The 144,179-nt window shown below is 42.8% G+C and overlaps 6 protein-coding genes and 1 non-coding gene across 10 annotated transcripts; 5 read left to right on the top strand and 2 right to left on the bottom strand.

The window, feature by feature from the left end:
- Positions 1-23,274: 23,274 nt before the first annotated feature.
- LOC120033917 (transcription activator BRG1-like) lies at positions 23,275-43,988 on the top strand. 3 transcript variants are annotated; one of them, XM_038980310.1, is made up of 31 exons: positions 23,275-23,423; positions 27,646-27,903; positions 28,087-28,222; positions 29,203-29,613; positions 29,860-29,958; positions 30,243-30,799; positions 31,327-31,500; positions 31,614-31,790; positions 31,954-32,001; positions 32,334-32,464; positions 32,695-32,749; positions 33,222-33,485; positions 33,666-33,829; positions 34,072-34,138; positions 34,282-34,392; positions 34,523-34,765; positions 34,855-34,968; positions 35,116-35,223; positions 35,351-35,437; positions 35,558-35,604; positions 35,717-35,883; positions 36,158-36,321; positions 37,296-37,562; positions 38,001-38,078; positions 38,309-38,527; positions 38,639-38,910; positions 39,067-39,172; positions 41,898-41,999; positions 42,251-42,392; positions 42,864-43,000; positions 43,311-43,988. In XM_038980310.1, exons 2-31 carry the CDS (start codon positions 27,688-27,690, stop codon positions 43,341-43,343), a joined length of 4,896 nt encoding a protein of 1,631 aa, XP_038836238.1. In that variant the 5' UTR covers positions 23,275-23,423; positions 27,646-27,687; the 3' UTR covers positions 43,344-43,988. The 3 variants fall into 3 exon arrangements, with proteins under 3 accessions (XP_038836238.1, XP_038836237.1, XP_038836236.1); XM_038980309.1 differs by having other exon boundaries at positions 23,276-23,423; positions 31,951-32,001; XM_038980308.1 differs by having other exon boundaries at positions 23,277-23,423; positions 31,951-32,001; positions 39,064-39,172.
- Positions 43,989-49,663: 5,675 nt separating this feature from the next.
- On the top strand, positions 49,664-60,498 carry LOC120034148 (low-density lipoprotein receptor-like). Of its 2 annotated transcripts, none has more exons than XM_038980594.1 (19): positions 49,664-49,801; positions 49,902-49,962; positions 54,682-54,807; positions 54,932-55,054; positions 55,232-55,609; positions 55,745-55,867; positions 55,966-56,088; positions 56,273-56,392; positions 56,760-56,885; positions 57,012-57,183; positions 57,334-57,561; positions 57,675-57,793; positions 57,912-58,051; positions 58,187-58,328; positions 58,608-58,751; positions 58,884-59,105; positions 59,246-59,320; positions 59,446-59,609; positions 59,759-60,498. In XM_038980594.1, the coding sequence occupies exons 2-19, from the start codon at positions 49,905-49,907 to the stop codon at positions 59,789-59,791; spliced, it is 2,616 nt and encodes an 871-aa protein (XP_038836522.1). In that variant the 5' UTR covers positions 49,664-49,801; positions 49,902-49,904; the 3' UTR covers positions 59,792-60,498. The 2 variants fall into 2 exon arrangements, with proteins under 2 accessions (XP_038836522.1, XP_038836521.1); XM_038980593.1 differs by having other exon boundaries at positions 58,866-59,105.
- Positions 60,499-66,151: 5,653 nt separating this feature from the next.
- Positions 66,152-71,981, top strand: LOC120034198 (protein KRI1 homolog). Its single transcript, XM_038980669.1, has 19 exons — positions 66,152-66,324; positions 66,668-66,744; positions 66,910-67,015; positions 67,132-67,237; positions 67,327-67,384; positions 67,473-67,522; positions 67,659-67,746; positions 67,848-67,925; positions 68,017-68,123; positions 68,268-68,400; positions 68,496-68,591; positions 68,705-68,875; positions 68,968-69,043; positions 69,138-69,256; positions 69,417-69,567; positions 69,693-69,823; positions 70,315-70,379; positions 70,489-70,584; positions 70,676-71,981. Exons 1-19 carry the CDS (start codon positions 66,240-66,242, stop codon positions 71,160-71,162), a joined length of 2,280 nt encoding a protein of 759 aa, XP_038836597.1. The 5' UTR covers positions 66,152-66,239; the 3' UTR covers positions 71,163-71,981.
- LOC120034618 lies at positions 70,035-70,132 on the top strand. The gene has a single exon (XR_005474058.1). It is a non-coding gene; the product is annotated as a Z30 small nucleolar RNA (small nucleolar RNA).
- Positions 71,982-72,054: 73 nt separating the features above from the next.
- On the top strand, positions 72,055-74,151 carry LOC120034199 (kinetochore protein Spc24-like). The gene is made up of 6 exons (XM_038980670.1): positions 72,055-72,127; positions 72,388-72,556; positions 72,659-72,803; positions 73,406-73,510; positions 73,650-73,726; positions 73,861-74,151. Exons 2-6 carry the CDS (start codon positions 72,403-72,405, stop codon positions 73,965-73,967), a joined length of 588 nt encoding a protein of 195 aa, XP_038836598.1. The 5' UTR covers positions 72,055-72,127; positions 72,388-72,402; the 3' UTR covers positions 73,968-74,151.
- A 3,111-nt stretch (positions 74,152-77,262) lies between these two features.
- On the bottom strand, positions 77,263-81,641 carry LOC120034443 (sphingosine 1-phosphate receptor 1-like). Its single transcript, XM_038981009.1, has 2 exons — positions 81,490-81,641; positions 77,263-80,179 (listed from the first exon to the last, which is right to left on the bottom strand). The coding sequence occupies exon 2, from the start codon at positions 79,899-79,901 to the stop codon at positions 78,699-78,701; it is 1,203 nt and encodes a 400-aa protein (XP_038836937.1). The 5' UTR covers positions 79,902-80,179; positions 81,490-81,641; the 3' UTR covers positions 77,263-78,698.
- Positions 81,642-132,791: 51,150 nt separating this feature from the next.
- On the bottom strand, positions 132,792-134,605 carry LOC120034243 (permeability factor 2-like). Its single transcript, XM_038980732.1, has 4 exons — positions 134,361-134,605; positions 133,903-134,035; positions 133,569-133,655; positions 132,792-133,272 (listed from the first exon to the last, which is right to left on the bottom strand). Exons 1-4 carry the CDS (start codon positions 134,422-134,424, stop codon positions 133,263-133,265), a joined length of 294 nt encoding a protein of 97 aa, XP_038836660.1. The 5' UTR covers positions 134,425-134,605; the 3' UTR covers positions 132,792-133,262.
- Between the last annotated feature and the right edge of the window lie 9,574 nt (positions 134,606-144,179).

Below are 144,179 nucleotides of genomic sequence, written 5' to 3'. Positions count from 1 at the left end.
ACGTATCAACTGTCTCAGAGTAGGAGTGTTCCTCTCGGATCAGTTTTGCAGTTTACAACAAGAATAAGATTATAGACACATCCTAGATCAACAATTACTGTGAGATGATTTGTGGATGAAGTCCCAGGTCCCCCTCTGTCCATGTTATGTTGTTCATTTGGATCTTAACATGGCTTTTGAGGGCCCTAACCAATATTTGGTTTGGGGGCTGCCCACCTCGCTGGCAAAACGTTGTAGTGCCCTCCCCCCTCTTGACGGTGGAGAGAAATTGAAATTGTTGAAATATTTACATTTCAATTGTGGCCATTTTGCCATTGTGCAGGGAAAGGTTTAGCAATTTTGAATACATTTCATGCAATTAGACTCATTTTGCCACGGAGCAGAGAAAAGGTGCAGTATTACAGTGAATTTGCTGCAATTCTACACATTTTGCCAAGATTTATGCAATGTTAACCATGTTTGAGTGAGAGTGACTAACACAATCATTGGGGGCCTCCTGGAGGTCAGGGCCCTTGGGCACATGCCCCTGCGTGCCCAGTCGGTATCGGGCCATTATTACAAGAAGTTTAGATAACTGGCTAGACTAACTTACCAATCTACATTTTTGTAGCTGACATGGCTAATTGTGACTCGGTGACTGGCAATATTTGTTCTGATATTTACTATATACATTTTTAGGATTGTGTGTTTTGTATTGTTAGGTATTACTGCATTGTTGGAGCTAGAAACCAACATTTTGTTGCCCGTACGATAACATATGTGTATGTGACAAACTTTTATTTGCTAACCAACTGCTGATGCACAACCAAATCTCTAAATTTCACCTTGTGTATTTTACTATTGTAGCACAACAGTAAGTGACCGCTGTTAAAAAAGAAATAATAATGATAATAATGGTCGGTGGTCTCCTAGCTACTGCGTATGTGGATTATGCCTGCAGCCCACTGTGGTTATGCGTCATAGCGCAATTCCATCCTCACTGGAAGTAATCATTGCTTAGACATGATTGGGAAAGTCATGAATTTAGAAATGATCATAGATTACAGGGGGGATATGGTTAAAAAAAAATACTATTGTAATTCACTTTCAATCCATGTTCTTTACATTCAATGTCAAATTCTGTATACTGATTATTTCCATTTAAAAAGAAGTAACTGATGTAGAATGTAACAGGTCTCAATTTAATTCTGAATGGACCCCAATCTAGCTTGGAAAACTATTTGAAGCACTAGGGGACATTTCTCCATATAACATTCCATATAGTTAGCCTGTAACTGTCTGGAAAACTTGTCCTATGTGTCATCTCCATACTTATCAGAATGCCAAAAAGAAAGAGGGCCCCAACTTTTGATGACATTGCCTCAGTTGTTAAAAGGTTAGGCCTCTCACCAGACGAAGTTAGAGCAGCGTGCTACCATCAGGAAAATGATTATTTTCTGTGTAGAAATGGTTGAAGAGGCCAAGGCAGTCATTAAATGCAAACCAAGAAGCACACATTCTTCACTATGATACCACGTTTGACCTGGGCAAATTTTATGTTTCGCCCCTTGTTTTCCGTCATGTAGCATTTCAAGAGGCACCTGTCCTTCCCCTGGCCTTTTTCATTCACACCACCCGGCACATGGAAAACCACAAACAGTTATTTCGCATCATCCTTTAACTCCTTCCCCAACTATCAACAGCAATCTTCTGCACAGACCGTGAGGTGACTATTGAGGGAGCAATCCAGTCTGTGCTGCCGCAAGCCAGGATTGTCAATTGCTGGAACCTCATCTCGAAACAATGTGAAGTACAAGATGGGGTCATAGGGTGCCCAAGCTGTGGCCGATTACCAGCATGCCATCAAAAAGCCTCTTCAACCATTTCTGGTGCTGCCACCACCAGAAGGGTTGCGGGTCGAGTCTCCATATGGGTGACAAATCCGGGGAGAATGTCACCCATCATATGTGTTGTGCCACCAACTCGTCCTGGTCCAAAACAGTAATGTCCCTTGGTCGACGAATTGTGTCCTTCACTTGTGCCAAGTTGCGAGGTTGGTACTCTGGCATGAAGGATGTATTTGGGGGTGGTGGTGGGTTATTGGTCATGTCAGTGTACTTTCCCAGGTGTTTCAGTCTTTAGCCTGGACATTTCATCTGTAATTGAGGGAGCCAATCAGATGAAATCCCTTGCTTGCTGCTGTTGGCTGTTGCCGTTGGGGACAGCGGAAAGCAAAGTAGTGAACTAGCACAGTATGAGGCTGATGCAGCAACTCATACTCCCTTTTTTTGGAGCCCTGGTGCTTCCTTCCCTGCATACTATCGCACCCTTAGTTTTGGTGAACGGCGCGGAAGGCTGTGGGATCCCTTCTGAATCCATCGCTTTTGGTCCGAACATAAAAATGTCTCCAGGCTTGGGGTGGAGTGGTGGAAGGTGGGATATGTTAGCGGGATCAACCGTTTCAAACATTTCAGCTGCTTGTGCTGGTGTTAAAGGCAGCAGGCATGTGGTGCATTCTTGCTGGGGTATTGATTAAGGGACCTGGGGTAGTGTAGGGGCAATCTGGGAGACGGAGGGGGATTGCGCATTGGCTATCCTTCCCCTCCTCCACACGCCATAGAGTTGACGATGATAGCTGAGGGTGTTAGACCTTTCCAGTTCAATGACCAGCACAGAAAATAATCATTTTCCTGATGGTAGCACGCTGCTCTAACTTCGTCTGGTGAGAGGCCTAACCTTTTAACAACTGAGGCAATGTCATCAAAAGTTGGGGCCCTCTTTCTTTTTGGCATTCTGATAAGTATGGAGATGACACATAGGACAAGTTTTCCAGACAGTTACAGGCTAACTATATGGAATGTTATATGGAGAAATGTCCCCTAGTGCTTCAAATAGTTTTCCAAGCTAGATTGGGGTCCATTCAGAATTAAATTGAGACCTGTTACATTCTACATCAGTTACTTCTTTTTAAATGGAAATAATCAGTATACAGAATTTGACATTGAATGTAAAGAACATGGATTGAAAGTGAATTACAATAGTATTTTTTTTTAACCATATCCCCCCTGTAATCTATGATCATTTCTAAATTCATGACTTTCCCAATCATGTCTAAGCAATGATTACTTCCAGTGAGGATGGAATTGCGCTATGACGCATAACCACAGTGGGCTGCAGGCATAATCCACATACGCAGTAGCTAGGAGACCACCGACCATTATTATCATTATTATTTCTTTTTTAACAGCGGTCACTTACTGTTGTGCTACAATAGTAAAATACACAAGGTGAAATTTAGAGATTTGGTTGTGCATCAGCAGTTGGTTAGCAAATAAAAGTTTGTCACATACACATATGTTATCGTACGGGCAACAAAATGTTGGTTTCTAGCTCCAACAATGCAGTAATACCTAACAATACAAAACACACAATCCTAAAAATGTATATAGTAAATATCAGAACAAATATTGCCAGTCACCGAGTCACAATTAGCCATGTCAGCTACAAAAATGTAGATTGGTAAGTTAGTCTAGCCAGTTATCTAAACTTCTTGTAATAATGGCCCGATACCGACTGGGCACGCAGGGGCATGTGCCCAAGGGCCCTGACCTCCAGGAGGCCCCCAATGATTGTGTTAGTCACTCTCACTCAAACATGGTTAACATTGCATAAATCTTGGCAAAATGTGTAGAATTGCAGCAAATTCACTGTAATACTGCACCTTTTCTCTGCTCCGTGGCAAAATGAGTCTAATTGCATGAAATGTATTCAAAATTGCTAAACCTTTCCCTGCACAATGGCAAAATGGCCACAATTGAAATGTAAATATTTCAACAATTTCAATTTCTCTCCACCGTCAAGAGGGGGGAGGGCACTACAACGTTTTGCCAGCGAGGTGGGCAGCCCCCAAACCAAATATTGGTTAGGGCCCTCAAAAGCCATGTTAAGATCCAAATGAACAACATAACATGGACAGAGGGGGACCTGGGACTTCATCCACAAATCATCTCACAGTAATTGTTGATCTAGGATGTGTCTATAATCTTATTCTTGTTGTAAACTGCAAAACTGATCCGAGAGGAACACTCCTACTCTGAGACAGTTGATACGTAAGGCTCCAGGTTAGATGGAATGTTAACACTTGGCCCCTGGGGTTGAGTGGGGTCATATGGGTATCAAACTTCATGCTAATGAATTTATCTGGAGTAGGAGTGATGAGTTATTGCTGATGTGGACGAGGCAGAGGCTCAAGTGTTTCCACTGTACAAGATATCTGTGGAATGGTTACAGACAATATACAGGTGAGAGGTCAAAAGTATATTATATGCAAATAACAGGATTGGGTTGTGTAGCTGACAGTAGTGGCTCGCTCAATCTTTACATATATCCCTCCTTTTGTCCTCCTAAGGTGTAATCACTGAGTAGAAATGACTAGACAGGTTAATGCCATGTAGTGGAGCCCTTAGTTTCACCTGCCCATTCCTGTCTAAGCAGTGATTACTTCAAGGAGGGAGGAAGGAGTTGCTCAGTAATTTGTATCAAACATCTCAGTTCTCCCAAAGTGCCCCCTTTCAATTCTCTGCATGAACAGGAAATATGGTGGAAACTCCTTTTGGGCCATGCATACGCCAATCTAATGCTTTTACATTTATGGCGAATAGTGAATCATATTATGTACGCCCTTCAGGAGAAGTGAGTGTTTGATGTCATTACACTAAATTGAAATATTGATCATCATAAGTGATTTCTTACAGACATCCCACCAAATGATGTTAAATATATTTCAAAAGGACAAATTAAGAAAGACTACAAATGAAATGCATCACCCACATATGAAACATATTCAATGTCTACATGAACAAATATAGCAATGTGCAGAATAAATTAGCAATTTCAATTGTCATTGATTGACATTTCCCCTCATCCCAAATCACATGTCATGTCTACATCAAGTAGCACTTTTCCATCTAACTGCACCGTAGGTCAGCCCACATGGGACAAGTGAGAGGGATTTTTTTTTTCACACGCTAGATCAAACAATGAAAGTTCAGCAGGATGTCATCCAGAATGTGGAAATTTAAGGCCCTTTGCAAGGGGTCAAAGGTTACAATAGTGCAGAATGGAAAGTATCACCAATAACCAGAGACTGGATGTATTATTAGTGTATTTGTATACTGTTCTGCATATACACAGAAAGAACCGGATGAATTTTTCACCCGTTAGTTGGAATTTCTCTACCCCACACTGTCAGATCGTCAAGTTGTAGTTCATGAATGTCTTTGACAGGAAAGTTGTGGTTAGCTAATGGCCAACTTTCACCAAAATTTAGAAATGTGTTGTTGTATATGTAAGACTTAAAGCATAATAAATGCAAAAAGTAACTAAATGTTTTCTGGTAGGGTCCACTACATCATAGGCCCTGTCCGGGGGAATCATAGGACATGGCCACAGTGTCTCCCTACCCCTCGTATCTCAGCCTCCAGTATTTATGCTGCAAAAGTTTGTGTCAGAGGGCTAGGGTCAATCTGTTATATCTGGAGTATTTCTCCTGTCTCATGCACCCTGTAATTCTCTCTCTCTCTCCCTCACCCTCCCCTCCCAGAGGACCTGAGCCCTGGAACCATGCCTCAGGACTTCCTGGCCTGATGACAACAACCTCTCCCTCAATGTGAGCAAGACAAAGGGGCTGATCGTGGACTTTAGGAAAAGGAGGGCCGAACAGGCCCCCATTAACATCGACGGGGCTGAAGTTGAGCGAGTCGAGAGTTCCAAGTTCCTTGGTGTCCACATCACCAACAAACTATCATGGTCGAAACACACCAACACAGTTGTGAAGAGGGCACGACAAAACCTTTCCCCCTCAGGAGACTGACAATATTTAGCATGGATCCCCAGATCCTCAAAAAGTTCTACAGCTGCACCATCGAGAGCATCCTGAGAGGTTGTATAACCGCCTGGTACTGCAACTGCTGGGCATCTGGCCATAAGGCGCTACAGAGGGTAGTGCGTACGACCCAGTACATTACTGGGGCAAAGCTTCCTGACATCAAGGACCTATATACTAAGCGTTGTCACAGGAAGGGCAAAAAAATTGTCAAAGAGCCCCCACCCCCCCCAGTGTTTTTACACTGCTGCTACTCACTGTTAATTATAAATGCAAAGTCACTTTACAAATGACCTCAACTAACCTGTACCCCCGCACATTGACTCTGTACCGGTACCCCATGTATATAGCCTCGTTATTGTTATGTAATTGTCTTGTGTTACTTATGGATTTAATAAAAAAAATAGACTTTAGTTTATTAAAACTTTTCTTAACTCTATTTCTTGACCTGCATTGTTGGTTCAGGGCTTGTAAGTAAGACCTTCACAGTAAGGTCCACAGCTGTTGTATTCGGCGCATGTGACAAATAAAATTTGATTTGATTTGGCTTGGTTTTTGCTCTGGCATGCACTGTCAACTGTGGGACCTTATATAGACAGGTGTGTGCCTTTCCAAATCATGTCCAATCAATTGAATTTACCACAGGTGGACTCCAATGAAGTTGTAGAAACAGCTCTAGGATGATCAATGGAAACAGGATGCACCTGAGCTCAATTTGAGACTCATTGCAAAGGGGAAGAATCATTATGTAAATAAGGTATTTCTGTTTTTTATTTGTAATTAATTTGCTAAAATGTATAAACACGGTATTCACTTTGTCATCATAGGGTATTGTGTGTAGATTGAGGGAAAATATTAACATAATCGATTTTAGAATAAGGTTGTTAGGTTATAGCATGTGAAAAAGAAAAAGGAGTCTCTGCATGTGAAAAGTAAAAGGAGTCTGTCTGTCTGGTAGAGTAGTGGTTATGGCGTTTGCTCCCCGAACCAGAGTTTGAGAGTTCAAATCTGAGAAGAGTAATTTTTAGAGAGCCATTTTTGATGTTGCGTTTTGTTGGCATGAAAGAGCTATTTTGAGGTGTGTAGGGGGGTAGGGGCTAGTTCCCATCAAATAGAAGGACTGAAGTGACACCTTGTATAGAATGTCCTTTTAATAGAGTTGTGATAACATACTTTGTCGTGGAGTAACAATATAATCCTTGTCTGCAAAAAGCCAATTTTGACCTGGGGGCATGCTTTGTAGACCATTCAAAAGCGTTCCGATACCTTGTCCCCAAGAAAAAACCCACATGTCATGATAGCTTATAGACAGTAGTAGGCAAATGAAGGGACAAAGTTCCAATATTAAGATTTTGGAATAACATTTCTAGGGTCTATTTGCTGGTAATTGGAAACACGTCCCTTTTGAATTTCGTCCCCTGTTCCTAAACACAACCATCCTATAGTGTAGGTTTTGAAGATTCATAATCTATGTTTGTAATCATCAGAAGAAGATTGAGGAACGGTTGGTGGACCCAAGAAGTACAAGCCCCCACACCATTCTCCAACCTCTGAAATGTTGTCTTTGATGTGTGCATTTTGAAGTATCCATTAGCATTTAGTCTCTGTCTGTCTGGTAGAGTAGTGGTTATGGCGGTTGCTCCCCGAACCAGAGTTTGAGAGTTCAAATCTGAGAAGAGTAATTTTTAGAGAGCCATTTTTGATGTTGCGTTTTGTTGGCATGAAAGAGCTATTTTGAGGTGTGTAGGGGGGTAGGGGCTAGTTCCCATCAAATAGAAGGACTGAAGTGACACCTTGTATAGAATGTCCTTTTAATAGAGTTGTGATAACATACTTTGTCGTGGAGTAACAATATAATCCTTGTCTGCAAAAAGCCAATTTTGACCTGGGGGCATGCTTTGTAGACCATTCAAAAGCGTTCCGATACCTTGTCCCCAAGAAAAAACCCACATGTCATGATAGCTTATAGACAGTAGTAGGCAAATGAAGGGACAAAGTTCCAATATTAAGATTTTGGAATAACATTTCTAGGGTCTATTTGCTGGTAATTGGAAACACGTCCCTTTCGAATTTCGTCCCCCGTTCCTAAACACATCCATTCTATAGTGTAGGTTTTGAAGATTCATAATCTATGCTTGTAGTCATCAGAAGAAGATTAAGGAACGGTTGGTGGACCCAAGAAGTACAAGCCCCCACACCATTCTCCAACCTCTGAAATGTTGTCTTTGATGTGTGCATTTTGAAGTATCCATTAGCATTTAGTCTCTGTCTGTCTGGTAGAGTAGTGGTTATGGCGTTTGCTCCCCGAACCAGAGTTTGAGAGTTCAAATCTGAGAAGAGTAATTTTTAGAGAGCCATTTTTGATGTTGCGTTTTGTTGGCATGAAAGAGCTATTTTGAGGTGTGTAGGGGGGTAGGGGCTAGTTCCCATCAAATAGAAGGACTGAAATGACACCTTGTATAGAATGTCCTTTTAATAGAGTTGTGATAACATACTTTATCGTGGAGTAACAATATAATCCTTGTCTGCAAAAAGCCAATTTTGACCTGGGGGCATGCTTTGTAGACCATTCAAAAGCGTTCCGATACCTTGTCCCCAAGAAAAAACCCACATGTCATGATAGCTTATAGACAGTAGTAGGCAAATGAAGGGACAAAGTTCCAATATTAAGATTTTGGAATAACATTTCTAGGGTCTATTTGCTGGTAATTGGAAACACGTCCCTTTTGAATTTCGTCCCCTGTTCCTAAACACAACCATCCTATAGTGTAGGTTTTGAAGATTCATAATCTATGTTTGTAATCATCAGAAGAAGATTGAGGAACGGTTGGTGGACCCAAGACGTACAAGCCCCCACACCATTCTCCAACCTCTGAAATGTTGTCTTTGATGTGTGCATTTTGAAGTATCCATTAGCATTTAGTCTCTGTCTGTCTGGTAGAGTAGTGGTTATGGCGGTTGCTCCCCGAACCAGAGTTTGAGAGTTCAAATCTGAGAAGAGTAATTTTTAGAGAGCCATTTTTGATGTTGCGTTTTGTTGGCATGAAAGAGCTATTTTGAGGTGTGTAGGGGGGTAGGGGCTAGTTCCCATCAAATAGAAGGACTGAAGTGACACCTTGTATAGAATGTCCTTTTAATAGAGTTGTGATAACATACTTTGTCGTGGAGTAACAATATAATCCTTGTCTGCAAAAAGCCAATTTTGACCTGGGGGCATGCTTTGTAGACCATTCAAAAGCGTTCCGATACCTTGTCCCCAAGAAAAAACCCACATGTCATGATAGCTTATAGACAGTAGTAGGCAAATGAAGGGACAAAGTTCCAATATTAAGATTTTGGAATAACATTTCTAGGGTCTATTTGCTGGTAATTGGAAACACGTCCCTTTCGAATTTCGTCCCCCGTTCCTAAACACATCCATTCTATAGTGTAGGTTTTGAAGATTCATAATCTATGCTTGTAGTCATCAGAAGAAGATTAAGGAACGGTTGGTGGACCCAAGAAGTACAAGCCCCCACACCATTCTCCAACCTCTGAAATGTTGTCTTTGATGTGTGCATTTTCATGATCGCCTTAATACTTAGTCTCTGTCTGTCTGGTAGAGTAGTGGTTATGGTGGTTGCTCCCCGAACCAGAGTTTGAGAGTTCAAATCCCAGAGAAACAGTTAATGTAGCACCTTCTTTCTTGTTGCCTTTGTGGGCCTGAAAGAGCAAACAAGAGGTATGTAGGGGAAAAGGGGCTAGTTCCCATCAAATAGCAAGAATGAAGTGACACCTTGTTTCAAATGTCATTTCAATAGAGTTGTGATATGCTGTGGGGTAACAATACAACCATACTCTGCAAAAGCCAACTTTTACCTGGGGCCATTCTTTGTAGACCATTCAAAGGTGTTCCTAGTCTTGGTCCCCCTGAAGAAAGCCACATGTTAAGATAGTTTAAAAATAGTTGTAGTAGTAGTTATGGTGGTGAATTCCCAAAGGAGAGGTTGTGAGTTAAATTCCTTTCAAGAGCATGCCAACTTGCTTTTGTTGCCTTGACAGAACAATGTTGAGGTGGGGTTCCGGAAGGACATAGACAGCAAGGGAAATTGGATTATAAAATGTTAGGGTACAGCAACTGTTGTTGAGTAGGAGTGCTGATCTATGATCAAACCCACCCCTGTCCATATAATCTTATTCCAGAGACAACTGATTCAGAATGATCAAGGCAAAGCTGATCGTAGAAAAGTGCTCCTCTGTACGCATTTATGAAATGTCTCAGGCTAAGAGTGCTGAACTGGAATCAGTACCCCCCACCCCCCGTCAAAGTAATGTTATTCATTCTACTCACAAATGCTAAACAGATCCTAGTTCAGCACTCCTACTTCAAGCCACCAAGTGAATGTTGGATATTGGGTGCTAAACGTCTTGAACAGTGGTTGAAAAAGTACCCAATTGTCATACTTGAGTAAAAGTAAAGATACCTTAATAGAAAATGTCTCAAGTAAAAGTCACCCAGTAAAATACTAAGTAAATGTCATTGCTAAAAGATACTTAAGTATCAGTGGTAAAAGTATAAATTATTTGACCTTCCATATATTAAGCCAACCAGACAGCACAATTCTCTTGTATTTTTATTTAAGAAATAGCCATGGGAACACTCAGACATAATTTACAAACGAAGCATGTGTTTAGTGAGTCTGCTAGATCAGAGGCAGTAGGGATGACCAGGGATGTTCTCTTGATAAGTGTGTGAATTGGACCATTTTCCTGTCCGGCTTAGCATTCAAAATGCAAAAAGTACTTTTGGGTGCCAGGGAAACTGTATGGAGTAAAAAAAATATTATTTTCTTTAGAAATGTGGTGAAGTAAAATATAATGTTGTAAAGAAACAGAAAGAGTAAAAGTACAGATACAAAAAAAACAGATATAAACGGAATGTAGTGGAGTAGTTTAAATACATTTTTGTTAAGTAATTTACACCACTGGACTTGAAAGGAACACCTCAATTACCTCGACTAACAGGTGCCCCGACACATTGACTCTGTACCGGTACCCCATGTATATAGGCTCGCTGTTTTTATTTTACTGCTGATCTTTAATTATTTGTTACTTTTATTTCTTATTTTTCTTACAACTAAATTGTTGGTTAAGGGCTTAATTTCAGCATTTCACTGCAAGGTCTACACATGTAGTATTCGGCGCATGTGACAAATACAATTTGATTTGTGACACATGAAAACATGTTGTGAACCTGGTGTGACATTATTGAAGCTGTGCTGACACCTAGTGGACATCAAGAGGACCTACACTACACACACATATACACACACACTATAACCTTAAAACAGATAGGATGCTTTACATAAGTTGCTCTTTTTTATTAGACACTAATATATATGTCCAATAAACAGACGTTCAAAAGTCGGAATGTAAAGCAAAAACGACTGGAAAGTTATTCAAAAGCAGGTGTAGTGAATCAAGCATCTTGGGGTTACCTGAAATAGGTCAAAGTATATATTTTAAATGTTCTAATTTATTTAATCTTTATTTAACTAGGCAAGATGAACTCAACAACATCGACAGACACAAGTTACCTGCTATATTTGGGAAACAGGATTAACACAGAGAGAACTTGGCAAAATGCATGTTTCTGTAGTAAGAGTAGGTATATACAGTATCATCGGTAACAATTGTGTACAACCCACCTAGCTAAAAAAATACTGGGACTAGCGGTCATTAGTTACATTTCAACCACAGCGATTCCCTAATTGAGGCGCAACAGAGTTCACCGGCAAATGCAGGAACACCGGAAATAATAACTAAACCAACGAACGAGAAATGGTGGAGGCTAGCAGAACGAAGAGACATTTTTCCGAATAAACGTGGTGAGTGAAAAACGTAATTACATAGCTCACTCCCTACCCGGTATGTCATTCTACTGTTATACGACTGTATGCGTTTTTTGTTGGCAACCTTGATATTTACGGAGTTTTTGGAACGGATTCCTGTTGGAACGTTCCACAAATTATACCCACCCCATATACTTGGATTACGGAGGACGAATGGAAGGGAAAATAGAGGAAGGTGAGCTTGAATTGGTCAAAAGTGGAGGAAAAGGGAGATGGTTTGTTGAAGAATGGTAGAAAGTGTGATCTGTATACTGGATCGAAGACAGGAGAGGAGGAGAAATGAAAGTGAATGAGGGCGAAGTATCGGAGGTGGTAGGTGTGGTGAAGTTCTCGGAGCCCGAGGATTACACGGAGGGTCAGGATAAAGATGAGTCTGACCGTAGGAGTGAAATTAAGGAAAAAGTGGACCCTTGCCTTTTGGCTGATCCATTTGTGGTTTCAGGGTGGGTGAAAATGGAGTTGGGTGGTGTGGAATCGGTGAAGGTAACCCGAAGTGGTCTTGTAATTGTTTGTGTTTCTGTTGGGTCAGATGAAGCAGGCGCTCCGCGTCAAACGTCTGGGGACAGGATATGTGAATTGTTTTGCTCTCAAGTATAGGGCGCCATTAAAATGAGTGATTACTGGGGTAGCGGTAAATGTGAAAGTGGACCACCTGAAGCCAGGGGAAGATTCCCGGTGTTTGTGATGCTCTTCGTTTGGTGCGACGCAGACTGGGTGGCTTGAGTGGAGAAACAGAAGAGTCTTTGCCGGGAAAGTGATGTTATGATATCAGTTATCCCTGTACGAGCTTTTGTACCGAATACATTACGATGTTAACGTAACATGTGTGTCATGCTAATGGATATGTGGCAGCAGTGTATGAGGGAGGTTCCTAGGTGTGCAGAAAGGCATGGTGAATTTCGGTTGAGAGAATGCCAAGAGTGTGCAAAGGGTGGCTACTTTGAAGAATCTCAAATATAAAATATGTTTTGATTTGTTTAACACTTTTTTGGGGGTTATTACATTATTCCATATGTGTTAATTCATAGCTTTGATGTCTTCACTATTATTCTACAATGTAGAAAATAGTTAAAATAAAGAAAAACCCTTGAATGAGTAGGTGTGTCTAGAGTTTCAAATTTTGGGGAATATTCAGAGGTGGATACTTTCCGTGGGAATTAACGGGAATATGCAAATTAATACAATTTAAATGTAGTTTTTTGCATTGGATATATTTACCATCATATGGAGACAGAAACATAAACCTTTTACCTGATCATAAGTAGACATAATTGAAAGTTATCAAATCCTTCCAATAGAATAATATATTTTTAAAATTAGTTATGAATTGAACTTTCATTAAATGAGTTGACTCTTCACATGGGATGAACAACAAAAGAAAGGGAATATTGAATGATCCCCGATGATCCATCGCATCTCCCAAAAACGTTTTCAACATACATCTTTAAAATGAAACTAAAGCTTTGGTTGTCTTCCTCTCAGGCTTCCATATCTTCTCCCTGGACCGCCTTAATGTCCACCTCTTGATCATCAGACTCTGAGGCCTCATCTTCACTGTTACTTTCCCACCTTGTTGAGGATTGCTCATTGTCAGGCTCAAAAAGCCAAAGATTTGCCTGTATGGCCACCAATTTTTCAACCCATGTATTGGTCAGCCTGTTGCGTGCTGTGGTGTGTGTGTTCCCAAACAAGGACCAGTTGCGCTCCCAAATCCCTTGCTTGGAAGTGTACTTCGCCAGACTGCCAAGAACCATGCCCTCATCCAGGCCAAGGTGGCGAGACACGGTAGGGATGACACCATAGGCCTTGTTGATCTCTGTACCAGACAGGGTGCTCTTGGCAGCATACTTGGGGTCCAACATGTACGCTGCGGTGTGTATGGGCTTCAGGCAGAAGTCTTAATGCTTTTTGATATATTTCAGAACTGCAGTTTCCTCTGCTTGGAGCAACAGTGAAGTGGGCAGGGTAGTACGGATTTCTTCTCTTACATCTGCAAGCAGAGTGTGAACATCAGACAGGATGGCATTGTCACCCTCAATCCTGCTATATGTTTCAGGAGTTTCAGGCTGCTTACCACTCTCCCAAAATACATCATCCAAGAGGATCCTCTTGATGGGGCTGTCCATATCGGCAGACTGTGATATGGCCATGTATTGGAGAGACTTCTTCCCCTCCAGGAGACTGTCAAACATGATGACAACACCACCCCAACGGGTGTTGCTGGGCAGCTTCAATGTGGCGCTCTTATTCTTCTCACTTTGCTTGGTGAGATAGATTGCTGCTATAACTTGATGACTCTTCACATACCTAACCATTTCCTTGGCTCTCTTGTAGAGTGTATCCATTGTTTTCAGTGCCATGATGTCCTTGAGGAGCAGATTCAATGCATGAGCAGCACAGCCAATGGGTGTGATGTGAGGGTAGGACGCCTCCACTTTAGATCAAGCAGCCTTCATGTTCGCAGCATTGTCTGTCACCAGTGCAAATAGCTTCTGTGGTCCAAGGTCATTGATGACAGCTAATCTGCAATGTAGAGACTGGTGTGTCTGTTGTCCCATGTGCTCTTGTAGAATACTGGTTGAGCGGTGGAGATGATAGTTAATTATTCCTTGGCCACGAACATTCAACCACCCATCAGAGATGATTGCAATACAGTCTACTTTTTCTATGCTTTGCTTGATCTTGACTTGAACTCTGTTGAACTCTGCATCCAGCAAATTAGTAGATAAAGCATGTCTGGTTGGAGGGGTGTATGCTGGGTGAAGAACATTCAGAAATCTCTTCCAATACACATTGCCTTTGAGCATCAGAGGTGAACCAGTTGCATACACAGCTCGAGCAAGACATTCATCAACATTTCTCTGACTACGTTCCTCCATTGTGTCAAAAAAACTTCTGATTCCAGGAGGACCATGAGCTGTTCCTATCGATAAGGTGTCTGATTCATAATTTTCACCTCAAATAGAAGTAGAGGGACTTTTGTCAGAGGTTGCTTGTTGTGAGCGCTGAGGTAACTTTATGCACTTGGCCAGATGATTCTGCATCTTTGTTGCATTCTTCACATATGATTTGGCACAGTATTTGCAAATGTACACAGCTTTTCCTTCTACGTTAGCTGCAGTGAAATGTCTCCACACATCAGATAATGCCCATGACATTTTCCTGTAAAGATTAGAAAAAAAAATGTAAAAAAACAACAAATACAATTCCATGTACAGATAAATAGTTAAGCGGTTAGATTAAAAAGGTTCACTGTTTTAAGTTAACTTTTTGAAGAATTTAAGCAAAATCCCCCAAATTCCAGGGCTTAACTTCCCAGGAAAAAATTGCGGAAATTTACCAGAAAGTTTCCAATCCTTTGCAACCCTAGGTAAAGCCAACTAATGTGATATTGTCAAAATGATACAATATATCGTAAACAATATCCCGATATGTAACGGTATAAATCCCCCCGTCACTAGTACACAGTAAATTTTACTCCCCACTGCTGGGTTGGTTTGTTGTAAATAGTGGTCAGTATTTATGTCATTTGTCCTCTGCAGAGTGGATCTTGGTGCTGTCACATTCTCGGACTCACCTGAGAAATGTCCACCCCGGACCCCCCCATGGGAGGGACGCCTCGGCCGTGCCCCTCTCCAGGACCGGGGCCTTCTCCAGGAGCCATGATAGGACCCAGCCCAGGTCCCCCAGCCTCTGGGCACTCCCACCCAAAACAGGGGCCCTCAGTATATCCTCAGGAGAATATGCATCAGATGCACAAAGTAAGACAGAAAATGGGCAAATCTCTAACTGTAATGTATGTCAAATGTCTGCTATGGTCTGCGGTACCATTTTGAGACTTTTTTTGCATTCATCTATTCTTCCTTTACTGTACATAAGAAATGTATGCGCTATCTAAGTAGGACAATCTTATGTCAATGTATTAATGTGTGTTGTCTCCTCCCAGCCTATGGAAGGCATGCATGAGAAGGGCATGTCTGATGACCCTCGCTATGGACCAATGAAGAGCATGGGCATGAGACCAGGTGGAGGCCATATTGGGATGGGACCCCCTCCTAGCCCCATGGACCAACATTCCCAAGGTACCATACCATGGGGTACTGATTAGATTGCATAGAGGATAGAGGAAACATTGACTCCGTTATTGAAGGAGCTTTACACAAAAGGTTAACTTATTAGCTTTCCATATGATCTAAATATGGTGCTTATGATTTTAGAGTTAAGCACAATTGTTTTTAAAGCTGATTACCTGAGAAGAGAATGCTAACTCGTGTAGACGCGTGTGCACTTGTACTGTGAACTCAACCAGCTAGTTTCTCCTCTTTCACTTCTGTCGTTTTGTTGGGTAACGTGAGCAGCAGACGCTCAGTGGAGGGGCGGGGCATGAGGCTTCCCCTTTCAGACAATGCCGGTGGCAGCTGTCTGCTACAAAACTACTCAGTCACCAAGGAGAGAGGGACAGAGGGGCTGTTGAAATACTGTAACACAGGAGAGGGTGTTTTTCTGTTGACTCTTCTATCCTGTATTGACTGGTGACAAATCAAAATCAAATCAAGTTGTATTTGTCACGTGCGCCGAATACAACAGGTGTAGGTAGACCTTAAAGTGAAATGCTTACTTACAAGCCCTTAACTAACAATGCAGTTTTAAGAAAATACCTTTAAAAAAAGTAAGAGATAAGATTAACAAATAATAAAGAGCAGCAGTAAATAACAATAGCATGGCTATATACAGTTGGTACATAGTCAATGTACGGGGGTGTTGAGGTAATTGAGGTAATATGTACAAAGCGCGAGGCTCAGCTGTAATGTGTGCATGTCTGTTAGAGACTGATTTGTAAAGTGTTTGTATCGCCAGTCCAGCTCATAATCATAATACCAGTCTGGATTTGGTTAACATTTCTCCTGGTCTGTTGGCATCCATTTCGCCACCATTTTCGATGTATCTAGCCATTATTTTAGTCATTCAAATCAGTTTCCCACTGTTCTCAGTTAAAGGGACAGTCATGCCCTACCATTCCCAGGGAAGATTACTTTTCTCACCTGTTCTGTTGTCTCTCCGCCCCAGGCTACCCCTCTCCACTGGGGGGTTCTGAGCACTCTCCCAGCCCTGTGCCAGCCAACGGCCCTCCACCCTGCCCCATGATGCCCTCTGGCCCAGGTGTCCCCATGGAGGGCGGTGATCCCCAGGCCATGTGCCAGCAGAACCTCGGTGATGTCCTGAGTGGTGGTTCTGTGCCAGGTGGGGTTGGGCCAGGCAGTGTTGGGCCAGGTGGACCCACCCCCTTCAACCAAAACCAGCTACACCAGCTCAGGGCCCAGATCATGGCCTACAAGATGCTGGACGGCAGCCAGCCCCTGCCAGACCACCTGCAGATGGCTGTGCAGGGCAAGAGGCCCATGCCAGAGATGCAGCAGCAGCCAGGGATGTCCAACATGCCCCCTTCCTCTGGGCCTGAGGCGGGGCCTGGACAGCCACCAGCAAACTACAACAGACCTCATGGTGAGTGGGGTGGGCACATGCAAGTTTATGCTACACAGCCTGTCAATGAGTTTTGCAACCCTATGAATGACACACACATGCTGTCCATCTCAAACAAATAAAATAAATAATTTGAATGCTGAACGGGGACCCCTGGTGGTGAAACTTGAACACATGTTCTCAGTTCAGGCACCATTTTCTACGTTAACTAGACTTCTGTAGGCATGAATGCCCAGGCAGTGTCTGATCATTTCTTATGTCATCTTGCAGGAATGGTAGGCCCGAACATGCCTCCTCCAGGACCCTCAGGTGTTCCCCCTGGTATTCAGGGACAGCCCACCAATGGACTCCCTAAACAATGGCCCGAAGGTAAGCCTCCTCTTGACACCTGGGCAATGATTCACATGTGTGTGAGAGGGCACTAGTCTATACTGTTTTTAGTCCATGTGCTTCTCTTTCCTGTGTTGATAATTTCACCAGACCTATCACAAGGGTAGGCCATCATTGTAAACTGACTTGCCTAGTTAAATAAAAATTAAACAAGGAATACACACATATTAAACAGATAATAATTGCACCAAAACACTGTATAATCAATGGTAGAACTAATAACTCTTTCAATGCCATATGTTCTAGGGCCCATGGTGAATGCTGCTGCTCCATCCAGTGCCCCCCAGAAGCTGATTCCCCCTCAGCCCACTGGGAGACCCTCCCCTGCTCCCCCCTCCGTGCCCCCTGCTGCCTCCCCGGTCATGTCCCCCCAGACCCAGTCCCCTGGGCAGCCCCCCCAGCCCCCAACCATGGTGCTACACCAGAAACAGAACCGCATCACGCCCATCCAGAAGCCCCGTGGTCTGGACCCAGTGGAGATCCTCCAGGAGAGAGAGTACAGGCTGCAGGCTCGAGTGCTGAGGCGCGTAGCGAGTAAAAATCGTCTGTCCTCCGTTGCAACACTCACTACCGAGTTTCAAACTGCCTCTGGAAGCAACGTCAGCACAAGAACTGTTCGTCGGGAGCTTCATGAAATGGGTTTCCATGGCCGAGCAGACTCACACAAGCCTAAAATCACCATGCGCAATGCTAAGCGTCGGCTGGAGTGGTGTAAAGCTCGCCGCCATTGGACTCTGGAGCAGTGGAAACGTGTTCTCTGGAGTGATGAATCACGCTTCACCATCTGGCAGTCCGACGGACGAATCTGGCTTTGGCGGATGCCAGGAGAAAGCTATCTGACCGAATGCATAGTGCCAACTGTAAAGTTTGGTGGAGGAGGAATAATGGTCTGGGGATGTTTTTCATGGTTCGGGTTAGGCCCCTTAGTTCCAGTGAAGGGAAATCTTAACGCTACGGCGTACAATGACATTCTAGACGATTCTGTGCTTCCAACTTTGTGGCAACAGTTTGGGGAAGGCCCTTTCCTGTTTCAGCATGACAATGGCGCAATGCACAAAGTGAGGTCCATACAAAAATGGTTTACTGAGATCGGTGTGGAAGAACTTGACTGGCCTGCACAGAGCCCTGACCTCAACCCCATCGAACACCTTTGGGATGAATTGGAACGCAGACTGCGAGCCAGGCCTAATCGCCCAACATCAGTGCCCGATCTCACTAATGCTCTTATGGCTGAATGGAAGCAGGTCCCCGCAGCAATGTTCCAACATCTAGTGGAAAGCCTTCCCAGAAGAGTAGAGGCTGTTATAGCAGCAAAGGGGGGACCAACTCCCTATTAATGGCCATGATTTTTGGAATTATATGTTCAAAGAGGAGTGTCACCATACAGGTGTCTACATACTTTTGGTCAAGTAGTGTACACAATTTTTTGGGGCAGGGGGGGGGGGGGGGGGGGGGGGGGTGTTAGATCAGCTCAAATGTTGCAAATTGATTGTGGCTTCTATCAGTGTAAATATCTGCATCATTTCCAATCCCACATATATTTTTGGGCTGTCTATATACAGTACCAGTCAAAGGTTTAGACACACTTACTCATTCCAGAGTTTCTTTATTTTTACTCTTTTCTACATTGTAGAATAATAGTATAGACTTAAACTTCGAAATAACACATATGGAATCATCAAAAAAGTGTTAAACAAATCAAAATATATTTTATATTTGAGATTTGTCAAAAGTAGCAACCCTTTGCCTTGATGACAGCTTTTCACACTCTTGTCATTCTCTCAACCAGCTTCATGAGGAAGTCACCTGAAATGCATTTCAATTAACAGGTGTGCCTTGATAAAGTTAATTTGTGGAATTTATTTCCTTCTTAATGCGCTTGAGCCAATCACTTGTGTTGTGACAAGGTCGGGGTGGTATACAGAAGATAGCCAAATTTGGTAAAATACCAAGTCCATATTATGGTAAGAACAGCTCAAATAAGCAAAGATAGACCATATTTACTTTAAGACACAAAGGTCAGTCAATCCGGAAAATGTCAAGAACTTTGAATGTTATTTTAAGTGCAGTCGCAAAAACCATCAAGCGCTATGATGAAACTGGCTCTCATGAGGACCGCCATAGGAAAGGAAGACCCAGAGTTACCTCTGATGCAGAGGATAAGTTCATTACAGTTACCAGCCGCAAAAATCGGCAATTAACTGCACCTCAGATTGCAGCTCAAATAAATGCTTCACAGAGTTCAAGTAACAGACATCTCAACATCAACTGTTCAGAGGAGACTGTGTGAATCAGGCATTCATGGTCAAACTGCTGCAAAGAAACCACTACTAAAGGACACCAGCTTGGGCCAAGAAACACAAGCAATGGACATAAGACCTTGGACATCTGTCCTTTGGTCTGATGAGTCCAAATTTGAGATTTTTGGTACCAACTGCTGTGTCTTTGTGAGACGCAGAGTAGGTGAACAGATGATCTCTGCATGTGTGGTTCCCACCGTGAAGCATGGAGGACGAAGTGTGATGGTGTGGGGGTGCTTTGCTGGTGACACTGATTTATTTAGAATTCAAGGCACACTTAACTAGCATGGCTACGACAGCATTCTTCAGCGATACGCCATCCCATCTGGTTTCCGCTTAGTGGGACTATCATTTGTTTTTCAACAGGACAATGAACCAACACACCTTCAGGCTGTGTAAGGGCTATTTGACCAAGAAGGAGAGTGATGGAGTGCTGCATCAGATGACCTGGCCTCCACAATCACCCGACCTCAAACCAATTGAGATGGTTTGGGATTTGTTGGACTGCAGAGTGAAGAAAAGCAGCCAACAAGTGCTCAGCATATGTGGGAACTCCTTCAAGACTGTTAGAAAAGTATTCCAGGTGACTACCTCATGAAGCTGGTTGAGAGAATGCCAAGAGTGTGTAAAGCTGTCAAGGCAAAGGGTGTCAACTTTGAAAAATATAACATATTTTGATTTGCTTAACACTTTTTGGTTACTACATGATTTCATGTGTTATTTCATAGTTTTGATGTCTTCACTATTATTCTACAATGTATATAATAGTCAAAATAAAGAAAAACCCTTGAATGAGTAGGTGTGTCCAAAATTTTGAAAATGTTATATATATATTGTCCATTTTATTATTTTCCCATAACACTACCACCCCTCCCCTAATTGGATTCAACTAATGGACAACAACACTTAGGCTTCTACTTCCAGCTTATACATACTGTACAATTTATGGACACAGTACATTTTACTTTAGTTATCTTGTTTTTTGTTATGTTTAGTCCCACCCTTTAGCTCCTCTCAACCCCTCCCATCTATCTCTGAACACCATCCAGTTTTGATGTCTATTTGCCATATATTTTTCAGCTGTACTGTGATGTTTCACAAGTTCGGAACCTTTCTATTGTCATAGTTTCTACAGATTGTAAATTAAATATAAACAATTTTGCTAAGAGTATTATTGATTGATTGACTGACTTTTCAAATCACCAGCAGTGCTACTTGCAGAGTGTGATCCAGGTAGATGTCGTAGTGTTTCTATGGAATAATGAAACAGATGTTTGGTGAATCTATGAATTATGTATGACCACTGGAGCCTTTGACACTCAAAATATTTTGACATTTATTTAATCATTCAATCTTGCTAAAGCACATTCTGTAGGAGGGGTTAATATGAATTAAAATAATTTGACATGATTTATATGAATCGGGTCATGAACATGTGGCCTTTAAAATGAACAAGGGAGAGGTTAAACGTAGGCTAAGTCTAGCATGATCTTATTCCCACACTTTACAATAACTCTGTTGCAGTGGTCTTAAGTAGTCTCCATGTAGGCTATTCCCTCCATTGTGTGACAGCTGCCCAGTTGAAGAGCTTGTGATCTCCATGCAGCACCACAGCACTATGCGCCTTAGGAAAAGCACCCCTCAGCCTCAGAAGATGCCCTTCTGGAGGCATGCAGCCATACTCATTTTACCCTAATGTAAGCCTATTTGCCTACTAGCCAAATAAAGTGCAGAGCATGCACGATGCATGCAACTCATCATTCCAACATATTTCAACATTTAATTCATCATTCAGTTCAGTCAGTATGTCATCCATTCTGTTTATGGTCTGAGTTCCAATAGGAACTAAATCAAAGAGAATAGAACAGTCTTATGTTTGTTTATTGAAATCCATGTGTGTATTCAAAGGTATCTAAATTCTCAAGTAGCCTATCATTTTAATAATTCAATGTTTAATTTAGGCCTATCCAAATAAAACAATGGGCCATCAACTTGTAGGCATTGCGATGTAGGCTATCAATTTGGTACTGGTGTCTTGCGGAATAATTGTAGAATTCTATTTGTGTTTTATAACTGTTTTTATTATAGGCCTCTCCTTTAAAAAGAGACCCTAGCTCACAGGCCTCTAAATACATTTTAAACAAAACAGTTGAAGCACATGCAGTGGCTGATAGGGAAAAACAGATCTGGCAGTAAGAATAGGCTATAGATAGTCTTGACTATTTGGAACCCGTTGGCTATTTTGCTCAAGACAGGTTATAGCCAACACTTAATCAATATTTTGTCTCGTTATTTGATATGGATATAGCCTCTGTGTGATGGGGTTGTGCAATGCAAATGGCTATAACAAGCCTACATACAGACTGGAATTTGCAAATACAACCGTCAAAATGCCTAATATAAGGCCTACAGTCTGTGCTCCCAAATACTGGAAAAAGTGTGATTCATTAGGTTATATGATCACTACAGTAGCCCCACGTGGCTATAAAAATAAATTATGCAATTATATGTCCATTAAATAACACACATATTTAGATAGTGGAATAGGCCTAGCCCAAATCATGTTTACTTTCTATTTTGCAGCTCAGGAGTTATTCTAGACAAGGCTCTTCTGTGTCTTAATAGTATCATTCTCACACAAGTCATTTGCTGAAGGGCCAAGCCTATACTACGCCATCTACTGAGTGGCGAGCCTGAGCGGCACAGCAGTCTAACACCGAACCCAAACCGGCTGCGCACGTGCGCTATCGTGCATAAATGTATTGAACCAATTGGTTCAGAGTTTGTTTTGATATTTTAACCTGCGTGTCGTGATCGCGTTTTGTGTAGGCGGACAAAATACATGTATGCACGCGCGCAGCCGGTTTGGGTTCGGTGTTAGACCGCTGCGCCTGCACTACATCTCAGTGCTAGAGGCGTCACTACAGTTCGAATCCAGCTGTGATTGTGAGTCCCATAGGGTGGCGCACAATACGCCCTGTGTCGTCCGGGTTTGGCCGTCATTGTAAATAAGAATTTGTTCTTAACTGACTTCCCTAGTTAAATAAAAAAAAGCTAGTATTGATATCGGCACATGCTTTTTTGACATTGCACATTTTATTCTGGCACAAAAATGTATGTAAACGGAGCTCAATTGATTTCATTGTTACTGTCAATTACTACTATCAACAAGGATCCCTTATCTTATTTTACTACATGTAGTAGTGCTGTTCTATAATAACGTGTACACCCATCCCCCACGTCGACATACTTCGTCCGCATTCTTCTCTGCAATGGGGCCTAGACTGGGCATGCGTTGATTTTCCAGTCGTTCGTGGGGGATGAACGTGTAGGGGGGGCGCTCTTGTATCACGGTTGCTGTAGTGAAGGCCGTTCCTTGGCGATACAATCAGACAAGAAGTGGGGGTGGTGAGAAAAAAAGCTAACAGGCTAGGTCGCTCTTTGTTTCTGGCTAGCGTTGGAAATCGAAGGGACCTATCCGCGAAGGGTGATTTCAATGTAAGTCAGATTCAACAGTTTTATTTTTAATACTTCGTCGATGGTATCCTTATTCAGATTATTGATACGTAATTTCAGTTTCTAATACCCTTTGCTTATCGTTGGGTTGGAAGGAACGTTAGCATCTAGACCGACATATTTATTAGTCTTGTCTGCAGTGCAGACTGGCGGCAGAGTGAAATGAATGAATTGTGTTTTTGGTAAATGTATCTGTCTAGCTAGAGCGGGGGTACGGGATGCAGGTTGGATCAATCAACTGAACGGATTGTTTAACTTTTACTCTCTTGCTGCATCTCCAAAGTCAGCAAAATATCCCAATTCTCACCATACATTTTGTAACGACAGCATGTTCGGCTAGTAGAGACTATACCAGCTAACGTTAGCCAACTGTCTGGCAGTGTTTCTTTGTGTTTTTAGTTTTAATTTTATACACTTATGTAGCTAGAAAACAATGTTTGTTAGCACATCACATGAGTGAATGGTTTCTGACCTGTGTTGTAAACGGAACTGAGTTACTATACATAGCTAGCTTTCTAGCCAAGCTATGCTAACTACACCGTACACCACATTAGCTTAGCATCCGTAAACTGTTAAAAAAAAAACATTGGTTAGTTAGCGTCTATAACTAAATATTTAGCAAGTAGTTAACGAACGAAGTCTTCAATTAATTAGCTAGTTAACGTTACCCAGTTAACTACCGTAATTCAATTTCTACGATTACCAACTGCAACCATGTCCCACTAGCTAGCTAAATATCCGTGTTTTACTAAAGCTAGCTAGCTTAAGTCAAGTCGCCGGTAGCGGGTTTACAGTACCAAGCTACTACTGTCTCACCAAAGAGAATGCATCACTCCTTGGACATAACTGTTCAATCTCTAGTGAGGAGGAACGACAATAGATTCCACTATCAATCGTTTAAATAGTTAGCTATAACGTTACTCGTCTCACTAACATGAATGTCACGATGTCGACAACTTTACCCACACATCATGGTTGCTGTTTACCTTTTATTTTGTTTCTTCTGTCGGGAGTGTATTGGGGTTATTTTTATGCATGCAGCTGCTGCTGGGCAGCATCATCTGAATCACCTCGTCTAAGGTTTCCAAACAAGAACTCTCCTCATTCTGTCAATCGCCACACACTGGGAAAAATATTTAGTCATTAGAGCATATTTCTCTCCAACTATCTAGGTGCAGTTATTATATTTGAGGAAAGCAATTATTAATAAAAGTATACCCTTTGCAATTTATTTGTGATATGGGTTGTATTATCAAAGGCGGGCCACTCTTTATGTAATCATCTAGAGGTCTGTAGGTGGGCCTGTGCAAACTGAAGTTAAACATAACATTGGTGTCTTTCAACAAATCAAATGCTTCACAACGAACAGGTGTAGACTAACTTTCCAACAGTGCAGAGAAAAATATAAAAAATAATAACGAGGAATAGCCAAAATACACAATGAGTAATGATAACCTGGCTATATACAGAGGTACCCGGACCGAGTTGATGTTCAGGGGTACGAGGGAATTGAGGTAGATAGCTATGTACATATAGGTAGGGGTAAAGTGACTTGGCAACAGAATAGATAATAAGCAGTAGCCGCGGGTCATGAACATGTGGCCTTTAAAATGAACAAGGGAGAGGTTAAACGTAGGCTAAGTCTAGCATGATCTTATTCCCACACTTTACAATAACTCTGTTGCAGTGGTCTTAAGTAGTCTCCGTGTAGGCTATTCCCTCCATTGTGTGACAGCTGCCCAGTTGAAGAGCTTGTGATCTCCATGCAGCACCACAGCACTATGCGCCTTAGGAAAAGCACCCCTCAGCCTCAGAAGATGCCCTTCTGGAGGCATGCAGCCATACTCATTTTACCCTAATGTAAGCCTATTTGCCTACTAGCCAAATAAAGTGCAGAGCATGCACGATGCATGCAACTCATCATTCCAACATATTTCAACATTTAATTCATCATTCAGTTCAGTCAGTATGTCATCCATTCTGTTTATGGTCTGAGTTCCAATAGGAACTAAATCAAAGAGAATAGAACAGTCTTATGTTTGTTTATTGAAATCCATGTGTGTATTCAAAGGTATCTAAATTCTCAAGTAGCCTATCATTTTAATAATTCAATGTTTAATTTAGGCCTATCCAAATAAAACAATGGGCCATCAACTTGTAGGCATTGCGATGTAGGCTATCATTTTGGTACTGGTGTCTTGTGGAATAATTGTAGAATTCTATTTGTGTTTTATAACTGTTTTTATTATAGGCCTCCCCTTAAAAAGAGACCCTAGCTCACAGGCGTCTAAATACATTTTAAACAAAACAGTTGAAGCACATGCAGTGGCTGATAGGGAAAAACAGATCTGGCAGTAAGAATAGGCTATAGATAGTCTTGACTATTTGGAACCCGTTGGCTATAACTTGGCTATATACAGAGGTACCCGTACCGAGTCAGTGTGCAGGGGTACGAGGGAATTGAGGTAGATATCTATGTACATATAGGTAGGGGTAAAGTGACTTGGTAACAAGATAGATAATAAGCAGTAGCAGCAGTGTATATCATGAGTCAGAGTTAGTGCTTAAGGGGGTCAATGCAGACAGTCTGTGTAGCTATTTGGTTAACTATTTAGCAGTCTTATGGCTTGGGGGTAGAAACTGTTAAGGGCCCTGTTTAGGGTCCTGTTGGTTCCAGCGTTGGTACCGCTTCCCGTGCAGTAGCAGAAAGAACTGTCTATGACTTGGGTGGCTGGAGTCTGACAATTTCTAGGGTCTTCGTCTGACCCCGCCTGGTATAGAAGTCATGGAATTCAGGGAGGTCGGCTGATGTACTGTGCCTTACACACTACCCTATGTAGTGCCTTGCATTTGGATGCCAAGCAATGATGCAGCCTGTCAAGATGCTCTCAATGGTGCAGCACTATAACTTATTGAGTATCTGAGGGCCCTTGCCAAATCTTTTCAGCCTCCTGTGGGGGATGAGGCATTATCATGCCTTCTTTGGGACTGTGTTGGTGTGTGTGGACCATGTTCATTCTTTAATGAAGTTGTGCGCGGCCATGCAGTCGTGACTGAACAGGGAGTGCAGGGGGGGACTAAGCACGCCCCCCTGGGGCGGCCCCATTTCGAGAGTCAGTGTGGCTGATGTGTTTTTGCCTACGCTCCTACTTTTGTCTTAAGTTGAGAATGCTTGGGCTAATATCTTGACAAAATTTGCCACCTTGTGACAAGCAGAAACTGGCTTTCAAATTAACTAACTCAGGAGATGTGTGAGCTGTGCTTTCAGGTTCAACCAGTCTAGTGTCTTATTTTCTAATCCAACTTGTGTATATTTGTGCCAGCTGTGCATATTAACACAAAACATACTCAAATGACTACAAAAAGGCTATCTTGAGAATTGGATCTTGTTATTCAGACCAGCTGGTGTATTTTGGGTCATTTGGGCACATCCGAGAACCCAAAGCTCAGAAAACACAAAGTCCATTTGTGGATGATGGCTACATAGAGATCATCTGGTACGCACTAGGGCTGGGAATTGCCAGGGACCTCACGATACTTAGGTGCCGATACAATATTTATTGTGAATCTCATGATTCTATAGCCCCTTTTACAGTACATGAAACACTAGCGTTACACACAGATGTGTGTGTCTCTTGGCTGCAGTAAGAATCTGTTCCCATCTGCGCCCATTCAACATAGCCGAGATTTACTTTTTTATTACTTTTGAACAAAATCACTTTTTGGGGTTCTCATACGCTTACAATTATGTTTTGATTCTTGCTTGAGAAGTTGCTAAGATTATATTTGGTTGTCGTCTTTGCAAAATAACTTTTTTGGGTGCATTAATTGTTAGCTAGAATCCTAACGCTCATTGATAAATGCTGTGGCAAGAGCTAGCCAAAGAGCCATTTTGCTGGTTGAAGTATTTAAGTATAATGCAGTTGATTTGTGATAATGGCACAAATATTATATTAAGCAGGATATTCATACAAGCCTTAAAATGTAATTCTAATAACATATGTCTGCTGCAGAGGGACAAGCGTCATGAGAAAACAACATGTTTTTTGATCCGTCATGGAAATAAAATTGCAAAAAAAAAGATAAGCTATGAAGGAAAACCACTGGAGATTTGGTGCAGGTACAGCCAACAAACGCAAACAAATATTGCAAAATTGTCAACTACAATTTGCTCAGTATCTTCTGTAATTTGTCCTCTCTGCAGAGTGGAGCTTGGTGCTGTCACATTCTCAGACTCAGCTGAGAGATGTCCACCCCAGACCCCCCCATGGGAGGGACGCCTCGGCCGGGCCCCTCCCCAGGACCGGGGCCTTCTCCAGGAGCAATGATGGGCCCCAGCCCTTCCCCGGGCTCTGCTCATAGCATGATGGGACCCAGCCCAGGTCCCCCAGCCTCTGGGCACTCCCACCCACAACAGGGGCCCTCAGTATATCCTCAGGAGAATATGCATCAGATGCACAAAGTAAGACAGACAATGGGCATATCCTTAAATGTAATGTATGCGGTAACATTTTATACATACAACTTTTTTTTTATACTAGATTAGCATTCATCTATTCTTCCTTTACTGTACATAAGAAATGTATGTGCTATCTAAGTAGGACAATCTTATGTCAATGTATTAATGTGTGTTGTCTCCTCCCAGCCTATGGAAGGCATGCATGAGAAGGGCATGTCTGATGACCCTCGCTATGGACCGATGAAGAGCATGGGCATGAGACCAGGTGGAGGCCATATTGGGATGGGACCCCCTCCTAGCCCCATGGACCAACATTCCCAAGGTACCATACCATGGGGTACTGATTAGATTGCATAGAGGATAGAGGAAACATTGACTCCGTTATTGAAGGAGCTTTACACAAAAGGTTAACTTATTAGCTTTCCATATGATCTAAATATGGTGCTTATGATTTTAGAGTTAAGCACAATTGTTTTTAAAGCTGATTACCTGAGAAGAGAATGCTAACTCGTGTAGACGCGTGTGCACTTGTACTGTGAACTCAACCAGCTAGTTTCTCCTCTTTCACTTCTGTCGTTTTGTTGGGTAACGTGAGCAGCAGACGCTCAGTGGAGGGGCGGGGCATGAGGCTTCCCCTTTCAGACAATGCCGGTGGCAGCTGTCTGCTACAAAACTACTCAGTCACCAAGGAGAGAGGGACAGAGGGGCTGTTGAAATACTGTAACACAGGAGAGGGTGTTTTTCTGTTGACTCTTCTATCCTGTATTGACTGATGACAAATCAAAATCAAATTGTATTTGTCACGTGCGCCGAATACAACAGGTGTAGGTAGACCTTAAAGTGAAATGCTTACTTACAAGCCCTTAACTAACAATGCAGTTTTAAGAAAATACCTTTAAAAAAAGTAAGAGATAAGATTAACAAATAATAAAGAGCAGCAGTAAATAACAATAGCATGGCTATATACAGTTGGTACATAGTCAATGTACGGGGGTGTTGAGGTAATTGAGGTAATATGTACAAAGCGCGAGGCTCAGCTGTAATGTGTGCATGTCTGTTAGAGACTGATTTGTAAAGTGTTTGTATCGCCAGTCCAGCTCATAATCATAATACCAGTCTGGATTTGGTTAACATTTCTCCTGGTCTGTTGGCATCCATTTCGCCACCATTTTCGATGTATCTAGCCATTATTTTAGTCATTCAAATCAGTTTCCCACTGTTCTCAGTTAAAGGGACAGTCATGCCCTACCATTCCCAGGGAAGATTACTTTTCTCACTTGTTCTGTTGTCTCTCCGCCCCAGGCTACCCCTCTCCACTGGGGGGTTCTGAGCACTCTCCCAGCCCTGTGCCAGCCAACGGCCCTCCCCCCGGCCCCATGATGCCCTCTGGCCCAGGTGTCCCCATGGAGGGCGGTGACCCCCAGGCCATGGGCCAGCAGAACCGCGTTGGGGTCCCAGGTCCAAGTGGTGGTTCTGGGCCAGGCGGACCCACCCCCTTCAACCAAAACCAGCTGCACCAGCTCAGGGCCCAGATCATGGCCTACAAGATGCTGGCTCGCAGCCAGCCCCTGCCAGACCACCTGCAAATGGCCGTGCAGGGCAAGAGGCCCATGCCAGGGATGCAGCAGCAGCCAGGGATGCCCAACATGCACCCTTCCTCTGGGCCTGGGGCGGGGCCTGGACAGCCACCAGCAAACTACAACAGACCTCATGGTGAGGGGGGGGATGTACAAAGTTATGCTACACAGTCTGTCAATGAGTTTTGCAACCCTATGAATGACACACAAATGCTGTCTGTCTCACACAAAGAACATATATAATTTGAATGCTGAACGGGGACCCCTGGTGGTGAAACTTGAACACATGTTCTCAGTTCAGGCACCATTTTCTACGTTAACTAGACTTCTGTAGGCATGAATGCCCAGGCAGTGTCTGATCATTTCTAATGTCATCTTGCAGGAATGGTAGGCCCGAACCTGCCTCCTCCAGGACCCTCAGGTGTTCCCCCTGGTATGCAGGGACAGCCCACCAATGGACCCCCTAAACAATGGCCCGAAGGTGAGCCTCCTCTTGACACCTGGGCAGTGATTCACCTGTGTGTGAGAGGGCACTAGTCTATAGTGTTTTTAGTCCATGTTCTTCTCTTTCCTGTGCTGATAATTTCACCAGACCTATCACAAGGGTAGGCCGTCATTGTAAATAAGAATTTGTTCTTAACTGATTTGCCTAGTTAAATAAAAAATAAACAAGTAATACACACATATTAAACAGATAATAATTGCACCAAAACACTGTATAATCAATGGTAGAACTAATAACTCTTTCAATGCCATATGTTCTAGGGCCCATGGTGAATGCTGCTGCTCCATCCAGTGCCCCCCAGAAGCTGATTCCCCCTCAGCCCACTGGGAGACCCTCCCCTGCTCCCCCCTCCGTGCCCCCTGCTGCCTCGCCGGTCATGCCCCCCCAGACCCAGTCCCCTGGGCAGCCCCCCCAGCCCCCACCCATGGTGCTACACCAGAAACAGAACCGCATCACGCCCATCCAGAAGCCCCGTGGTCTGGACCCAGTGGAGATACTCCAGGAGAGAGAGTACAGGCTGCAGGCTCGTATCACCCACCGTATCCAGGAGCTGGAGCATCTACCAGGGTCTCTGGCCGGAGACCTGCGCACCAAAGCCAACATCGAGCTCAAGGCCCTGAGGCTGCTCAATTTCCAGAGACAGCTGCGTCAGGAGGTAGTGGTGTGTATGCGTCGTGACACGGCCCTGGAGACGGCCCTCAACGCTAAGGCCTACAAGCGTAGCAAGCGCCAGTCCCTCCGCGAAGCCCGCATCACAGAGAAACTGGAGAAGCAACAGAAGATTGAACAGGAGCGTAAACGACGCCAGAAACACCAGGTACACAGAGGGGTCGGGACAGAAACACCAGGTACACAGAGGGGTCGGGACAGAAACGCCAGGTACACAGAGGGGTCGGGACAGAAACGCCAGGTACACAGAGGGGTCGGGACAGAAACGCCAGGTACACAGAGGGGTCGGGACAGAAACGCCAGGTACACAGAGGGGTCGGGACAGAAACGCCAGGTACACAGAGGGGTCGGGACAGAAACGCCAGGTACACAGAGGGGTCGGGACAGAAACGCCAGGTACACAGAGGGGTCGGGACAGAAACGCCAGGTACACAGAGGGGTCGGGACAGAAACGCCAGGTACACAGAGGGGTCGGGACAGAAACGCCAGGTACACAGAGGGGTCGGGACAGAAACGCCAGGTACACAGAGGGGTCGGGACAGAAACGCCAGGTACACAGAGGGGTCGGGGCTAAAGTTCCCAACCTAGATGTCAGGTGATCCTCACATTCCTGTAAGACCTCCAGTGCTTTGCGTGGTATTGTATAGACACTAATATTCTGAGGTTTTTGTACAGGAATACCTTAACAGCATCCTGCAGCATGCTAAAGACTTCAAGGAGTACCACCGCTCCATCACAGCCAAGCTCCAGAAGGCCACCAAAGCTGTGGCCACGTACCATGCCAACACTGAGCGCGAGCAGAAGAAGGAGAACGAGCGCATTGAGAAGGAGAGAATGAGGAGGCTGATGGTGAGTGACCACACAGCTGCGTGCTCGTTTACACACTCACTATTAAATAGCCATAGATCTACTCTCACACCCAATGCCTCTAACATCTGTCGTCAATGTGTGTCCTTCCCTAGGCTGAAGATGAGGAGGGCTACCGTAAGCTCATTGACCAGAAGAAAGACAAGCGTCTGGCCTACCTGCTGCAGCAGACAGACGAGTACGTGGCCAACCTCACCGATCTGGTCAGAGCTCACAAGGCTGATCAGGCCCTCAAGGACAAGAAGAAGAAGAAAAAGAAAAAGAAGAAGAAGGTGAAGAATGAGGCCAAGGACAAATGTTGAAAGTGCATCTTTCTGAAGTTCCATTTGTTGTATTGTGTTACCTTGTGTTTTACTGCGATATGCAGCCCCCCGTGTTTCCGTTGTTGAGCCTGGCATTGCAATATGAGAAACTGATGTTCATGTTCTCTAGAAGCCAGAGAGTGGGGAGGGCCAGCCTCCTGCCCTGGGACCCGACGGAGAGGTGAGTTTCAGATCCCAGTGAAAGATTTGGTACGATAAAATCCAGACAATTTCCCACCAAGCTTTTTTACAAAGTCATCTTCTCTGCCATCAGTTCATGAAGGACAATATAATGAATGAATGTAAGCCCCATCATTCAACATTTTAACTAATAGGCCATTTGCCTCATGATGTGTTGATAAGAAACTGAAAAGTAGCATTGTTTCCAGGCTCCCTGTTTTTCACAAGGCCACAGGAATACTTGTTTAATTTACCATGAAATGATCATATTGACAGGTAATATATCACACAGTTTCCAGTCAATTTCTCACTCACTCCCTCTTCCACTCTCAGCCTCTGGATGAGACCAGTCAGATGAGTGACCTGCCTGTGAAGGTGATCCATGTAGATAGTGGGAAGATCCTGACAGGGCTGGACGCGCCCCGGGCTGGCCAGCTGGACACCTGGCTGGAGATGAACCCTGGGTCAGTTAAACACAGCTAGCTAGGAGACACGCTTGTTTATCCGACTGTGGGAATAATGACGACACGAGAGCCTGAGGAATGTGAAATACCATTTTCCTTTGGAAAGGATGAACATTGTACAATTCTAAATGCCTTTCACACTGTTGCTTAGCCATAAGTACATAAACACTGTCATCTCAAAACAATGACATCAGGCATCACAACTAATCATTTTAACTTTTCTCCTGCAGGTATGAAGTGGCTCCTCGTTCAGACAGCGAGGACAGTGGCTCAGAGGAAGAGGAGGTATGTACCTTAAAGACCACAATGCTCTCTCCTCACCCCCCACTTTCCCCTTTTAATATATGTATATCGTAAACCTCAAGTCGCCTTAAATAAATGTAAGCAGACCGCCGTGGATGAGACCTTGCATATGGAGTCTGTTCAGAGGCGTACCACTCTTGCCTTGGGCTATCAGAAACCAAGCCATTGCCAAGCCCAAACTAATGTAACTCTTTCTCTGCATTGTGTACTATGAAGCTTATATTAATGTAAATCAAACATATTGTGCTGTAAATATCTTTACTGGAACAGAGATCTTTTCCAGATTAATCTTAATCCTGACCAGTTCATGGGACAAGCCGTGTTCTAGTTTCCATAAAGAATATTTTATTCTGATTCGATAACATGTCTTTTGACTTGACCTTGGCTGAGACAATTTGAGCCAGGCTGTGTGGCATCTGTATCTGAGTCCATCCTCTTGCTCCGTTCACCTTAGGAGGAAGAGGAGGAGCCCCAGCCCTCCCAGGCTCCTACCGAGGAGAAAAAGAAGATCCCAGACCCCGACACAGAGGACGTGAACGAGGTCGACGTCCGCTACATCATCGAGGGAGCCAAGCAGGATGTGGATGATGAGTATAACAGTGCCGAGGCGGCGTTCGCCCGAGGCCTGCAGTCTTACTACGCTGTGGCCCACGCCGTCACTGAGACGGTGGACAAACAGTCCACACTGCTGGTCAACGGGCAGCTCAAAACTTACCAGGTACACAGTCTACCCACGTCACAGTAACATGATTTCCCATACACAATGCATGCTGTAGTGTGTCATTACCTTTCACAATACTTACAAGAAGTAACGTGTCAAAAAAGAAGAGATGACACACACACCTGATGACCATGTGAGACAGTAGAATGACTGGTTTGTGTCCCTCTCTCCTCTAAGATCAAGGGCTTGGAGTGGCTGGTGTCTCTGTACAATAACAACCTGAACGGGATCCTGGCTGATGAGATGGGTCTGGGCAAGACCATCCAGACCATCGGCCTCATCACCTACCTCATGGAGCACAAGCGCATCAACGGCCCCTTCCTCATCATCGTGCCCCTCTCGTGAGTCCCTCTGCCTCTCCTTTCCTCTAGTTGGTACTCAGCTCCTTTATGGACCGGAACTGATGCACTATTTCTGTTTCAATCAAGATTTTCTCCTGTAATTATACAGATACAAGCCCAGAAGGGCTGTTATGGGTATTTTCCACGGTCATAGATATTTTTACCTTGTGTTATGTCAGTGCGACTTGAGGTGGACAGAGCAAGTGTATGTTTATCAATTTATCTCCCGTCTTTGTTTTCAGAACTCTGTCCAACTGGGTGTATGAGTTTGATAAGTGGGCTCCATCTGTGGTGAAAGTCTCTTACAAAGTGAGTAGCCCCTTTCAACGCTTCTTCCAGGGTGAAGTTTGACAATTGCGTAGTAGGTGGTCCGCATGTACATGTGAATATCCTTTGATTATAGTGTTCTGTAGATGTAAAGTTGATGTGTGTTCTACTATGTCTCTGTCCAGGGCTCCCCACAAGCTCGCCGGGCATTCCTCCCCATCCTGCGCAGCGGCAAGTTCAACGTACTGCTCACCACCTACGAGTACATCATCAAAGACAAGCAAGTGCTGGCTAAGGTAGGGACCCACCTCTTCAAATCACCCTGTGTAAATAGTACACTGCCTTAGAAATGGCCCTAGTCAGACAGGTAAACCTATGGAAACTTCCATTTCAACTTCTCATGCCACTGTACTCTTTCCCTCTCAGCTGCGATGGAAGTACATGATAGTGGACGAGGGCCACCGTATGAAAAACCACCACTGTAAGCTGACTGTGGTTCTGAACACCCACTACCTGGCCCCGCGGCGTCTGCTGCTGACCGGCACCCCGCTGCAGAACAAGCTGCCGGAGCTTTGGGCCCTGCTCAACTTCCTGCTGCCGACCATCTTCAAGTCCTGCACAACCTTCGAGCAGTGGTTCAACGCCCCCTTCGCCATGACCGGAGAGAAGGTGAGTTAGTCAGGGCTGTGGAGAGGGGTGTTTTGGAGACATTGGGGTCATCATGGCTGGACTCATACCCCGCTCTCTCTCGACCCTAGGTGGATCTGAACGAGGAAGAGACCATCCTGATTATCCGTCGTTTGCACAAAGTGCTCCGCCCCTTCCTGCTGCGCAGACTGAAAAAGGAAGTGGAGTCCCAGCTGCCTGAGAAGGTCTGACTCCTGTCAATCACTTGGCTTTCAGTCTCCAAGGACAATAAAGATCAAATAATTGATTCTTTCAGTACTTTAAACTCATATCTATCCAATCAATGCAATGTTTTAACCTGTTCTCTCCGTGTGTGTGTGTGTGTGCCCCAGGTGGAGTATGTGATCAAGTGTGACATGTCGGCCCTGCAGAGAGTGCTGTACAGACACATGCAGGCTAAGGGTGTGCTGCTCACCGACGGCTCTGAGAAAGACAAGAAGGTAAGGAGGAGTAGAGAACCCGCTCACTGCTCTCCATACACCCCCTAACAACTGACTGGGGGTCAGTTATACTGGGCTGTTTAGATGGGTACTACAGGATGATTAAGTGCGGAATGTTGTGTTTCAGGGTAAAGGAGGCACCAAGACCCTGATGAACACCATCATGCAGCTGAGGAAGATCTGTAACCATCCCTACATGTTCCAGCAGATCGAGGTACAGTGCAAGGGCCTACCTCAACTCTTCCATGAATTGAGAAGAGATGTTGACTGAAGTGTAAGATTGTGGTTAAAGCTTCTCATTTTAACTGAATAGTTGTGACTCGTCTGTTCACAGGAGTCCTTCTCTGAGCATTTGGGATTCACTGGAGGCGTAGTGTCTGGGTAAGCATCTGCTGACGTTGCATGTTGATGCTTCATGGTGCTGTGGTTGATCTTGCTATGTGTGGCTCGTTCCCTCATCCACCCCTCTGTTCTCGTCCCCTGCTCCCTCCAGACCTGACCTGTACCGCGCCGCTGGGAAGTTTGAGCTGCTAGACCGTATCCTGCCCAAGCTGATGGTCACCGACCACAAGGTCCTGCTCTTCTGTCAGATGACTTCCACCATGACCATCATGGAGGACTACTTTGGCTGGCGCAACTTTAAGTACCTGCGTCTGGACGGTGAGAGGCGGGATAGGAACGTTATTTAGTCTGGTGCTGGGAAAATGAATTCAAGACAAATTCCAGAACTATTTTGTACTATGAGAAATACAGTACTATGTGTAGGATTTGTTTTGTACTTACAGTATGCAGTTTACTAGAACACAATGGCTCAACATTGTGGTGTGGGGAGGCTGATGTACGATCACAAGCTGAGCTCATGTTATTTGCATATCCCTCCTGCTGTTGTCCTGTGGAAACTGGTAACTAACACCATTGGTCTTTGTCTCCATAGGAACCACTAAGGCTGAGGATCGTGGGATGCTTTTGAAGACCTTCAATGACCCCGCCTCTCAGTACTTTGTGTTCCTGCTCAGCACCAGGGCCGGCGGGCTGGGCCTCAACCTTCAGTCTGCTGACACTGTGGTCATCTTTGACTCCGACTGGAACCCACATCAGGTTCAGCTCATTACCATCTACTGTCTACTGTAGTGTTCTGATCTAGGAATCTCACTGGAGTTATTGATATACACTGCTCAAAAAAATAAAGGGAACACTTAAACAACACAATGTACCTCCAAGTCAATCACACTTCTGTGAAATCAAACTGTCCACTTAGGAAGCAACACTGATTGACAATAAATTTCACATGCTGTTGTGCAAATGGAATAGACAAAAGGTGGAAATTATAGGCAATTAGCAAGACACCCCCAATAAAGGAGTGGTTCTGCGGGTGGTGACCACAGACCACTTCTCAGTTCCTATGCTTCCTGGCTGATGTTTTGGTCACTTTTGAATGCTGGCGGTGCTTTCACTCTAGTGGTAGCATGAGACAGAGTCTACAACCCACACAAGTGGCTCAGGTAGTGCAGCTCATCCAAGATGGCACATCAATGTGAGCTGTGGCAAGAAGGTTTGCTGTGTCTGTCAGCGTAGTGTCCAGAGCATGGAGGCGCTACCAGGAGACAGGCCTGGGTTGTGTGGGTTGTAGACTCCGTCTCATGCTACCACTAGAGTGAAAGCACCGCTAGCATTCAAAAGTGACCAAAACATCAGCCAGGAAGCATAGGAACTGAGAAGTGGTCTGTGGTCACCACCTGCAGAACCACTCCTTTATTGGGGGTGTCTTGCTAATTGCCTATAATTTCCACCTTTTGTCTATTCCATTTGCACAACAGCATGTGAAATTTATTGTCAATCAGTGTTGCTTCCTAAGTGGACAGTTTGATTTCACAGAAGTGTGATTGACTTGGAGGTACATTGTGTTGTTTAAGTGTTCCCTTTATTTTTTGAGCAGTGTATATTTAGAAAACAGCTAGGATTAGTGGCTATTGAGGTGATTTTTGTGAGGTAACATAGCCAACTCCCATGTCCTGCCCTCCCCCTAACTCTGATCACTCACCCCTCTCTTTCTTTCTCCCTCCCCTGTACAGGACCTGCAGGCCCAGGACAGAGCCCACCGTATCGGGCAGCGGAACGAGGTGCGTGTGTTGCGTCTCTGCACCGTTCAAAGTGTGGAGGAGAAGATCCTGGCGGCTGCCAAGTACAAGCTGAACGTGGACCAGAAGGTCATCCAGGCCGGCATGTTCGACCAGAAGTCGTCGAGTCATGAGCGTCGTGCCTTCCTGCAGGCCATACTGGAGCATGAGGAACAGGACGAGGTCGGGGCCCCGGGGGGCTGGCGCGCTGGAGGGGCGTTGGTGGGTGTGATCATGACCGTCCACACGCCTCCCTACCATTTAACCTTTCTTTACTTTTTTCTCTCCTCTCTACCTTCTGGATTTAAGGGCTGTTCCTTTTTTTAGGTTTGGTTTCCCCTCTTCTCCTCTTCCTGCCTTTTCTTTAAAAATGTTTACTTTTTATTTATTTAATGAAGCTCTTTTTCAATAACATAGAACAGACTTCCAGCTAGGAAGGCTACTATCTATACTTGACAGTTAGTAGGAGCAGTGGTTTCCTGGTAGACGTATGCATCACACCTATTGTAGGATATTCACTCCAATACATCACGCGCTACATGTTACAATGCACTTTATATGATACTAACATAACTGATAAGCATTCAAGAATTCTAGTTCAGAGACGTGGCTCTGAGGCACCACTAACAGCCCTGTGCTCACCCTTTCGATTGTCTACAGGAGGAGGACGAGGTGCCTGATGATGAGACCGTCAACCAGATGATTGCCAGGAGCGAGGAGGAGTTTGACCAGTTCATGGTCAGTCCCATAATTCTTCAAGATTTAGAGTAATGTAGTCTGAGTCTTGCTTGAGGCAACTGGAGGCTTCACTATCAATCTCTAGACTGAAGACTGCCCTGTTGGAGGCTTTGACACAACCTCAAGTCTGATAAAATGACATCCATGCATAGACTTACGATGGAAATCTACTATTCTTCAACTGTTCTTTTTCCTCTTTTCTTACACTGTACCTCCCCTCTCCCCTCCAGCGTATGGACCTGGACCGGCGCCGTGAGGATGCCCGCAACCCCAAGAGAAAGCCCCGTCTGATGGAGGATGACGAGCTACCCACCTGGATCATAAAGGATGATGCCGAGGTGGAGAGGCTCACCTGTGAGGAGGAGGAGGAGAAGATGTTTGGTCGCGGCTCTCGCCAGCGCAAGGAGGTGGACTACAGCGACTCACTCACAGAGAAGCAGTGGCTCAAGGTCAGCTATCCAACTGTTGTAGTTGAAAAAGATTTTAGCTAATAATTGAGTCCTATAACAGATCTATGGTCTATGACCTGGAATGCTGATGTGTGGTTCCCCCTCCAACAGGCCATAGAGGACGGTAATCTGGAGGACCTCGAGGAGGAGGTGCGTCACAAGAAGACGACCCGGAAGCGCAAGCGAGACCGTGACGACATGCCCGGCCCGGCCACGCCCAGCTCCAGCGGTGGTGGTGGTGGTCGCAGCCGTGACAAGGACGAGGAGGTCAAGAAGGCCAAGAAACGCGGGCGCCCTCCGGCTGAAAAACTGTCCCCTAACCCCCCATCCCTCACCAAGAAGATGAAGAAAGTGGTGGACACTGTCATCAAGTACAAGGACGGGTGAGTTGGTGGGCTCCTATGTCTGGATGACAACTCAGTGAAGTCAGCACATGACAACAAACACATAGACAACCTACTTTGTCATGTAATGGTCAGAGCAGAGCATGTTGAGGTGGACTAATCCCGGAGTTTCCCTGTTCTCCTATTTCACAGCAGCAATGGGCGCCAGCTGAGTGAAGTCTTCATCCAGCTGCCATCCCGCAAGGAGCTGCCTGAGTACTACGAGCTCATCCGCAAGCCTGTCGACTTCAGGAAGATTAAGGTATGGCGCTAACCCATTAATGTATCGGTTATAAGACTAAATCAAATCAAACTTTATTTGTCACGTGTAGACCCTACCGTGAAATGCTTACTTCCAAGCCCTTAACCAACAGTGCAGTTCAAGAAGAGTTAAGAAAATATTTACCAAATAAACTAAAGTAAAAAAATAATAAAATATAACAATAGAATAGCAATAACGAGGCTATATACAGGGGGTACCGGTACCGAGTCAGTGTGCGGGGGTACAGGTTAGTTGAGGTAATTTGTACATGTAGGTAGGGGTGAAGTGACTATGCATAGATAATAAACAGCGAGTAGCAGCAATGTACAAAACAAATGGAGGGGAAGGGGGGGGTCAATGTAAATAGTCCGGTGGCCATTTGATGAATTGTTAAGCAGTCTTATGGCTTGGGGGTAGAAGCTGTTAAGGAGCCTTTTGGTTCTAGACTTGTCGCTCCGGTACCGCTTGCTGTGTGGTAGCAGAGAAAACAGTATGACTTGGGTGACTGTTGTCTCTGACAATTTTATGGGCTTTCCTCTGACACCGCCTATTATATAGGTCCTGTATGGCAGGAAGCTTGGCACACTGATGTATTGGGCCGTATGCACTACCCTCTGTAGCGCCTTAAGGTCAGATGCCAAGCAGTTGCCATACCAGGCGGTGATGCAACCGGTCAGGATGCTCTCCATGGTGCGGCTGTAGAACTTTTATAGGATCTGGGGAACCATGCCAAATCTTTTCAGTCTCCTACGGGGGAATAGGTTTTGTCGTGCCCTCTTCACGACTGTCTTGGTGTGTTTGGACCATGATAGTTAGTTGGTGACATGGACACCAAGGAACATGAAACTCTCGACCCACTCCACTACAGCCCCGTCGATGTTAATGAGGGCCTGTTCAGCCCACCTTTTCCTGTAGTCCACGATCAGCTCCTTTGTCTTGCTCACGTTGAGGGGGAGGTTGTTGTCCTGGCACCACACTGCCAGTTCTCTGACCACCTCCCTATAGGCTCTCTCATCGTTGTCGGTGATCAGGCCTACCACTGTTGTGTCGTCAGCAAACTTAATGATGGTGTTGGCGTCGTAGGTGAACAGGGAGTACAGGAGGGGACTAAGTACACACCCCTGAGGGGCCCCAGTGTTGAGGATCAGCGTGGCAGATGTATTGTTGCCTACCCTTACCACCTGGAGGAGGCCCGTCAGGATGTCCAGGATCCAGTTGCAGAGGAAGGTGTTTAATCCCAGGGTCCTTAGCTTAGTGATGAGCTTCGTGGGCACTATGGTGTTGAACACTGAGCTGTAGTCAATGAACAGCATTCTCACATAGGTGTTCTTTTTGTTCAGGTGGGTAGCACTTCATGGCTACCGACGTGGGTGCTACGGAGCGGTAATCATTTAGGTTACCTTCGCTTCCTTGGGCACATGGACTATGGTGGTCTGCATGAAACATGTAGGTATTACAGACTCGGTCAGGGAGATGTTGAAAATGTCAGTGAAGACACTTGACAGTTGGTCCGCGCATGCTTTGAGTACACGTCCTGGTAATCCGTCTGGCCCTGTGGCTTTGTGAATGTTGACCTGTTTAAAGGTCTTACTCACATCAGCTACCGAGAGTATTATCACACAGTCATCCAAAACAGCTGGTGCTCTCGTGCATGCTTCAGTGTTGCTTGCCTCGAAGCAAGCATAAAAGGCATTTAGCTTGCCTGGTAGGCTTGTGTCACTGAGCAGCTCGCGTCTGGGTTTCCCTTTGTAGTCCGTAATAGTTTAAGCCCTGCCACATCCGATGTGCGTCTGAGTCGGTGTAGTAGGATTCAATCTTAATCCTGTATTGATGCTTTTCTTGTTTGATGGTTCGTCTGAGGGCATAGCGGGATTTCTTATAAGCGTCCGGATTAGTGTCCCGCTCCTTGAAAGCGGCAGCTTTAGCCTTTAGCTCGATGCGGATGTTGCCTGTAATCCATGGCTTCTGGTTGGGATCGGTACGTACGGTCACTGTGGGGACGACGTCGTCGATGCACTTATTCATGAAGCCGATGAATGAGGTTGTATACTCCTCAATGCCATTGGATGAATCCCGGAATATATTCCACTCTGTGCTAGCAAAACAGTCCTGTAGCGTAGCATCCGTCATCTGACCACTTCCATATTGAGTGAGTCACTGGTACTTCCTGCTTTAGTTTTTGCTTGTAAGCAGGAATCTGGAGGATAGAATTATGGTCAGATTTGCCAAATGGAGGACGGGGGAGAGCTTTGTATGAATCTGTGTGTGTGGAGTAAAGGTGGTATTAGAATTTGTTTTATTCCTCTGGTTGCACATGTGACATGCTGGTAAAAATGTGGTAAAACTGATTTAAGTTTGCCTGCATTTAAGTTTTCTTGTTTGCTTATGACCTTATAGAGTTGGTTGATTGCGGTCTTAGTGCTGCATCAGTCTGTGGTGGTAAATAGATTGCTACGAATAATATAGAAGAGAACTCTCTTGGTAGATAGTGTGGTCTACAGCTTATCATAAGGTAATCTACCTCAGGCGAGCAATACATCGAGACTTCTTTAGTATTAGACATCGCAGGAATCGACTAGGGAATCGCATTCAGTAAAACAGTTCTTATGGGAGGTTAGGGGACTGACAAGTGACATCTAGCTGTCTAGTCCTGATCTTCTCTGTCCTGTGTTGTGCTTTGCTGGTCTGATGACTTTTCTGATGTCCTCTCATCTGTTCCCTCCAGGAGAGGATCCGCAGCCATAAGTACCGCAGCCTGAATGACCTGGAGAAGGATGTGATGCTGCTGTGTAGTAACGCTCAGACCTTCAACCTGGAGGGCTCTCTGGTGAGTGTCCGCCAACAGGGAGGGAGTGAGGGGAGGGCAGACCGTTGTTGGGCATGATAAGACAACGTTGTGTGGGTGCTGGGATATGGAGGGCCTGTTTCAGCCCAATGTATTACAGATCCGAGGAGACTTGTCAAAACCTTTATGGTGAATTGAATGGAACCTCTCATACTCTGAAAAAATTTCACAGTAGCCTGTTACCCTGCTGCTGACATCTTCTATATTTCTCTGTGGCGTCTCTCACCCCCCAGATCTATGAGGACTCCATCGTACTGCAGTCAGTCTTCACCAGCGTCAGGCAGAAGATTGAAAAGGAGAAGGAGGAGGAGAGTGAGGGAGAGGACAGTGAGGAGGAAGAAGAGGAGGAGGTGGACGAAGGCTCTGAGTCTGAATGTGAGTGTTACAGTATTTACATATGCACTTAGTGTCATAGTCCACTGTTAAAAGGGCAATCTGCCATTCTAACAACAATGCGTCCCACCCTCCCCCCAGTGTCTGGTAAATAGCTGACTGATGGGGCTGTTGAAACCACTCTCAAATTCATAGACTGAGCTATGAATGCATAATTATAGTTTTAACCATGTTTTGAGGCTGTACAGTGTTTGTTTACAATTACATTGTTTACAAAGGAGTAAAACAAGTTTATATTTTTTATTCTGGTGGAATGTGACAATTTAACTCAGCACATGAGGCATTATTCTTCAAGAATCAATGGGTGTAAATCATTCATTTAAAATTCCAAAAATAGATGTTGCAATCAGGGATTGCCCCTTTAAACTATTTAATAATTTGTTGAACTTTTGAAGAATTGTATACTCATGGATTTGTGTTCATGCTTCTTCTTTCTTTCTCCCTCTCTTTCAGCTCGTTCAGTGAAGGTGAAGATTAAGCTGGGGAGGAAGGAGAAGGAGGGCAGAGGGAAGGGCCAGCGCCGGAGGGGCCGTGGCTCCCGGGCCAAACCTGTAGTGAGCGACGACGACAGCGAGGAGGAACAGGAGGAGGTAAGACACATGCACAAATACATTGAGACGCTACTTAACTGTCAATTTAAGCGTCCATTCGAAGCTGTCTACTGTCCTGACTGAAGTTGACCTCTTCTGAGCTCTTTGCACTGAAGGCTGTCTAGCAACACTGATTAACTTGTGTAACTCAAACCAGCAGTATTTTATTTGAATTGACTTTAACACTTAACATTTCTGAAAACAAGAAAAAAAAATCTTAAACGTCTACAGTAGACTAGGCTGGTGATCAACAAGCTATGTTGTATTGGGTTGAAGGATTAAGTGTTTTTTCTTTGGCCTTCTGTTCCAGGTGGGTTCGGCCAGCGGCAGTGAGGAGAACTGAACTGAACCACTCCTATTCTACGAGGACCAACGGCCCACTGAGACCCTCGACTGGAACTTATATATTTTACCTAGATTCTATAGCAGGGTGACAAGCCAGTGGAGAGGGGCCTAGTTTTACCTAGATGAGCTGATTTTTAGTGAGACAAATGTATTCCATAATTAAAATACACCATCAATTTAAAAAAACAAAAATGATAACAAAAAAAAACACTTACATATTTAAGCAGGCAATCCTGGTATGAATAGCTGGACTGTGTCTTTTTGCCTTGTTGTTTTCTCCTGGAAGTGATTTAAGGTGGACAGGGTTTGATTAGCAGACTGATCGTGGACCATAGGGAGAGTTTGCTGACTTTTTAAGTGAGTTTGTTTTGTCGTTTTGTTTCCTTTGAGATGGAGCTGTGTGACCGGAGTCGCTGTGGTTTCTAAGTCCCTTGAATGCATGTCGTTTGGTCTGTGGAAATGCACCTGGGTGTGTCGTTCTATTATATCTCTGTTTAATTTAAGAATACAAGTGAGATAACGGTACGTTCCCCCTTAGGCCTTCCTCCGGCTACGAGTGAGAAGGGAAGGGCGGGACTCTGTCTCACGTCTGTGTCACTGGATTCCAAAAAGTACAATAAAGGCGTCTCGTAATTAAACTTTCCTCAATGCTGTTGTCTTAATTCACTTTATGCACTACACATGATTGATTGCTGTATCCTAAATGTGTTGAATGGAATGAACTGTTAAGCCATCTTTGACTAATTGTAGTTATCTTGTATGTACACTAGATGGCCCTCTCACCTTGACCAGATAACAGTACTGAATGCCTCTGGATGAAAAGCCATGGTTTAAAGATTTAGCTGTTTTGTTGATGTTTAAGATTTTCTCCTTGAGTCTCAACTGTAAACATGCTGACTTCTAAATGAATGCTAGTTTGCTATGATAAACTGAATTATATAAATTATGTATTTTAGGCCACAGTGCTTTTTAAAGGCTTGTAGCACTCACACAGTTGTATTTCAAACAGTGTTACTCTGGGCGTGTGAGATCCTACCAGGGCTTCCATGCCTCTGATCTCAGATATACACCAGTTTCTTCTTCCTCAGGTCACTCACTGACCCTGCTGTGTTTTCCCGCTCCCCCTCACACTGCTTTGTTCCAGCCATGGGCTCATGTCATAACACCTGGACAAATACTTTTTTTCTGTGTGTGGAAAGTCGTTTTTCAGTAGAATGTTTTTGAATGGATCTGCAGTGGAGTCCGTTCTCTCCTCAAATGGTTTGTCGACTCATTTTAAGTGACTAAAGAGCTACCGTCACCGCATTAACCATGATGGCAGAGATTCTGACTGCGCTGGGACCAACCTCTGTCTAGCCTTCTTATTCTATGTTAACATGGGCAGTTTTTTTTGTAGTTTTTTTTACTTTGTCATTGATAAAAAATACATTCCAATAAGAAAGCTTATTTGCTAGCAGGGATGATGGTCAGAAGTGGTGAAGTTGAGGTGAAATCTGAAGAGATAATGGATGATGGACAAGAATGTGAGTGTTGAAACCAGGAGAACAGATCAGTGTACAGGATTTACAGCTGGCGCCCCACAGGGGTGGAAGAACCAAGTAACCAATGGAACAGTTCCTCTCACTGCACTGTAGGCAGGCAGGAAGAGGCGATGGTCTGTTATGAATAAGGGGTCTGTCATGGATGTGAGCTGTCTTGAGGGGTTGAGTGGAGGGCAAGGCGGAGGGGCTGCAACCAGTGGTTATGTTTCAACATGTATCTGCACAAGTTGTCTCACATTGTCATATCTCCAAGACTCGTGACATATGAGAGAAAGCTGGATAGCAAGGTTCCAACAGAAGTGACCTTGAGTGTCGGACACAATCTCTCATTTGAGGACAATGTAGTCATTTTTCTATATATTATTCAGTATCCCCCCAACGTATCGCTTATCTCGGCCTTATCCAATTGTCCAAGGCCAGAACATTGTAAAACAATTCTAAAAGCAATATGCTTCCCTCCCATTAGAAATATAACCATGCTTTTGTATTGAGATATTAGAGCCATATGTTTTCTGGAGTTTGACAGTTAAGTCTTGGCAAATAAATAATGGCAGTCCTTCCAGTTGGTTGGTGATGGATTGCCCTGTAGTCTACAGACTGATGTTTTGCTAGGTGAAGGCCTCCATGTGAAACATCAGAGTAGGCTACATGCCAAGAATCTAGTGCTTTCCTCATTTTAACTTTATAATGCATCTAGTGCAAGGCACCCGATGTCTACGCAGCATGTGCTTCCCAGCTCTGTCAGGATGGATCACTGGGCCAACAGGCTCTACTGCAATTGGAGGAACCTGATCTGACTCTCATGTCTCCTCTCTTGTGAGGGAGAAACGACTCTCATTCCCAGCCGACACAAACTGGTTGAATCAACGTTTTTCCAATGTAATTTGCCAATGTGATGTGGAATCTGCATGGAAAATACATTGGATTTGAAAAAAGTCATCAACTGTTGTTTTGAGGGTGAAATTTCAACCACAGGATTATGTTATCATGGTAACCAAATTCCAACATAGATAAAATGTGTATAAAATATGTAGAATACCTTTAAAACAATGTCAGATCTTCAAAGTTATATCCACTATCAGAAGAAAAAAGAACAGGCTGGGCAGAACCCCTTCCGTCTACAGTTACCCTTTGGTCTCCCATCCAGGGTTTTAACCAAGCCCAGCCCTGCTTCATCCCAAACAAAAAATGTATTTGTCACTGACTACTACCAATGTGCTATCATAGGAATGATTGTTGAGGGATTTCCACCTGAAAAATGAAATACACTGAACAGAAATAAAAATGCAACATGCAACAATTTCAAATATTTTACTTGTCACCCATTGACAATTCATATACCCATATCACAACCCATTCATATAAGTAAATCAGTCAATTTAAATAAATACATTTGGCCCTAATCTATGGACTTCACATGACTTGAAATACAGATCTGCATCTGTTGGTCACAGATACCTTAAAAAAGTATGCACGTGGATCAGAAAACCAGTCAGCATCTGGTGTGACCACCATTTGCCTAATGCATCTCCTTCGCATAGAGTTGATCAGGCTGTTGATTATGGCCTGTGTAATGTTGTCCCACTCCTCTTCAATGGCTATGCTAAGTTGCTGGATATTGGTGGGAACTGGAACATGCTGTCATACACGTTGATCCAGAGCATCCCAAACATGCTCAATGGGTGACATATCTGGCGAGTATGCAGCCCATGGAAGAACTGTGGCATTGTGTTGTGTGACAAAACTTCACATTTTAGAGTGGCTTTTATTGTCCCCAGCACAACATGGACCTGTGTAATGATCATGCTGTTCAATCAGCTTCTTGATATGTTACAACTGTCAGGTGGATGGATTATCTTGGTAAAGGAGAAATGATCACTAACAGGGATGTAAACAAATTAGTGCACAAAATTTGAGAGAAATAAGCTTTTTGTGTGTATGGAAAATATCTGGGATATTTTATTTCAGCTCATGAAACATGGGACCAACACTTCACATGTTGTGTTTTTATTCAGCATTGCTAACAAAATCATTCCAAAGGGTAGGTTTAACAGAGCAAATTAAATGTGACCATACTTTATCACTCATATTCTCCTGAGTGGCACAGTGGTCTAAGGCACTGCATCTCAGTGCTAGAGGCATCACTACAGACACCCTGGTTTGAATCCAGGCTGTATCACAACCCGGCTGTGATTGGGAGTCCCATAGGGCGGCACACAATTGGCCCAGCGTTGTCTGGGTTTGACTAGTGTAGGCCGTCATTATAAATAAGAATTTGTTCTTAACTGACTTGCCTAGTTAAATACAAAATTATATATATCATCATTGATGCTATTTAGGCTTATATAGAATTTGCAATGTTATCAACACTCAAATATCAAAATTTGAAGGAGAAATATATTTTTCTTGGATAGCTCCATCTGTGCCACTGGTTTAGTCTGTCTTTATTTCCAGTTTGTCTGAAAATTTATAATTGATATGTTGGATTCACGTCTCCATCTTAACCAAAAATCTAAGGTAAAGAATAGGACTAAATCAAATCAAACTTTATTTAAAGTGCATTTACAGTTTGATTTTATTTAGTCCTATTCATTAACTTGGATTTTTGTTTGGGATGTCCGCCAGATCATAGGATGTTCTCTTGATACAGTACGTGTGTGAATTTGACCATTTTCCTGTCCTGCTAAGCATTCAAAATGTAACAAATACATTTTGTGTGTACGGGAAAATGTATGGAGTAAAAAGTACATTCTTTTCTTCAGGAATGTAGTGAAGTAAAAGTTGTCAAAAACATAAATAGTAATGTACAGATACCCCCAAAAATGATTTAAGTAGTTCTTTAAAGTATTTATTCTTTAGTACTTTACACCACTGTTGTCCTCATTGTTTACATAGGCTGCAGTGGGAGGGATTGCAAATGGTGAGATGCTGTAGGGGGCGGAGAGATGGGTTAGTTGGCAGTGGGGATGGTGCACTTTCTGGTTTCAGGTGAAAATAGGATGGGGTGATACAGTATGCTCACCTTACATCCACTCTGAATTAACGGCTTTGTTCCTGCTCTTTAAGGACTGTGTTTATAGGAAGCTGAATAGATGATATCTGAAGAATGCAATGAGACATATCTGCTCAATCAGCATTCCAATAGCAGGAACAGTGAGGGCAGCATAATTAGTGACAGTCTCATTAGGCACTTCTGTGGTTCTCCTTTGCACAGTTTCAGAAGCTTTCATGCCCCATGGTGGGCTATTCAAGGGCCGGTCACTGAGAGGACCCACTCTCACCAGAGGACTGTGACTGTCAACTCCTATTAATGGTCTCAAATATTATGTTAGCTTTCTCAGAATCCATGTGAAGGAAATACATCTCAATCCTGGAGTAAAAACCAATTAGCAATGATTATTTTGTAAGGTATTGTAACATGAAATTTAATTGTTAATCTTTCATCTTGATGTGGTGTAGTATGATCCAAATCTGCCTGACATAATCTTGATTACATCTGTGTTACCACTCCCTGTTACTAAATAAAACACCATTGCTTCAGAAGGAGAGGGTAATAGCTATATAATTTGCTGTCATCATCAAAGCCTTGGCTTCTCCTGCCATCTTATTTCCAGCTACTGTGTGTAGCTAGATCCTCAACTCTGATGTGAAGCCACTATTAGATTACAGTTTTTAGCTTGTTCTATTAGATCCGAAATAAGATAGGGAGCTGTAGTCAGTTACTGGTTGACAGAGGCATGGCAGGATGTCATACTAATACTGGTTGGGTCAGCAGACCCATGAGAACTAGAGCAGTTTGACTACTTGTTTTGCTATTATTTGTGTTGTCACGCGTTGCTGCTCTGACCATGAGGGAAAAGCACAGTCGTTTGGCTATGGCATTTTTGTGTTTTGTATAAGAGATGGTGCGTCATTGCACACTGATGGACATTGGATAGATCAATATTAAAAATAGATAGAGCAAGTACAAACTAGATGAGAATTAGTCCTCAAGGCCATCAGGATAGACCTGATCACATGTTCTGTGCTTATTGTTTGGTTCACTAACATCCTATTTATTTTTCTTCTCTCCCCCCACTCAGTTCTGTTGTATTTCATAGGGACAACCTCGAGGAACCCCAACAGCCTATGTCATTTTCTGTTTGTGTCTGGATTGAGTCATGAAAATGTACAATTTTATCAAAATGTCACAAGATAGGTTCTACATATCTCAGTAAAACTATCACTAATAAGAATCACCTTTATAGTTACCAGTTTTACCAACTCCACGGAAAAGCAAGCAAATATGTTTTGACCAAAACTTCAAACAATCTTTATCTATTGTTTTGACCAGGGAGATCCTGCTTTTGAATACTTAGAAGCGCCTGTCAGAATGAGCTTATAGACAAATATTGGTATGTCTAGGCCCCCCTCTAATGTGTGTGTGTGTGTGTTTGTGTGTGTGTGTGTGTGTGTGTGTGTGTGTGTGTGTGTGTGTGTGTGTGTGTGTGTGTGTGTGTGTGTGTGTGTGTGTGTGTGTGTGTGTGTGTGTGTGTGTGTGTGTGTGTGTGTGTGTGTGTGTGTTCGTGCCTGGAGCTTTAAGAATGAACTCAAGACACACATACACACACGCACACACAAAGGGTTAAACAGTAGTAAAATAGAGCGTCTGAAGACACGCCTTTCGATAGTGAGGCTCTGTATTCCAGAGATCACACCACTCCAAACCCCGCCCTATGCTTCTTGGGCTCCTCCCGTTCCAGCCCACTCCTGGACCACATTGAAATTGCTCTGATGTTGCCAAACATGATTACACTGTCAGGAGCATCCTTGCCTAACCTCTCGTCCCAAGCGCATCTGAATCCAGAACATAAGAGCAGAGGAACTGAATAGCTTGGAAGCAGTGACTTTAAAATAAAACAATCGTTTTAACTTGGTAAAGGAATAATCATATAATATACATTGTTATAGCTGTATCATTGTACCTTATTGACAGTCAGAGTAAAGTGTAAATAATTTTAACAATTTGGCTGCAGACTATGGGGCGGCTGCTGTGCGTGCTGTTGGTATTCCTGGCTTGCTGTGTTGTCCAAACAAGTAAGTATCTTTATTGTAACATAGGTCTACTCTAGTGTATCGTAAACTTCGGGAATAATTCCCCAATTCATTTGGCTTATTTGTTATTTGTTCCATTAATGCATAGTGGCAAAGTAAGTATATTTTTAAACATAGCCTACCTTCTTGTTAAATATTATGTCTATCGTAAATGGCAGTTATCAATCGATTTGAAATGTTTAAATAGCCCACTCTTGGACATCGCCTGACGCATCACGACGGGGGAGGGGGCTAGTTATTTGTAGAATGTAGGTCAAATTTGTGCTGCATCTTGAAGAAGCTGCGATAGTGTGCAACACAAATGGTTTCTTATTATTATCAGAACACAAAGCGTAGGCGAGTATTTATTTTGTCATTGCACTCGCATTTACCTTTAGATACATTTACATGATCTATTTTTACCGGCATTTGTTTGAATGAACTACGTTCACTGCCTCTGATTTGTTGTTGGCCATGAGATTCCGTGGCCAATCAGATTTGAGAATGTGCAACAAGACCTTTCCGAAAGCTTGTTGTGGAATTGGAGCCGGGTCGAGGCTAAATGATGTTTGCATTATAGTGCATGCTGAGAAGAGCAGCAGTTTACATTTTTGCGCTATTGTGCAATACTTTTTTGTGTAAGACAATTATTTTGTTAGTAGGCTATTGTTATTTTAAAGCTTCATTGCTACATCCATTTTAGGATTTATAAATTAAAGGGATACTACGGGATTTTGCCAATGAGGCTATTTACTGGGAAGTAAAACGTCAGAGTCAGATGAACTCGTGGATACCATTGGCCAGTATGAAGAAAGTTTGAGGTAGTTTAGCGAGCCAATGCTAACTAGCATTAGCACAATGACTAGAAGTTTATGGGTATCTACCTAATTATATATACACCCATTGATTATATTTTTATTTAACTAGACAAGTAAGTTAAGAACAGATTCTTATTTACAATGACGGCCTACCCTGGCCAAACCCGGACGATGCTCTGCCAATTATGGGACTCCTAATCACGGCCAGCTGTGATGCAGCCTGGAATCGAACCAGGGACTGTAGTGATGCCTCTAGCACCCAGATGCAGTGCCTTAGACCGCTATGCCACTTATACATACCTAATGAGCTTAGTCCAGCTGTTGTACACCATCAGAACCTAAAATATAAGCTTTTTTCCCTCCAATGTTAGTAAACAATATAGGCTAAATGTAAACAAGCCCTGCATAGTCTCAAAACATGGTTCAAATTATAATGTTGATATCATGGATGGTCAGTCCTTGCATCCATAGTCTGGCTGTGTCTATGAATTTGAGAGAGGTTACATTTCTTCAGGCCCATCCCTCAGCTTTTTACCAAAACAGAGGCGGGGTGTTGCTTTATTGTTTCAACTGCTCATTCTAGCTTTAAAGTGCAAAAATCTTCCAAATTCAGGTACAGCAGATTACAAGTGAGTTATTGTATAATTAGGCTACATAGCAAGGCTGCAATAGACTAAATGTGTTCTCAATTGATGCAATAACCAGTCACATTGCAATCTAGACTCTCTGGTGTTCACTCATGTTTTTGACTCTTTCATGATGTATTGATGGCCCTATGACGTCATTGTGGTGGGCCACCCTGAGAATTAAAGGAATCCCTCTTCCCCACCTCCACAAAGCATGACTTTTAAGTATTCCTCTTGAGGCAACATTCCAATGTATTGGTTCAACACCATCTGCCCTGTATGCAATAACTTCCAGTGTTAGTGTTGGGACCAGTATGGAAATGTTTGGGAAAAAGTGCCAGGAACGTGTTGGAACTGGCTCTCACACTCCTATCCATTGACACAACAGAGTTGTGTTGTTGTGAGAGCATCAGCAGTCTGAAACAGTCTGTGCTCATTCTCACATTGTCCATTGTCTTATCAGGAGGAGTGGACATCCCTCATATTGCGCAATCTGTAACGTGCAGATATATCGAGAATGTGACATCGAATGGTGACATCGAATGGGAGACTCACACTGGGAACTTGATTCAAACTCTTTGCAAATAATCAGAAAGAATACCGTTTTTGCCTTGACATTTTCTGAGGGCCTAAATGGAGAGTGCTGAGCGATAAATAAAAGTAGTTGCAGAATGACATGCTCCATCTCAAAAAAGAGCTGTTCCATCACCTATTTAGAAAGTGGTACTGATTAACTGTAAGCCTGTGCAAATCACTTTATCATGCTATCTGTGAACCATGTCCATGCCTTTTAAGTGTCATATTAAGAGATTTTTACTTTATTAGCCAGCTTCAACAGCTCATCAAACAGTGGGCAGAGCTGTTTCCTCTCCTCCAGCTTGTCCTGATAGAGAACGGAAGATCAATTAAACACACCACACATCAGAGGACAGACAAACAAGTATGCCACGTTACATTTCTCCCCAAGGTTAATCAGTAAACCTAGTCAGTCTGAGCCTTAGATGAACTGAACTTTAAGCCTAACCAAATGTTATTGAAGGCAGGGCATTCGCCTGCATCTGACCATCATTCCTCTCTGAGAATGAGGACAGGTGGACATGATAAAGAGAGAGAGACGTTGATAGCTTTTAATTAGAGTTTGCAGGTATTAAGTCAATATACTCACCTGGCCCTAGAGGGTCATATTGTGTTCATTGTGTGAGTTACTAGAACCCAAACTGTTTTCCAAGGGATGGCAGTGTGAAATGTGATCACATCTGGGTATTCTTTTATGTTCTCTCTCAGTTTTGTGGGTATTCATTCACGTGTTGTTCTGCTCTTATTTTGTGGCTTGTCTTGTTCACTCACGAGGGAACTTTATAGATAAGACAACCAGGTAAGATAAGATTAAAGTCACTAATGATAAAACCTTTAAAGAAAGGGAGTGCACATGGAAGAGGGTCCCACCAATACAGCCGCCCATAGTACACTCTTATATGGGGACAGCTGGGTCCAGAACTGGAATGGCAGTAACCTGTTTAGCTGTGGAGACATGGTGACTGAGGACATTGACTTCTCATGTTCATAGTGTTTGTTCACAGAGTCATATCTGTACTAGATTTCCCCATTTAATTTCCATCCACTTTCCCAGATCTGCTGTTGACATCTGTTGAATAGAATGGAAAGAAAAGCAACAGAACTGCTCTGTCACAGTTTATGACCAAAATATCTCAGTAAAGAAAATGTAGGCCAAACTATGAGCCTTCTCTTAAATGAGCATAAATTGTTAAATCTTTCCAAATTCCCTTATTTACATTCTTGAAATAACATGGTAGTGCAATTCAGTAGGTATTATTGTTCCTGCAACTGAAACCGTTGGTCAGAAACTAAAGATTCACCTCACCCAGGAACTGTCCTGTTTTGAAAATCCATCCCCAGTGGTCAGTGAAAAGAGGACCTAGCCCACTATTGTCTCTACTGTTATTATCATGCAAACCTTCCGCTTGACCCAATCAGCTACCAGTGGTGTGATTCAAGCTCCTCCCTCTGGTCAAGCCCTCTGGCTCCTATCAGAAACATGTGTCCATCCAGTGTTTTGAGGCCTAAGTGCAGGATAAGGAATTCCCAGTGGCATCTGGACACTGCTGTGAGTCATCTCTGCGGCCAGGGGCACTGATGTACAGTACAGTGTCTTAATTGGTTCTTCCAGTTCACTAACTAGGGTGATTTAGATAGGGGGTTGGGTGGAGAGCTGTAGGAGGTCTAGAATGTCTTTGTTTGATGGATGAAGAGCATTCAGAACTGCATGGAGGAAAATTAAGATGTTAAAGAGAACATAACATCAGCCAGCACTGTATGTCTACGATCTCTTTTCATTTGTCTTCAGTCACCACCACCCAATTACTGACAAAAATCTACGTTCTCCACTACCAATGGCAGGTGTAAACGTTAGTGTGTGAGTGTGTGTGCATGTGTATGTGTGTTTGAGTTGTAGATTCTCCACATTCCTCCTCTATAGGCAGGTTGGAATTTGCATGTGTATGTGTCTGTACATGTATACGTACAGTATGTATGTTGAGAGGGAGAGGGTCATAATGGGCCTCTCCTACCCATCCCCCTGCCTCTTTGTTGATGTGTTACCAGCATCCCTGCCATAGCCCACTGAACAGCCATCCTCTCCCCCACTCACTGTCACATATGACTGCAAGCTGGGAAATGAGACCCACCAGATGCAACCTGCACCTTTGATTTAACTCTATATATTCTGATTTATGGTCTGCTCAAGTATTTGCCTCAGATAACATCTACAGAGTTACAGAAAACAGACACTTTTTCCTTTTCCTGTGGTTTATTATGATGTCAGGATACAGGTGTTCAAATAATGTGTAGTGTTCTTGACTGACCTGACAGTATGTAGATGATAAAGCAGAGAAATACCACTGGTTGTCCTATCCTGCTAAGGCTTTGCATTGCCATGGGCTTGGCTTGCCACGCAACCCCTCTCGGGAAAGCGTCTGATTTGTGTACTTTGCCAGGAGTACCAGTACCAGATCAATGTGCAGCTATATACAGTGTCCTCTCAGGAAAGCGTCTAGTTTGTGTGCTTCCCAGAAATAAATAGAACAGCAATTGGTTTCATTCATGAGAGATTTATTGTCCCATTATACAATGTATCCGGGGTCGTAAATGTTAGTCAGTTAAATGCTCCTTAAAGCCCATTTTGATTTTGAGATTTTGTTGTTCACCAGAATGAATAGTCATGGACTGACCGTGTGGGTACGTGTGTTTTCCCCTTATAGACGCAGAGACAGTATGCAGGATCAGGCAGTTCCTGTGTGGGAACGGGAAGTGCATTACGCTGAGATGGGTGTGTGACGAAACAGATGATTGTGGAGATGGAACTGACGAGCTCCCCGGAACCTGCTGTGAGTAACACATACCGCCGTAGCTAATAGGAATAAAATAGAGGATTGAACCACACTTCTAGTTCAACATCTTTTTCAGTTTCAGTCACTGATGGTTGTTCTCTCTTTTCGTTTGCACCTGTAGCGGCCAGAACATGCAGAACCACAGAGTTTAGCTGTGGTGGACGTCTGAACCAGTGTGTTCCCAGTACCTGGCTCTGTGACGGCAAAGCAGACTGTGAGAATGGAGCTGATGAGGAGAGCTGTGGTGAGTGGTCCTGTCTTCTCCACTCTCTATTGTACCCTTCTCCCCACCTTACCTCCCAACATTTCCCCTTCTTTCATCTACTCTCTCTTTTCCCTTTCAGTCCCATTCTTTCCCAACTGATATAAGCCTGACAAATGAGGCTCCGCTCTAACACACAAGTTTCTGTTCCTCCCACAGCGCCCAAGCACTGCACAGATAACAAATTCCGCTGCAGTAACGGCCAGTGTGTGTCGGCCTCCTTTGTGTGTGATGAGGAGTTGGACTGTGATGACGGGAGCGACGAGGCTTCCTGCCCACCCACCACCTGTAGCTCCACCTCCTTCCAGTGCAACAACTCTGTGTGTGTGCCGCGCCTGTGGGCCTGCGACGGAGACACTGACTGCTCGGATGGCTCCGACGAGTGGCCCCAGAGCTGTGGGACGCGAGCCGCTGAGGGTGCCCCCAAGTCCTGCTCCCTTCGGGAGTTCCAATGTGGCAGCGGGGAGTGTATCCACAGCAGCTGGAAATGTGATGGAGGGTTCGACTGCCTGGATCGCTCGGACGAGACCAACTGTAGTGAGTACATTCCCTCTCTCTTATTACCCTTTTATTACTTCTGTTAGCTATATTCGCTTTAATATTTTCTGTCTTTAATATTTAAGTTGCATATGGATTTTTAACTGACCTCTCAATCTCTCCTTCTCTCCATAGGCCGCCTCACCTGCCGCCCCGATGAGTTCCAATGCGGTGATGGCACCTGTATCCACGGCGGCCGCCAATGTAACCGCCAGTACGACTGCAGAGACTTGAGTGATGAAATAGGCTGTGTCAATGGTAGGCTCTTGCCCCACATAAAGCTACTACCCCTGCTTCTACTACTGGAATGGTAATACTACCTTTGTGTTATAGTCACACTCTCCTCTCCTCCACAGTGAGCCATTGCAAGGGTCCCACCAGGTTTAAGTGCCGTAGTGGGGAGTGCATCAGCATGGAGAAGGTGTGTGACAAGCAGCGTGACTGCAGGGACTGGTCAGATGAGCCTCTCAGAGAGTGTGGTGAGTATGAAGATGGAACATGTACTTAGGGGGAATATTGTTTTGCCTATGGTTAGCTTCTCACGTAAAATGAGTTGGATGGAATCCATGGGAATGCTATCTAGCTGTGGTTGCTGAAAGAAAGGAGGAGTTGTGGACTGGTGTGTTGAACTGTCACTTTTGTCTCCTCTAACCCTCCCTGCAGATTCCAACGAGTGCCTGTACAACAATGGCGGCTGCTCACACATCTGCAATGACCTGAAGTTCGGCTATGAGTGCCAATGCCCCACCGGCTACTACCTGACGGACAAGAAACGCTGTGAAGGTAAAACTCCTTTCCACTGTAGCTGCATGTGTGTCCACAGAGCCCAAAAAGTTGGCTCAATCAGCAGCCATATTGGATCTGATGTCCATTTCAATGTGGACTTCAGACTGTACATCCTTTAGGCCTAGTGCCAGGTGATGTGCCCATTGATACCTTTGCCTTAGTTCAATCCTGTATGGCAGTGTAAAGCTGGTGATAGTGGGGTGAGAAGGTCTCTGTCCTGACTGGACCACTTCCCTGTGGAGCCATGATGACTCAGTGCTGTTACTGTCACACCCCCTTCGTCTGACTCTACGCCACCGTTTACCTTCTCCAACACTTTGCCAGTTACACAGACGTCATATCTGTCCTGTACCTCTTCCTACAGATATCGATGAGTGTGCCAACCCAGACATCTGCAGCCAGATCTGTGTCAATCATATGGGCAGCTACAAGTGCGAGTGTGAGGAGGGCTACCAGGTCGACCCAGCCACTAAAGCCTGCAAGGCCATCGGTAAGTATTGGACCTAAGAAAGACTGAATGTTTACTTTGCTCATGTTTTGATCAAGTTTATTTTTAAAATGTCATGGGTCATGCATTGCAGTTATTGGAACGATACTCTCTCGTCTGATCACACAGGCACTGTAGCCTATCTGTTCTTCACCAATCGCCATGAGGTGAGGAAGATGACACTGGACAAGAGTGAGTACACGCGTGTCATCCCCCGCCTGAAGAATGCAGTGGCTCTGGACATGAACATGGTTGCCAAGGAGATTTACTGGTCTGACCTCTCCCAGAAGAAGATCTACAGGTGAGCAAAGCTTCCATGTTATCTTTATCCATAGAGCCCTGTTGTATGCCTATTGCTCCCAGTGATATCTTGATGATGTTGATTAGAATGATGATGATGGTATAATAAATATATTTTCTCTCTATTGTTCACCCTTCTCCTACAATCCAGCACCTCAATGGACTTGGCTGCAGACACAGCACAGCACAAAGTTGTGATTGACAGCGACATCGAAGCTCCGGAGGGCATCGCCTTTGACTGGGTCCACGGCAACATCTACTGGACCGACAGTATCCGCAGCAGCATCTCTGTGTCAACCGCCAACGGGAGCCGCCGCAAGACTCTCTTCCAGAATGATCTGGCCAAGCCCCGCGCTATTGTGGTCGACCCCCACAGCAAGTAGGTCCCACACTGGCTTCAGGAATGAGCATAATGACTGAAACTTTGAGCCTACACAGGATATCTGTTGAATGATGACATGCTTCAATAAATGTGTTCTCCTGCCCTCCTAGTTTCATGTACTGGACTGACTGGGGAACTCCAGCCAAGATTGAGAAGGGAGGTCTGAATGGAGGAGACCGTGCTGCTCTGGTCACAGACGACATTGTGTGGCCCAATGGAATCACCCTTGGTGAGCACTTTCATAACTTCCTACCTTTGTGTGTGAGGGTGCACATGCATAATTGTGTGTGTGTTTCTGCATGGTCACTCTGGTCTGACTAGTTTCTCTTGTCCTATCCCCTGGTCAGACCTGCTGAACCAGCGGCTGTACTGGGTGGACTCCAAGCTGCACACCCTCTCCAGTATCGACGTCCAGGGTGGTGGCCGAAGAACACTCATTATAGATGAACACAGGCTAGCCCATCCCCTAGGCATCACTGTGTTTGAGGTGAGTGCCAAAATTACAACTTTAACTTTTAAATGAGCCACTATGAAAATAAGTCTGAAAATAACCATATATATTTCATATGTTTATGCAGCGATTAGAAATGTTTAAATGGAGTACTGTGTATTCTGTGTGTAGGAAAGAGTGTTTTGGACAGATGTCAGCAACAATGCCATTCTGAGTGCCAACCGTGTGACAGGCAGGGACATCAAGCCTGTGGCAGAGCACCTGGTATCCCCAGAGGACATTGTGTTGTACCACAACCTCAAACAGCCAACTGGTATGTATCAGGTCTCTCAGCTTTTTAATCTTCCCATAGTTAGTTAGATCAGTAGTTTGTTTATGCAAGAGTAGCCATGGAGTTAGGCACCAATATGTTTTGGCGTGAAGGTTGCACCTCAGGGATGCATTTTATTCAAAGTGCTATTTTTGTGTCTGGTGCCTCAGACTATTACAATTAAGTTACAATGCTGCAGTAGCATAGCAATAGCAATGTGCTTTCTATTGAGACAAACCAGTACCCAGACTTAATCCCCTCCTCCCCTCTGCCCCACTCCAGGCAGGGACTGGTGCAAGGTGGCCAACGGAGGCTGTGAGTTCATGTGTCTGGCAGCCCCCCAAGTGGGCATACATTCCCCCAAGTACACCTGTGCATGCCCTGACAACATGCTGCTGGCCAAAGACATGAGGAAATGTGTACCAGGTATATATCTAGCTAGCACCCTCAGCCTCTCTATGTAGCATAACACAGGGGAAATATATGATCCCTTGCTTCCTGTATAATATCTAACCTAAGTGTTATCTGTATATTGATCAGCTGCACCAACACCTGCAGCTCCAGTCAAGCCCATTGTTCCCGCCTCCAACCCCCCACCGGCACCCGCCCACACCTCCCCTGCACCTCCAGCCCGCGCCACCACTAAGGCCCCCATCATCGCTACCACAGTTACGCCTGCGCCTCCCCGCACTACCAAGCCTGTGCCACGCAACCCCCAGCCAGATAGACCCAGGATCCCCCAGGCCCAGACTACCACAATGCCTCAAGTCACCACTCAGGGTAAGCATGACTTAAATGTGTGCACTCATTAAATGCAGGAGTTATCAGCAATGAATATTTTTAAAGATGAAACTTTCCTGGAACATCACACTTTAACATGGTGTATCATTGATCTAAATTGTTCTTGTTTTTCCCTTCAGACATCCGCCATGAATTTGCTGCTATACCCACAGCCCCTTCAACCCCTGCAGCTTTATACATCGGGCTGCCTATAGGTAAGTTGCTTTAACATCACTGACTTAGACACACAGTTAGCATGATTATTACACACCAATGATGTTAAAACCCCAATTTAGCATCAACAAATCCCCTCTGACCTGTATGTCTCTGTGTCTCTCAGCCATTGTGTGTCTGGTGGCCTTTGGTGCCGTGCTGCTGTGGAGGAACTACAGGCTGAAGAACACTAACACCATTCACTTTGAAAACCCAGTCTACCAGAAGACCACTGAAGACCAGGTGCACATATGCAGGAGCCACAGTCCAGACGGCTACTCCTACCCACCGGTAAGAGGCCAATCTGTCATACACAGTCAATCTCAATGTCACTTGGAGTATGCTAGTGTTTTTGTATTAGCATATGTAGCCTATAGTATGTTGTACAGTAGCTGTAGTTCAGTGACCTAATGTATTTCTCTTTGTTTCCTTCCCCTCAGAGACAGATTGTGAGTCTTGATGATGAGGCTTGACCGTAGTGCTGCCGTTCCCTGCCAACACAAACGCTTTAAGAGGAGAAAGCAGAGGAGTAAGAGAGACATTTTATATAAGCTACCTGGACAATCTTATTTTTTTTACCTCACTCAAAGACATGAGAAGGCAGAGAAAGTGTCATACCGCTGACCAAACCACTGTGTGCTCAAAGACAAATGGAATCTCTGGAAAGAAAAGCAGGAAAAGGAGGACGATTTCTCATTCATGTGTCTTTCTTGCCCATTTGTGCACAATCCAGAGCCATAAGAGACCATCAACTCATCTCCACCAAGCTTGAGTTTTATTGGCCCATTCTACACCATAGTATTTTTCTCAGAGACGATTTGTCTGAACTGTGAAATGTCTTACAAATGCAAGACTATTCAGAAGTTGAACCACATTATGAAAGAACAGTAATGTAATTGTAATATTTGAGTGTTTTGTGTTTGTGAAGAAGTGCCCTTGATATATGAGGTGACTGCAACTTTATTTAACACCACTTAGAATTGAGAAAAATCTCTCTTTCTTGTTACGTAGAATTCAGAAATTAGGTATTGTAAATAACGTAGCTATTTATTTGACTTATGTCCGAGACTGACAAAATGTTGAGAAATAATGAGCGGATCATATCTTTTACTATGTCTAGACTAATTTATTTGTTCCTGAATTGTTTTAATATCAAAATCTGACTTAAACTAACACCTGAGCCACTTGTTGAAATGAAACCCTTTGATAGTGAATGTCGTCATGAATTCTAGCCAATTTGACCTCTATATCATCACCAGACAGGGACAAAGTCAAATCATAGCTTTTTATACCAATCGTCCACATTGCCTCACTAGTGGAGCACTATCCAAATGGACGGTTAAACACACTGACACTTACAGTATACTGTATGTCTATGTGCCTTGGTAACACTATTGCTGTGGGAACATTCAATTTCCCTAATATGGTGTTTAATTGCAAGCCAAGACAGTAGATTTAGGACAGTCTGTCTGAGATGTAGCTTTCTCATTTTCTCCCTTGTCTAACTTTCTGTCATCCACTCCTTCTCAAGCTTCCCGTTCTTTCAGCCCAACTGTGTGAAAGCAGTACATAATTGTGTAATTCTTCTATGACAGAAAGCCTTAAACCATGTTCATTGTTCATGTGTCATGCAACAGTAGTACACAGACTTACACTTTTAGAAAAAAGGGTGCTATTTAGAACCTAAAAGGGTTATAGGGCTGTCCCCATAGCAGAACCATTTGAAGAACCCTTTTTGGTTCCAGATAGAACCCTTTTGGGTTCCATGTAGAACCCTTTCCACGGAGGGTTATACATGGAATCCAAAAGGGTTCTACCAGGAACCAAAAAGGGTTCTACTATGGGGACAGCTGAACCATTTTAAAACCCTTTTTTCTAATATTGTATCATATTATGTCTTCATTCAGGTTCAGAAACACAAGTTGCCTTTTAATGGTTTTCACAGCATTGTTTACTGGAGAGAGAGATTTATTTGACTAAGTAAAAACTGATTTCGACAGTTCTAGGTACTGGAGTAGAAACCATCCAAGTGCATTATATGTCATGCTGATAACCTTTTAACCAGATGATTTATTCAAATACTAATGATAGTGCTGAGGTGGCTTTAGGCCACAATGTTTGACAACTCTTTCTCTGAGATCAGAGTGAAATTAATGTGTCTAACTGTTTACAATTAAATGTGTTTGACCTTGAGGATGTCACAATGTTATAGGTATTAGACAGACAGAGAGTTTGGGTAATTATATATGGCCTAAGCCTAACAAAGACATTATTGTTGAGTCAGTGAAAGTGTTTGTTTATGTTTCTGTTGTGTTTTTTTTTTAATGTGGGGTTGGGGCTAAACATATTGTTTAATTCAATAGCCATATGGAATAAATCCAGAAATTAGTGTTAACTAACATCAACAGTGCAGATCATGAATATGTAAATATTATGTTCATAATGTATTTGTAAATATTCATAAAAAAAAATTGGTCATGATGTCCCAGTGTAGAATTTGTACACCGTTAAACATTTGATGTACATAAATAAATGCTTATATTTATTTTAGAATCATTACACTCTGATGGGTTCTTTACGCATGCCTGAAGTTTTTGTCTGACAGCCTTTTTGTGTTACATACAGTATGTGTCATACATACACCAAATACATGTTACAAGTTGACTGTGTTAATTGTGTTTACTGCCTTTGGTTTTCCAGAATTAATCAATATTGAGATGCTTTAGTAGTTTCAAAATAGTCACCTTTCACATAGATCTATTATACTTTATAATTCCATCAGATTTTTAGCACTAATTTGAAAATTAAATATTTCCAGAATTACATTTCTTTAACCTTTTAGATAATAAGGGCACTACCAATGGCCATGACATTAGCAGGATGACAGCCTGTTGAATAACACAAATGTTCTGTAATTCCTGACAGAAGCATGGGAGATATGATGTATTTATGAAATTGTATGATTGTAAATACACAAATCACAGCTGTTTTATATTTCCGGACCATGTTGATTTATTGTGTTTAATTATATGGACTCAGACGACTGACCTTTAGTGTTTTTAACTAACTAACTATGGGAGTGTTTTAGTCTTAAATAAAGAAAAAGGAGCACTCTGTTTCTGCACAGATCCGATTATTTATTGACGGGACGTAGGCCTACTTTTTGTTCAAGCTGGGATGAAGTGTGTATGGGTACTTTCTTTCCATATGTAGAATGAAATATCTCATCTTCATGTCATATTGCCACAAGCTTTCTGGTCTACAAAGTCATAATGACACCAGTTTATGTCAAAGCTACTGCACAAGAACACGTCAAGAGAACACTTTTCACAGCACAAATCTCCAACTGAAACAATTTTGCAGATTGTGTGGCAGCCTTAAAAAACAGTGTCCAAGAATAACAGGAACAGCATCCAAAAAAGCAATGAGGTCTCAGGCTACATCGCTCAGGTCAAACTGTCTAGGTGTCCTGGCAGCAGGCTCCCTACTGTAGACAAAGTTCAAGGCTGTGAAGGGAGGATAAATGATAACATACCAAGAAAACACACACACACACACACACACACACACACACACACACACACACACACACACACACACACACACACACACACACACACACACACACACACACGTCCGTACTTATGCATATACAGTAAATACATAAAAAACATACAAACACACATACATTTCCATTCCATTCAGGTTGTGACTCTGGCTGCCATTGTGAAAGATGGAAAATTAGGAAAATTAGGAGAGTCCCCATCCTTATTAGACTGTCATGAGTGGTAACTGACCTTGGACACTAGATTATCATGTTACAGTAGGACAATACTGCACACACTTAAAGATAAAGTAGATGCTGGGTTTGGATCACTGGCTGAATAATGTTAACCAGCTGTCAGTGACTAGGACACTTATTCAACTGGATATTTAGCCTCCTTTTGTTTGATTACTTTACTTGTGACATTCATCAAAACAAATAACTGCTCCCTGGAACATGACTTCATTTCCTAACACAGTGTTCTGGACTGGTTGTTTTTGTTGGCATGACGCATTTTTGAAGCAAAGAACCTCGGGTTGTCCTTAATCATTAACATAACAACATGAGTTCAGTACAGCTGAACTGGAGCTGGAGTTTATTAGAGGTACAGCAGAGTGTAAAACTGTAACAAACTATCAATATGAGCAGTATTCTTTATACTGGTATTCAAAAAGATTGCTGTAATAAACAGTTTATATCATCAGTGGAGTTAATACGAAATACAACCTATCTATATGGAAACATATTAACCATACTCTCTCATTTTAAGTAAACATTACAGAAGAGATAAATGGTGAGGCCATCCTTATGTTTTTTGTGTACATTGGATATCTGACAATATTCTATGTAGAGGTTGGACGTATTCACTTTTCCCAGAAGGGGAAGCAGTGGGCGGGGGGTGAAAATAGGCCATGGAAGGACACTGCTTCCTTCTGAAACCTGTTGATGTTTTGTCCATTGTTTACCTATATCAATGACTCTACATTTTTAGATGAGCCCTCTCGCCTAATGATGACATGAGACAGTGTCATTCTACACATCAGAAAGCTTTGATTTGTAGTTTTGCTTCCAGTTAAATTCTTCATCACATCTTGATCTATTTTCTTCAGATGAAGACAATCTTCATCTAATTTTTAACTCCAATTTATACCAGGTCAGGTGAGAAAAACTCCTGAGCCACGGGGTAGGCTATTATAAAAGGATACATAAATTACACCACTTTGGTGCCTTATGAGATGTGTAACTTGGTTAAAAAATGTTTTGATTTCACTTCATTTTAACATTCTGCGATAAAGAGCACATGTTCAACTTAATAAAAAACTATTTTTCCCAACTCAAGAGGTTCAAAAACTAAATTACTACAGTAAGTGGCACTGACTTCCAAATAAAGTAACAGGGTTGAAGATTTCATCTTAAATTAGCCATACATCCCCTCGTGACAGGGGAAAAGGAAGCTTGTTGTGTGCCACAGGTAGGTGCAATTGAATGCAAGCCTCAGAAAAAAAAATGAAATTGTTAAAACATTTCTAGCTTGTTTTTCTATGGGTAACAGGGTTGACATGTTATGCTCGAACCATTCAGTTTTCACCACAAAACACCAGAAAATGGCCAAAAAGAGTAGAACCAACTCACTTTCTTGTATGCAATGATTTGATCATTAGATGTTAAGTAATAGTTTCACCATATTAAAACGAGAGTTCAGTTCACGTAATAGGGTTGACCTTAAAATGAGGGACAGTTCATTTTTTTTTACCTTAAAATGAATCACTAATCACATTAAATATATATTGATCTTCAGAAATGACTTTGTCAAAGCAGCAAAATAACTGGGGCTTTACAATGATGGTGAAGGTCACAGAGGGTGCACTGAGGGACATGTCAAAATACTGAATTTTGTCTTCATTTATATAAAAAATCAGATTTATTGAATTATCTATGTGGTCTATATTAAAGAGCACTTCAATAAATATAACAAGCTTTAAAAATTAAACATTGGTGCACAATTTCTACTTAAAACAACAAAAGGCACTCATTTCGTGAAACGACCCAGTTATATTGCTGTCCCTTGACTATCACCTCCGACCTCAAACAAACACTTTCCTCCTCTCTGAATCCCACTGCAGCCTCACTCCCTAGAGCCCTCCAATACCTGGTCAACTATTCAAGACATGACACAGGGAACGAGATGAATGAAGCTACTTAAAGTCATTCATTATTCCAGAAACAGTCTCTTTATCTCAGGCACTATTATTTGCTTTAGGTGGGATGTGTTATAATTTGACAGACTTGTTTGACAGTGGTGATAAGCTACATAGATTGGCAAAGAATTGCAATGTAAACGTAACTGATGTTTTATTGTGGGGCCCAGGGAGATGAAGACATGACTCAGAGTAGCTGAGTACAAAGAGCAAAGAGAACATGAATGATAATTGATGCCATGTAAGACCATATACGAGGTTGTTGTTTGAAAGGATCTGAGTAAAGCCCAATTCAGAGAGGTCAGAGCCACATGAATGATGAGGTGACAAACAGAATATACTGAGAGAATTTGGGCATAGGCCTAAATCGTCCAACTAGACGAGAACAGAACATTATATTGATGAAGTATAAAAAAGGAATAGTTGTCTCGATAATTGCAATTGAAAACAGGGTGAGTAAACTGGTGTCTTTGACCTGTTCTTTCTGAGTCAGATAATTGGAATAATGAATTCCATTACTGTTTTTAAAATACATTCACAAGTCTTGTGTAAACTATCCTCCCAGTAGACATTATCTCCTGTACTTTCACTGTCTGGTCACCTTATGATCTTTAAAAAACCATAGGGATGGACCAGCATGGTACATATGGGCCTATACATATTGACAATTTGTACTAGAGTGCCCCCAGCTGTGCTACTGAGTCTCATTCCAAAAACATTGTGATGGGCTACTACACCATACTACACACACAGACAACACAAAAACATTAGATAGCTACAGAGTAGATTAACATTGTATCCGACACACACATTGCTACTAGGTTGGAGATTATTACTCAACATAAATCATACGAATATTCTTACTAACGCAAAAGGCAAAGGCCATCAATGCTCTCAAACTAGGACCCTTAATTTGAATATTTCTAAGAAATATTTGTAAATCAATATGTATTTTGTGATTTTTTTATATATACAAAAAATAATTTCATATTGGCAACAAATATATTTGTTGATAAAACGTACATATTTTCTAAACCTATGATTGGTTGATCGACGTTTGGAACTCTGACGCTCCTCTCAGGAAACCACGTGGTAGTTCTATACATGCTGCTGTGGATGTCATGAACAGATTTCACTGAATTATTTTTCCGATAAATATTATCCAGTTCACAAGTAATCATGTCAGGCAAATCGGATTTCAAGATTAATTCAAAGTTTGCAGAGAAATATGACAAATATAGACAAAAAGAAGAGTTACAAAGGCGTAAGTGTGACTTCCCAAGCTTGTTAGCTAGCTAGATGGCTAGCAAGCCAGCCCTTTAGCTCATGTTAGCTAAAGTTATCCTTTTCAACTAGCTTGCTAACTTTTGATCCCATTTGAAATTAATCTTATTCTGTAACTTATTTAACTTATATAATTATACGTTCAGAAGTTAACTTAGTCATCGTTACATTTTTGGTTATAACTAGGTAGCTAGCATGTCCAGCTAGCTAGCAATTTAGTTCTGATTGTTTTCCTGGCGGAATGCTTGCACCACATTGAATGGCTTGTCATGTTCATCATTGATTTATTTCAGTGAAAGACAAATATCATTGATTTATTTCAGTGAAAGACAAATATGGCGACCAAGCTGACGAGAGTGAGTCTGGTTCAGAGTCAGAGTCAGATGGTGATAGCGAGGTGGTAAGTACTATTACTGTATCTAATTTGGCTAGCTATATAGTTTCAAGGTCACAATGCCAACACTGCCATGGTGTTCAGTTTATGGTTTGTCAGTGTTTTTGGCCCTACCTTTTTGTCCTTGACCTGTATATTTGTAATTTCAATGCAGACTAATGTGTGTCTTAGGAACTTGACCCCAAAGTTGAAAGGGACTTCTACAGAACATTGTCTCTGCTGAAGAAGAAAGATCCTAAGATCTATCAGACTGATGCAACGTTCTACACAGTGGAAGGTATGTCATCAGTTCGCGTGTCTTGTTGCTGCAACTGATTACAGTATGACACTTTGATTCTGTGTTTGTTTGTTTAAGAGGTGTCTTTCACCACCCAATTTTTCATTCTTAATCAGATGCATTCATTGGGGATGATGCCCAGCCTTCAACTTCAAAGAAAACCACAGAGAAGCCAATGTATCTGAAAGACTATGAGCGAAAAGTTATCTTGGAAAGGGGAGGGTGAGTGAGCTGCAGATGTCCTACTGTGCATATCTTTATATCTCATTTTGGGCAAATGGTTTGACAATAACAATTTGTCTCATTCCCAGTAAATATGACGATGATGATGAGGAGAGTGATGATGAAGAGGCTGCAAAGAGGAGAGAGGCATGTTATGATACATTGTATGTAATGACACATTTACATGGAGGTATGTCACAAGAAGTCATTTGTTTGCCTTTGCTTTCTTTGACAGAGAGCTGCATCTCCAAGTTACATCCAGGAGCAGAGAGAATTGAAAGAGAGGTAAAGGTTAAATTCTCTCATAATCACTGTGTCCTTTGTCATAAAGAACAGTTTATTTATTTGTGTAAATAAACCCTTGTTTTCTGTCTTTAATAACTGTCTTTGGAACATAAACACTGTGTCATGCTTCCTCCAGCTTCCGTAAGTTCATACAGGACAGTGATGAGGAGGGCAGTGAGGAGGACTTTCAGCTGCTGAAGAGGACCAAAACACAGGAAGAGAAGGTCAGTGGGAACCAGTACCTGACTTTGTCTTATCTTACAGTATAAAGCACCGCAGAGATAAACATTCTATTTTTCTAACCTGCTATCTTTCTACCCAACAGGATAAAGAGGAAGAGGATTATGTGGACTGGCTGAAAGGCCAGGCAGAGCTGGATGGCCCAGAAGCGGTACAGGACATGGTGAGTGATGGAGAGACTGTTGGAATAGAGGGCAAGAGAGAGCTATGTAATGACCTGCTGTGACTGAAATATGTACTGTGTGTTGAGACAGAAATACCTGAGGGACTATTGGAACGACCCAGAGCTGGATGAGGAGGAGTGTTTCCTTAGGGATTTTGTCCTGAATAAGGGCTACATGGAGAAAGATGACGTGGACAGGTAACAGTTATTTACACAAGTTATTTTATGTGTCTATACATTTTTCAGTTTTTTTGTTTTGTCCATGTATGCTTTCAATTGTAATCGTAGAGCAGTGCTCAGCACCACTCTGACTGTGTACTAATCTGCCATGGCTGTGTTCAGGATCCCCAGCTATGACGAAGTGGTGAATGATGACGTGGAGGACTCAGAAGAGGATGGGGAGTCGTTCTTGGAGCGCCAGGGGGACTTTGAAAGACACTACAACTTCCGCTTTGAGGAGCCTGATGCCCAGAAGGTGGACTTACCCGTCTGTCTCTACATGCACATGTCTGTTTGTATGGTGTAGTGTATGTACCTTGGTCTCATATAGTATCTTATTGTTCCTTACAGATCAAGACTTACCCCCGTACCATTGCCACCTCTGTCCGCTCCAAAGACGAGCGCAGGAAGCTCAAAAGGGAGGAAGTGAAGGATAGGAAGAAAAAGGTCAGTATACTCTCTCTTTTAGTTAATCTTATACATCATACCATCCCTTCCTCATTTCTCTCACCCTCCCACTCTCCCAACGAACTGACCTGTCACTCTTCTGGCCCCTGCAGGAGAAGGAGCAGAAGCATGAGCAGCTGAAGCAGCTGAAGAACCTGAAGCGTAATGAGATCATGCAGAAGCTGCGGCGGCTGCAGGAGCTGACAGGCAACGAGCAGCTGGCCTCCAGTCAGGTGGACCTGGAGGGAGACTTTGACCCCCAGCAGCATGACCAGCTCATGCAGGTGACCACTCACACACCTCAAGAAGAGAAACGGATTGTAAATAAAAAGACACTCCTCTTATTGTCTCTCCCTGTATTTTTTTATTCTTCCAGAAATTCTTTGGTGATGAATATTATGGAGAGGAAGAGGGCGCGAAGCCCCAGTTTGAAGTTGAAGAGCTAGAGGGTGGTAAGTCACTCGTTGCTGATTTTATTATCTCAAGTAGAATTTAATACTTTAGAATCGGTGGCATTGTAATAAGGTAGCTTTCTCTGTCCTGCAGAACACTGGAACTGGGACACATGGACAGGAGAGGGTGGAGACAAGGAATATGGTGGTGAGGAAGAGGAGCATGAAGGAGAAGAGTACGACCAGCCAAACTGTGAAGATCCAGATTTTATTGTGAGTTCCTCTAATATGATCATCACTTCAGCATTGCCTGCAGACCTTCAGAAACACGTTTAGTGGAGGCTAGTCAGAAATAAAGGTCTCGTTGATGTTGGAGATAGTCAGGCCTTTGAGATTGTATGTGACTCACTCATCTGAACTCTCACTTGATCAGATGGATGCAGACTATGATCCCAGTCAGCCAAGCACCTCCAAGAAGCAGAAGAAAAAGGAGAAGATGAAGGTGGATGCCCCGCTGATGGGAAAGAAGAGAAAGAAGTCTCATTTTGCTGAGGTCACCCAAAACAAGCCTGTGTTTGACCCCCGTAAGTCTCAGGAGGTTCAGCACCATGAATCTTGGGTTATTTTCCATAACCTTTTCAATTCTGTTTGATGTACTATAGATATTGAGACTGAATGCTCTTTCATGCATCCATCCTTTGTGTTTCAGAGGAGAAGTCCTTTGAGCAGTACCTGGACGAGTACTATAAGCTGGACTATGAGGACATCATAGACGATATCCCCTGCAGGTTTCGCTACAGGCAGGTCCTGGCCAATGACTTTGGCCTGTCCACTGATGAGGTGAGACTGGGAGCTCTAGTTCCTACTAGGTTGTCTCAGGGTTGGGTTCAAGTCAATTCAGGAAGTACACTAAAATTAAAACTTTTCCCCATGCTTTTCAATTAGAAAAAAATAGAGTTTGGTCAACTTTTTTAGTTGTTTGGAATTTAAATATAATTGATCCCCGAACCCTGGGTTGTGCTATAGTGTTGCACTGTACAGACCCTGAGTCCTGCACTGATGAGCTGAGATGTGACTGACCTGGTATTGCCACCCTCCGGGGACGGCTCTGACCAGGGCATGACTTCAGTCAATCTTCTCTCTGAGCAGACGAGGATGAGGAGAGAATGATAGAAAGGGAAATGCTTGTATGCACTGAGTTATCAACTTGTTTGGAGCCTTATCTGCACAAATTAGGTTTAAAGTCATTTCTGTGGATTTAGCGTCTTTGTTTAAAGTGGCTGTATGAATATGTTACTATTACAGAAAGTAACTTGTTCTTCCCTCCTCAGATCCTGGGAGCAGATGAGAAAGAGCTGAACCGCTGGGCCTCGCTAAAGAAGACCTGCATGTTCAGGTACTGAACCTGGTCTCAAAACAGTAGGCATTTACTAATCAGCTACCTATGGGGGAAATGGCCTTCCAGATTTTTCCCTTTCTATTTTTTTCTTCAATCTCTTTTTCAGGTCTGACAAGGAAGAGATGAGTGATTTGCAGAACTACAAAATCAAAGGACAAAATGTGAAGAAAAAGATAGAAGTCTTGAACTCTTTCTATGCTGAGTGAGTATTCTACCATATGCAGAATATGTTCTCTAAGAAATCTGAACTAAATTATCATCATTGACCAATTTGTGCTCATATTTCCTTGCAGGGAGGACAAAGCAGAGGGCAAGACCAAAGTGGGTAAGAAGAGAAGAGACAGGATGAAGAATGTAGAGAAGGATGACAAGGATCTGGAGGATGATGATGAGGCTGGAACCAGTCAGGAAAGCTCTGCATTGGACTCTGGTGAGGGGATGGTAGTCCAGGCACTGAGAGAGGCAGGAGACCAGGAAGAGGAGTTCCTGGTACCCAAATCCAAGAAGCTGAAACTGGAGCAGGGAACAGTTGCTACCACTCAGGAGACTGCCAACACAAGGACTGAAAGGCCAAAATTGCCAAAGAAGAAAAACAGGCACCCAGGAAGCCGCCTCATGTCAGGGAAGGGGCCCTTCAGGGTGAAAATGGGTGGGCGAGAGTTCAGCGGACAGAGACTGAAGGCCTATGGACTGAATCCCAAGAGACTGCACTTCAGGCAGCTTGGCAGGCAGAAACGAAAGGCTCGAGCGAAGACTGAGAAGCAAGGGATCAAGGAGTGAGGGAGAGAACGGCATCATTATGATTTATGTCCCCTTATATTTTTGTGGTTTGCGGTGAATGGTTGGTAAAGTGACAAACTGCAAAATATAAATGGACCAGAGTATGGTTCCTAATAAATCAAAGTTGAATGAGCTTACAATAGCATTGGCACTGATAGTTGCCATTCCTGCTATTTTTCAGAGTGCTGCTTAGAATTGTATATTTTGTATTTTATTCCTGAAAACTATCAGATCAACTTGAACAACTCTTGGAACAATTGTGATTTACTTGACTGTATTTTGCAAACTGCAATACAATTGTAGGACATTTTGTGTACTCCAACTGTTCTTGAGAAGAAAATGGTTCCCTAAAATGTACAAATGTTGTCCAGAAATAACCTCTGGAGGTACAGTGAACCTACCTATCTCACAACACAACCACAGTTCCATCAAAGAGAGTATGTATTCTATAAATCATTGGTTCTCAACCAGGGGTACGTGGCCTATCCACGGGGTACTTGAGAAGAATAGACCATAGGCCTACTGGTAAAATGCACATGAGGGGGTCCTCTGGGCAGTGCAAATTCAGTTGGTGGTACAGTAATCGAAAAAGGTTGGGAACAACTGCTGTACGTTCGTCTAATGAAAATTCAACTCCGTCGGTCCATCAGGTTCCATTGTGTAAAATAAATCTTGCAATCTCTTGACATTGGCGCCCCCATGTGGATCTACCCAATCAGAACGCTGGATATTTTTGGCGCTTTCTATTAATTGTATATTTTCAATTGTAGGCATCTACTTATTGTTATATTGTGTATGTGAATAAATATTTTACATTTCTCCTGTAATTTAGTTTTTTGGAACAAAAATTCTGTCAGGCACTTTCTCTGGCACCTCATGTAAGCGCGCGCGTTCGCAGGACAACTTTGAATTACGGAAACGAGTGAAGCAAAACTCGGTGAACTGTTTACATTCGGCAAAACACGGTAAGTCAATGCTTGTTATTGTATACCTTTCTAAACGTATCTAATTAAGATGTTAGTAACAGTAGCTGTCGTCAGAGGGTCTGGGAATTAAAGTTGACTGCTGTTTTCAAGCAAGAGCCTCTGCAGCTAACGTTAGTTAGACATAGCATTGGATTTTGTTGACGTAGGCAGCAAACCATTTTAGTGGTGTTGATGCACCAGCTAGTCTGCTCTAGAACAGGCAGTCATTTATTATCTAGTTCTACAAAAATATTCCACAGAAAAGACGTGTCACCATGCTTCAGGACGTTATGGACACGGGAGAGTCGATGGTCAAAATACTGAAAAGCAGCAAAGCTGACGATGAATTAAGAAAAGTGAGAGAAAAACAGCAGTGTTTCTTTGAGCGACACTTGGACACGAAGAAAACCATCACACTGGTGTTAAACGGTAAGGAAAAATAATCAACTTGTAGATCCTGTCATATGATAACTTACTTTCTTTCCATTCTGTCAAGATATATAGCCTAATCTTGCTCGCCATTGTCTTCAGGTGTAGTTCAGTGTGAGGATGAGGCGAGCCAGAAGCTGCTGGACATGGAGGGGCAGAAGAGCCAGGCAGAGCGGGAACTGAACAGCCTGGAGCAGGAGCTGCAGCAGTGTACAGCAAGGAGCCAGAACATGGACTCAGAACTACAGTATCCTTCACCCAGTCATGTTCTGTCTCTACACAGAACAAGTTCTTCATGTACTGCAATTGGTGCTCTCAAAAGTGCACATGAATGCTGTGTTGCCCAGATAATACATATAGGGAGCAGTCACATTCCAACTTGACCTTGTCCATTGCTGCAGGCTGACCAGGCTGCCATCCATTGATGAAAGTATTTTGAGATTTCAGTTTATATGTCATACAGTGAGCATGCAGAGGATCCTCCCAGTGACTAGCGTGGAAGTGTGTTAAAATCTGCTACAACCCCTTTGAATCAGCTGTTTTCTCGAAAGAGAAATGCATGCACACATTTTTTAAAGTCTATGCAAATTTTACCTACTAGCTAAATGTTTTTTATCACGTTAAACTTATTTTGGGACTCCACCCCTGTAAATGTAATTTGCCTGATGACATACTAGTGGACAAGGATTCTTATTTAATACAAGCGCATTTGTTACCTCGCCTCCGCTCCTCGATTCCCTTTGACCTTTTTCAAAATCAGGCAAGGAGAGGATGGAGTTGAGGAAGCGTGGAGTCGAACAGCACCAATTGAGATTCTCCCCGTGTTGGTTTCCTTGACCTGTTCCTCAGGTTCCTGCAGAGGGAGCTGGAGAGTCTGCGTGACTCAGAGCAGGAGCTGCAGACCCTGCAGCAGGAGGTTGATGATGACACTACAGAGGTCATCCCATCAGCCATGTGAGTAGGACTAACAGCATACTGAAATAATCACTCCCAACACCACACGAGCCCACCACACTAAACCCTGATAGTCGGTGAGCATTGATCTCACATCATGAACAGCATGGTGCAACTTGACAAACTGTTAATTCTGCAGATACGTGGCCCAGTTGTACCACAAGGTGACCAAGATCAAGTGGGAATATGACACGGAGCCACACATCCTGAGAGGAGGTATTTGTCACTGCATAACTATTTTTCCATCACCCTTTGACAAGTCACAAATGTGGAACTCTTGTTTAATGGCTGCTTGATGTGGGTTTTGGTTGCGTTTAACTAACGTTTGAGTGTACTTTAATCCCTTGCAGTGCACTATGGAGCTGACCTGGCCACGCCAATCAACATAGACACCTCTGTGCGGTCTCGGTGTTCAGTCAGTGATGAGCTGTGGAACTTTGTCAGCACTGAATGGTAGAAGAGATCAAAGTAAAGTTGCCATATCTGTCCAGTAGCTGTTTGTCCTGTAGTTGGATTGTCTGTTGTGTTTGTGTTGTGTGTTGTAATACATTTGTTTTATACTAAGATTGTATTCCTATTGTTGGTATTGACTTGCATGACATTTTGTTATATTGAATAAAGCAGTTTTCCTAAGCATCACATTTCCTAGAATACTTATTTGGGTAGTAACCTATAACCCTAGCTTTTATTTGTATATACTTTCAACAAAGACATTGGTTTTTTATAAAGACCATTTTCTGTCAATAGATGTCATTGCAAACCCACTGCTTTCTGATATGGTACTGAAATTACTGTATTGAAAAGTTGGGTGCTGATCACCTTTTTAATGCAATAAATGTCCAATGTGAAGGTGTGCTTATGCAACAGACAGTATTCTGGACTGCATTGCAGCAATAACATTTTTTTTTTAAACATTTTTTTTTGCAAACTTTGAGATTTTCTGGGATGGTAACTGTTATTCATGGCAAATGCTATTCCTCCATGGGCTTTCCAAGCAAGGAGGCTGCACAATTGACTAGTGTTTCTGAGGTTTTGGTTGAATAAAAAGATAATTGTAACTGCTGCAGTAATAATGTGTTGCTGTTATTAGTTGTCTACCCATTGAATTTTCCTAATGAACATCTTTGAGTCGAAAAGCCCCAAGGGATAAAATAATTGGCAGGGCAGAAAGCCTGACATGAGTTATTGTGGAGATTATCTCATTTTAGAGCAACTCTATTTATTAAATTTGTGGCCAGCTGAAACTTGACCCACTTTTGCAAAAGTCCATTTTGACCAAGTGAGTTCAACCATTTATGGTTGAGAGGACTTGTTTCTAGTCTTGAATGGAAAAGGGCAGTTTTTTGTTCACACACAATTTATGCAAATCTTACCATTACTCTTCATTGCACGTCCCACACGTTTTGTAAATGAGTCATATTTTATTGTCAATGCTTAGGTAGGTTTCTGCCAGTGTAGCATGTGGTGAGTAGTTGGTTTGATACAGGGCGGGGGACAGGTTTCGTTTGGATCTCAACTCGTGTAACCTCGTCAGCTGGGGGTTTCATGTTTATAATATTACTGGAAATGGGGCATCAAGTATATTGTCCCCAATGACTGCTGCCTTCTCTGTGTTACCACAAGCGCATGTCTTCTTGGGTGGTTGCTTCTGGTATGGATTTGGTGCACTGTGGGTTAAGTGGGGGGGTTTGTCGTGTGTGCTTGTGTGTTTACTTTAATAACTTCAGCATCGATCAGACATTTACATTTTATTGGGATATACAGTACATTGTTTCTTTGGCATCTGTCTCTGCTCTATCGTGGGAAAGTACACCTTTGTGTATACAGTGGGGAGAACAAGTATTTGATACACTGCCGATTTTGCAGGTTTTCCTACTTACAAAGCATGTAGAGGTCTGTAATTCTTATCATAGGTACACTTCAACTGTGAGAGATGGAATCTAAAACAAAAATCCAGAAAATCACATTGTATGATTTTTAAGTAATTAATTTGCATTTTATTGCATGACATAAGTATTTGATCACCTACCAACCAGTAAGAATTCCGGCTCTCACAGACCTGTTAGTTTTTCTTTAAGAAGCCCTCCTGTTCTCCACTCATTACCTGTATTAACTGCACCTGTTTGAACTCGTTACCTGAATGAAAGACACCTGTCCACACACTCAATCAAACAGACTCCAACCTCTCCACAATGGCCAAGACCAGAGAGCTGTGTAAGGACATCAGGGGTAAAATTGTAGACCTGCACAAGGCTGGGATGGGCTACAGGACAATAGGCAAGCAGCTTGGTGAGAAGGCAACAACTGTTGGCGCAATTATTAGAAAATGGAAGAAGTTCAAGATGACGGTCAATCACCCTCGGTCTAGGGCTCCATGCAAGATCTCACCTCGTGGGGCATCAATGATCATGAGGAAGGTGAGGGATCAGCCCAGAACTACACGGCAGGACCTGGTCAATGACCTGAAGAGAGCTGGGACCACAGTCTCAAAGAAAACCATTAGTAACACACTACGCCGTCATGGATAAAAATTCTGCAGCGCACGCAAGGTCCCCCTGCTCAAGCCAGCGCATGTCCAGGCCCGTCTGAAGTTTGCCAATGACCATCTAGATGATCCAGAGGAGGAATGGGAGAAGGACATGTGGTCTGATGAGACAAAAATAGAGCTTTTTGGTCTAAACTCCACTCGCTGTGTTTGGAGGAAGAAGAAGGATGAGTACAACCCCAAGAACACCATCCCAACCGTGAAGCATGGAGGTGGAAACATCATTCTTTGGGGATGCTTTTCTGCAAAGGGGACAGGACGACTGCACCGTATTGAGGATGGATGGGGCCATGTATCACGAGATCTTGGCCAACAACCTCCTTCCCTCAGTAAGAGCATTGAAGATGGGTCGTGGCTGGGTCTTCCAGCATGACAACGACCCGAAACACACAGCCAGGGCAACTAAGGAGTGGCTCCGTAAGAAGCATCTCAAGGTCCTGGAGTGGCCTAGCCAGTCTCCAGACCTGAACCCAATAGAATATCTTTGGAGGGAGCTGAAAGTCCGTATTGCCCAGCGACAGCCCCGAAACCTGAAGGGTCTGGAGAAGGTCTGTATGGAGGAGTGGGCCAAAATCCCTGCTGCAGTGTGTGCAAACCTCTTCAAGAACTACAGGAAACGTATGATCTCTTTAATTGCAAACAAAGGTTTCTGTACCAAATATTAAGTTCTGCTTTTCTGATGTATCAAATACTTATGTCATGCAATAAAATGCAATTTAATTACTTAAAAATCATACAATGTGATGTTCTGGATTTTTTAGATTCCGTCTCTCACAGTTGAAGTGTACCTATGATAAAAATGACAGACCTCTACATGCTTTGTAAGTAGGAAAACCTGCAAAATCGGCAGTGTATCAAATACTTGTTCTCCCCACTGTATGTATATTTTGTAGACTGTTCCATGTTCTCAAATGAATTAAGTTGACATTTGCTTATCAGTGTTTATGCACTTTTCAGTGTAGAAGTATATGGTATGTGATGACTATATAGGTCAAAGCCTTTTATAACTGGTGGATGATGGGAGGGTATGTTTCCTGTGAAAGATCTGAAACATCGCACTCACCACATTGACACTAGCACTTTCATATTCTCACACATGAGGCCTCTGGCTTCACAAAGATTTGGTGAGAGGAAATAACTAGATTTAATGTTATTTGTATGGATGTTTATTCTGCAAAACAATGACCAAAAATACTGTTTTTGTAGATATTGTTCACATTTATTTATTGTTTGAATGTACATATAAAACATTGGCAGTGGCCTCATAAATTAAGTTTAGTTCAGAATAAACAAAATATAGAAACTATAGTTCATTTTATTTACACAATATACTGTATAGTACAATAAGACAGAAATATAAATATTTTCATTTGTACATTTATATACAATGTGAAAACAGATTTTGAATTGCTTACTTTTTAAACATCACTGCTGTCACAATGGAACTTTATACATGGAACCCCAAGCATTTGTGGTTTGTCTTTGACAAATTTCTATTAACCACTGTTTACAGAAGATAGACATAACACTTCATTGCATGAGAGGGATTTTCTCCAGCTTGTTCAGGAAAGTTCTGAAGGCTATTGTTTTTGTGAACAGGTTGTGTTCAATATGATTTCCATACTTTGAGTCCACAAAACTAAGCCTAATCTGTCCTTTTTATTGCTCACAATCATGTCTGCTGCTACGTGTGTTTTAGAGACCTCCAAAGATGTGCAAACCAGAAGAGGCATCAACGTGAAATTCTCTGTGTGTCTAAGCCACCAAGCCTCTAATGTTGGTCTGGGGACCTCTACCCAGAATTCCAGCTGACCTGAGATCAGATTACAAAAATGCCATGGTTCTGGCAGCAGTTTTGGGTGTGGATGCTTCATGTTTTAATTACATGTCATTATGTTTGTATTATGTATTTTCTGGAGAGAGGATATAAGGATGAGCCTTAGCATGACTAAAATGTATACTTTATGTGTATGACTCAAAATACAATTTACTGAGTGTGTTTCAATGTTTGTATAATAAAAAACATGAATAACATTAATTTCACAGCTGCTGGTTGAGTGGTTTTCTTTAAATACCGGTAAATGGTGAATTCAAAATGCTGCTACAAACATGAATCCATTCCTTCAGGAGGGTTTTTCTTTTCTGCAGTTTGGATTATGGAAGATTGTTAACGTATGAAAGATATATTGTATCTCAGCATACGAGAAAAGGATTTTCACAGTATGAGAACAGCATATTAATCCGTTAAATGCTTGGCGCCGAAGACTAAAAACCAACAAGGTATTTCTTTCTCTAACACTGTGACTGAGGTTTGACTTCCTAACAATAGACTGACCAGTCTTTAAGTGGAAACCTCCAGCTTATCTGTCTAGGAAGAAAATGCCAGACCAGGGGAGGAAGGCAAAACATAGCACAATGGTGGGTTCCGCTGACGTTCTCTACCATTGAGGTGAGAGGAAGAGTATTACTTCCTCCTTGCTTGTAGTTCCATTTACAACCCATACGTAACATGTAGTAGTCTCACAGCTGTAAGATGGTGCCGAAGAGTGGTCCAGTCAAGGGGGTATCCAGAACTCTGCTCTTACTGTAATTGGACAATTATCCATTATTACTGCTGAGTCACATTGGGCCGTCATGGACAAGTCATGTCTTTGACATCCTGGGGTAGATGGCTTTAATAGTGGAAGGGGTGAAGTTGGCAGAGGAGACTGTGATCTCCAGGCCCTCCAGCCTATGGGAGGGCGCCTCAGTCTTACTGGTACTGCACTCCAGGAAGGACATCCCTATCTTCTTCACCTGGCCATCCTTGGTGAGGAGGCAGCGTCGACACAGCAGCCTCAGGATGGCCCTCCTCATGTCCTTACTGGTCAGGGTATAGATTATGGGATTGAGGAGAGAGTTGATCATGGCGATGCCCAGGAAGTAGTCCGCCTTGAAGAGCACCTGGCAGCTCCGTGCCGGGCAGCAGAAGTCCAGCAAGAGGAGGATGAAGAGAGGCAGCCAGCAGACGATGAAGACACCCAGTACGATGGTGACCGTCTTCAGCAGGGCCATGTACTTCTGGGACTTGCGGGCCAGGCCTTTGCGCTGCGGGCCAGAGCCCAGGTGCTTTGTGTTGGACTTGACAGTGTGGAAGATGCGCACATAAAGCACCACGATGGCCAGCAGCACAGCGGTGAACACGGTGATGAAGAAGAGGATGTAGCTTTTGGCGAAGAGCGGCAGGACGGTGGAGCACTGGTCCAGACGGCCCATACAGTTCCAGCCCAGGACGGGCAGCACCCCCAGGAACACTGACAGAACCCAGCTGGCCCCGATCAGGGCAAACATCCGGCCTCGCTTGGCCCCCTGGTAGGGCTTCATCCTCACCATGGTGACATGGCGCTCAATGGCGATGGCCAGGAGGCTGATGACGGAGGCGGCCAGCGTTATGAAGACCCCCCCCTCCCTCAGGAACCACAGCACAGGGGTCATCTTTAACGTGTTGGCCCCTGAAGTCACAATGTTCACCATGTAGGTGAAGCCTGCTAGCAGGTCTGAGAGTGTTAGGTTGCCTAACAGATAGTACATGGGCAGATGGAATTTCTTATTCCTCCAGATAGCCAACAGCACCACAGCATTCTCCAGCACTATGAGCAAGCAGATCAGCAGGAAGGCTATGGCCTCTGGCTTTAGTCCATCCTTGTACTTGTTCTCCTTCAGTTTGCCTGTGTAGTTGTAGTGTTCTCTGATGACAGCATTGCTCTGGTACTCGTGGAACATCTGGAGCAGGTACCCTGCCGAGGGGGACATGGGAACCACAGTGGGGGCAGCAACAGCAGCGTAAGCGGCATGCGATGCTTCCATTGGTATTCTGGGAATGTTGCTTTCTTTTTAGCTGACAAGATGCTTTCCACTCTGCATCACATAGTTCTTAGGCAGTCCATAATTCAGTATGTTGGAAGTGGGGAATGTACATTCCTTAGGAAATCTATCTTTGAATGTCGTTTCTGACAGATAGATCAGTCCAGTTTTTTGTATTTAGTATTAGAATGGATGGTAATAAGAATGTTCAATGTGATAGCGTTATCCAAAACTGTGCAATGCCTGGACAATCCACTGGATGGCTCAGACAAGCAAGAAACCTGGAAACAAAATAACAGTATTGAAATACAGTATAATAGCCTATTTATCTGTAACAACACACACATGTAAATAAAAGGGAGGGGGATGTACATTCTTCATTAATCTTGTATTTAACAGTACCTGTCTTCGTTCAAATTCTAATAGAATGTTTTTGAGTATGAAACTAGCAAAGACATTACTCCACAGGTGCCTTACAAATGAGAAATTACCAAGCTAAGGCGCCATTAAATAGACATAATAACAGAATTCCCAATATTAGTGTTTTGTCCTGGAGAAACTTGGCCATTTATGTCACTAATTCATATTGATCTTTAACATATTTATCTTCATCTTCCAGCTCAGTTTTATTTTTGGGGGGCAAAACTGTCATTCTGCCTGTCAACACACACACACACACACACACACACACACACACACACACACACACACACACACACACACACACACACACACACACACACACACACACACACACACACACACACACACACACCACTCACCACATACGCTTCTGCTACTGCCTATTTACTGTCAGTTGTCTATCCTGTTGTCCAGTCACTTTATCCATACCTATATATACACAGCTACGTCAATTACCTCGTACCCTTGCACATCGACTCAGGTACAGGTACTCCCTGAATAACCATTTTATTTTTACTCGTTATTGTTATTCGTTGTGCACTGTGTATTTATTCCTTGTCCCACTATTTCAAATTCATTTTTTTATCTTTAACTCTGCATTGTTGGAAAAGGACCAGTATGTAAGCATTTCAGTGTTAGTCTACACCTGTTGTTTACGAAGCATGTGCAAATACAATTGTATTAAATTGTATTTGAGGCACTGTTGCCTATCTGTTTGAAACATAGCATATGATAAAACACTACTTCAAAATTATTATGGATTGGGTATGCAAATGTATGAATTAAGTTACGTTTTTTAAATAATTATTAGTTATTCAAGTTTTTATTATTTCAGAAAAATAACAAGAAAACAGTGAAATCTGTTGTCATCAACTTGTCAGTGGACAAGTATAGGCTAAAGGCTTGTATCAAAATTGTGAGGCTAAATATCTGGATTTTCCACAACATTGCTGAATTTCTCAAATATAAGACAAATAAACATGTCCTTGCTTTAGCCTAGTTATTATATGCCATCAAATTATAGAATTTCGATAAACTGTCTAAAACGCCATAATATCTGTTGAATAAATAAATACCAAACAAGTATCATTCAAATATTTATAAAAACGAAAAATACCCAGTACAAATATAAGTAGGCTATTACACAAATATAACTACAAAGACATACCTTTTAGAAGTTTAGCTTTGCCTGAGAACGTGTTCTTATTTAGCGCAGTTGTCTTGCGTTTGAATACAGTACGCTCTGACCGATGATCAGACGTGACAGATTGTGATGGGAGAAAATAGACTGGTGCGAGACTCGACTTGAAGTGGGCTGGGCTGGACTCTGCCCTCCAACGCTCAGCCTTCCTCTCTACCTCTCCTTTACTTGGCTTCTGAAGTCGCAATAACTGTAGGTAAATACATTGCCCGAGGTGGCTTGGAGATGAAATAGCATTACTCTCTGATTTACAATTATTGCAGGGATGCGGTGTGAGGCATTTATGATCTGTTTTGGCTACAGGCAGTTGCGCATGCTGTAAGGTTTAAAAGTGCATTCTTTCTAGGTCAATGCCATCTGATATGTTTTTGATCTGTGGTTGTAAAATGGATCACTATACTACTTCCCAACCTGGTCTTAGAGCATTTCATATGATTCTGTACATAAATACATCACACTCCATTTAGTATATGTTACGTTTCGTATGGATTGTATTAATTTGTGGATGTTTATCATCCATTTCGTATTATGTGTTCCGAATTACAATTTGTATGATATGTTATACATTTTCAAAATGTACAATATGTTACGAATTTGCTAATTGTATGATAATAATCCAATAATCCAATTTGTTGTGGCTAATGTTATCTAGGTGGCTAGGAGGCTAACGTTAACCGTAGCTACCTGGCTAATGTTAGCTAGGGGTTAGGGTTAAGGTTAGGTTAAGGGTTAAGGTTAGGGTTAGGGGAAGGGTTAACTAAAAGGGTTAAGGTTAGGGTTAGGTGAAGGGTTAGCTAAAAGGGTTAAGGGAAGGGTTAGGGGAAGGGTTAGCTAACATGCTAAGTAGTTGCAAAGTAGCTAAAAAGTGGCATGTAGTTGAAAAGTTGCTAATTAACTAAAATGCACAAGTTTTCCGTGATGAGATTTGAACATGCAACGTTTGGGTTGCAAGACGTTCGCGTTATATGCTCAACCAATCACTGATTAAGAGGGGTTGGGTTAAATGCGAGACACATTTCAGTAGAAGGCATCCAGTTCTACGACTGACTAGGTACCCCCCTTTCTCTTTCCCTTTCCCTTCTTTAATTTTGCCTTAAGTAACATTCTGTCTCATGTAACCATACCAAACGTAACATATCATACTATGTAAAGTGTTGGTCCCACGTTTCATGAGCTGAAATAAAAGATCCCAGAAATGTACCATATGCACAAAAAGCTTATTTCTCTCAAATGTTAGTGAGCATTTCTCAATTGCCAAGATAATCCATCCACCTGACAGGTGTGGTATATCAAGAAGCTGATTAAACAGCATGATCATTACACAGGTGCTCCTTGTCCTGGGGACAATAAGAGGCCACTCTAAAATGTGCAGTTTTGTCACACAATACAATGCCACAGATGTCTCAAGTTTTGAGGCAGTGTGCAATTGGCATGCGGAATGTCCACTTGAGCTGTTGCCAGAGAATGTTAATTTCCCTACCATAAGCTGCCTCCAATGCTGTTTTAGAGAATTTGGCAGAACGTCCAACCGGCCTCGCAACTGCAGACCACGTGTAACCATGCCAGCCCAGGACCCCCCAATCCGGCTTCTTCACCTGCGGGATCATCTGAGACCAGCCACCCAGACAGCTGATGAAACTGAGGAGTATTTCTGTCTGTAATAAAGCCCTTTTGTGGGGAAAAACTCATAATGATTGGGTGGGCCTGCCTCCCCAGTGGGTGGGCCTGGCTCCCAAGTAGGTGGGCCTATGCCCTCCCAGGCTCACCCATGGCTGTGCCCCTGCCCAGTCATGTGAAATCCATAGATTAGGGCCTAATTTATTTATTTCAATTAACTGATTTCCTTATATGAACTAAATGTCAGTAAAATCATTGAAATTGTTACATGTGCGTTTATTTTTTTGTTCAGAATATTTTGAGGGCCCGGATTTACATTTACTATGTTACATCTAGTATATGAGACCAGGCTGCACTTACTACAATGATATGGTACTTAATTTTTAAAGACTGTCAGTTTTATTGGTTTACTTCTTATCTTTACTCACACTCTGAATGAAAACATGGGCCATGGATCTTTTTTCATGATTTGGACAACGCTCTCTGTCAGTCCCCCACCTCAATGCGTATAGAGTATGCAGCCCTTCCTCATAACCGTACATGTTTCTGAGGATGAGGAGGATGATGGAAATATAGCAATATGTGCACTTTGTGCAGTTATGATAAATTACTACATTAGTATGTGGAAATTACGTAAAGGGATGGTGGGTGGCTGAGTGGCTGGATCCTACTTTCTCTAAACAGGAAGCCATCTCATTGTGCCTAGAAGGGAGAGGGATTTCCTTGAGAAACACCTATGAAGTCATAGTAAGACGGATTCGACACTGACACTGTGCATTCCAGCTTGACGTGGAACACACTGTCCTTTGGGAATGCAATGCCACCTTACTCATTTCCAGTTAGAAGAGGACTCATAATACGTTGTAAACAAATCACGTTTACCAAACACACATACATTGTTTTTGTTACTGCATGAGACATGAGACTCGTTTTTAGTCGATTGGGTTCCATTCCTCTGACATGCTCCATCAGCTTCTAGAGGCTAAATCCATTTAAGCAATCTTTCTCTGTAAGGCTGTTTTATTTAACTGTTGAGGAGGCATACTTCTCACGTCAGCTGCTTCTCTGGAGTTAAACTATTTATTTTCTTGCCCCCATTAATTTCCAGTTGGCCCCGCAGTAGAGAACTGGTGGTAAGCCCTGACTTGTCCTTCCTGTCTCAGTTGTCCCCTGGTCTAAGGTCCACCCAGTGGCTGCTTGCTCAGGAGGTGATCCTCTCCATGGGCCTGTCACCCGAGTGGCAGTTAGCCTCCTGCTGTGACACTATCTCACCATATCACCCTCATTAACACACAAAGAGTAGACAGAATGACACCCCACTCAGCCCAGCTGCTTCCCACAGTAGGAATCTAGTCAGTCCCCCATTATTCTCCTTCAGGTCTTGTGTCTGTACTCTTTATTAGTCGCCCATCGCCCCTAGGGAGTATAGTACATGTTTGAAGTGCTTTGGATTTGGATTATATATTTCTGTGACGTTGGTATTGTAATGTGGAAGTCAATGGGAGTAAAGATAAGCTTTTAATGTATCTGTTGTTTGTGTGCTCTGTGTGTTGTTGTCCCTTTAGGGAAGGCACGTTGCCAGTATGGCTGTCATGTCTTGATTGATGAGCCAGAAACCCCCTAAAAAAGAGGGACCCTGTTGATCAGTCTGACAATTCTGCTTGTTTCATAATGATACAGGATCATTTCTCTTCTGAAAAGATATGCATTACTATTTTGTCCATTGTGGGATGTGAGAAAGTCAATCACACCTCAGTGTGGCATTGCATTCTGAGACTATGACAACTTCCTTTGGCTGCAGCATTTCAGCGCTAATCCAGTTGATGAGCAACATTCTCACCTCAGAATAATATTCGCACCTCAGTCAAAATAACACAGAGCCTGTCATACATACTGTTTGAAGGACCCTGAAAATAACACAGAGCCTGCCATACATACTGTATGAAGGACCCTGAAAATAACACAGAGCCTGCCATACATACTGTATGAAGGACCCTGAAAATAACACAGAGCCTGCCATACATACTGTATGAAGGACCCTGAAAATAACACAGAGCCTGCCATACATACTGTATGAAGGACCCTGAAAATAACACAGAGCCTGCCATACATACTGTATGAAGGACCCTGAAAATAACACAGAGCCTGCCATACATACTGTATGAAGGACCCTGAAAATAACACAGAGCCTGCCATACATACTGTATGAAGGACCCTGAAAAGATCATGAGAAAAGCACTCGCACCTTCCCACTGCTTAGAACAGCGTTTCGTTAGTGTGTTTATCCAATCAAGAGCTTGTTAGATATCCTCATCCTCTGATTCAACGTTGACCCCTTCACTTCACAGGGTCAACAGAACAGAGGATGAAAGTGAGGGGTTAAACAATATTTCATCTGGATGACTGGTTGAACTCAAAAGGACATGTCTTCTCATCCATCCCTGTTCTCTTGCTCCCTTACTTGTTCCACGCTATCTTTTTGGCAGGATTCATCACAAAACGTACTGCGTGTAGATGCAAGCCACAAGATCCACATGAGCAGAAAGTGTTTGCACTCGTTCTTCTCTCTTCTCTCTTTCTCTCTCAGTTATATGCAAGGTGTCATATTTGAGATGTACAGTAGGTTGAGGGAGTGACTGTTTTTTCATTTGGAAGTTGTTGAGTTGGGCGGCTTGTTGACCCGATGTTGTACTGGGTGAAGTGAGGTCATGGGATTTCCACTCCTCCTGTCTGTAGCATTGTAACTGGGTAGGGTGGCTTGGACACAGTGTCTGTCCATCACAAACCTCTCACAGAGACTACAGTGTAGAGACTAAAGGACAGAGACTGACAGAGTTCATAAAAATGTCTCTGAATGTGCGCAACAAGTTGCTCGCCTGCCTTTCTGTGTAGAAAGACCAGGTTTTGATGGTGATTAACTACAGCTTAGTGTTCAAACAATGACCTCAGCACAAGTTCCAAATGAGAGGAAGTAAGAGGAACATATGAAACTGCTGGACTTTTCCTTTCCATTACTGGTCCGTCTACCTCTGTCAGGCACGTCACCTGACTCTCCTCCCAGCCGCTGGCTGTCTGGAGCCCTCTGAGGCTGTCCTGTGATACAGTCCTTTTCTAAACCACACAACAGGACTCACTACACTATTCTCTCACAATTTGAATATGGATAGATGGAAGATTGTATCTGCCTCCCTCTCTTGTCCATTCCCTGTGTGTGACTTCTAGTATGTAAACTAGCATGTCTTACATGGAAATGAATGCAAATATATCAAACATGGGCAGCAATTGTTGTATTAAGTGTATGGGCCATAGTCTCTACTCGCCTGTAGTCTCTAGCTTTGTGTGTTTGGAATTCTCAAGTAGAGCAGAATGTCAAATTGCTGTGATCCAGACTTTTTGTTTTTATAAGGAAACACACTCTTGAAGTTTAGCCTTTGTGTGTAAGCCAGGCAGACTTTATAGAGAGGGGTGGTGCAATAAAACAGAAATTACACTGGAATGCATTCATTTATTTCACTGGGTAAACAAACTTGTTTTAATCTTTTCCCATGTACATTTTTCCTCTTTTTGAGTGGAACAGGAGATGGAAAACGCTTTGTATAGTTTGATGTTGTCGTTGCAGTCAGTGGGGATTGTCTGGGACAAATAAACAACAGGAAGAGGCTCCCATTTGGGAACAGTTTGATTATACACACACTCTGCATATGTGAATGTAACTTTGTCTGTGCATAAACACAAACATCCTCAGCTTTTATCTAAACCTCTACAAATCCTCACTCTGAAGCTGACGTGCATTGCTTTTTGAATACAAACCCCTGCCACAGAGATATCACCCTAAAAGTGCAGTGTCAACACATTTTCCCTGCTGCTGTGTCTCGTCTATCAACATAATATAACAAAGCATTCCAGGTCCCCTTTTCACTGACGTAGCAACCTTCTGAAACACTACATTCTAGAGGTTGGTTTGGTCCCCAGCCCCTCCTCAGGCCTTAGGATAAAGGGTTTTACTAACAATGTTCCACTTACTTGCACTTTCAATTCTCAGGCTCCCTAGCTAGCATCATGGTGGATGACCTAAAATTGTTTGCTCATGCTATTACATAAGTATTTTTACAGATTAGCTGTTGCTTAGTGTGATTTGAATGAAGAGTCTTATGAAAGGCTGTTTTGTTCATAGAAGCCGCACTGAATCGTGGTTTGGGATGAGTTCATCCTGGAAGGAGGAATGGAAGAAAGAACATTTCCATGGAGAAGGGGAGAAGGGGTGGGGGTGTAACCGTTCTGGGTGAGTCATGTGAATGAGTTAGGTCTTTCACAAGATTTATTCTAACTTTTTCAATGACCAATACGCACCAAACAGGCCACCATGTCTTAGTCAGGAGTCAGATTCTGGGAAGAGCCACCCTCGCTTCCACACTGTGGGGGCAGCCGTGTTGGAGGGGGGCGGAATCCAAAATGAAATGATAAACGGCAAGACTCTTTTCATCAAGACGATGGGAAAATGCAGCATCCGACCCTGGGACCCTTTCCCGTTTTGGTGTTCCCCTGGTACACGATAAAAAAGTGAATGTGTATTCATTGAATGAATGAATACACATGAATAAAGTTGTCTTCATTTTTCCTCTGGTGAACTCCAGCACTAATGAGATCTAGCCCTGGGTTCATACTATCTTCCTGTAGAGAGGAGAGCATACCCTCTGACCACATCACCTGTGTGTTAGCTACTGAGGTACAGGATATGGGTCATTGTAACAGTGTCTCAATGATGCCTTTTATGGGTTTGGGGGAAGTAATATAATATCTCTGATTTGTATTTAGGACAGACTTTGGAAGTGTCCAGACCTAATATGTAATGTAAAGCCATTCTAAGAAGCACACGTCAACATTAAAAATAGCTTTTATCAGGCCCATTGTCTGTATTCAATAGCCGTACCTAACTACGACCACCCCCAGGCCAGTCATCTCACAAACATCACTATTCTCCAATCCATTGTATAACCTTTTTACCTCCATAAAAAATAAGACCATAAAGTTGAACCTACAGTGCCAGAAGTGAGCCGGACTGGAGTGGCGGGCTTCCCGAGAGGAAGGTTAATCATTAAAACATGGAGTGTAAAGGCTGATAAGGCAAAATGCTACTACGGCCATGCCCTGGAGTCTTTTTCTTCCCTTGTTCCGCTCTTTCTTTTGATTTGGATGCGGTTTGCTTCAAGCGTTTTGATTGTTGATACGGCCCTGTTCAAGCCAAGTCGGGTGCAGTGTAGCGTGACTAACAATGTTTTGAGACAATGTAAGTGTTCCTTCTTTTATTCCCCCTATGCCTTTTGGTGTGTTTATTAGGGTTAAATGAGCACTGTGGAGGGAAACCAGCCCACTCATTCACTCAAGTGAGGGACTATGGTGGTGCTGGAGATTCCTCTGGTTGTATGCCTGCACAGTTCTCTCAATCAAGGGTATGGATGTTTACATATAAGATGCACTTGGCTCAACCCGTATGATGCTGTGGTGAGGACGGTTGGACAGTAACTTCTAAAGTATGTTGGGATCTGTAATTTCATGAGCAAATAAACAAACCAAATATCTCTAATAAGTCATGATTCACCAAACCATCATTGCACTAAATCAAATCAAAGAATAAACAAGAAGTTTGTCTCTTGGACCATGTTTCTAAGGATGGGATTTCCTTAGCTCAATCCATGCAAACCAGCAAATAGGCTAGATTTAAACCCTTCTTAGTGAGAAACTAAACAAATCTATGAGTTTGGTTCCAGCACACAGCTATCACTAGACCTCTCGCTTTCTGTCTTCTTCCACCCCCATCGCCTATATGTTAAATATATGTTCCGTATATTGTTTCATAGCATTCCCTAAAAGCGGAACGTAAACCCTTAATTATGTGTGTGCTCTGTCAGTGTGGTACGGGCCCGCTCTGGGGGAAACCAGGCAGCTGTTAGAGTTACCCAGACCATCACAGAGGTTCTGCCGTGCATGTTCCACTGATGCTCAGCTTAACCCAAACCAAAACTATTGTTGTCTCTGCTTCTCTGATTTCCTGCACTACATCTCACATAAAAGAGAGAGTAATGTTTGGCCTTTCATTGTAGCGAAGGGCTTAAATTGGACTTACAACCCAAAGACCTTATATTTTCTCTTAAAAACGTGTGAATCTAACTTTGACTATTGTTAGAATATAATTGAAACCTGACATATTTTATTAAGAGAAGAGTGCATACTGTGCATGCTGCCTGTGGTGGTGATAACCCCCATCACTACAGGAGTGCATACTGTGCATGCTGCCTGTGGTGGTGATAACCCCCATCACTACAGGAGTGCATACTGTGCATGCTGCCTGTGGTGGTGATAACCCCCATCACTACAGGAAGTGAATTGTCCTGCCTTTTGTGACTGTGTTGTCATTGGTTGACAATAACCCTCTAGAACCCATTACTGTAGATCTAGCCAGCACAATCTGGAGAACACAGTCAGAACACTCAGACATGGGCCTGAGTTTGATGGGTCTCTAGCTACATCTGTATCCCTGCCTCCCTCTCTCTACCCATCACCAGCGATTAACCGCCCTGTCTTGGGCTACACAAACCAGGACCGGTTACTTCCTCATCTGGGTCATGGCGGTAGTGGTCCGTGGCAGTCTCTCTCCGATCATGTATCGTCAAGTCTGTGCGTGTTGGAAACAGGCATCAAAGATGGGAAACAGCTGTGGGGCCAAGTTGCCGGTGGTGATAGTGTGTACTGTAACTGTGAAGGGCATGATGGTGACAGTGCTCAACACATGGCAGGAAGTGGACATCAACACCCCACTGTGTCTGCGCTCTATCTGTGTACCGTATGGCTGTGGAGGTATGTGAGGTATTCCGCTGTAAAACATATCCAGGAGACAAGGAGTAGATGATTTCCAAACTCCTGTCTCCTGCACTTTGTAACTGTAGCCCTGGAACAGCCCCCTCTTCAACCCAGGAGAGGGTTTCAAATCCCCAAATCCTACCTCATCCACACACAGGGACAAGGAATTACAGCACAGGCTCATATTGGCTTACGCTCTTTGTTGATGTTCTTTGGAAATTAGTAACATGCCTTTCCATTCAGGCTCATCCCTTTGTTTATTTTGATGAGCTGTCTAAATTGAGTTGAGAGACGTATCATTTTGTGGGACGGCTGATTATTTGGACACATGGTTTCTGTTATCATAAACATGATTACCCGTATGGATTCCATGTTCTTTTTGTGTGATCCCTTTGGAAGGTTTACAATATCCTGATCCTCTGTTCATTTAAACCAATTACCACAAGTAATTTACCCCACTGTCTTTCTTTCCCCTGTGCATCACATGTTTATAACCCTGAAAAATGGTCTGGCATGGTGTTCATGTTAAATTATGTTTAAAAGATTAAATGGGGTGACTGTTTTAAAATGTAGTTTTATTGGAAGGCTTATTGGGGGACTGTTAACTAGAGGGAAAGCAGAGCCCTGTTTGGATGCCAGTGGTTTTCACAAGCTGTCTATGGTTCCAAACCTCCAAACCAGCGCTAGCTGGAGGAATGTCAGTTTCCTCACGTGTGTTTTTATCATGGAGGATTCTGACCCGAAGATAGCAACAGCAGGACCTGGTGAGAATATGTTACTCTGGACTGCATGTACAATAGGCCACATGGTACAGAATGTATAGGATTGACTGGAGGCCCTCTGAACATTATGGTAGTAGTGCTGGGGGACACTGGTCTACTAGAGCCCTGTGTTTTGGACAGTCATGTCACATGACCTGGATTTTAACCTTTTATTTAAATATATATATTTTTTATGTCAGATGGTCCAGCACTATCCTCAAATAATCACTTACATTTTTTGTGTAATTCTCATTTATAGAAAAGGCTTGACATGACAGTCCATAACTAGGGATGCAAAATTCCTGGAACTTTCAATAAATTCCCTGGTTTTCCAGAAATCCTGGTTGGAGGATTACAGTTTTCCTGCTTATTCCTCCCTGATTCCGTGAAACATCCAACCTGGATTTTGTGAAAACCAGGGAATTTATCAAAAGTTACAAGAATTTTGCAACCGTACCCAAAACACAGGGCCCTACTTATGAGACAGAGACAAAAGAAACACACTACGTGGATGGCCTCTCTATTTTAGATACGAGGATGTACGTGGCTGCCCTTCACCACTTGAAGTTGAAGTTGAGTGTGGGGATACAAAAGAAAAGGTTGAATTGAGTGATTGCTTTGAAACCAGTAAATGGATGACCTTGTTTCAATAGAGACTTTTCAGAATAATGTTTTTCCCAAGACAGACTTGATGAGTTGTACAGCACAGTGAGTTCACTGGCCTACAGAATATAGGCTCTCCAGAGACACACTCTCACTCTCTCTCTCTCTCGCCCCCTCCCTTCCTTCCTCCCTTACAGTTCTATAAATCAAATCAAATGTTATTTGTCACATGCGCCGAATACAACAGGTGTAGACCCTACAGTGAAATGCTTACTTACAAGCCCTAACCAACAATGCAGTTAAAAGAATATATATAAATACCAGAAAAAAGTAAACAAGGCTATATACAGGGGGTACCGGTACAGAGTCAATGTGCGGGGTCACCGGTTAGTCGAGGTAATTGAGGTAATATATTCATGTAGGTAGAGTTATTAAAGTGACTATGCATAGATAATAACAGAGAATAGCAGCAGTGTAAAAGTAGGGGGGGCAATGCAAATGGTCTGGGTAGCCATTTGATTAGATGTTCAGGAGCCCCATGGCTTGTGGGTAGAAGCTGTTTAGAAGCCTCTTGGACCTAGACTTAGCAGAGAGAACAGTCTATGACTAGGGTGGCTGGAGTCTTTGACAATTTTTAGGGCTTTCCTCTGACATCGCCTGGTATAGAGGTCCTGGATGGCAGGAAGCTTGGCCCCGGTGATGTACTGGGCCGTACGCACTACCCTCTGTAGTGCCTTGGAGGCCGAGCAGTTGCCATACCAGGCAGTGATGCAACCAGTTAGGATGCTCTCGATGGTTCAGCGTAGAACCTTTTGAGGATCTGAGGACCCATGCCAAATCTTTTCAGGGAGAATAGGTTTTGTCGTGCCCTCTTCACGACTGTCTTGGTGTGCTTGGACCATGTTAGTTTGTTGGAAATGTGGACACCAAGGAACTTGAAGCTCTCAACCTGCTCCACTACAGCTCCGTCGATGAGAATGGGGGCGTGCTCGGTCCTCCTTTTCCTGTAGTCCACAATCAGCTCCTTTGTCTTGATCACATTGAGGGAGAGGTTGTTGTCCTGGCACCACACGGCCAGGTCTCTGACCTCCTCCCTATAGGCTGTCTCGTCGATGTCGGTGATCAGGCCTACCACTGTTGTATCAACGCCAACCTTAATGATGGTGTTGGATTCGTGTCTAGCCGTGCAGTCATGAGTGAACAGGGAGTACAGGAGGGGCCCCCGTGTTGAGGATCAGCATGGCGGATGTGTTGTTACCTTTTGTTTACATTATTATATATTTTTTTTTCACCTTTAGTTAACCAGGTAGGCCAGTTGAGAAAAAGTTCTCATTTACAACTGCGACCTGGCCGAGATAAAGCAAGGCAGTGCGACACAAACAACAACACAGAGTTACACATGGAATAAACAAACATACAGTCAATAACACAATAGAAAAGTCTATATACAGTGTGTGCAAATGAGGTAAGGGAGGTAAGCAAAAAAATAAATAACAGTATGGGGATGAGGTAGTTGGATGGGCGATTTACAGATGGGCTATGTACAGTTGCAGTGATCTGTGAGCTGCTCTGACAGCTGGTGCTTAAAGTTAGAGAGGGAGATATGAGTCTCCAGCTTCAGTGATTTTTGCAATTCGTTCCAGTCATTGGCAGCAGAGAACTGGAAGGAAAGGCAGCCAAAGGAGGAATTGGCTTTGGGGGTAACCAGTGAAATACACCTGCTGGAGCGCGTGCTACGGGTGGGTGCTGCTATGGTGACCAGTGAGCTGAGATAAGGCGAGGCTTTACCTAGCAAAGACTTATAGATGACCTGGAGCCAGTGGGTTTGGCGACGAATATGAAGCGAGGGCCAGCCAACGAGAGCATACAGGTTGCAGTGGTGGGTAGTATATGGGGCTTTGGTGACAAAACGGATGACACTGTGATAGACTGCATCCAATTTGCTGAGTAGAGTGTTGGAGGCTATTTTGTAAATGACATCGCCGAAGTCAAGGATCGGTAGGATGGGTATGTTTGGCAGCATGAGTGAAGGATGCTTTGTTGTGAAATAGGAAGCCGATTCTAGATTTAATTTTGGATTGGAGATGCTTAATGTGAGTCTGGAAGGAGAGTTTACAGTCTAACCAGACACCTAGGTATTTGTAGTTGTCCACATATTCTAAGTCAGAACCGTCCAGAGTAGTGACGCTGGATGGGCGGGCAGGTGCGGGCAGCGATCGGTTGAAGAGCATGCATTTAGATTTACTTGCATTTAAGAACAGTTGGAGGCCATGGAAGGAGAGTTGTATGGCATTGAAGTTCATCTGGAGGTTAGTTAACACAGTGTCTAAAGAAGGGCCAGAGGTATACAGAATGGTGTCGTCTGCATAGAGGTGGATCAGAGAATCACCAGCAGCAACATCATTGATGTATATGTACCTACCCTTACCACCTTTGGGGCAGCCCGTCAGGAAGTCCAGGATCCAGTTGCAGAGCGAGGTGTTTTGTCCCAGGGTCCTTAGCTTAGTGATGAGCTTTAATAGTTAACTTCTTATGGCTGCAATCCCGGTAACGGGATGATGAACAGCCAGTGAAAGTGCAGGGCGCCAAATTCAAAACAACAGAAATCTCATAATTAAAATTCCTCAGACATACATGTGTCTTATACCATTTTAAAGGTAATCTTGTTGTTAGTCCCACCAAAGTTTCCGATTTCAAATATGGTTTTCAGCGAAAGCACTACAAACGATTAAGTTAGGTCACACCAAACCACAATAAGCACAGACATTTTTCCAGCGAAAGATAGCAGTCACAAAAAAAGCACAAATAGAGATAAAATTAATCACTAACCTTTGATGATCTTCATCAGATGACACTCATAGGACTTCATGTTACACAATACATGTATGTTTTGTTTGATAAAGTTCATATTTATATAAAAAAATCGGAGTTTACGTTGGCGCGTTACATTCACTAGTTCCAAAAACATCCAGCGATAGTGCATAGCCGACATCGTTTCAACAGAAAAACTCATCATAAATGTAGATGATAATACAAGTTATACACATGGAATTATAGATATACCTCTCCTTAACTTCTCTGGGATATGTGGGGCGGTAGCGTCCCACTTGGCCAAAAGCCAGAAAAAATGTAGCGCGCCAAATTCAAATATATTACTATAAAAATCAATCTTTCATGAAATCACACATGAAGGACACCAAATTAAAGCTACACATGTTGTGAATCTAGCCAACATGTCTGATTTCAAAAAGGATTTACGGCGAAAGCACATCAAACGATTATGTTAGCTCAGTACATAGCCACAGAAAAACACAGCCATTTTCCCAGCAAAAGATAGTAGTCACAAAAAGCAGAAATAGAGATAAAATGAATCACTAACCTTTGATGATCTTCATCAGATGACACTCATAGGACATCATGTTACACAATACATTTATGTTTTGTTCGATAATGTGCATATTTATATCCACAAATCTCGGTTTACATTGGCGCCATGTTCAGAAATGCCTCCAAAATATCCGGAGAAATTGCAGAGAGCCACGTCAAATAACAGAAATACTCATCATAAACTTTGATGAAAGATACATGTTTTACATAGAATTAAAGATACACTTGTTCTTAATGCAACCGCTGTGTCAGATTTCAAAACAACTTGACGTAAAAAGCACACCATACAATAATCTGAGACGGCGCTCAAAAATAACAACATTTCTCCGCCATGTTGGAGTCAACAGAAATACGAAATTACATCATAAATATTCCCTTACCTTTGATCATCTTCATCAGAATGCACTCCCAGGAATCCTAGTTCCACAATAAATCGTTGTTTTGTTCGATAATGTCCATTACTTATGTCTAAGTAGCTACTTTTGCTAGCATGTTTAGTGCACATGTCCAAATGTTTTTGCGCAGATGCAGGCAAACTTGGACGAAAACTTCAAAAAGTTATATAACAGGTTGAATAAACTGGTCAAACTAAGTAGAGAATCAATCTTCAGGATGTTGTTATCATATATATCCAATAACGTTCCAACCGGAGCATTCCTTCATGTCTGTAGAAGTTATGGAACGCAAGGCGATATCATGAGGAAAGCGCATGACCAGGAACTGGCATTCTGCCAGACCAATGACTGAAACACCTCCCATCCGGCCCCACATCACACTAGAGGCTTCATTCCACGTTCTACAGACTGTTGACATCTAGTGGAAGGCGTAGGAAGTGCAAACAGATCCATATCTTACAGGGAATTGAATAGGCGATGAGTTGAACGTTGACCAGTCTCAGAATTCTCACTTCCTGTTTGGATTTTTTCTCAGGTTTTTGCCTGCCATGTGAGTTCTGTTATACTCACAGACATCATTCAAACAGTGTTTTCTATCCAATACTAATAATAATATGCATATATTAGTTACTGGGACTGAGGTGCAGGCCGTTTACTCTGGGCACCTTTCATCCAAGCTACTCAATACTGCCCCTGCAGCCATAAGAAGTTAACCAACTTTGCTATTGGCCATGTCCATGGGTCTTTCGTAGAAAATATTTGTTAATGACTTTTACAAAGCGTGTCATATCTTTTGTCTTGATCCTGAATTATTTACTTGATTGTGGTTGGTGCAGATAAGGTTCTACAGTATGAATTAATGTTGTAATCAAATAAAAATGTAGGCTATTACTTGACTGAATCAACATTTCATTAATATAGGGCTTCTAAAGTTGAGATACCGATGTCTTGGTAGTTGAAGGCAATGAGTGTAACTCATTGTAACCTGTCTCTCAGAGCTGGGCGTTGGATAAGCAACTGGGAATGAATCTAGGTGATGAGAGGGTAAGGAGTGGGAGAGATGCTCGATTGCAACTCTTGAACGGTGACTGCAGGCCATTGCATGATCGTGTGTAAGGAGCTGTGAGAGTTGGATGCCCTGAAGAAAATCTTTTATGTTTCATGTCACTGCAGAACCTCTGCTCATTCCTCCTCTGCTGCGATACAAGCCCATGCTCCCTCTCAAACATGAATCCAGTTTACAAATAGTCTGGAAAAAAGCAAAGGCAAGCTGCGACCCTGGGCATTTCCTCAGGAAACAAGGGAAAGATGGTTGGAGGGTGGCCTGTGTTTTGTTATTAGTCGCTCTGCCGGGCTTCTCAATATTTTGCAGTCACTGGAAGGAAACACATACTGAAACAAGTAAGGCACAGGCTGCTTCAACCTGGGCAGGAGGGGGGGGGGGGTGTATGTCATTAAAGTTCCTGCTATGACTCACACAGCAGGAACTTTAATGACATACAACCCCCCTTCCAGTCCCCTTCACCCTCCTGCCCCAGACAAACACAATTGATGGCCACTGAGTCACAAACGGATGTCATTCCCTGGTGCAGTGAGCACGGACAATGACACAGTGACAAATAAGGGCTTAAACCGTGCAGTGGGGGGCACACCTGTGAAATGAAAGGGCTGATCTGGAGTAATGAGAAGCAGGCCAGTGACAGAGGACAAAGCCTTGTTGTTTTAGAGGCCTAGCCGCTCTTTGTGCCAGTAAAAAAAGGGAGAGCATTTCGATGAGAGGTGAAATATTTACACTAGGCAGCAGCAGCCAGGGCTTTATGAGGTGCACTAGCTGGACCATGTGCAGGGCTGCAGATGACCTGGAGTATTGTAGAGCAGTTCTGGTTTCCCATAAACCTCTGCTCTGATCCACCATGTGTCCTGTGGCTGTCTTTGGCCGGTATAAGACTCTGGGGTTTATGAAATGCTTGAGGTGCCCTTGAAGTACAATAGATAAAACCTTCACATACTGTACAACATGTACAAGGTACAGGGCAGCAGCTACTGTAGTCAGCATAGAGCTGAGTGCAGTACTTCAAATGAAGACAAAAAAATTGCCTGACTGAGACATTTATCAGTTTGCAACCAAACCTATTCAGCACACTGACCTTAAAGGGAGACTGCACTTTCTGATTTTGCCTCGTTTTAGATTTGGTTCACTAAGAAATTCAAGTGGTCATGACTGAATTCAAACGGGAGTTGGTTTTTGGAGTGTGGTTTGATGTGGGAAGAATAAGCCAAATTATTTTGTCAATTAGCTTCAGCCGGCTGGTGTGCGACTGTGGCAAAATTGGATTGACTTTGGACAGCCTTTCTCTGGGGCTAATTTGAGATCGTCGATAATTTATGAATGTATATGAGACAATATTTTCATGTTGCACAGCTTTAAGTTTTCTCATTAAATGCTTTCAATATTGTATATGAATTTCTACAATTTATAGTTGGGTTGAGGTTTTTAAGTAATTGAAATTTGGAGCCATTGGAATGTTAACATATTGTCTCATGTACATTGTGTAATTTACCAATGGTCCCTAACTAGTCCCAGACGTACAGTATATCCAAAGCCAACACAAATTTATTACAGGCATTACAATTGGGTTGTGTGCAGCTGCACTCCGAATTGATGATTACTTGTGTGCTGCCAGCTGTGGGCAAGCGGGCAAGATTAAAACAGACCCAACATAAATTTTTGTTGTGATGCAGTCACAACCACAAGTGTCACAAAACTCTGTTTTGGACGAGACTGACTACAACCAAATTTATCTTATGACACACTTTAACAGTAGAATAAATGTTTCTGACTCATATTGATACCACATAGGCTGTTTTCTAAATGATAAGTTGTTTTTAGGAGCAGTTGCCCTTTAAAGATTAAATCAGCAACCACCGTTCGCCACCTAGTACCTTTGCTATTGTTTTTGTTTTGTTGATGAAAACAGAGCAGAGAAGCATCCGGCAGTGTGGAAAAAATAATTGCAGTACATATTCTGCTGTTCTATTGCGTGTGGCAGTACATATTCTGCTGTTCTATTGTGTGTGGCAGTACATATTCTGCTGTTCTATTGTGTGTGGCAGTACATATTCTGTTGTTCTATTGTGTGTGGCAGTACATATTCTGCTGTTCTATTGTGTGTGGCAGTACATATTCTGCTGTTCTATTGCGTGTGGCAGTACATATTCTGCTGTTCTATTGTGTGTGGCAGTACATATTCTGCTGTTCTATTGCGTGTGGCAGTACATATTCTGCTGTTCTATTGTGTGTGGCAGTACATATTCTGCTGTTCTATTGTGTGTGGCAGTACATATTCTGCTGTTCTATTGTGTGTGGCAGTACATATTCTGCTGTTCTATTGCGTGTGGCAGTACATATTCTGCTGTTCTATTGTGTGTGGCAGTACATATTCTGCTGTTCTATTGCGTGTGGCAGTACATATTCTGCTGTTCTATTGCATGTGGCAGTACATATTCTGCTGTTCTATTGTGTGTGGCAGTACATATTCTGCTGTTCTATTGCATGTGGCAGTACATATTCTGCTGTTCTATTGCGTGTGGCAGTACATATTCTGCTGTTCTATTGCGTGTGGCAGTACATATTCTGCTGTTCTATTGTGTGTGGCAGTACATATTCTGCTGTTCTATTGTGTGTGGCAGTACATATTCTGCTGTTCTATTGCGTGTGGCAGTACATATTCTGCTGTTCTATTGCGTGTGGCAGTACATATTCTGCTGTTCTATTGCATGTGGCAGTACATATTCTGCTGTTCTATTGCATGTGGCAGTACATATTCTGCTGTTCTATTGTGTGTGGCAGTACATATTCTGCTGTTCTATTGTGTGTGGCAGTACATATTCTGCTGTTCTATTGTGTGTGGCAGTACATATTCTGCTGTTCTATTGCGTGTGGCAGTACATATTCTGCTGTTCTATTGCATGTGGCAGTACATATTCTGCTGTTCTATTGCGTGTGGCAGTACATATTCTGCTGTTCTATTGCATGTGGCAGTACATATTCTGCTGTTCTATTGCGTGTGGCAGTACATATTCTGCTGTTCTATTGTGTGTGGCAGTACATATTCTGCTGTTCTATTGCATGTGGCAGTACATATTCTGCTGTTCTATTGCGTGTGGCAGTACATATTCTGCTGTTCTATTGTGTGTGGCAGTACATATTCTGCTGTTCTATTGTGTGTGGCAGTACATATTCTGCTGTTCTATTGCATGTGGCAGTACATATTCTGCTGTTCTATTGCGTGTGGCAGTACATATTCTGCTGTTCTATTGCATGTGGCAGTACATATTCTGCTGTTCTATTGCGTGTGTAATGATGTCCGACGGGAAAGAATTGTGTTTGTTGTTGTAATAACCCAAAGGGACGTAGTAGTTTCTCCTATTAAGGATTCGAGCTTTAAGTTTGCCATTGATATTTGCTCTTTTTTTTGCTTAACCACAACTCTTTACACTGGCACAACACTCAGGCTCAGACTTGTTCAGTAACCCAAGGGCACCCATCAGGAAAGGAAATACACACACACACATGCACACACACACACCTCCCTCCTCCTCTTATCTAGTAATCCATTTTGCAGAATGTGTTAACCACATCATCATTGTGTCAGAGCTAGTGGTTGTTGGGCCGGAGTAGTTGTTTAATTTAACACCCAACTCTAGGTGCAGAAATGGCCTTGTGTTCTCACTCAAGGTTTAGCTGCATGCCTGAGAAGTACAACTGCAACACTTTGCAGCCAGTTAGCATTTAGAATCCCTGATTTTTTTGGATTGGTCTAAATTATCTAGTTGACTTGTTAGCAAGGCAGATCTACTCTATAGGGATTATGTTGATATAGGACTATGTAGTTAATCTCCTATGCAGCGAGCCATGTGATTATGGAATTGGTTCATTAAGATTGTGATGTTAAAACCTGGACACGAGAAACGTAGAAAGTGTCAGTGTCAGTATGGTTCGATATTGGCTCCTCCCCCACGGCACCTCAATTAATGCCTTCATACTGTATGCATTGTATTCAAGCCAGTGCTCACCATTTGCCCATGATGACAGGCCAGACCAATCACCTGAACCCTTTAATAACCCTGTTTGTTAACTAATCATTGAAGGGGTTATTTTAGATGAACTCAGAGGAGCCCTGCAGTTATGAAAAGTGAATGGGAATCTCTCTGGAAGACGAAACCCCTCTATGAAGCCCCTACTGCTATTAAAAAGTACATCCACAATAAGCAGATAATATGACATTGAGGTCAGATATGTACTGTATCTCTCCTGACCTGCTAATGTTAGCTGGAGGGTTGACATACTATTGTTATGAAGTCTGAATTTCCTGTTATTTCTCTGATTGGTTGCATTTCCTTTTCATCATCTGTGCCTGATTGTGTTTGGCCCATCTTGTTGGGGCTTCTTCAGATGCAGGGCCATTTCCTGCAGACAGCAGCAGTTTTACGTCCTGCCCTTACACGGATCCGTCCTGTCCTTACACGGATCCGATAACAACTGTGATTAATCATATGAAATTACATTTTTAGGAAACCTGATATTTCAGATCAATGTGATATTACTTAGAGAGGTGCTTTAAGGTGGGGTCAAATGCAGACCACCACTCTCTTTACAGACAGGTTATTTCAGGTTCTAATAAAGGCCTGTCTCTTCGAGGTAATTTGGGGAATGACCATGAGGTAAGAGAAGGTGCTAAAGCTTGCCCATGTAGACTGGACTGACTGGGGTTAACAGTTACAACCTTATACGAGGCTCATATTACATTTACTATGATGATTAATTGCATCCAATCCAATTTCAAAAGTTTTCAATATTATTTTAAAGATTACTTATGACTTTTAAATCTAAGTTATTTTATGACTTTATCACAACAATAAATCTTACAGTGTTACATTTAGGCTATAATTATATATCTGTGTTTTGTGAAAGAATTCCAATGTGGAGTCTCATAGCTTTGGAGGAGATGTAAATAGCATCACTCAGGCTTTTACGGTCTGAGGTGAGTGTGTCTGTTTTTACCCATGAGTTCATGAGCTGTTTGCACTGTTTTCAGAGACCCCCTAATTACAATATGTGACACGTTGCACCACAACTAGATAGCCGGGCTGGAGTTAGGCTGAAGGCATGCAGCTAAACCTTGAGTGAGAACACAAGGCCATTTCTGCACCTAGAGTGACACATTTGCTTGCAGCTGTTTTCACCCCTCAGGAAATAAATATCACACTTCTATGAACTCAGGTAGGCCTATGCTTCTCGTAAAAGTGTTGTCTATGTTAGTGACTTCTTCTAAGCTTTCTTTTTGTCAAATAAGTTAATATGAATGTGTGAATGTGTGCGATTGCCCAAAAATGTACCACATTAATTTATGAGGAACTTGTTTCATATATAAAGCAAACCTTCAGTTTTGCGACTTCCTAGGTTTTATTCATGCATATATAAAGGACATCACGTTGTTTGCTTAGCGAGTACCACTTCCTCCCGATTCGGCCCATACCAGGCGCAAACTAGGAGACCTCTGCCTTGCTAGCACAAGTGACTGCCCTCCTGAAGCTTCTTACCAGTCGGCGCCACACAAAAAGCTAGCTGCTCACTGGCACAAGTGGGGAGACTTCAGGCTGAGGTATACGTTTCACACATCATCATGTGCTACATGTAGTCAGAATGGTTGGTGATGGCAGTGGAAGTGGGAGCACTATAGCAAATAAAGCCTGGTGAATCACATTTAGGTTCTCACTTTCTAAGAGTGGCCAGCAACTTAGATTGAAACTGTTTCACCCTGTAACTAACCACCCTGCAGCCCATAACCATGAAACTCACAGTCATCACCCAAGAGCCAGCTCAACCCAGAGCCAGCTCAACCCAGCTTTTCCTGCTGCCCTGTCTCACCTATGTTAACATCTTTGTGGGTATGGTACTCGAAGAGCACAACCTGGCATTACAAAAGATCCCTAGAAAACTGGGAGATGATAGTTTTCAGAGCTCTGTATTGGAGAATGTCTAAGAGGGTTATTGAGATATGGAGGAATGGTAATTCTATGTCAATTCGTTCTTTACAGGAAGTCATCGTTTGCCAATCCTGACTAATCCATTCCATTCTCATAGTTCTATATCCTTTCTTCAGTCTTCAGATTGGTGTGGGTGTTGGGAGTGGTCTAACTGTTAGAACCTCTTGAGTCTGACACAGAGTAGATATGGGGGCAGTTTTAGCTTACCCATTCCTCCTAAAACCACTACTCAATGGTGGACTCTGAAATGTCAGTGTTAGTGTAGTAGTCTCTCTCTCTCTCTCCCTCCCTCACAGATTCTGCATCAGATACCGCAGCGCAGAGTGTGTCAGTGTCATTTACATTCTGCAATGTAACCATTTAAAGATCTCCTGTGTACCTAAGAAGAACATAAACATGCCTAATCAAAGTTTAAAACATCAAAGGCCACTGAACAATCAGAATCCTTCTGTCAACTGACTGTTTGCTCTGTTACTTAGAAACAACTGTTCTTGAATAGCTATTGACACTGCACTGTTTCAACAAATTATATCATTGACTTAGCTTGTATGTCTAAATACTGAGATATGGTTATCTAAATTGCTACCTGATCCTTTGTGGAACAGAGCAGGAATCCTGAGTCCATTGTTTGGTACGACAGATAGAGGCCTTGACGTGATGCTGACAAAAGGATGTGTGTTTGCTCATCACTAACTCTGCCCTGGGAAGAGTTAGCAATAAACGGCTCATACCACTGATGAGCCGTTTATTGCCTCTGAATCACCTGGAAATAAGGCTTTTTCAAATAAATACAGATTTTTACAGTGATATAACTAACGACAGTATGGTTGTACAAGCTATTCCCTGAATTTCTAGAGCATGATATCTACAGTGACCCATGAAGGTCCCTCCAAATACATTGGAGGGCCAAGGAGAGTCTTTAAAAGCTTCTAAACAAAGTTTATTTTCAGTTTACAGTAGAAGAAAACAAGCTATTGTGAGTTTGACTGACCGTTCATCATGTTTACAACACAGTCCCAGCTCTGGAACCCAAGCTAAGAGACACACTTTCTAGTTAAAAAGAGTCACACAGTCAGTCAAGGACACGGACACATTAGTAAAATTCTCAGAAATGTAGCAGCAGCTAAAAATGAAAGGGTAAGACAGGGCTGTGGCAAAAATAAATAAAAGAAAGTGTACTTGTTGCCTTGCACCCGTCACCCCTGCTCCCCCCCGGAGTCGCTTATCGTATCTTGTCATCAAACAGTCATATCCTCACATTGTCCCAGAGGAAAGCTGACCTCTCAGCTGTAGATACAGTATAAACTCAGTCCAACTCCTCGCTGTTCTGTTCTCCCTCCATCTCAGGAGAAGGGGGAGGGTGCCTGGACAGAAACAAGGCAACTTTTAAGAAGGCACATTGGCTGTATCTGCCCAAGTCATGAGTCCTTGGAGATCCTCTTTGTGTCTATTTAGAGCAGAGGTGCTCTTGTCACCCTCCTCACTCCACCTTCATCCCTCACACACAGCTCTCTCCCTGGTTGTGCGGATGCAGCTGTGGCTGTGTGTGACGTAGGGGTCAAGCGGAAGGGTTGTTGGGTCGGGTGGAGGCACAGGGGTGTTTGGGTAGGCGCAGTGCCAGGTCTGGAGAACGTGCTGTTCAGCGGTGGAGGCGGGGCCAGACCAGAGCAGTGACCAGGCAGGCTGTCCACCACAGCTGCATAACTGGAAAAGGAAGAGCTACTTGTCCCCACTCACCTCCAGAAAACATCAAGGGATCCCTCACCACTGCTTTTATTGACTTTCTGCCATCGATGCAGATAAGCCTCTCCAAGATAATGGCGAGATAACTTTAAAAAAAGGTGCTTTAGTACTGCATTTCTCTGTAATATAGAAACTCTTTAGGCGAATCCTTGAAACTTCATTACATAATGTGTTTAATACATACTTCCTCTCTTTTCCTGTGGTGATAAGGTAAGGTGCCTGTGGACGCTCACATTACCATTGACTTACAGACAGAGTGACTCAACAACTCCCCTAGACAGAGAGGAAAAGAGTTGAATGCGGCCACCAGCAGACAAGCACAGTGCAGAGCATCCTGTACCACAGCAGCAGAACCAAGTATCCTATCAATCTGTCTCTGTGTGTGCTGGATGTACTGTAAGGCCGTCTGCACCACTGCATGTATTTCAGAACATCTCAACCCTTGATTTACACTACTTATGCAGGATCTTCATCATGTTTTGTGACAGTCTTCCAACGTATGCCAGGACCCAGGAAACCAGACTGCTGGACCCATGCCGGTCTGTCCCTTATCTGTTATCAGTTCAGGTCATTGTCATTTGAGGTTGACTGGGTTTTGTCAGACATTGAGGCCCTTGCAAAGGCAGCCAGCCATAGCCTCCTACACTGTAAAATCCCCTGGGGGTTATTTCCTACTGTTGTTTGTGGGGACTGGAAGTATTTATCGCACTGCAAGTATTTAAGGATAGTTTTAGAGGGGGAAAAGTTGGATCTGTAAACTTCACGCAGTTCGTGGGAACACAGGAACAGTTGGGACATTAAATCATTTAGTCATCCTCCAACTAGAGAGAGAGTGCTAAGCTGTTCTAATCACAAACGTTTGGATGTCATTAAGAGGTGCTTTTGTGAAGGCTCACACGCCCTTTGGACTCTCTGTTCCATGTTCTCTCTGTGGAGATCTATAACTATTCTGTCTTAAAGACAGGGCCCTCTAAGGCTTTGACTGAACAGTGTCATCAATCAAGTGCAGTTTACTTACGAATAAAATCCTTCTATTTACTATAGTCAAGTATGTGGGGCAGTTTCTCCTGTTATAGTATATGCCCATATGATTAACACTGACATAATCAACAATACAATTTTTTTACAATCACTTTGGCACTAATTTCGGGAAACCTTGATGTCATTTTTCAAAACTCTAGACACAAAACTCACAACCAATGATCAAAATGCAAATTTTTCAAAACTCTAACACTTTTTCCAATTGCTTGGATACAATACACATAAAGCTAAGATCATTTGTTCATTGAACTAAAATCACCTGTTCAAAATGACACAACATAATATCAAAGTATTACCATTTCAAAATGCAATTCACACATTACATCTGAGATGACTGTCTATTCATTTCATTACAATGATCTAACTATCAATTGATACAACTGCTCAAAATGATAAGTAACTGTTGCGTTACTCTTAATGCATAGTTTTACGGAAACTGACTAACAATATTCCATGTTTAGATCATGAAAGTTTCAGGATAATGAGATCCGCTGACACCAATTACCGTGGAACATGAACCAATTGGACTACATTATCTATAGATGTAATATTTCATCATCATTCTTTATCAGACACTGTTTCTATGGTCCCATGTACCACTTTTCCAGACCATGTTTTCAGATTTGACATTACTGTACACTCACCGGCCACTTTATTAGTTACACCTATCTAGTACTGGGTAGGACCCCCTTTTGCCTCCACAACAGCCTGAATTATTCACGGTGTTGTACGTTAAGAGATGCCCTTCTGCACACCACTGTTTTAAACAGCTGTTATTTGAGCATTTGTGTCCTTTCTGTTAGCTTGAATGAGTCTGGACATTCTCCTCTGACCTCTCTCATTAACAAGGTGTTTTTGCCCACAGAACTGCCGCTCACTGAATGTGTTTTGTTTATCGCAGCATTCTCTGTAAACTCTAGAGACTGTAGTGCGTAAAAATCCCAGGAAGGCAGCTGTTTCTGAGATTCTGGAATCACCATGTGTGGCATCAACAATCATACCACTGTCACGATCGTTTGTAGAGAAGGACCAAGGCGCAGCGTGATTACAGTTCCACATAATTTAATAAAGTGAAACTATAAAACAAAACAAGAAACAAACAAATGAACAACGAACCGTGACTACAGAGGTGCTACATGCACTAACTCAAAACAATATCCCACAACTCACAAGTGTAAAAAAGGCTACCTAAATATGATCCCCAATTAGAGACAACGATTACCAGCTGCCTCTAATTGGGAATCATACAAAATCACCAACATAGAAAAACAAAACTAGAACCCCACATAGAAATAATAAACTAGACTAAACCCCCAGTCACGCCCTGACCTACTCCACCATGGAAAATAAGGACTCTCTATGGTCAGGACGTGACAGTCCCCCCCCCCCCCACCCCCAAGGTGCGGACTCCGGCCGCAAAACCTGAAACCAAAAGGGAGAGTTGGGGGGTTGTCAAGTGTCGGTGGCGGCTCTGTTGCAGGACGATGAACCCTCTCATCCCGCAGATCCGCCAGCATCGGGGGCGGCTCTGGTGCGGGACGAAGAACCCGCTCATCCTGCGGATCCAGCCATGGACCACGCCCTGACCTACTCCACCATAGAATATAAGGACTCTCTATGGTCAGGACGTGACAACCACGGTCAAAGTTGCTTAGATTACGCATCTTGCCCGTTCTAATGTTTGGTCAAACAACATCTAAAGCTCTCTACTCTATATACTGTATGTATTGAGTTGCAGGCAGCCACATGATTCGCTGTTCGAATGTAACCTTCCTTGATGAGCTAAATCAGGTCTGTAGAGCTGATGGCATGACCTATGTCATTGTGTGGGATAATGTCAGGTTCAACCATGCTAAAATGGTGCAAGCATGGTTTCAGGCCCATCCACAATTTACCACCCTGTACTTACCCCCATACTCTCCTTTCCTTAACCCGATTGAGGAATTTTTCTCCACATGGAGGTGGAAGAGTATATGATAGGCGCCCTCACGAACAAGCCGCCCTTCTCCAGGCCATGGATGACGCATGCATTGACATCACGGCAGACCCGTGTCAGGCCTGGATTCGCCATGCCCGAAGATTCTTCCCAAGATGTTTGGCTAATGAAAACATCCATTGTGATGTGGATGAGAACCTGTGGCCAAATCCACAAGACAGGGTTGAGGGAAATATAGAAGTATAGTAATCAATCTTTTGTTTTTCTTTTTACAGTAAGCCAGGTGAGGAACACTGCAGTTGACCTTTAACTGTTTTTTCTTTTTTTGTTGCTAATTATTTTTGCTTTGATTCAAAGAAACCTATGTTGTGATTTTATTGTATTTCATCAATAAATGTCATATTTTGTTCAATGATTCCACTGTGTCTGTAGTGTTCTCTCTACTAGTTATTTTACAGTGATGTATTTACGTGTAGTAGCATAATGAAACATGTATCACATATTTTGTACGACAATATTTAATGATTGTACGAACAACTACACAGTGAAACTATCGGTATCTTGTGTGTGGGTGATCTAAATGAATGTTCCTATGGTATTTCATGATAAATGAGTTATTTGAACCAATGATTCTGCAAGTGCAAGGTTTCTTTAAAGATATGAATGCACAATGCAATGTTTTGAACATTGGACAGCCTGTGTTACAAGTGATGACCGTTTTGAGTTTTGTGTCTAGAGTTTTGAAAAATGACCACAAGGTTCTGAAATTAGTGCCGAAGTGATTGTTAAAAACTGTAACACAACACAGATAGAGCGATAGTAAAATAGGAGTGGTCCTGACTAAAAACAAACCCTTGTTCGGGGTTGGGTAATCTTACCAGGAATCCCTTTGTCTGATTAGGATCCCTGTACGTAGAAACAGATAACATCATTATCTTAAGGGACCCCTTTGTGTGTGTGTGTGTGTGTCTCTGTGTGTGTGTGTGTGTGTGTGTGTGTGTGTGTGTGTGTGTGTGTGTGTGTGTGTGTGTGTGTGTGTGTGTGTGTGTGTGTGTGTGTGTGTGTGTGTATATCTGTGTGTGTGTGTGTGTGTATATCTCTGTGTGTGTGTATATATATCTGTGTGTGTATATATATCTGTGTGTGCGTGTGTGTGTGTGTGTGTGTGTGTGTGTGTGTGTGTGTGTGTGTGTGTGTGTGTGTGTGTGTGTGTGTGTGTGTGTGTGTGTGGTGTATATCTGTGTGTGTGTGTGTGTGTGTGTGTGTGTGTGTGTGTGTGTGTGTGTGTGTGTGTGTGTGTGTGTGTGTGTATCTCTGTGTGTGTGTATATCTCTCTCTGTGTGTGTGTATGTATCTCTGTGTGTGTGTATATCTCTGTGTGTCTGTATATATATCTGTGTGTGTGTGTGTGTGTGTGTGTGTGTGTGTGTGTGTGTGTGTGTGTGTGTGTGTGTGTGTGTATGTATATCTGTGTGTGTGTGTATATATCTGTGTGTGTGTGTATATCTGTGTGTGTGTGTGTGTGTGTGTGTGTGTGTGTGTGTGTGTGTGTGTGTGTGTGTGTGTGTGTGTGTGTGTGTGTGTGTGTGTGTGTGTGTGTGTATCTGTGTGTGTGTGTGTGTGTGTGTGTGTATCTGTGTGTGTGTGTGTGTGTGTGTGTATCTCTGTGTGTGTGTGTATGTGTGTGTGTGTGTGTGTGTATATCTCTGTGTGTAGTTAGTGTATATCTCTGTGTGTGTGTGTGTGTGTGTGTGTGTGTGTGTGTGTGTGTGTGTGTGTGTGTGTGTGTGTGTGTGTGTGTGTGTGTGTGTGTGTGTGTGTGCGCGCCACAGTCTCCATGTGACCACAGACAATGAGTGTAGCCCCTGTGGTATCTGTCTGTCTGTTAGCTGGGGCTCCATGAGGAATGCTGACCAGTGTGAGGGACACATATAGAATATATGAGGGAAACAAAGTGGCCTCATTCTCTCAATGGAACTGTGACACTACATTTCACCTTCCTTCATTCATGGCATAGAGGAAGACGAGAGACACGTCTTATTTTCTTCATCTTGGTGTTACATGGTGATAATCAATATTGACAGAAGAGTATAGACATTTCTGAGCCTTACAAAAAATAAAAAGTACTATGTTTCTACTTGGAAGGATACAAGGATAATGAATAAAACAACACCTGTAAAAAGTCCTGCTATCACAAAGTGGTGAACAGGCCTGGTTCTGTGGGGTCTATGTGGTCTCTATGGTGTCAATGAAAGGCTTAGTGTGGGGCCTTGTGGAGTTGAGCCTGAGGATTAGTCCCTATGGTGGTGATGTTTTGCCTCAGGGTGAAAACTCCCACCACAACAGTGGAAATTGACCTCCTCTGTGGGGTCAGATACATGTCCTGTGGGCTGATTGAGGCCCCTTGTGGGACCCTATCTATGTTGGCCCTTTGAAGTTGGCCTACAGGTAGATACATATGGGGATAAATGTCCCGTCGGATAAATGGTATTCCCCATGGTGTTACAGCAGTCATATCTTGTGCCCTGTGAGAGTCCCATCTGTCAGGTGATCTTACTTTCCTATAAAGATAAGCTTGTCATGAATTATAGTGGCAAGGCTTGGTGTCAGATGAGAGGTTAATGCTAATTGAAGCCAGGCTGAAGCTGTATATCAAGGTCATTGGAATGGTGTTGCTCTAGATTATTATAATCTAAAGCACATGGAGAGCTGTCTTTGTCACATTAACTTCTCTCCCTCATAGTTCAGACGTACAGTACCTGCCAAACGCATTGTGCCTGTTTTGCATGGAGTCTGTCTTGGCCTCCAACACTGCAGACTGAACCTCACTCTGACTGTGTGGTTCCCATTCCCTCCCTATGAGAAGATTGGAACCCTGGATTCAGACCCATGCCGTTTCATCAGATCCATCTGATTGCAAACTGCAGACAGCAGGACCACAGCACTGCTTTCCATCCATTGTTCTGCTCTAAAGTACAGCCTCTAATCCACCTCCAGTATTGTTGTAGCTCTCCTTAAAATGGTCCTGAAAGTCAAACTTTCAGCACAACGGAATCCAGTGTTTTTGTCTGCGTGGGGAATTTTCCTTTGTTTTTCCTTCTGAGGCAATAGGTTTCCCATCCCTCAGAGAGAGGCCATGGCCTGGCCAAGAAGCCCTCAGGCTGTTTGTTTTGCGGTGGTGCCTGCTTCAGTGCCTCTGTCTTTCTGGATGGTTCTGGACTCTGACGTCTTTAGAATGACTTGGATGTGGGTGACTGCAGTGTAAGTGTGCAAGAGAGGAGAGAGGGAGAGAGTAGGGAAAGGAGAGACTGAAACCAAATGACTGGGAGAGAAAGTGAGAGAGTATGAGAGACAGGGGGAGCAAGGGAAAGAGACAAGGTTGACAAAGAAATCCTCAAAGACATGCTGCCTGGGTCAACATTAGTGTCTTTTTAGGCCCTTTTATGTGTCTTCTCCAGCTCAGAGAAATTTAGGGAAGGAAGCCTAAATCCACACAAGACGGCCTTAACCCTGTATAAATGTCATCAGTTCATCTCCACTGACGACTTCCGTATAGATAGTACATACTGTATCATATGGAGGACAATGGACATACAGTTTTAGCTCCAGTACAAAAGAGCAGGAGGCTGGAGCTTTAGAAGCTCCTGTTAACTAGAATGTAGAGTACTGCAGGGGGTCAGTGAGGCCTAAACTGTAGGGGTGTGTGAATGGGGAACTCCACCTCCTGTGGTCATGTGTAGGTAGGTGGTCACGCACCCTCTCTCCTCATTGACAGCGCGGGTTGTGGAGGAAAATGACAGGGTGAATTAATCCAAGGGGAACTCTGCAGGCAGAATGCCACCCTATAATCAGAGGGAATTGCCTCACACACATAGTAGTACACTCACACTAAACAGACACATGTATGCGTACACACAAACGCAAACAAACAAATGTTGAAGTGCACTCAAAAGCATACATGCCCACACGCTAGTCATTTAGCAGATGCTCTTCTTCAGAGTGTCTTACAGGAACAATTAGGGTTAAGTGCCTTGCTCATGGACACATTGAGAGATGTTTTACCTAGTCGCCTCAGGGATTCGATCCAACAACTTTTTGGTTACTGGCCCAATGCTCTTAACCGGTAGGCTACCTGCCACCTGTTCAGGAGCAAACGAACACACTCACACAAAGCTGTTAACCTTATCCTTGGAAATCATGATGTTTTTGAATAATCTTTCCTAAAGAACTCAGGGGAATATGGGGTGAACTTCTGAATAGATCCCTGGAATTGAAACATCAGTCAAATGTCACTCTACTGTGGTTGAAGCACTGAAATAATATATTTCAAATTGACAAAGATGATTTATTGCCACTCAAACTTCAAACAACCTTGGTTTACTTGAACTGGAAGCCTGTGTTACTTTCCTTTTCCCATACATTGGTATTACAGAACTTTATTTCTGGCACATGATTCTTCTGGTAAAGAAAGGAACTCAAGATTACAAGACAAAATAAATAAATTTTACAAAGCTGGCCTACAGCTAGAGAAAAAATGCGAGAAAAGGATGCAGCTCACATAATTCATGCGGTGTGTGAGGGATTTTGGTATCGTGTGATTTCTGACTTCCTGCCAAGCACAGCGAGCCAGGGCAGAAGGCTCAAGGCTGAGAGCTTTTCTCTGGCTGTGTGGATTCAACCCAGATGAAATGGAACAGGTCTAAACAGCCAGGAGGCTTGATTTGTAGCCTTGCTTTCAGACAGCATAGTGCTCCTGGGTAAAGTCTACTCCAGGACCAGAACTCTTGGGTGGGTGGGTCAGTCATTATGTTTCCCATGTTATATATGCATCTGCTTAGTGATGACAGTACTTTTTTTTTTTTCATCTGGCTGCCAATTCCTGATCTTTTGAGAACATAATTTGGGGAGCGGCCTGAAGCGTGATAGGAATGGGAGACAGAGAAATACAGCAGTGCTGAGGCAGAGGGCTCGTAGAGAAGACGACTGGCTACTATTCTGAACTTTGTGTGGTGAGCTTTCTGGCACCCAGAGCTGCTGAGGCGTCACTCCAGTGGCTGCCAGGTCCAGTGGCTATAAGACTCAGGCTGGTTCCCACACTTGCCCTCTACAAGATCATCAGCAGACTCCATCACCATCATCTACCATCCTCTGTCTATCTCCCTTCACTCAAGCCAATGTGTGTGTGTGTGGGGGGGGGGGGGGGGGGGGGGGGGTGTCTGTCTGTCTCTCTGCGTGTGTGTATGGTTTGCCCTTTAGATCTCATGGGAGGGTTGTGAAATGCCTCACATCTCTCTTTCACCCAATATCACTCAACACATGTTTTCAGCACAGTGAAGACATTCAGTGTATTGTGCATCCCTCAGAGCCCTTGCACCCGTAAATCTTCCCCCTGACTTAGTAAAGAGTCCCTGTGGACAGAGAGGGCCTCGCTCTGATCTGCTGCTCCACGTCTGGCACACACTTAGAGGATGTGCCGCTACAGCTATGTAGAAGTGCACTGTCCAAAAGGCCTACAGCCAGGCCAGGCAGGTACTGTAACATCACCAGGGAGCTGACACAGCTATAAGCTGAACTGCGGGAGCCATGGTGAACGGCTGGTAGCCAAGCGGAAACATCAAGTGGAGAGTGGAGACGTCATTCGTGTACAGGTTTAACTGGTGGAGAGGTTTAGCTGGTGGAGAGGTTTAACTGGTGGAGAGGTTTAACTGGTGGAGAGGTTTAGCTGGTGGAGAGGTTTAACTGGTGGAGAGGTTTAGCTGGTGGAGAGGTTTAGCTGGTGGAGAGGTTTAACTGGTGGAGAGGTTTAATTGGTGGAGAGGTTTAACTGGTGGAGAGGTTTAGCTGGTGGAGAGGTTTAACTGGTGGAGAGGTTTAACTGGTGGAGAGGTTTAACTGGTGGAGAGGTTTAGCTGGTGGAGAGGTTTAACTGGTGGAGAGGTTTAACTGGTGGAGAGGTTTAACTGGTGGAGAGGTTTAACTGGTGGAGAGGTTTAACTGGTGGAGAGGTTTAGCTGGTGGAGAGGTTTAACTGGTGGAGAGGTTTAACTGGTGGAGAGGTTTAACTGGTGGAGAGGTTTAGCTGGTGGAGAGGTTTAGCTGGTGGAGAGGTTTAACTGGTGGAGAGGTTTAACTGGTGGAGAGGTTTAACTGGTGGAGAGGTTTAACTGGTGGAGAGTTTAGCTGGTGGAGAGGTTTAGCTGGTGGAGAGGTTTAGCTGGTGGAGAGGTTTAACTGGTATATCTTTGTTCCGGACTCTCTCTCCTTCAACTGAATTTTGTGTTACTTTGTGTTTTGTTGTTACAGAAAGAATGTGAAGGAAAAGAAATACAGCATAGTGGTAGATCAATACATAAGCCTGTATATCTGTTTGAGGTAAGCTGAGAAACAAGATCAATGACAGATAATGGCAACATCTCTTTGACTCACTGCTTCATCTGTGACACCTAGGCCAGTATGCAGGATTAACCATATCATTTAATTTACCAAATTGAAAATGATAGCTTAAAAAACATCCACTTTGTTGCCAGACAGTTTCATAGCTGAAAGGCATTGACACAATCAAAGGAGATGAGAGATAATGCTCTTTCATTGCTGCTATTCTTGGCCCAGAGACCATGTTAGGGTGGCCATGATAAGCTGGGACCTCACTGTAATAGGAGGAAAAACATTTCCTCATAGTTTGAGCGTCTCTGCTCATTTGCTTGATTTAGAGTGACATTTTCCCACACATATACACAACTGAAAGTGGTGTCACATAGAGAAACCTGTTTTAAATGAGTTGGCTTGGAGTGGCAGAGGCGGTTCACCCTCTGTCAAGGGTAGTTGGTAATGTACTGTAGCTCTGGTTCTAGAGAAAATTGAGCAGCCCTGTAAACAATATGCACACTTGTTGTGACCTGTTTGTCTTTTGTCATGAATGCTTACTGAGCTTATAGTGTCAAAGTGATGGGTGTGTGATCTGTGTGGACAAATAACATTTCTTAAGTGTGAATGCTATTTACAAGCAGTACTGTTTGCATTTGCGTGTGTGTGAGAGAGAGAGAAAGAGAGAGAGAGAGAGAGAGAGAGAGAGAGAGAGAGAGAGAGAGAGAGAGAGAGAGAGAGAGAGAGAGAGAGAGAGAGAGAGAGAGTGTGGTTAAGGTCACATTCCTGTCGAACAAACATGTCATGTCATGTCAATAACCCAAACTTGGAGGAAGACCAATAAGGCCATGTAATACTTAGCATTGCAAACAGTATGCATTGAGTGAATAATAACCTAAAGTAGGCAAGAGTGAAGAATGTGCTGAACACATACTGTTACTCTCAGGCTACATTCAGACGATTCTTCCATTAAAGTGGAGGGCCAGTCAGACAGGTAACAGACAGTCAGACAGGGAGGAAGAGGGATCAAAATCAGAGCTAATGAGCGGAGTGGGGCTGCTGTCTGTCTGTAGAATGTCCTCATGTTGAGGAGACGGAGGGTAAACACTGATCCGTTTACAGCAGAGAGGAATGTGAGGACACATGGGGAGCCTCCTGGGAGCAAGCTGCTGAGATCAGGATGAGTGGGCTGATGCATGTGTCCATGAGCGCGCGCACGCTCGCGCGTGCGTGCGTGCGTGCGTGCGTGCGTGCGTGCGTGCGTGCGTGCGTGCGTGTGTGTGTGTGTGTGTGTTGGTACCGAGTGAGGAGCAGGTGACCCGGATTCCCATCACCAGGAAGGAGAGAGAGAGAGAGAGAGAGAGAGAGAGAGAGAGAGAGAGAGAGAGAGAGAGAGAGGCAAGCTGCCGTGAAGCAGGCAGTTCTGTTACCCATCATCTACCATCCACACGTTTCACACACTGATGCCCAGTACTGACAGACATATGATGGCAACTATACTGCTCGCTAACATATATACTGCAACTCCCTGCAGTAAAGTTATTGTAAAACACATTTCACAGTTGTCCAAATGTAATGCTACATCTAAATGTAGTATCACCTGTGGCAATGCCTAAGAAACCTCCTGGTAAACTTAATAAACACATCGACTATCCAGCTCATACCTGGCTTCACGGGCCCTTAGTGCTTTATAAAGGTTTAGAAATGTCTACTGTACTAATTAAATCAGCTGCCCAGTCCACAGACACATGACTCCAGGAGAGGGACGTTTACAAAAGACTGTTTATCCTTGACCAGAGCACTGTTCTGACACTGGTTCCAACCCGTCTTAGCATGACCCCCAACCAGTCTCTACAGTAGGTGTGTCGAGAGAGGGGGCCCAAATGGATGAGCTGGAGATGAAATGGCCCCTCCGATGTGTATTCTTTGCTGTTTTGGGTTGAAGTGTGTGGTGTTACGCCTGGGCCTGTCTGATAGTAATGGATTTTGCAGGCAGTCAGAGAGAACAGTGGGACGTCCCCTCAGATTCTCTTGCCTGTTGCCCAGAGAGAATGTAGGCCAGCGGTTCAACAGACATCCACGCGCATAATCACCACCTACACATCTACAGGCATAGCACAAACAACCTCACTCCTACATGAATACATGGCAAATGTATTCATAGGAGGTATCCACAAGTGTACAAACATCACAGACTGGTGACACTGTAGGAAAAGTAAAACTTTTTAGGATGGCACAGAGGCATGCATGCATCCCCTACTCCATCAATATCAAACAACATGCAACTTTACTAGTAATCAAAGGCCTGGCTGTCATATATATGACTGCTGTGCTAGCACATCAGAAAGTACAGAAAATATTTAGTTCGCCAGGAGTTATGGAGGAGCCTTATGGGTGTAATCTAAACTATAGAGAGACCCAGGTGGGTGTAAAGAATGCCACTGATGGAATGTATCTGTCAGATGAATTGTCCCAGGAATGTGGTGCCGTCACAGCTGAGGGGGTCAGGAGCAGTTGCCTGGTTGGTTGGGGGGATTATGAGGGGTGTAGGGTGGTTGGGCAGGGTACGAGAACAACGCGGCCTCAGTGCAGCGGTCGCCCCTCTCTCAACCACACACCACCCCAGGGTCATGACCCCCAGGGCTCCTTGAAAGCAGTTGCTGCCTGGTGCTCCCTCTGTCTGGCTGTATCCATGTAAAGACATCTTGACCTTTTATTATGGACATAAATTATATTATGCCTTTTAAACCTGTCAATGTGTATGCCGGTATTGTCCTGTCCTGTGGTCTATGATGATTTTAATGATGATGTGATGGTTGTGTGTGGTTAGAGTTGCAAAACTACCAGTAATTTAGCAAAGCTACCAAAATCTATGGCAATCTACGGTAACTTTGGTAATTTATACTTGAATAACTTTTTTAAAAATGTGTTCATATATAGTATTACATTTTTCTATATGTGTCCATATTGTCCATGAGTTTCTAGTGGATAGACAACCTGGTTCAAGAGGAAATAGTGTAATTAATGAAAAAAAGCATCAAATCAACAATGGAATTGTTTTCTATTAACTCTGCAACTCTTCCAACTATTGACTTTTTCACAACTGCCACCAGTTTGGTGCCAAAAGACAGACATATTTACAAAGTAAAAAATCTAAGTGTATAAAAAAGAAAAGATATTTCATGCTGAAACCCTCATATTAAACACCAAAGGTATTCACTAAGTTGACAGTTTATTTTTAGGATAATGTTTTACAGCTTTGTCATTCTATTTTGTATTTGAAAATCATCTTATTTTATTATTTTATATATTTGACATGTGATAAGGCCACACAGAGTGCCAGAGATAATTACAGACATCTGTGATAATCTTAAGCACCCAAAAAGGCCACTAGATGTCATATGATAAAATAAAATAAATACTTGAAAGTTACCCAAATTCTGGTTGTTACTGGTAAACTTTTAAAGTCACCAGTAATATGTCCTCCCTTTCCAACCCTGTGTGTGGTATTGTTATTGTGGTATGTTGCCTTGTTGTTGTCGTTCCTGCAGACTGCCCTAATGAATTGGCTCTCGGGGATAAGTAACGTTTTTTTAAATTAAATTGAAGTAAGAAACATTTCAGACTACATCACTGGCACTGTCTGATGATAATACTACACTGCAATAGTAATAAACCATCATGAAATGTCTATATACAGATACTCAACCCAATTCAATCCGAACGCGCGTTGTACACAATGCGGCCTTGAAAGGCAAAGTTCCCACATTTGCGGAAATTACGTTCACAGTAAACGCTGTATATGTGAAGATGTCAGCTCAATCGGAGAGTTACCTTTAAAAACACACATAGCCAGCTGTCCAGCGTACTGCGCTCCGGATAGAATCACGGCCTACAAATATAATTCAGACAGTCATTTTACAACTTGTTGTCTCAGAAAGTTACATATTGCTCACCTTTCCCTTACGGCTGTTAGGGTGATTATATAGAGGTGTAGATGCCTCAGGGTTAATTTCTCTGGAATCTCATGTTTTAGCTTTCGTTACAGTAATATTTGGGGGGATTACTGAAACCAGGTGGTCCATCCCATTGACCTCTGAGGACCACCAAATCCTAACTGTTGAAAACCACATGCAGGCTGCAGCCCTGCTGGTAGTGTTTGTGTAGTGGAATCGTGTATCATTGCCAAGACCCAATGTACGCACATCAGAGGATCCATCCCTGCCAGTTACTCTGAGGCTAGCTCATTGTTCCACAGTTCCTCCAGATCTTAGACCAAACAATACACTTTTCAAACCACGCTTTTCAAACCACGCCGTGATTCAATGGTCCTTGTGGACAAGTCCTAACTCACTGCTTGTTATGATAACAGTGAGAGATACAAGATTGGCATTACATCGCAGCCCTTAGATCCTGGAAGGGGACACAGGAAGTGAGAGGAGCACAAAGCTGTCAGGTACACATCTTTACAGTACATCTTCACACTGTGTTGTCTGTGTTGTAGAGGCAGAGAGCCTGAGAGCTAACGTTTACACTCCCCATTCCTCACCCAGTAGAGTCCAGTCATAACACCGTTCATCTCACATACGCTCCAACAACTCGCTGCTGTACACAATCCCCCCTAGTACTCTGACCTCAGAGCGCCTGTCAATCTGATACACACTGAGCTTTAAAACAAAAATACATCTGCATTCCTCTCACTCTCAGTCTTTGTGGGATTACTGACAACAACCCAGGGGAAACTACTGTTTCAGGGTTGTAACCACTGCTGTCAATCTGCATAGAGTGAAGAACACAACCAAAAACCATTGATATTAGACAGATTTTTAATGCCCCTCAAACATCCTACAATAACAAACAACTGACCAAGGCCAACTGGGCAAAGGGATATTCTAGGTGCCAAGAACCGTAGCTACAATAATGGGAAGTGTGGTAAGATTTCCATCTGTGCTTCCATCTTTACTGCAGAGCTATACAATTGACATGTCCAACTGCTGAGGTAATACCTTTATCAGCGATATCAGCCTGGTCTCATAGTAAATGTAAATCTGGGACACTCAAATCAGTAGCATATGTTAAGTTTGATTACATAAAACAGAAGGTTACTTAAGGCAAAAACAAAAGCAGATGGCTGGTCGGGGTGGAAGGGTCGGCATATAACGCAAAGGTCTAGCAACCCGAAGGATGCGTGTTTGAATTTCATCACGGACAAGCTGATCATTTCAGATAATTAGTAACTTGGCAACTATTTACTACTTTTTAGATACTTTGCATCTATTTGTTAGCTTCCCCTTCCCCTAATCCTAACCCAAACCTTAACCCTTTAACTTAACCACCTAACTTAGCCACCTAGCTAACTTTAGCATTAGCCACCTAGCCAATGTTAGCCACAACAAATTGGAATTCGTAACACATCATACATTTTGCAAATTCGTAAAATATTGTATGAATTGTAATTTGTAACATATTATACAAAATGTATGATGGACATCCACAAATTAATACATATCATACCAAACATAACATATCATACTAAAAGGATTTACATTTACTATGTTACATCTACCCCCTGAGTCCAGGTTGGCAATATCCCATCATTATATAGTATCTTAATTAGTGCCTCTACAACACATATGAAGTGGTAGCCCACTGCTTTCTCAGGAGGTAACAGCCAGTGAACACAGGTACAGCTGCTAGTTTTATTTTAATTGTATTTAACCTTTATTTGACTAGGCAGTATTTAACTAGTGCAGTGTGGTGTATGGTGTCAGTCAAAGAAGGTAATTAAGTCAAGCTAAATGAGGTGGGAGTTTGTTTGTCAGTGTGTGTGAGCGAGACACCTGACAGAGTGGTGTGTGTGCTCTGGGGAATATCTCAGCCATATTACAGCATGAAAGGGTGTGTAGGCCTTAAAGAGTTTTAACCTTACCCTCACTGTTTTCAATTTAATGCTTATAATAAAATGCATAGGCTGTTGGGAATGCAGGGAAAGTTATTTCCATTTCAATAACAAACAACAACAACAAAAACTTACCACTGCTTGTTGTCGATGAAAGGTTAATGTTGGCCCTCTTCTTTAAAATGCAATGCAAGAGCTCCCTCTGTTGTCAAAAGCAATTGAAGTGCCACACAAACTGTGTGGCTTTGTCTTTCCCGTGAGAGAAAGAAAATTAGCCTATTGACACATAAGCGTTGTATGTAATCATTTCTTCGTGTCATTGTTTTTCGAACTGGCAACATTGTTTCTCGCCTAGGTTTAATTCGATTTTATGTGACCTAAACACACTCATGGCAATGTTAATTTGCCTCAATTGAATACTTGAATATTGAGCAGACAGAGAAATACAACATGGACATTTTCAGAACCACGACAAGAAGCCTGCAAACATCTAATTGGAAGTGGAAGTCATCTCGCTGTTCCAACTTCTGGCTGCCCCAACCAAATGCCGGCAGATGGTGATATTGAATCGTTTCATTCTTCTTTTTCTTCTTCTTTTATTGGTCGCGTACACATATTTAGCTGATGTTATTGCGGGTGTACCGAAGTGCTTATGTTCCTAGCTTCAACAGTGAAGTAATATCTGACAATACAAAACAATACACACAAAATCTAAAGTAAAATAATCAAATTAAGAAATACGTAAATATTAGGACGAGCAATGTCAGAGTCCGGATTATAAATATACATGTAGATATGATGGGATGTATAGACATTATGGATAGTATATGTAAACCAATAGTTAAATAAGATAGGCCTTGACTAGAATACAGTATTTACATATGAAGTGGGTAAAACAGTATGTAAACATTATTAAAGTGACCAGTGTTCCATGACTATGTACATAGGGCAGCTGTCTCTATTAGTACCGGGTGGTAGCCGGCTAGTGACAGTGACAGTTCAGGGCAGGGTACTGGGTGTATGCCGACTAGTGGTGACTATTTAACAGTCTGATGGCCTTAAGATAGAAGCTGTTTTTCAGTATCTCAGTCCCAGCTTTGATGCACCTACAGTATACTGACCCCACCTTCTAGATAGTAGTAGGGTGAACAGGCCATGGCTTGGGTGGCTGAGGTCATTAATGATCTTCTTGGCCTTACTGTGACACCAGGTGCTGTAGATGTCCTGGAGGGGAGGCAGTGTGCCCCCGGTGATAAGTTGGGCAGACCGCACCACCCTCTGGACAGGACGGTGTAGTTGCTGTACCAGGCTGTGATACAGCCCGACAGGATGCTCTCAATGGTCCATCTGTAGAAGTTTGTGAGAGTCTTAGGGTCATAGCCAAATTTCTTCAGCCTCCTGAGGTTGAAGACGTGCTGTTGCGCGTACCTGGATGTGCGTTTGTTCTTCAGCTTTTGTACACCCCTACAGTTGACACAGTGCTTTCTCTATCCCAACTGTACTCTCCCTCTGACTATGCCCTCTCACATTATGGGATCTCCCTTTTACAAACTGCTGCAACGTGGCCGAATCCTTGGCGCCAAAGGCACAGAGCGAGTTTGGAACATAGGTCAACACTACCCCACTGATCACCCCTTTTACACTCAACACTACCCCACTGATCACCCCTTTTACACTCAACACTACCCCACTGATCACCCCTTTTACACTCAACACTACCCCACTGATCACCCCTTTTACACTCAACGCTACCCCACTGATCACCCCTTTTACACTCAACACTACCCCACTGATCACCCCTTTTACACTCAACGCTACCCAACTGATCACCCCTTTTACACTCAACGCTACCCCACTGATCACCCCTTTTACACTCAACACTACCCAACTGATCACCCCTTTTACACTCAACACTACCCAACTGATCACCCCTTTTACACTCAACACTACCCAACTGATCACCCCTTTTACACTCAACACTACCCCACTGATCACCCCTTTTACACTCAACGCTACCCAACTGATCACCCCTTTTACACTCAACGCTACCCCACTGATCACCCCTTTTACACTCAACACTACCCCACTGATCACCCCTTTTACACTCAACACTACCCAACTGATCACCCCTTTTACACTCAACACTACCCAACTGATCACCCCTTTTACACTCAACACTACCCCACTGATCACCCCTTTTACACTCAACACTACCCCACTGATCACCCCTTTTAGCGGCTCCAGAGAGCAAAGCACACCACAGTTTGAGCCCCGAGCCACGTGACTCAAAGCATGTGCTTACTCTGGGCGGCGGATACACAACAAATCGAAACAATTCCACTTCTGGAAACTTTCACATGCATCCATTCCCAGTTTGTCCTTTACCCAGCCCGACACAATGTATAGGTTGGCCAAGAAGCAAGAATCCACTCTTTCCAAAAGGCTCACTCCTACCTGTCCAAACTCATCTCTGGTAGAATTCTCAGGGCAAACGTTGGAAGTCTCCACTACACCTGTCACCGCAGGTAGGCCTACTTCATCCTGGACTGGCTCAACCTCAGAGCCTTCACCACTGCCATCTGACTCCATTTCAAGATCATCAAGGTTCTCAAGAGAGCATGAATACCTATAAGACATATTGGTTTGTAATCAGGAGACGTAGGCATGTACACCTCGAACAAAGATGTATACTCAGGAGACAAATCTCTGATCTTAACAGCACAATTTTTACACCTTCGCATCATTGCACTTCCTCCACCAACGCTCGCCGTCCTGGGGAATTCCCAAGCCTCTCCAGTCTAATGTTAGAAGGATCAAATTTCCTTGAAAGTAAGTTCTGAGTGCATGCCGAGTTGTTTCATCTTACTGTCCAAAGGCGTTATATGCAGCTAGTTATAAACTCGTATCCCCCGTGGACTGGTTTGTACATAAAACATTCTCCATTTTCCACCACCATACTAGTGGCTAATTCTACTTCCTGATGTTGTGCTCCGTGTAGAGCCAGGGGTCACCCTTAGTAGAATTGCCAACAACCGAATGCATCCGGTTTTCAGGGATACAGATAATTCAACCTACACTATATATACAAAAGTATGCAATGTCAGCACATCGTTGGGAGCTTCATAAAATGGGTTTCCATGGCTGAGCAGCTGTACACAAGCCTAAGATCAACACGCGCAATGCCAAGCGTTGGCTGGAGTGGTGTAAAGCTCACCGCCATTGGACTCTGGAGCAGTGGAAACACGTTCTCTGGAGTGTTGAATCATGCTTCACCATCTGGCAATCCGACGGACGAATTTGGCGGATGACAGGAGAACGCTACCAGCCCGAATGCATAGTGTCAGCTGTAAAGTTTGGTGGAAGAGGAATAACGGTCTGGGGCTGTTTTTCATGGTTCGAGCTAGGCCCCTTAGTTCCAGTGAAGGGAAATCTTAACGCTACAGCATGCAATGACATTCTAGACAATTCTGTGCTTCCAACCTTGTGGCAACAGTTTGGGGAACCCCCTTTCCTGTTTCAGCATGACAATGCCCCAGTGAACAAAGTCCATACAGAAATGTTTGTCGAATGCTCTTGTGGCTGAATGGAAGCAAGTCCCCCCAGCAATGTTCCAACATCTAGTGGAAAACCTTCCCAGAAGAGTGGAGGTTGTTATAGTAGCAAAGGGGGGACCAACTCCATATTAATTCCCATGATTTTGGAATGAGATGTTCGACGAGCAGGTGTCCACATACTTTTGGTCATAGTGTAGCTTTTTTCCCCTCTGAAAACCGGATGTGGGAACTCCGCTCAGGCGTTTTCTTTTACACCTGATTTGTTAGGTTAGCCAGGCGTAAACAACAGACTGCTGCAACCTGATTGGCTGAACGCATTACTCAACACCCGGGACTAGCATTCCTAGGCATTAGCCACTTCTAGCTGTCACTAGTTACCATGGCCACAAAGTCACAAACCCCATGTAATTCTACAATTTATCTTCTTAAAATCTGATTTCAACCTAACCCTAATCAAAACTCGCTGCTAACCTAACCCTAACCTTACATTTTAAAAAGCATACATTTTTCATAAATTTTTACGATATAGACATTTGTCTTTGTGACTGTGGTAACTAGTGAAAACCTTATTTGCACAATTTCAAAGACATTCCTTCATTTCAACACCTGGTTATAAAGACTGTAATAGACTATTTGTACAAATGTTTCAAATTATACAAACTAAAGTATTACAGTTTATCCTATGGTAGTTTCAATGAGCAGCAATAGCCCAAAGGCTGGCAGATGTCAATATTGAGTCATGTCATCTTACCATCCAAAGGCTTTGTATGCAGCCGGCTATACATATGCTCGTATCCCCGTGGACTGGTTCATACATAAAACATTCTCCATTCAACCTGCAAAAGGATAAACTGTAATACTTTAGTTTGTATAATTTGAAACATTTGTACAAATAGTCTATTACAGTCTTTATAACCAGGTGTTGAAATGAAGGAATGTCTTTGAAATTGTGCCACATATGTTTAGCCTATTTTATATGTGTGTGTGTTAAAAGTAACTGAAATAGGCCTTCTGTTTGGGAGTGCCACCATTATCTTTTTTACATTTATTGAAATATTTGTTTTGCCTACAAAAGTATCATAATTTTCTTGTAGTCCAATTGTTTTGCTCTCTGTCACTTGTGTCTGCAGAGTTAAAGTTGCTTACATAGCCCACTCAGGACAGAGAATCCCAGTGAAGGCTCATGTGGAGGACAACATCCTCTATCCATCCCACATTCATGTCCATGATCAAAGACATGGGTTCCTCAAGAAGTTGAAATGTATTGTCTTTCTGTCAGAATACTGCTTGGAAAGACAACAGTGCCTGCATTTCATAGTCTATTTGTGATCTGTTCTGTTACCATCTGGTACTGTGTTTATACTCAGGTGCATATGAGGCTTCGTTGGCCTTTTCTACATGCCATGTGTATGTAAATGAAGTCTACGTCGACAAGCAGCCCCAACCTGAGGAGAGGTGAGGAACAATTAAAAACTACAGGTCTACTGTCTTATCTAAGGGCGGTAAGGTACATGAATGACTGAATGACGTTTTTTGGAGTGGAGTGGTTGAAAAACAAGTTTTAATGACTCCAACCTAAGTGTATGTAAACTTCTGACTTCAACTGTACATACATACATACATACATACATACATACATACATACATACATACATACATACATACATACATACATACATACATACATACATACATACATACATACATACATACATACATACCATTTACAGAAAACATAAACAGTAGGCATTTGAACCCAGTCTGGCACAAAGAGAAGATTCATATGAGAGACAAGCCTATACACAATCTATATACACACATGTGCCATTTACCACATAGAAGCTAAACATTATTACAATTTAATTACAGGTAGCCCTTTTTCTTTTATTCCAGGCTTTATCTAAATATTCCACAAACGGAAATACACAATGGACAAAAAACCATTTCAGTTTCTCCTCATTGCTCAGCCACATAATGCCAGGGTCTATATGGTGTGCTTTCTGGAATAAGAGCAAGCGTATATCGTGGTAGAAAGGGCAATATATGATAAAATGAGTTTCATTCTCTATTTCTTCGAGGTCACAATAGTTACATAGGCTTTCCTCTTCCATTTCACCACAATACCGACCTGTTTCAATTCGCAGAGGCAAAATCCCCGATCTTAGCTGTGCACATAGCGATCTCTTGCTGTTAGGTAAGTTATACATAATATATCTCTCACACACGAATTCACCCTTAATCAAACAAAATGTTCTCAATTTGGGTTTATGATTAATCTCCTCTACTAATTTTTTTTTCCTATTGCATCAACAATTGTATTTTAATCATATCTATGTCTCCCTTAATTTGGATTTCGTACAGATGTTCACAGTCAGACTGTTGAAAAAGGTTAGACATTTCAGATGCCCAGGCTCCCGCTATGGATAGATTCAATTGAACAACTTTACTAGCAATTCTAGCAGTTGGCATATCCAACAGACTATTCCAAAGTCTCACCATACATCCCTTCCATCTCACCTCACAGGGTTCCCAGCCCATGTTCCCAGTTATTGCAAGTTGCAAACTTGTGGACACCTAAAATGTAACATAGTGCTCTGTTATGGACATCTTCATTTTTAAAATACATCTTAGCACCCCACACTCTTGCTGAATAATCCAGTACAGGACACACACATGTCTGATACAGTACAAGTGCAATGTAATGCCCTCTTAAAAATACCTGTTTATAATGACACCATACCATGAAAGCATTAAATAACATGTACACTGCATTCGGAAAGTACTCAGACCCCTTCACTTTTTCCACATTTTGTTACATTACAGCCTTATTCTAAAATTGATTAAATCGTTTTTTCAATCTACACACAACACAAAATAATGACAAAGCAAAAACAGGTTTTTAGAAATGTTTGCAAATGTATAAAAGTATATTCAGACCCTTTACTCAGTACTTTGTTGAAGAACCTTTGGCAGCGATTAGCCTCAAGTCTTCTTGGGTATGATGCTACAAGCTTGGCACACATGTTTTTGGGGAGCTTCTCCCATTCTTCTCTGCAGATCCTCTCAAGCTCTGTCAGGTTGGATGGGGAGCGTCGCTGCACAGCTATTTTCAGGTCTCTCCAGAGATGTTCGATCGGGTTAAAGTCTGGGCTCTGGCTGGGCCACTCAAGGACATTCAGAGACTTGTCCCGAAGCCACTCATGTGTTGTCTTGACTGTGTGCTTAAAATTGTTGTCCTGTTGGAAGGTGAACCTTCGGCCCAGTCTGAGGTCCTGAGCGCTCTCGAGCAGGTCTTCATCAAGGATCTCTCTGTACTTTGCTCCGTTCATCTTTTCCTCAATCCTGACTAGTCTCCCAGTCCCTGCCGCTGACAAACAACCCCAGCGGTGCCTGGTTTCTTCCAGACGTGCCGCTTGGCATTCAGGCCAAAGAGTTCTATCTTGGTTTCATCAGACCAGAGAATCTTGTTTCTCATGGTCTGAGAGTTCTTTAGGTGCCTTTTGGCAAACTCCAAGCGGGTTGTCACGTACCTTTTACTGAGGAGTGGCTTCCGTCTGGCCACTCTACCATAAAGGCCTGATTGGTAGAGTGCTGCAGAGATGGTTATCCTTCTGGAAGATTCTCCCATTTCCACAGAGGAACTCTGGAGCTCTGTCAGAGTGACCATTGGGTTCTTGGTCACCTCCCTGATCCCTCGATTGCTCAGTTTGCCCGGCTGGCTAGCTCTAGGAAGATTCTTGGTGGTTCCAAACTTCTTTACATTTTAGAATGATGGAGGCCACTGTGTTCTTGGGCCCATCAATGCTGCAGAAATGTTTTGGTACCCTTCCCCAGATCTGTGCCTCGACACAATCCTATCTCGGAGCGCTACGGACAATTCCTTCGACCGCATGGCTTGGCTTTTGCTCTGACATGCACTGTCAATTGTGGGACCTTAAATAGACAGGTGTGTACTTTTCCAAATGATGTTCAATCAATTGAATTTACCACATGTGGACTCCAATCAAGTTGTATAAACATCTTAAGGATGATCAATGGAAACATGATGCACCTGAGCTCAATTTCGAGTCTCACAGCAAAAGGTCTTAATACTTATGAAAATAAGGTTAACAATTCTGTTTTTATTTGTAATGAATTAGCAAAAAAATCTAAAAAACAGTTTTGGCTTTGTCGTTGTGGTATTGTGTGTAGATTGATGAGAAGAAAAAAAATATTGAATCAATTTTAGAATGAGGCTGTAACATAACACAATATGGAAAAAGTGAAACAGTCGGAATACTTTCCAAATGCACTGTAATTATTACATTCTGGAAAGATATACATTTAATTTTCGACACAAGTTCATGATTGTCATACAGTTGTATCAAATGGCTGCTCGCCACGGGGAGGATGACATGTTGGATATGGCCCCTCTGCTCCAGGAGAACTCGTCTGCGCTGCCAGATCATCCTGACCCCAAAGCTGGATGGCATCGGGGTCACCCTGCCCAAGGTCACACGCAACTTCTATGTGGACGGACACGTGCCTGCACACCACTAAGTTTAGGGAAGAGAGAGGCTGAGACCCAAAGAGAGCGGTGAGGATCAAAGCGAGAATTAAGTGAGGATTAAAGAGAGCTGAGTTAGGGTGAAAAAGGAAGTGCCATGTTATCTTGATTGCTCATGGAAGCTTTGTGGCCTGCTGGAGGTCATTTTGCAGGGCTCTGGCAGTGCTCCTCCTTGCACAAAGGCGGAGGTAGCGGTCCTGCTGCTGGGTTGTTGCCCTCCTACGGCCTCCTCCACGTCTCCTGATGTACTGGCCTGTCTCCTGGTAGCGCCTCCATGCTCTGGACACTACGCTGACAGACACAGCAAACCTTCTTGCCACAGCTCGCATTGATATGCCATCCTGGATGAGCTGCACTACCTGAGCCACTTGTGTGGGTTGTAGACTCCGTCTCATGCTACCACTAGAGTGAAAACACCGCCAGCATTCAAAAGTGACCAAAACATCAGCCAGGAAGCATAGGAACTGAGAAGTGGTCTGTGGTCACCACCTGCAGAACCACTCCTTTATTGGGGGTGTCTTGCTAATTGCCTATAATTTCCACCTTTTGTCTATTCCATTTGCACAACAGCATGTGAAATTTATTGTCAATCAGTGTTGCTTCCTAAGTGGACAGTTTGATTTCACAGAAGTGTGATTGACTTGGAGTTACATTGTGTTGTTTAAGTGTTCCCTTTATTTTTTTGAGCAGTGTATATCAATAAATATACTGAGGTTTGTATAAATACATTTGAGGGTCAAGTAGGATGTGATGTTGTTCATTACGAAATCATTCCAATACAACTGGAATGCATGTAAATCTCAATGAAAGAAAAACTATTTATAAATAAAAAGAAAATATAAGCTTAGTACATAGTACTTCGTTGTATATAAGAAACCGACTGTCTCTTAATTTAAAAGTCTCATGCCACTCTAAATCTAGTTTTGTATTTCAACCTGGATAGAACATGATAGAATTCAGCCTATCAATCTTATAAATACTTATTTGGTTTGTATCTTGTAACAGTTCCGAATCCCAGAGTATTCATGGAATGATTCCCCCTCTTCATTTGTTGCTGTTGAGGAAAGCTGGGAGGGACTGCTGCGCGAGGACTGCGCCGCCTGTGAGTGCTTTGGAACGGGGTGGGGCCCACGGCAGCACCCGCTGCTCATTGAGAAGAGTAAGAACGATACGTGCTTTCAAGTCAGTCTCCAATAACACCAGAAAAAGTCGCTAGATTTGTCGCTAGTCGCTTTTTTGAAAATGTGTCGCTAGAGGGGTCTGAATACTCGCTAAAGTTGTCAACACTGCTACCAACTCGCTCGGAGTGCCCTCTGTTGTCACGTGTTGCTAACGAAACTCCGATGGTGACTTCCAGAGTGGTGCTTTGGCAATTTTTTTTAACCTTTTATTTAACTAGGCAAGTCAGTTAAGAACAAATTATTATTTACAATGACGGCCTACCCAATAAAGTCCCTTGAATTGAGTGGTGAGGGGATCAGTAAACCCATCAACTTCAGGACAATTCATGTTCCACTTTTAAATAATAAAACATCAGGCTAAACATTTAATTTCATAAGTATCTCATATTTTGTATTTGTCAAGTCTCGAAATCAGACATAAACAAATGCACGTGTCATATAATTAGTCACGCTTCTCCATTCTTGAGTGAAATTGCGCAAACTCAAAAATAACACTGTTCCTTATGGTATTCTAATTCGCTATGAAGGCGGCAGCGTTGCAGGCTCAATAGAAGTGTCTACGGGAGGGTCTAATTAGATCAAATTACATTTTATTGGTCACATACACATGGTTAGCAGATTAATTAATGCGAGTGTAGCGAAATGCTTGTGCTTCTTGTTCCGACCATGCAGTAATATCTAACAAGTAATCTAACAATTTCACAACAACTGCCTTTTACACACAAGTGTTACGGAATGAATAAGAATATGTACATATAAATATATGGATGAGCGATGGCGGAACGGCATAGGCAAGATCCTACAACACCCTCGATACATTTTGCTCCTTCAGTTTATGGACACTTGTGCGTGAACACGCAAATGGAGGGGGGAAGGGGGTGATTTGGGATTCAAGTGTGTGTTTCAACTAGCCTACTCCCTTCATCGGATGTTCTATGGGGCAAAATCATGAAGTGATACAACACCAGGGCCTGCGTTGAATTGTGAGACGGGGTTTACGACGGGAAAAGGGTGGGCAGTAGATAACGGAGGGGCGGGATTAGACCACATTGAGGAACCGATAGTGTGAGAGGGAAATAAGTATTTAGTTCAACAAAAGCATATGTGTGTTTTGTTGTGATGCTGTTAGTGAGCTGTGGGAGCAGGGCTGGTCCTAGCCCGAATTGCATGAAATTAGTTATACAATGGCTAAATGTTCTCTCTGACACATGGCAAAATGTGTAGAATTGCAGAAAACTTGCTTTAAAATGGCAATATTTCCTCTCAACTCAATGGCATAATGTATAGAATTGCAGGAAATTAACTTTAAAACATTAAAGGCTAGGGCCGGCCCTGATCATACACTATATATACAAAAGTATGTGAACAGCCCTTCGCCCGTTGCTGACAGGTGTATCAAATCGAGCACACAGCCATGCAATCTCCATAAACAAACATTTGCATTAAAATGGCCTTACTGAATAGCTCAGTGACTTTCAACGTGGCACCGTCATAGGATTCCACCTTTCCAAGAAGTCAGTTCATCAAATTTCGTAAAAATTGTCTGTCCTCTGTTGCAACGCTCACTACTGAGTTCCAAATTTCCTCTAGAAGCAACGTCAGCACAATAACTGTTCGTCGGGAGCTTCATAAAATGGGTTTCCATGGCCGAGCAACCGCACACAAACCATTGCAAAACAGTGTATTTTAATCAATTATTTGGTTTAGTTTTATTCAAAAAGGATAACTTTTTTAATGTTTCACTAATAGTATTTTTATGAAATTTCACTGAGGAGGGTGGTCCTCCCCTTCCTCCTCTGAGGAGCCTCCAGTGGTGTAGACCGAAGTGGGTCCTATGCAATGAGCTGTTAGCTAATGAGACCATGAAACCTTCCTAAATGAAAAGGCATCTGGGCACCAAGCATCCAAGCCATGAAGATAGACAGTTGACTTTTTTTTAAAGAAATGTCAATATCTGGAGGCCTCACAAGATGAATTGAACAAGGTATGCACAGTACAAGAAAAGGCACCTTGTGGCCCAGCATATTGGTAAGTGCAAAAAAGCCCAACCAGCACAGAGGATCTCATGCTCCCTGCTGCGATTGTTATGTGCACTGAAATCATGGGATAGTCTGCCGCCAACAAACTTAAAACCATACCCCTATCCAATGACACCATGAGGAGGAGAATCCAGGACATGTCTGAGGACATATCGTGTCAGACATCATAGTGCAACACTGCAAATGGCCATTATGCACTGCAGCTTGATGAATCCACAGATGTGGCTAACAATGCAATTCTAATAGTCTGTCAGACACGTCTGGGATAATAACTTTGAGGAGCAGTTCCTCTTTAGTGCTGATTTTCCCACCACCACCGCAGAGGCTGTCTTTAGCACAATGGATATGCACCTGGGCTCGGTGGGACTGGCCTGGGATGGGTGTGACCACTGATGGGGCAGCTGCCATGACGGGAAAGCACAACGGATTAGTAAAGCTGATCCTGGAGAGAGCACAGAGTGCGACGTGGAACCACTGCTTCCTACACAGGGAGGCTTTGGTAGCGAAGGACATCATGCCTGAGCACCACGCCACTCTCAAGAATGTGATCAAGTGAATCTACTATATCAAAAGAATCCATGATAAGCAGGTGTTTCCAGGCCTTCTGCAGGGATATGGGGAGGGAGCACCAGTAGGTGCTTTATCATGCAGAGGTCCACTGGCTTTCCAGGGTAAACTTTTGGGTTGCTTTTATGAGCTTCGAACATTTTGATTGTGAAGAATGGCTTGCGCAGGTTGCCTACCTGGCAGATATTTTTGATCATCTGAATTTTCTCAATGTGTCAATGCAAGGGAGGGGGCACAATCAATTTGAACAGAGGGACAAAGTGGATTCCTTCAAGATTAAGCTTACTGTTTGGTCATATCATGTTTCGAACAGGAGGTTTGACATGTTTCCCAATGCTGATTTCGAGATTCAGAATCTGATCAGCATAGCGCTCCACGACACACTGAAAAACCCTGTTAAACAGCATCTTGTCAACCTGCAGGGAAAGTTTTGTGACTACTTCCCGGAGGAGAGCGACTACTTCCCGGAGGAGAACAGGAGACTAGACGACTGGACACCGAACACCTTTCGAGTGGAGATGGGAAGCCTCATGTTGCCAAGCAAAGAAAAGGATCTGCTGTTTGAGCTGTCATTTGATCGCGGATTGAGCATGAAGTTCCCGGAAATGACACTGCCACAGTTCTGGTGCATCGTAATGGGAGAGTATCCTGCTCTCGCCTGTCATGAATCATGCTACCGTTCAGCACTACCTATCTGTGTGAAAGTGACTTCTCTGCTATGGCCGTGCTGAAAACTAAAAGTAGAAACAAATTGGACTGCCAGCATGACCTCCGAGTTGCCCTGTCAACCATCACCCCAGAATTCAATGAACTTATCAAACTAAAGGAACACCCCCAGCTTCACACTGACATGCCACGCACACATGTGCACGCACGCACACACACAATACATAAACAGGTTAATGAGTTATTGTTCACTATGTTAATTATTATTGTTAATTAATTCTGACATTCATATAACATTTCATTGAACTGGTTGAAAACGTACACCTTTAAAAAAATATTTTCTAAGTTGTGTAACTATTCACATGGTAATTGATGATTAATAATTCCTAATGATAGGGGAAAAAAACTATTTTAAACACTGGTATGTGTTACAGTTCATTAACATTATTGGGCTGGATTTGATGTGTTGTGAGTCTGATAATTTATTACACCCCACTCCTGAACTGGTCGCTTAATTAAATGGCTTATTCTCATGAATTTATACTACATGTTTTCTCAGTTAATATGGCTGTTTAATGCCTTTCTTTAATACCATAATTGAGTCTATTTTGCAAGTGAAACCTGCCCAAGAAAGCAGCTGCAATACAACATTACAAAATGTAATCAACAGTCCATATTGGGTCACAACTCAATTGTCATTGTCAAATTTGGGTCCCCAGGCAAAATTAGCCGAGAACCACTGCTCTAAAGTGACTTGTATCGAAGCCGAGCTCATTGGCCACTGTGTAGAAACAAGCACTATCTTAATCCATGACTCAAACGGGCAACAATGAATTACCCTTTTCCTGTCAAATGGAAATCCAACTTTTGGTTTACTGTGAGATGTCCTTATTTTTACTGAATGATTGCTTGTTAGTCGTGTTGTTACAATGCTCTACCATCCTTTGCTTCAGGGAAAAGTGTCATAAGGCTGGTCTAAGTCCAGCTGTTGTAAAAAGCTGTGATTGAATTCTAGAAGTGGAGTAATAGTTATATACAGGAAATAGAGACAGCGAGAGACAGATTTCACAGTTTTTTTTTCACGCATTTATTGTAATTGAATTAGATTGGAAGTTTCAACATGATCCAACAGTTTAATATGAATAAATAGGCAAATAAATAAATCAATCAATAAATATACTGAGGTTTGCATGAATACATTAGTTTGGGGGTCAAGTAGGATGTGACGTTATTCATACGAAATCATTCCAATACAACCGGAATGCATGTAAATCTCATCATTTGATTATAACAATGAAAGAAAAACACTTTATAAATACAAATAAAATATAAGCTTAGTACATAGTACTTGGTTGTATATAAGAAACCGACTGTCTCTTCATTTAAAAGTCTCATGCCACTCTAAATCTAGTTTTGTATTTCAACCTGGATAGAACATGATAGAATTCAGCCTATCAATCTTATAAATACTTATTTGGTTTGTATCTTGTAACAGTTCCGAATCCCAGAGTATTCATGGAATGATTCCCCCTCTTCATTTGTTGCTGTTGAGGAAAATGAAAGATTACGTTATTACAATATAATTGCCCATGTGAAGTTGATTCACAACTTTTTGTGAAGCTAGACAAGAAAATTCCCAAAGCTCAGGATAATAAAAGATGAAAGAAAATGTCACTTGAACCTAGACATATTTCTGTCAGGTGAAGCAAGTCATACTCTGCTGTATTTATGACGTAATTTTGTCCAATCAAACTCTTTGTTAAAAGACAGTCATCCTATCTGTGTTGTTTTACCCGGTCGGTTTACATCCTTAGGTTGTACAAGTTTATATAGTACTTACTTGGCCAGCATCTTCTCAATGACCCTCTTGACCCAAGGAGCGCTGGCATCCAGACAAATCTCCTGACCACTCTTGCTCAGAGTGGCACTGCAGGACAGACACACAGCACAGTCAGACAATCATGAAATCTGGTAATAACTAAATTTTAGTGTCAGCATTAGCTAGTGAAATTGGATGGTAGTCAGGGAGTAGAACTGATTAATTGAAGTTATATATTTTTGAAATGAACGTTATATAGTAACCACATTTAATGTCAACATCATATAATAACCATATTTTACAGTAAGCATTTGCCAGTGTAATAGGACTATAATCAGGAAGCAGCAGGACTCACATGATCTCAGTGTCTCTGCAGTGCGAGCTGGGAGGGAACATCTCCACCTTCTTAATGAGTCTACCAATTCGTCTGCTTTCCGTCTCAATGCAGCGACATCGCAGGTCAGCCCCCACGCCTCTCAGACTCATCCCTGTTAGAGGTAAGAGGTCAAGGGTCAGGGGTAGAAAGAATACACAGGTATCCACCGTGATGACAAACACACTTGATTAGTTAGAGAGAGGGAAAGAGAGAGAATCATCCAAGCATGACTAAGTTGCTCTGGATAAAAGTGTGTGTTAAATGGCATATATACAGTATATATTTCATATATATAGAGAGAGAGATGGATGGAGATTTATTTGTATGTACAATAAGATACAGTATATAAAGGTAAATAGTAATCCTACTGCTCATAACCATGTCCATTGGTGTCAATGCATTGAGTCAGAGTGATGTAGGTAATAATATAAACTCACCCTCAGTAATGGTCAGGAGGGCCAGGAGCACAACGACAAGGCTGGCTGACATTCTGATGCTCATCTTGGAGTTACAGATGATCCTACTAGAAATCCTCTAACAAAGTCTAATGGTGTTATCTAGCTGGTAACAGGTATTGTTATATCTTTCTCTTATTGTCAGTCTGGTTGTGAGTTCTCTTTCTTTCTCTTCTTCCTTCTCTGTCTGTGGCGAGTTTGAATCTGCCGCTATGAGAAGAGAGCCGCTTTGTCTGCCACTGTGGGGAGAGAGCTGTTTTAAAGCCGAGTTCTGGAAGTGAGTCATTGTGGCATGTTTGATTGTGGTAGGGAAATTCTCTGTAAGATTGTGAAATCGGGGATTTGGCTGACTGAGCGCTGATTGAGGTAGGGAATTTCTCCCTTTAACTCATGAGTGACAGCAAGACACATTGACTTGATACCGGTACCCCCTGTATATAACCTCATTATTGTTCTTTTATTGTGTTACTTTTTATAGATTTTATTTTTAACTTTAGTTTATTTAGTAAATATTTTCTTAACTCTATTTTCTTAAAACTGCACTGTTGGTTAAGGGCTTGTAAGTAAGCATTACTACACCTGTTGTATTCGGCGCATGTGACAAATTAAATTTGATTTGATTTTGATTTATCAACAGCTTTCTCATGGAACAACCTCTGGCACATCATACAGATGGAAAAATGCCAAATGAAAGTGTCATGAAATTTTATGAAATGCTTCAGTTTTGAATGCATTGATGATTCTTTACTAACCAGATGTTTTCTTTACTAACTAGATGTTTTCTTTACTAACCAGATGTTTTCTTTACTAACCAGATGTTTTCTTTACGAACCAGATGTTTTCTTTACTAACCAGATGTTTTCTTTACTAACCAGATGTTTTCTTTACTAACCAGAGTAAAGTGCACAGCGCTATATTGCTCATTGACAACTATGTATTAACACATTTAAGATGAGTACATTGGAATCCTAACTGACATCAACTAATGGAACATTTCTAATGCGACCTAGCTGTGGAAAAACAGCTGAAATATGCGTATTGTGTCACAAGACATTCGTCACACAGGATGGAACGTTTCAACAAAGAATCATCATCGCCAGTAATTAGGCTCAACAGATCACCAAACTTCTGAACCTAACTATGATATGAGGGCCAGTAGTTTTCCCTGACAGCCTGGCCACAGACCCTATTTATTTTATTCTACCATTGAAAGGGGCATGATATACTGTATGTTCGTTCACCTACTGTATGATGGGGAGTTTCAATGAAAGACATAGTAGGGGAAAGCAGGCTTGAATTGAATCCAATTTAATTCAATTCAATAATCTTTTATTAAAAGTACTACATTTTATTGCAAGTAGGGCTACTTTACACCACCCGGGCCTCTAAAGCTGACTGTTTTATTTACAAAAATAGGTCTACCTAAACACTTTAAATCATCATCTCTGTGCATGCTTTACACCGAGTATAGAAAACATTAAGAACACCTGCTCTTTCCAAGACATAGATTGACCAGGTGAATCCAAGTGAAAGCTATGATCCCTTATTGATGTCACTTGTTAAATCCACTTCAATCAGTGTAGATGAAGGGGAGGAGACAGGTTAGAGAAGGATTTTTAAGCATTGAGATAATTGAGATATGGATTGTCTATGTGCCATTCAGAGAGTGAATGGGCAGGACAAAATATTTAAATGCCTTTGAACGGGGTATGGTTATAGATTCAAGGCGCACCGATTTGTGTCAAGAACTGCAACACTGCTGGGTTTTTCACACTCAAGTTTCCTGTGTGTTTTCAAGAATGGTCCACCACCCAAAGGACATCCAGCCAACTTGAAACAACTGTGGAAAACATTGGAGTCAACATGGGCCAGTATCCCTGGGGAACACTTTTGACACCTTGTAGAGTCTATGCCCCCGACGAATTGAGGCTGTTCTGATGGCAAAAGGGGGGTTCCTAATCTTTGGTATACTCAGTCTATATCACAATCTCTGTCCACACTTTAAATACAATGTTCTGTAATAAACATTACATTCACTAAAACAGGAAGTGACAAACAATACAATTTAAGTAAACATTGAGTAACTGAAATTACATTCCTCCAGACAGGCAGGGTGCCAGAGACTCAGCTTGCCGTGAGAACTAAACACATGGGGGGGAAAAATGAGCATGAACATCTGGCCTGTACAACTACGACATCACACCATGAATGACCATTCAGCCCCCATCTATGAGAGGAAGTGTGTCTTTTTTGAAAATTGTAATAAGATTGATGGGTGATTTTATATAAATTAGTTCACCGATTTTGCTGCAATGCATGTGCTATAAGTAGGGAAGGGAGTTTTTTCTGACCTTAAAGTGACCTCACTGGGAAAACTCAGTAACTAATAACAGAGGGCTCGTTTAAGTGGTGAGGCAAAAGCAACCAACTGTATACAAAAGGTAAGGAGTGAAGTCAGCAAGGTGCATTTGCAACAATTGAAAGTCGGACACTATAGGGACAGGTCGAAATCTACTGGGGGGAGGGTTGTGTGTTTTTTTTCTCCCTGGTTTACATTCAATCTTCTGTTCATATTTTCCCTATAAACAATGGCTTGACTTTTTATATTATCCTAATAAAGTTTAGGGATGTTTGTGAAGGTTTGGTGTGGTTATTATTAAACTTTAGCTACTGCAGGACTATGATATGAAGGCAGCTCTCCCGACCCGGCTCTCCAACTGACTCAGACAGTTGAAGTTGAGGTGAGAAAGTCTGTTTCAGGCCTACCAGAGTTACTCCTATAATCTAACAATATAATGCTTATCTTTATAAAAATATTTGGATCGAAAATGTACGAATTAGCCTCCTTTTGTACGTCTATCTGTATAGCTGACGCAGGAGCCATTTGACATGAAGAAATGCATCTAGGTGTTGTAGCATGCCCCTGGCATATATCTCTCTCTCTCTGGGGTTAGGTCTAACCTTCTCTTCCTTTATATATTTGTACATAAAACATTCTCCATTCAGGCTGCAATGGAGTCGATTTACACTCTAACTCGATTTAATGACGAGAAGGCGGGAAAAAACCTGGGAAAATATGTGTTCTTTCTTTACAAAACACAATTTTCCACCACCATACTAGTGGCTAATGCTACTTCCTGATGTTGTGCTCCGTGTAGAGCCAGGGGTCACCCTTAGTGGAATTGCCCACAACCAGATGCATCTGGTTTTCAGGGATACAGCTAATTCAACCTACACTATATATACACTGCTCAAAAAAATAAAGGGAACACTTAAACAACACAATGTAACTCCAAGTCAATCACACTTCTGTGAAATCAAACTGTCCACTTAGGAAGCAACCCTGATTGACAATAAATTTCACATGCTGTCGTGCAAATGGAATAGACAACAGGTGGAAATTATAGGCAATTAGCAAGACACCCCCAATAAAGGAGTGGTTCTGCAGGTGGTGACCACAGACCACTTCTCAGTTCCTATGCTTCCTGGCTGATGTTTTGGTCACTTTTGAATGCTGGCGGTGCTTTCACTCTAGTGGTAGCATGAGACGGAGTCTACAACCCACACAAGTGGCTCAGGTAGTGCAGCTCATCCAGGATGGCACATCAATGCGAGCTGTGGCAAGAAGGTTTGCTGTGTCTGTCAGCGTAGTGTCCAGAGCATGGAGGCGCTACCAGGAGACAGGCCAGTACATCAGGAGATGATGCTATGGACTGGCCCGCCCGTTCCCCAGACCTGAATCCAATTGAGCACATCTGGGACATCATGTCTCGCTCCATCCACCAACGCCACGTTGCACCACAGACTGTCCAGGAGTTGGCGGATGCTTTAGTCCAGGTCTGGGAGGAGATCCCTCAGGAGACCATCCGCCACCTCATCAGGAGCATGCCCAGGCGTTGTAGGGAGGTCATACAGGCACGTGGAGGCCACACACACTACTGAGCCTCATTTTGGCAATTGCTCGGCCTCCGACCGCAAGGCACTACAGAGGGTAGTGTGTACGGCCCAGTACATCACTGGGGCTAAGCTGCCTGCCATCCAGGACCTCTACACCAGGCGGTGTCAGAGGAAGGCCATAAAAACTGTCAAAGACCCTAGCCACCCCAGTCATAGACTGTTCTCTCTACTACCGCATGGCAAGCGGTACCGGCTTGCCAAGTCTAGGACAAAAAGGCTTCTCAACAGTTTTTACCTCCAAGCCATAAGACTCCTGAACAGGTAATCAAATGGCTACCTGAACTATTTGCATTGTGTGCCCTGCTACTCTCTGTTCATCATATATGCATAGTCACTTTAACCACATCTACATGTACATACTACCTCAATCAGCCTGACTAACCGGTGTCTGTATGTAGCCTCGCTAATTTTATAGCCTCGCCACTGTTATTTTTCACTGTCTTTTTACTGTTGTTTAATTTCTTTACTTACATATTGTTCACCTAATACCTTTTTTGCACTATTTGTTATAGCCTGTAAGTAAGCATTTCACTGTAAGGTCTACACCTGTTGTATTCGGCGCACGTGACAAATATTCTTTGATTTGGTAGCATTGTCTTTAAAATGTTTAACTTGGGTCAAACGTTTCGGGAAGCCTTCCACAAGCTTCCCACAATAAGTTGGGTGAATTTTGGCCCATTCCTCCTGACAGAGCTGGTGAAACTGAGTCAGGTTTGTAGGCCTCCTTGCTCGCACACACTTTTTCAGTTCTGCCCACACATTTTCCATGGGATTGAGGTCTGGGCTTTGTGATGGCCACTCCAATACCTTGACTTTGTTGTCCTTCAGCCATTTTGCCACAACTTTGGAAGTATGCTTGGGGTCATTGTCCATTTGGAAGACCCATTTGCGACCAAGCTTTAACATCCTAACTGATGTCTTGAGATGTTGCTTCAATATATCCACATAATTTTCCTGCATCATGATGGCATCTATTTTGTGAAGTGCACCAGTCCCTCCTCCAGCAAAGCACCCCCACAACATGATGCTGCCATCCCCTTGCTTCACGGTTGGGATAGTGTTCTTCGGCTTGCAAGCCTCCCCCTTTTTCCTCCAAACATAACGATGGTCATTATGGCCAAACAGTTCTATTTTTGTTTCATCAGACCAGAGGACATTTCTCTAAAAAGTACGATCTTTGTCCCCATGTGCAGTTGCAAACCGTAGTCTGGCTTTTTATGGAGGTTTTGGAGCAGTGGCTTCTTCCTTGCTGAGCGGCCTTTCAGGTTATGTAAAATTAGGACTCGTTTTACTGTGGATAAAGATACTTTTGTACCTGTTTCCTCCAGCATCTTCACAAGATCCTTTGCTGTTGTTCTGGGATTGATTTCCACTTTTCGCACCAAAGTACGTTCATTTCCAGAAGACAGAACGCGTCTCCTTTCTGAGCGGTATGACGGCTGTGTGGTCCAATGGTGTTTATACTTGCGTACTATTGTTTGTACAAATGAACGTGGTACCTTCAGGCGTTTGGAAATTGCTCCCAAGTATGAACCAGACTTGTGGAGGTCTATAACATTTTTTCTGAGGTATTGGCTGATTTCTTTTGATTTTCCCATGATGTCAAGCAAAGAGGCACTGAGTTTGAAGGTAGGCCTTGAAATACATCCACATGTACACCTCCAATTGACTCAGGCTAATTGACATAATTTATCAGAAGCAACTAAAGCCATGACATCATTTTCTGGAATTTTCCAAGCTGTTTAAAGGCACAGTCAACTTAGTGTATGTAAACTACCCTCACTGTAACTGTGAGCTGTTGGCTAGAGTGCATGTGTCAAGACCAGAGTAGGAACATTTTCTATTTATTACAACAGTTTTTGTTACAAAAATATTAGTAGTTGAAAATGCCATAGAAACACATTGAACTTTCGATTTTTATTAAGTACATGAAAACGTAAGCAAAAAAGTAAATTTTTTGTGCACTACCTCATCACACTGATTTTAATCCACAAGTCAGTTTGGTGGCAACACACCACTGATGGGAAAATTGGCATATTTTGTTTATGCGGATGTTATAATATTTGCATGAAAATCTGTAGCCAATTGGATTGAAACCTAGCTACTGATGTGGTTTTCCAACAGCAAGGCTCAGTGCAAAATGGCAGTGTACACATTGTTTAACCTTTCTAGGACACACGTTTCGCTAGCGGAACCCCTCGACAACATTCCGCTGAAAAGGCAGCGCGGGAAATTCAAAAATATTTTTTTAGAAATATGTAACTTTCACACATTAACAAGTCCAATACAGCAAATGAAAGATAAAAATATTTTTAATCTACCCATCGTGTCCGATTAAAAAAAAAAATGCTTTACAGCAAAAACCCAACATATGATTATGTTAGATCACCGCCAAGTCCAAAAAACACACAGCCATTTTCCCAGCCAAAGATAGGAGTCACAAAAAGCAGAAAGAGATAAAATGAATCATTAACCTTTGCTGATCTTCATCAGATGACACTCATAGGACATCATGTTACACAATACATGTATGTTTTGTTCGATAATGTGCATATTTATATCCAAAAATCTCAGTGGCACCATGTTCAGAAATGCCTCCAAAATATCTGGAGAAATTGCAGAGAGCCACATCAAATAACAGAAATACTCATCATAAACTTTGATGAAAGATACATGTTTTACATAGAATTAAAGATACACTTGTTCTTAATGCAACCGTTGTGTCAAATTTCAAAAAAACTTTATGGAAAAAGCAAACCATGCAATAATCTGAGACGGCGCACAGATAGAAACAAAATTTCTCCGCCATGTTGGAGTCAACAGAAATACGAAATTACATTATAAATATTCCCTTACCTTTGATGATCTTCATCAGAATGCACTCCCATGAATCCTAGTTCCACAATAAATTGTTGTTTTGTTCGATAATGTCCATTATTTATGTCCAAGTAGCTACTTTTGTTAGCACCTTTAGCACACATATCCAAACGCTCGTGCAGGTCCAGGCGAACGTCAGACGAAAACTTAAAAAAGTTATATTACAGGTCGTAGAAACATTTCAAACTAAGTATAGAATCAATCTTTAGGATGTTATCATAAATATTCAATAACGTTCCAACCGGAGAATTCCTTTGTGTCTATAGAGGTAATGGAACGCAAGTCGATATCATGTGGAATGCACGTGACCAGGACCTGGCTCTCTGCCAGACCACTGACTCATTCCCCTCTCATCCGGCTCCACATCACAGTAGAAGCTTCATTCAAGGTTCTACAGACTGTTGATATCTAGTGGAAGCCGTAGGAAGTGCAAACAGATCCATATCCCACTGGGAATTCAATAGGCGATGAGTTGAAAATCGACCAACCTCAGATATCCCACTTCCTGGTTGGATTTTTCTCAGGTTTTCGCCTGCATTATGAGTTCTGTTATACTCACAGACATCATTCAAAAAGTTTTAGAAACTTCAGAGTGTTTTCCATCCAATAGTAATAATAATATGCATATATTAGCATCTGGGACAGAGTAGGAGGCAGTTCACTCTAGGCACGCTATTCATCCAAAGTGAAAATGCTGCCCCCTATCCATAAAAAGTTTTAAACAAGTTTTTCTTTATTATGTCCAAATAAACATGTCTCCAACCCCCATATTACACACTCACACTGAAAACATATATGTGTACATTGTACAATCAATTAGTGTGAGAGTCTCAAATATCACATATCTACTGTATACATGAATTGCGCAAAGTTGGTTCCTGTTTTAGTCACGTTTTTTGTCACCCTGGCGTGGGTCAAACAAAAATGCCCTCATGATTGGCTGACAATAGAGCGTTATTACTTTTGATCACATGATTTTTGTAACGTTTATGCAGTCGACATGTAGGACAATTTATATCCTCATAATGCAACACACTTTGAAAGGACTTGACAAAAGTGAACCGAACGCGCCCGGAGGTTTTTGCTGGCCAAGTCATGTGATCAGAAAAAAGGTAAATCACAAACAACTTTTCAGTGAATCCCAAACCACAGCCTCGTGGGTGTTCTGTTGTCACTTGTTGCTGACGAATCTCTGTGGGTACTTTCTGAGAGTGGTGAGGGGATAAGTAAACCCATCAACCTCAGGACACACTCGTGATGCAATTCATGTTTCACTTTTAAATAATAAAATGAGCATGCAATTCAAATGTACAAATCCCCCTGTTGTTTTCCAAATAATATTTTTATTTATTTAACCTTTATTTAACTATGCAAGTCAGTTAAGAGCAAATTCTTATTTACACTGACGGCCTACCAAAAGGAAAAAGGCCTACGGGATGGGGGCTGGGATTAAAAATATAGGACAAAACGCACATCACGACAAGAGAGACACCACAACACTATTTAAAGAGAGACATAAGACAACAACATAGCATGGCAGCAACTCAGTAACAGTTAAACATTTAATTTGGTAGGTATTTAATATTTTGCATTTGTCAAGTCTCGACAGCAGACACACTGTAAACAAATGCACGTGTCATATAATTAGGCACGCCTCTCCATTATTTTGTGTGAAATAACGCAGTGCTTTATGGTATTCTAAATCGCCAAGAAAGCCTGCAGCGTGCAGGCTCAATCGAAGTGCCTACCAGAGGGTCTAATTAGATGCTACAGCACCCTCGATAATTTTCACTCCATCAGCTTTGGGACGCTTGTGCATTAACGCGCAAATGGATGGGCGAGGGAAGGGAGGGGAGGGGGGATTTGGGATTTCTCCTATGTGTTTCAACTATAACTGCTATAAAAATGCCATGCTATTATTTGAGGAGAGCTCCTAACAACAAAACACTTTTTTCATCGCGATAGGTTTGATAAATTCACCTCTGAAGGTGAAATGTGTACTTACATTCTGAAATCTTGCTCTGATTTATCACCCAAAGGGTCCCAGAGATAGCATGAAGTGTCGTTTTGTGAGATAAAATCCTTTTTCATATCCTAAAAAGGTCCATATAGCATGCATGATCGATTTTGTATTTCCACTCGTTCAATTTGCAAATAAAGGAATGTGTGAAATCTAACCCTAAACGTTGTTTCAACCAGATGAAACTAGCTCTCACGAGGACCGCCACAGGAAAGGAAGATCTAGATTTACCTCTGCTGCAGAGGAATAGTTCATTACAGCTACCAGCCTCAAAAATTGCTGCCCAAATAAATGCTTCACAGAGTTCAAGTAACAGACACATCTCAACATTAACTGTTCAGAGGAGACTGCGTGAATCAGGCCTTCATGGTCGAATTGCTGCAAAGGAACCACTGCTAAAGGACACCAATAATAAGAAGAGACTTGCTTTGGCCAAGAAACACGAGCAATGGACATTAGACCGGTGGAAATCTGTCCTTTGGTCTGATGAGTCCAAATTGGAGATTTTTGGTTCCAACTGCCGTGTCTTTGTGAGACGCAGAGTAGGTGAACAGATGATCCCCGATGATGTGTGGTTCCCACCGTGAAGCACGGAGGAGATGTGATGGTCTGGGGGTGCTTTGCTGGTGACACTGTCAGTGATTTATTTTGAATTCAAGGCACACTTACCCAGCATGGCTACCACAGCATTCTTCAGCAATACACCATCCCATCTGGTTTGTGCTTAGTTTTTCAACAGGACAATGACCCAACACACCTCCAGGCTGTGTAAGGGCTATTTGACCAAGAAGGAGAGTGATGGAGAGCTGCATCATATGACCTGGCCTCCACAACCACCCGTCCTCAATCCAATTGAGATGGTCTGGGATGAGTTGGACCGCAGAATGAAGGAAAAGCAGCCAACAAGTGCTCAGAATATGTGGGAACTCCTTCAAGACTGTTGGAAA

This window comes from Salvelinus namaycush, chromosome 41 (genome assembly GCF_016432855.1).
Source record: "Salvelinus namaycush isolate Seneca chromosome 41, SaNama_1.0, whole genome shotgun sequence".
In the NCBI taxonomy this organism is placed as follows: Eukaryota; Metazoa; Chordata; class Actinopteri; order Salmoniformes; family Salmonidae; genus Salvelinus; species Salvelinus namaycush.
The sequence above is the reverse complement of the archived record's forward strand: the minus strand, read 5'-3'. Positions and strand labels throughout refer to the sequence as shown.

Bases quoted from the DNA above. Each gene is read 5' to 3' on its own strand.
- LOC120034243 (XM_038980732.1), bottom strand. From the start codon at position 134,424: ATGAGCATCAGAATGTCAGCCAGCCTTGTCGTTGTGCTCCTGGCCCTC. The intron at 134,036-134,360 runs GTGAGTTTATAT...TACCTCTAACAG, and splicing joins CCTCCTGACCATTACTGAGG to GGATGAGTCTGAGAGGCGTG. The intron at 133,656-133,902 runs GTGAGTCCTGCT...TCTGTCCTGCAG, and splicing joins TGCAGAGACACTGAGATCAT to TGCCACTCTGAGCAAGAGTG.
- LOC120034148 (XM_038980593.1), top strand. From the start codon at position 49,905: ATGGGGCGGCTGCTGTGCGTGCTGTTGGTATTCCTGGCTTGCTGTGTT. The intron at 57,184-57,333 runs GTGAGCAAAGCT...CCTACAATCCAG, and splicing joins TCCCAGAAGAAGATCTACAG to CACCTCAATGGACTTGGCTG. The intron at 58,329-58,607 runs GTATGTATCAGG...GCCCCACTCCAG, and splicing joins CAACCTCAAACAGCCAACTG to GCAGGGACTGGTGCAAGGTG.
- LOC120034443 (XM_038981009.1), bottom strand. From the start codon at position 79,901: ATGGAAGCATCGCATGCCGCTTACGCTGCTGTTGCTGCCCCCACTGTG.
- LOC120034198 (XM_038980669.1), top strand. From the start codon at position 66,240: ATGTCAGGCAAATCGGATTTCAAGATTAATTCAAAGTTTGCAGAGAAA. The intron at 68,401-68,495 runs GTGGACTTACCC...TGTTCCTTACAG, and splicing joins AGGAGCCTGATGCCCAGAAG to ATCAAGACTTACCCCCGTAC. The intron at 70,585-70,675 runs GTGAGTATTCTA...ATTTCCTTGCAG, and splicing joins TTGAACTCTTTCTATGCTGA to GGAGGACAAAGCAGAGGGCA.
- LOC120033917 (XM_038980308.1), top strand. From the start codon at position 27,688: ATGTCCACCCCAGACCCCCCCATGGGAGGGACGCCTCGGCCGGGCCCC. The intron at 33,486-33,665 runs GTACACAGTCTA...CTCTCCTCTAAG, and splicing joins GGCAGCTCAAAACTTACCAG to ATCAAGGGCTTGGAGTGGCT. The intron at 34,766-34,854 runs GTGAGTTAGTCA...TCTCGACCCTAG, and splicing joins TCGCCATGACCGGAGAGAAG to GTGGATCTGAACGAGGAAGA.
- LOC120034199 (XM_038980670.1), top strand. From the start codon at position 72,403: ATGCTTCAGGACGTTATGGACACGGGAGAGTCGATGGTCAAAATACTG. The intron at 72,804-73,405 runs GTATCCTTCACC...CCTGTTCCTCAG, and splicing joins AACATGGACTCAGAACTACA to GTTCCTGCAGAGGGAGCTGG. The intron at 73,727-73,860 runs GTATTTGTCACT...AATCCCTTGCAG, and splicing joins GCCACACATCCTGAGAGGAG to TGCACTATGGAGCTGACCTG.